The sequence below is a fragment of the Psittacula echo genome (genome assembly GCF_963264785.1).
Source record: "Psittacula echo genome assembly, chromosome: 7".
NCBI classification, from domain to species: Eukaryota; Metazoa; Chordata; class Aves; order Psittaciformes; family Psittacidae; genus Psittacula; species Psittacula echo.
The window spans coordinates 16625490-16748316 of NC_137740.1; the positions used below are offsets into that span (position 1 = coordinate 16625490).

Sequence of the window (122827 nt, forward strand, 5' to 3'; positions counted from 1 at the left end):
ACAGTTTTCTAATTGGAAACCAGCCCTTTTATTTTTACTTTCCCCTTCACTAGCATTATAAAAACTCCCTGCTCCCAGCATTTAGCTGTTTCATTTTAGTTAAACATACTTGTTATATTCAAGTACAGAACTAAAGGCTTGTCATGAGCCCACAAACCCCTCTAAAGCTCCGGCCCCAAGGCCTGGGAAGTGACTCAGGCAGCAGCACAGCAGAAAGCCAGCCTGGGCATGCCTGTCTTAAGCCAAAGGCTGATGCTCCCCCTTCCTGCCCCTTTGGTTGCCATCTCCTTGAAGCAGGCACAAGTGGTTGTGACTTACCCCACATTGCAGCTTTACATCCCCTCTGCTAATTCAGGTGGAGAAATGAGCAGCAGGAGAAGGAGGACCCTTGGTATTCATGTTGCACACCTATCCCCTCCAAAACCCACCGTCAGGACAGGGCACAGTGAGGCCACCCTGGAGTGGCCCTGCTCTGGGCGAAGGGGGCTGTTGGAGGAGACGACGTCCTGCCAGACGTCAGTTCTGCGTTAGCCATTGCCAGGGGGACGAAGGCAGCCCAAACCTGCAGCTGCCTGCCCTCACCCAGAGCTTAATCATTTTTAAATAGGGAGGATGAATGCCATGACCTGTAATTATTCATCTTTTGTGCTGCTAGCTACAGCTCCCTGTGCTGTGCCAAATCACATGGTTCCAGACCGGTTTGGTGGTTGAAGCTTTATCAACAGCCCCATCTTCCCACTGCTCTGCCTGCCCTCCCCCTCAACCACCCCATCACTCCCCTGCCCAGTGCCCAGTGAGGGGTTTGAGGCACTGGGCAGGATCAGCACTGCATGGGGAAGCCCCCAGGGTGGAGAGGGAGCCCTTGGGATGGCACACAGCCAGTGGGCACCAAACCATGACACTGTCGAGGCACTGGGCCATCCCAGCAGGCCCTGGGCGACAAGTGGCCCAGGAGCGCTGTGTACCGTGCAGGGAACGTGCTGTGCCCCAGCGTGGCTCCTTCTGCCCACCCCATGGCAGTAGCAAGGGTGCTAGTGCTATTGGGAAAAGGAAAGAAGAAACAAACCCCACACTACAAAAGTACTTTACCTTGCGGCGGGTTGCAGTTGTTGCCACCAGGTAGAGCCCACACCCCAGCACAACTTCCTCCCATGTTTTAGGGTTTTAGCCCTAAAACATGTATTTCTTCTACACAGTGTTTATACATCCCCGATTTTGAGCAGGGAGATGCCTGTGCAGTGCCAGGAGAGCTGCTGGTGTTGCCTATGTGTCTTCCAGCTGCTGTAAGGCACCACTTACCTCTGTGCTGCCATGTGGAGCATGCCAAGGGCAGCTGGTGGGCACCACAGCATCACCCCTGCCCCTGCTGGGCTGTGCTCAGAACTGTACTCTTCAGTAGTTTTCCAGGCAGGCTGAAGGACCAGCAGGTGCCAAGCCCATGGGGACAGAGGTGCAAGAGCAGCCACAGCCATGGAGGAGGTGCCCAAGCCTCCTGCAGACATGCAGCTTGTCTGTGTGCAGCACTGTGGAGCTGCAACGTTGCAGAACCTCTTTGGTTGTTTCCTTGTGCTAGGCTGAGGCTGGGAGGCTCCCCAGGGAAAAACAGTCCATTAGATGATGCTTTTTAATGGGACCCTTGACTTCAAGAAGTCTTCAGAGCTACTCAATTAATATAAACAATGCTCCATTTAATTTGTTGTCCCAATTATCACTCATATTTAAGTGCACTATTCACTACTAACTACTATATTACTAACTGTAATTTTCACTTCTAAGTGATACATAGGACTTGGTTAAGGGTATCTCCTGCTTCACGAGCTATGCTTATAATATGAGTTTTGCATTGTCATGAAGTCATTCGGGTTACACAGACGGTGGAAGATAGGCTTGACTCAAGCAACATTTCTGTATCCTGTGTGAAGCAGCCTGGTCATAGGTGCCATCACACAGATTTAGGGAACAACCATGCAGAATGCCGAGGCCAGATTTACATAGACGGCTATATATTTGTACACAGGTTATAAACAATAATGTGACATTGTGTAAACCAGGAATAAGCCAATAATTGTACTTAAAATTATAGATGTGTACAACCTTCCTTCTATTCAGCAGTAAAAAGCCAGGGTTACTATAAATGGTAACATTCCTAACATCACATCCAAAGAAAGTTTTATTGTAATAAAGCTTGGCTTATCTTTGATGGTATCAGGTTTTACTACTTTCTGAAGACGACTAAATGAGACCTTTGACAGCTGCTACTGTCAGACAGTGGTATTTTTGCTGCTGGAACCATGGCATTTAACAGATGGAAAAGCAGATAATGTAATAACATAGCATTCGCAAGTGACATTTCAGAAGTGGTAGTCATGGTCTTTAAATAAAACTGGGCAAAGCAGAGCTGAGTCAACTTCGCCCCTGGCTCAAAGAAAGCTCCAGTTGCCTCAACATTGACAATGTCAAAAATGTTCCTTAAAAGTGAGAGGTACAAAAACCCCCTAATCGGAAAGATGTGTTCATGCCTGTGAGGTCTCCAGGAGAGTGCTAGTGTGGAACCTGTGAAGACCCCACATGTGGATGAGAACTGGACACTGAACGCTGGCTGACCGGGACCATCAGTACGCCATCAGCAGTGCCACACACCAGCTCTCCTTGTCACTTCCAAAACATGGCAGGAATTCTGTGGAGCTCTCAGCTGCACTTGATGGGCAGGCATCCCAGTCACTGCGGCATCTCCGCAAGCCTGAGGTCCTCATTCTCACAGCTGTATCTCCCACTTTAACCTATGCAGAAGAGAGCACGCAGAAACCAAGTGAGCAGAACACAGCAATGCCACTCCCTCGCAGAATGCTTTTAGTTTACTGTTCAGAAAGATAACACACAACAAGAGCATTGCCTGTATCCCAGCCAAACATGGAGACCAAATAAAACATTAGCAAAACCCCATTTTGCTCGGCTGGGTGAGGCACTGGTTGTGTCATCTTTGGCGTGTTGATACAAATACATGCTGGATCCAGATTGCCTTTTGAAATAATAGCTCGCTCAATCTTCATTGTGGGACTAAATGAATCAACAACCCTTCAGGGCAGCTCCTGATGGAGCCTGTTTGTACCATTTGTATCAAACCAGTGCATACCAGCACACAGGAAATTACTGTAGCAAGTCAAAACACTTGGTGTGACTGCCACAAGGAAGGACGAACTGCTGGCACCAAATCCAAGTGTCATCTCATCCCTGGCACCTCTTCTAATCAACATTTGGCTTTACTTGCTGAAAGCTCTTTGCATTTCAACTTTGCAGCTTTTGCTGCTGCTGCAAAGGGTGAGAAGGAACAGAGGGCAAGAGGAGATGGGACAGAGAGAAATGAAATGTCATCCATAAAAGCCTCCTGTCTGGCAACCCTCTGCAAGTCATTTGGGCTTAATTCCTAGGGATATTGAGGTGTCACCTCTCATTATTCCCATAAGCTTCCTACCCTCGTGTCTGTGTGCTGAATGCCAGTACCTGGTCCTGCTGCCCCTGAACGTGGCAGCTGAGGCTGTGAACACCCACAGCCTGTGAACAACCACAACACTGGGATGGCCCATTCCCATTCAGACAAAAAGGGCTTACAACCATAGCCCTTTCGTCAGTTGAACAGCCCAATGAAGAGGCGATAGCATCAGGTTTAGTTAATAAGAGTAGCCCTCTGCACTGACCATCTCATACTTCACCTCAATAAGTCCTTCACAATTTTACTGCCTATAAAATGGTGTAAAGATGGCATATTTTGGTATTTTCCTGGCACTGACTGGGTGAGAAGATGAGCAGAGGTACAGAAGTGGTGGGATATCTTGGTGCTGGAGATTTGCTGTGAAGCAGCTTTGGGGATTGCCTTCATCTTCCCCCACCTATTCTTCATCTATCCTTCATCTTCCCCCCACCTATTCTTCCCACCTATGCAGAGGCAATCACAAAATTGCATCCACAACTTACATAGCTTGAACCAGAAAACAGTTTTATCCCAGTTTCTGAATGGAATAAGACATGTGCAGCTGTATTGCTTTTCACCTGACTAGTCCCTCATCATTTCTGAAATCAGTCACTTTCAATGAAACTTGGCTGAGAGGAAGAGATCTTAAGGTATTGCCTCACCAACAGGTTTTGGGAAAATAGTTGGGTAGAGGAGAGCCTGCTTCTGCTTCCAAGGAAGGAAGGCTCATGGTGCAGCCTCAGCTACTGTGGGGAAAGGGGATACAGGCACTTGCCAGAATGTCTCGGGCCAGAGCTGATGCCGTGTTCAGCAGTTCCTCCATCCTTGGGCTTGGTTTTGTTTCCATGAACTGGTAAAGCTCCTGGTGCCCATGGAGACAGAAACGCGGGCTGAAGCTTTGCTGGGGGGGGAAGGGGTTCAGGAGATCACCAGCCTGCCTGGATGCCCTCATGCTGCTTTGCTCCATTTCAGAGAAGAAGTCAGATTTCTTCAATTCTGCTGTTCAGAAAACTCACCAGTTCACAGTCCAGGACTCCCAACTCCCATCTTAACTGCAAAAATCAGTCACAAGCTTAGGGTTACTTTTCTGTTGCCAAAGTATTATTCTCCAATGTTTTAACTAATTCAGGCAAACATAACTTTTTTGTTGTTATTGTTGGTATTCTGACCTTACAAAAACCCAAGACTGAAATCTCTGCTCAACCATATTTATTTCTTTTTGTGGCTCTCTGGTCTGTGAAATTGGAGGGTTGCTCTAGGACCCAATACTGCTGGAATTTATCTGTTTAGAGAGAAGTATGCTTTAATCTGTGCTTTGAAGAACAAAGCAGAACACACAAAAAATTACATGGACTGTGCAAAAAGATTATAAAGGAGAAAATAGAACAAAACAACGTGAGTCAAATTTGGGACATAATCCAACATTGTAAATATGTGCTTATGGGCCCGAATGTTTCCTCTTTAAAATCAACAATTGTGTCTGTAAGGACTGGTGTGCGAAGGAAGCCAGCCTGCTGCAGCTGCGCCTCTTGGTAAAGGGACAGCTTCCCATATAGCAGAAACTTACAGTCTAAAATGTGACATTAAGTGTCTTCATCTCACAAATGCCAACATACACAGGACTCCTTTCACAGAAGGGGGTCTAGTGAAAGCAATGCATCTGTGCAGAAAGTTAAAGCTAAGCACGTGGGGTAAACAATTGCGAGTTCAGAGTCTGCAGGCCCTTTATTCTTATGGCACAAAACCTTATGCTTCTAATTAAATTAACACTTTCATACCTGTGGGAAAATCCCAGGCCCATATCACAGAGTACACTGCACTAACAAATACGCTGACATTCCTAACAACTGATGCATTAACCTGGATTTGAATGGAATCATTTAAGCATTAATAACATTTCCATCTCTGGAAGTCAAGCCTTTTCACTCCTGTGCACTTTAACATCCGTTAGTAACTGATCATACTCCTAACAGAAACATAATTATTACCAATACACCAAACATCTGTTTGCATAAATACAAATGGAAGCTGGAGATAAAATTAACCCTGCAGTACTGTGAGAGTCTAGCATATGCAGGAGAATCTTAACATTAAGGGTCAAAACACTAGATATATATTCCTAACTATTACACATATGAATGCAATAGTGGGCGAGATCAACAACAATGGTTCCGAGGCAGTATTCTTTCTCCTTCCACAGCAACGTTAGAGGAAAGCTAAAGAACCTCTCTAGATAAGAAGCACATCTCCAGGAGACTACCTACTGAAACCCCAAACAATTAGCTGTGCTCAGAAACACGATTCCCTTACTTCTATATAAATCAAAGCAAGTCAGGTAAACTAGAGGTTAGGGAAGATAAGCATGCTTATTTACTCCTTGCCTACAGATACACAGAATTCTTTTGGGGTTGGTTTTTTTTGCTGTTTTTTAGAGAAGTCTGACCAGATCTATGGTTTCAATGAAGTTAAAATTTAAGATACAGCTGTTGGTGAGAAGAGATTAGTAAATGATTTGTGCTTTTCTTATTCTGCGTGTTGATTTTCATATAGGGCTGTACATGAGAGTCCTAAGTGCACCACTGGGATACAAGTAAAGGTTAGTTCAGAAAAAAAGAAGCTGTTCCTAGCACATTTATTTGTGGTAAATATAGTAGAGGCTAGTTTGAAAATTAATTTATTTCAGCACATAGAAGAGAAGATGCATAGATGTATATACAAGATGATTCAAAACAGCATACCTATGGGCTGCAAAATAGCACTCCTAAGTAGGCTGGAAGACAACAGATGCTCCTGCCTGATACAGTGAAAAAACACCCTCAATATTATAAAAAGATGCATAAAAGAAGCCCAGGGACCGATTACTACTTGAAAGATAAGCAGAATGTTTGAAGAATGGCTCAAAGCATAGAAATGTCTAAATTCCTTATCTTCCAAAAGACCTTGGTGGGGGGGAAGACTATCATGACCTAATTCCTTGTTTCCAGATGGATTTTTCTTCCTTTTCCCCTGATAGAAGCATGCCTAGTCACTGCAAAGTGTAGCATTCAAGAAGGACTGTATTTTATAGAGATTTCTAGAAAACAAATCATCTGTGGGACTCTAAATAACAAATCAAGGAAATAACACAGCTACTGATTCATAGCAAGTGGAAAATCTTCTCTACTTACTAGCAATGTATATCATCTAGGGCTATTTTTCAGACCCTTTACAGTTCCCTGTATGGTCTCACAAATGGCTGCACCAGCATGAGGGAGTGGGTGCAAGGGGGAAAGTGAGATCACTTCTTCCAAGTGATTTAAAACCTTCAGGTTTTAAAGGCTAGGATAAATAACAGCATTTCTCTGCCTCCTTCTTTTCAACATTTCCATATATTTTCACTTTTGGGCTCTATTCTTGCAAGCAGCAGCTGCTTTGGACCAGATCAAAGGCTGCCCTTGCACTACATCTGCTAGGATAGTGGCCAAGAGCCAGAGCTATAGGGAAAGAGCACAAGAAATATGACAAGTTTAAAATGGCCCTTCCTCCATCAGCTTCCAATAACCAATAGTTCAGAAATGTCCATGAAGAGTTCACTAAACCCATGAAAGGATTATAGTAGAAACACTGTTCCTATAGTTAACTGCTACTTGGAAGAGAGTTTGAAGTTAAAAAAAAAAATTAAAAAAGGGTAAATATATAAAAAATATAGATCTGGTCAGAGAAAGGCACCATCGTGTCACATAGCTGCAGTAATTATTGTAGGTCACAAACACACGCACAGGCTGTCATATGCACTTATACAGATGTATTCCACCAGTCTGCAGTAACTGCTAAAAAACCCCAACAAAACAGCCAAAGAACCCCATACTTAGGGAACAGTAGTCATGGTAAAGCAGCCCCAAAGCTGTGGAACAAGCCATGCCTCAGAGCCACTGAAGCTATAGCTATTTGGCTGCTGTCCCAGAGAGACTCATCACCCACTCCGCCTAGGTCAAACTGACAGCACAGATATTAGAGAAACTTCTCTCCCATGCACACAGTTATTAAACAATGATCAGCCCAGCTGCTTATCCAGAAAGATTCAAAAGATCTATCACGTAAAGTAAAACCCCATTGTTCCTGGCTTTTAATAGCAATTCTTTCAAAAGCATCTCTAATGATTGTGACCATACAGGCTTTATGAGAGAACTAACCACAGAGGACAGACCATACATCTTTGCCCTGGGAAAAGCTGTGGAGCGTTTCTTCCTGAACACACTGATCAACTGGAAGAGCAACTTTGGTTTGGGAGACAAGCAGCTGGAAAGGTGGAAAGGAGGAGAGTATCACAAAGGCTTTCAAACCGTAATTGCTGATTTGAAGATGTATTAGAACATCTGCTTGCTACTTACTGCAATACAGCAGCTCTCGAGGCACTCTCAGAGACAGAAAGGCCTGCAGCATCACCAGGAACATGCAAAACCTTGTAACTATCCAACTTAATGCTAACTCTACCCTTGTCTTCCTCTGCCTCCTAGGAATTAATGATCTTGGGTTTCTGTGAGTGTTCACCCTAACGCCTTCCCCAAAAGAATGAATTTCATCTCACACATCCTATGTGATCATACATAAATAGCAGCAGGCACATGCAAAGTCAACAGATACTGATATCTTCTATTCTGGGATATTAGTGGAAACAGTAACAGGGAAACCCCATATAACTTGCCTTCACTATCTCCCTTTGTTGTTTTTTTTTTCTTTACTCAAATACAAATAGTGGTTTAATGTTTTTCTTGAGACAAACTACTCTGATAAATGTTTAGGGAGTTAAAAAGAAATTCCCCACTGTGAGTAGCTGGATGTTTGGACAGTTTGGTATAGGAAACATTACACAGTCTCTGCTGTAGCAGTTTGTAGGAAAGTTTGATGCAAGATTAGTTTCGTGTTCCAGTTATGCCACATTGTAGTTTATAGTAGCAGACAATAAGGTAGCAGCTCTGAGGAAGCATCATGCCAAAATAATATGCACATAATACCATTCACAGAATGCCAGTTTGCAAGCTTTTGGGGGTTCGTTGGTTGGTTTTGTTGGGGTTTTTTTTGTTGGGGGTTTTTTGCTGTTTGGTTTTTTGGATTTTTTTATGAGAAAACAGAAAGAAGAGCACAGACCCCAAACCTTCTCACTTACTTAGAATCATAGAATCATAGAATAGTTAGGGTTGGAAAGGACCTTGAGATAGCAGGACTAGATAGATAGACTTGTAGCAGGATGATTGATAGCACTTCTCAGATCTTAATCCAGACCAGAAATCCACTGTATGAGGTGCTCTACAAAGCACACAATCCTTAACCTTTACAGAAGTCACCTTTTCCTGCTTATCTGGAAAAATCATCCACATGTACTTATTTTGCAGCCCAAATCCCAAACTCTGCAGGAGAGACCTAGCATTTTCTCCACTGCCACAGATGTTCCCAATCTTCATCCAAGCTCTCTCCAAATCATGCCATCTCAGGGTCTGATTCAACCAATTATTACACTACCTCATACTGCTAGTAAACATTAAAATTTTACTTAAGCATCCCTCCCCACAAACACATTCCATGGTAACATGAAACAACACTTCCCCATCTTCATTTTTATCTGCAGTTTGATCAGTTTTAACTTGGATGGATCTGTGGAAAGGAGTAAGAGTAACAGCAGCCATTTACTGCTGACTGGAGTGCCAGGTATTGTCCAATTACCATTCAAACAGGAAACAAAACAAGTATTTTAATTTGAAGTAGCATTTTATTTTCCATTAGCTTTGTATACGGAGCTTCAGCCTAGTTAACACAAGCTGTGCACTGCAGGTAGCTCTAAGGACAGGAACGCTTGAATACTGTGCCTTTTCAATGCCACCTCTACTGCGTTTGCATGGCAAGGTTTTGGTAGTGGGAGGGCTACAAAGGGTGACTTCTGTGAGCAGCTGCTAGAAACATCCCTTATGTCCAATACAGCCAATGCCAGATGGTCCCAAGACAGACCCACTGCTGGCCAAAGCCAAGCCCATCAGTCACAGTAGTACTCCCTCCGTGATAGCGTGTTTAAGAGGAGGAAAAAAACCTGCACAACATGCAGCCAGACAGTGTAGTGAGAATATGTGAGAGAAACAGCTCTCCAGGTACCAAGGTCGGCATCTGTGGTGAAGACCATGATGGGACAGGCTGATTCCCTGCAGCCATTGAAGTCCATGGTGGAGCAGATATCCACCTATCTACCACTTATCTACCCACATATCTGAAGCAGATACGTGAGGCCCATAGAGAGAGCATCCACATCAGAGCAGGTGGATGCTGAAAGGGAGGTGGGATCCCATGGGAAGCACACCCTGGAGCAGCCTTCTGACAGGACTGCAGAAGAGACCCACACTGGAGCAGTTCATGGAAAGGACTCACATTGGAGAAGTTAATGGAGAACTATCTCCTGTAGGAGGGAACCCACACTGGAGCAGGGAAAGAATATGAGAAGTTCTCCCTGAGGAGGAGGAGGAAGTGGCAGAGACAATGGGATGAACTGACAGCAACCCCCCTTCCCCGTGCCCCTGCTCCACACCGGGGGAGGAGATAGAGAAAATCAAGAATAAAGTTAAGCCCAAGAAGGGAAGGTGTTTTTCCTACTCTAATTGGTCATAAATTAAATTCATTTTCCCCAAAGTTGAGTCTGCTTTGCCTGTGATGGTGGTAGTGAGTGATCGCTCCCCATCCTTATCTTCACCTACAAGCCTTATATTTTATTTTCTTGCCCCTGTCCAGCTGAGGAAGGAAGCGATAGAGCAGCTTTACTGGGCACCTGGTATCCAGCCAGGGTCAACCCACCACAGCACCAGCTCTAGAAAGCACCTCTTTATGTACTTTTCAAAACACCAAATGAAGTAGTATTTGCACAAGAACACTGCATTACAATAGCAAAAAAAAAAAAAAAAAGTATAAACCTTTTCAGCATCAGTCAAACACAGCATCCACCTTGAATTTTAGGCTATATCCCTACAAGGTAACTTGTGCTACAGGACAGCTCTCTGAAGAGGGACTTCATGTGTTTGTAAGCGAAGGCCTGCTGTGAAATCCCACAGTGCATTCTACAAAACTGCAACTTGGCCTTTGAGCCACGTGCTAGTTCTGCTTTGACCAATGCAATCCAACATGGAAGTTGTACCAAAGGAGGAATTTCCCTGCGTCACAGCCAATCTTTCTTTTGCCATCATAGAATATGCTCTTGGTGGTGTTTTCTGACAACTGCAAGTGGTCAAAACTTCCAAAACTTCCCAACATAACCCCTGGTTGCAGTGAGTTGCTGGAATACCAGGGATCAGACTTTCTCTAGGACACAGGACAGATAATTTCAAGGAGACTTAAGCTGGTTAGCAGGGAGCTCACTGCTGTTGAAACAAGCCAGCAGGAGCCAGGGCACTAGAGGAAATCTGCATTTGAATTTTTTATTTTGAAGTTGAATTAAAAAACTTGACTCAAGCTCTAAACTGCTGGGTCCTCCATTACAGCATAGCTTCTTAGCCAAAACTTCAACAGTTTGGGCTGTGGCTGCATCAACACTAGACTTCATTAGTCATAATGCTGAAAGCCCTTCTGTTTCATGGCCTCTTCCTCAAGTACCCTGTTTGCTAATCAGAGGTTAAATGTGGCCCAGACAAGATCGGACAATCAATGCATACTGTACTTTTGTAGTGATTTAGGTTGGTTTCATTTTTTTTCCTGTAAATTACTTTCTATTTTAAATGGCTTGACTGAACCTGTATACATGTATATTTAAGCTTCCTGTAAAAGCTCACCCTCTTAAAACAGAGTTTGGAATTTCATTTCTTTCAGTGGCATAGCAGTTCAAGAGGAGTGAGCACCCCTTTTGACGTTATCAAGGGAAGTAAGAAATTAGCATAATGAGCACAGCCATACTGTTCTGTTAATCTACCCTCAATGTCTGCCTACACAATAGCAGCACAGAGTGCAATATATGTCCTTGAGCATTCACTCCACTATGGAAGTAATAATGGCTTTTGTGCTTCTTGTACTCATCCTGACAATCCACAGACAGACTTACTCATGCACACTGGTCTGGGCTTCTCATCACAGCCAGGTTTCTGGCACAGCTTTAATAAACCACCAAACTGCCTATTCTGAAAGCAAGATAAGAAGGATGAAGAGAGAAGGTAAGTATGGCCTAGTATGGCCTATTTAATGAACTTTGTCAACTGAGAAGATAGGTCACAATGTCAGTTCTGACCAACCAATCCTGCGATCCTCCTCAAGAAGCACAGAAACTGTTTAAAGCATAAATACTCAATGAATGCTAAACCTGCACAGTGAGGCAGGTTTATTCTCTCTGTAGGAGCTTAAGGAGGGTCTCGCTATGTGGCTTAAATTTTGTTTCCATGCAAAAGAAGTCTGAGGTGTATTTATTCCATTCATATGAAAAAACAATTTCATGTACTTAAAAGAAGAAAAGGAGAAAGACGGCAGCACAGAAAGTTTTCTTCATTACAAAGTGTTTTTCCATCAGGCAATTATTTATAAGAACTTTTGTTAACACTGGAGTTTAGGTTCTGGAACAAAGTGGATATATTGTTTACTAGCTTTGTCAGTCAATCTCTTACAAACCTCTCCCTTCCCCCTCTCCTTTTCCAGCCAAGTCAGTTTCTCGAATAGCTCAAGAGTTTCCTTTGTCACCAAGATCTCCTTTTCCACAAATTGTCCCTTGAATAATGCCATCTTCAATGTAGTGCCCCGAGGTATCCATGCTCCTGCAGAGAACTGCTGAGGGAATCCGTGAGGAGCGTCTGTCCTGGCTCTTATCCTCAGTGGAACAGCAAATCATCTTTTTCATGGTACCCCACATTTCATCATCTTTATATGAATAAATTATTGGGTTCATAACAGAGTTCAAGAGGGCCAGGAGAAGAAACCACCTCTTGACATTCTGAATCCCACAGTAGGTGCAGTTCAGACCATCCAGCAGTAAGACAACCAGGCCAGGGGTCCAGCAGACAACAAAGGCACCTAGAAATAAAAGAGAAAAAAAATACTTTAAACTGGTAGGTGTTTGGGGTTTTTTTGCCTCTTACAGGATAATTGGATTCATCAAAATTCTACACAAAAACTACAAAAGCAGGAGAGGACAAAATTCTAATGACAGTATCAAAATCATATCTAATACCATTTCTCTGTCAAGCCCTGAGTACAAGGCAGAGCAGCTCTCTCAGAAGGCTGCAGGGAGCAAGACGCCAGCTACTGACAGCATCAGCTCAAACACAAGCGGGGAAAGGTCATCACAACAATGATTTGTCCACACTGATAAATAAACAAGAGCTCTGGAGCATTAACAAGCAGAGAACTAGCACTCTGAACCCAGACTTCCTCTCTTCATCTCTCTTGTATGCTGGAGGTGTAGATACCAGGTGGCTCACTTCCACCACTACCACAATATGACCCAAAGAAGGGACACGTCTTCTGTCACGCTACAGCTGACTCTGAGAGCTACAGGCACAATGACCAAATCATAAAATAGGAACCATAATTTAAACACATCCTGGGTGGGAACCCCACAGGATACACGCCATTGCCTGTGACACACAAGCACTGCTGGTGCCTGTCAGACCACCAGCCCTCCTCTCTCCACCGGCTTGTGCATGCGGGGGACTTAAGACAAAACAACTCAGACCCAGGAAAGAAGTCCAGTTGTAAATGAAAAGACAAAGAAAACAGATGAGTTAGTGAAGAGGAATCAAAGGATGTAACAAGTGAGGGCAAAGAAATGAAGCAAAGAACAGAATAAAAAAATTAAAAAGACAAAAAAGGATAAGGAAGTAAGAGTGTAGTGATGCAAGGAACAATAGAACTCTGTAATGTAACAAGAAACTCCAGAAAAAGCCCAGAAGCAATAGAGTTCTCCTTGTGTTTCAATGCTGGGCAGAAATAATAACAGCACCTGTGATGAAGAAGTGAGACACACAGTGATAATAAAAGCTGAAACACACAAAGTAGGATAACACACTCCTCTTCCACCAGAAAGAGGAAATAAGGGAGAGAGATCTTAGAGTGAAGACAACACAAAGAAAGCATAAAAACCTCGGCTTAGGACAAAGTTCAATATTGCATTTGCATCTTTCCACGTTACCCCACATCCCCACCATGAAGACAGGGGTGGGCAGCATGGGTGGGGAGGGGGAACACGGCAACCAAGCACAGCCCTTGGCCACGAGCTTGAAGGGGGATCCTGAGCTGCCCCATCTGCCCTCCTGTCTCCCCCATCACCACAGCCTGTCAGCCGTCGCCTTGAGCCCAAGGAAGGAGTAGCCATGTGCATGATAATACTAACTTAGCACAAGCCACAATTGCTGTCTGACATACAGAAATAGAAAATTACAACTCTGCACAACAGTCACAGTTTGAACAACGTACTGAGGAAATTCCAATCATTTATAACAGCAGAGTTTCCCCTTTTGGGGGCTTAGAAAAAATAAACAAACAAATAAGGATGATGGCAGCTACATGCTAAAAAGCTCTCCTGGCAGTGTTGGTATCTGTTCAACAATGTTTGTAGGGAAATGAAGTCCAGCTCGCTCTTTTTAAAGCTGCTGGTTTTCCCATAGCTGAATTGTACAGGCAAGCAGTGGGACCTAGGAAGCACCAGAGCCAGGACTCTGCAGCACATGGGCTGGTTTCAGCAGCACTGGACACTTCTCCCCACCAAGGAGTTGAATGGAGTCTGTGCCATTCTGATGGTCAAGCCTTAACGGTATATAAAGTTGAATTCATGTGATTTATTAAGCATTAGGATTGCTGAAAAATGTATCCAGGACAAGGCACCACAGATCTTGCTGCAAATCTGTGCTCCTGGGGACCAAACAAAATTCAACCTACTTATTTACTATTTTCCAGGCAACATTTTACAGAACAGAAAGGCAACACTTCCTTCAGAAACTGCATTTTCTACTCTGCTGTACCAAGGTTTTTGTGATGCTAAGTATTACTTTCATGGTGTTAATTTTGAGATACTGGTTAACATCAGTAACATTCCTCCATTGCCCACTGGCATCAGGAGCTGCAAGCTGCTACCACAACACTTGTTTTCTCTGCTCAGTCTCTACATTACATACTGGTTTGGCTCCAGTATGCTGAGTAAGCAGTTGTGATACCAGCTCTCTCTTACAGTCTACAATGCAGAGAACACTGTACTAATTTATTGCCCTGGGGTTCACCAGCAAAACCCTGGAACCAGACCACCCAGACAACAATAGCTGAGTGTCTTGGTAAGTATTTGGACAGGGTGCTTTTGCTGGCCACCAAGGGTCACTGGCAACGTCACCAACACACCAGCTCCATGCAGAAATTAAGATGGTAACAAACCCTCCTTAGAGCAAGCACTGAAAGCATTTTAACCACTTGTTCCACAAAGCATGCAAGGTCCAACCCTGCTTTCATGGAAGTCAGCAGGAAATAAACGCCAAAGCCACATTTAACAAAAGACACAGAAATCTCCCCTTCAAACAAACCCCCAGGACTGCAGGGGGATTAGTCTGCGAACTCCTAGGGTATATCCCTGTCTATCTAAACAGGCAAAACCCTAGAATGTTTCAGTGACAAAAGAAAGGGAAGTTAAGACATCTGCAGACATACCTCTGCACATTTCCCCCACCCCATGACTGAAGACAAGGACAGGAGGCAATGCAGTGACAATGTCAAAGTTACTGGCTAATGCTTCCATGGGGTGTTGCTTTGACTCCATCATCAAAAGTACATTTTGCTGTGTATGGAGACAGCACAAGCGATTCACACCCTGCTCTTAGCACCGCAGAGATGAAAGCGAGGCATGGCTCAAGACTCACAGCCTTGCTTGGATTTTGCTATTTTTACAGCAGATCTTCCAGAGGGAACCATGGTTAAGTCTAAATGCATACCTTTGTCTTGGTCCTTCAGCAATTTTCTTGCTTGCAGACATTTTATCCCATAGGAATTCCTCTCCCTGACAAAGGGCAATGCTCCAAAAAGAGCTTAATTTCTAGGGCTCTCTAAAATTCACAGAAGTGACATGAAATACAGCCTGGCTGCAACATTGATCAGAAGAACAGCTCCAAGTCTTCCCACCAGATTATAGGAGATCAAGTGTCACAATGACTCAAGGTTAGTCTAAGGATTTGCCATTAGATTTAAAATAGTATTTTCCTACAGGCTACATTATCTCTGCTTGAAAGTGAATTCCTGTGTACCTGGAAGCACTACTGATGCTTTGGCAGCACCATGTCATAAAGCTCCACACATCAAAGCTGTCCCTGAGCATGCCAACACTGAGAAGAGTGCAGCAGCTTCCAGTTCCCTTTGCCACATGCGCACCCTAGTTAAAACAGTAAGTTACCAATTAAAGTATAAATTCACTGAAACTGAAAATCATCCACCCCAAAGCAGCTATTTTAGCAGGAATCTCACTGCCAAGTTCAGATGAGCTACCATATACAGACCATCTGAAAAATCACGTACCCGCACACCTGCAGCCGCCCTTCTTCAAAGCTGTAGTCACAGGCTTAGCTAGGACTATGCCACAAGGTCAGCCTAAGAGGGTTTCAGACCGCTTTGCTAGGTTTCTTATTTTCCAGTTTCGATCAGATAACCTCCTATGGTTTAGCACACCAAAGGGAAAGCCTTGCTCCTATCCTGTGATGGACCATTTTAGGGGTTATGGTAGAAAAAGGTAAATGACAGGGACCTGAGTCCCAGTCTCTAGAAGGTGTCATCCAAGGCCAAAAAGCCACCATGAATCCATGAAATCACACTGAAACCCAGATTCCCTCAACTCTGAAGTGTAGGACCACAGGAGGAGAACACCCAGAGAGGACAGCCATACTTTGCTGGAGGAGCAGCCAGCCACAGGCCCAGGCTCCCCACAGAGGGAGGTGGAGGCAGATGGGAGGAGCAGCATGCCAGCAGGGTTTTGTTCTGAACCTCCCATGAAACCACAGCAGAGCACATTAACAAGAACTCTGGTTCTCATCATGCTTCATCCAGCAGCAGAGTATCTTGGAATTGCTTTTAGTTAAGACCATATCAGCCATGTATTCTAAAGCATTTTCAGACACTCTGGAACAAGCCACTAGAAATAACTGCCTTGAGCAAAATCCAGATGTTGCATATAGCTGGAAGTTGTTGCATCAGTGAAAGTAGGTAAAATTTTGGAAGAATCAATTTGGTCATTTGGTAACTTCTTTGGTAATAGGGAAGTCCAGAAAATGTGCTACTTGGTTTTTAATACATTTTACAGAGTGTGCTTGAATGACTTGGCTATGAACGCACACTTCAAACTGTTTCATAAAATAAATTCTCATTCCTAGAAATAAATGTTTATAGAAAGCCTCTCAGAGTCAAAACAGGGAGAACTGATACGAAGGAACATGCCGAGATATGCTTCCCCCTGACACAGGAGTCTGAGGTAGATCTTATACCCAGCAACACATGCACTGATTCCACTTCTTTGGAAGCAGGCTCTTTTTTGGTGTTGTTTCTGACTGACAAAGTAAATAAACAAAATTATGATCTCTAAAGTAGGACTCAGGCTTCCTAAGTTAAATTTATCTGGCCCAGCATATTAAATCACTAAATGCCTTGCCCAAATTATAGTTTAATCTAATAATCTATTTAATCTAAACTAGTTTAATCTATAAATAATCTATTTAATCTAAACTCATATTCTGTGAGTAAGAGAAAGGTAATGCTGATCTTTAAACCAACCCATAGTCCTAAGGCTCCTCCCCCTAATAAAAGAAAGAATAAGTTGAAAATGAAGATTAAAGTGGGGTTTATTTCCACACAGCAGCATGGCCATGGTGAGCACTGAAGATCTGCCACAGGCTAAAGGACTATGACAGATTAGCAAACAGCAGCCACCACTGTCCTTCCAACTCCCACACTAGGCAGTTGGGTGTCCTCCAGCACACAGAACACCTCTGCTCTGACCTGCAAACATGCACAGGTGGCACTGAGAGCCAGCAGTGTTATTCCAGCATTCTCTTAACACCCTCCACCTTCACCTTATTCAAAGCCAAACTATATAAATATACATATAAATTAGACAAGGCTATGCGTGATGGTTTATTTCCATGTGACTTCCCAGAAAACAGCCTGCAGTTCTGCCGTCAATAGAAATGCTCAGAGAACTGCTTTTTCAAGCACTTTTTATCTCTTTCCAATGCAGCAGTTAACTACAGTCTACCCAACGCTTACACATTAGGGCATGGTCATATTTGGAGCGATTCAGAGCTTTTCTACAGAAATTTTCTCCTTCTAGGTCATGGTTTGTTTCACTGCATGAGAGCTTCAGGCAGGGCAGAAGATCAAATCTTACCCCTGCAAGTCAAGGGGGGGGATAAGAACAATCACCACCTTGTCTCTCTATAGGTGCCATAAAATCAAGTGGGGGAAGAGGAAGGAGTACTGGGGAGTTCTTTAGAAGGGAAAGGCTCCAGCAGTGGACAAGCCAACTTCAGAAGACACAGGAGCATAAATGAGAACCTTGTATTTACTTGAACCAAGTAAAGTTCTTTTCCAAGGTCAGACATTGTAAAATTTAACTGATCTCAGCTTCTAAAGCATCTTAAAACATCACTTTGGTAGACAAAAGGTGTTGTGTACTACAGCACTGCTATTTTGGGGAGGGGGAGGGTAGGATGGAGAAGAAGAAAGAGAACCAGATACCAGACTGCGCAACATCCATAGACCGCAAGGGGAAGGAAGTGTCCTTAGCCAACTTCCTACCCTGGCAACTCCTGCCTCCATGAAAAGTCACACTTTTCTCTCAGACCTCTCTAGTACTACCATGCTGAACGGTTGTCAAAGCGGTAAAACCATATTTGTGGGTTTAGAGTTCCCTACCACCTGAGCCCAGCTTTACAAGTGTCCCAGTGTCCCCACAGTTCCATCCACGAGCTGCACCAACCTAGCTTCCAGAAAACACCTCATGCAGATTCAAGTCGCCCTGAAGAAAACCGACTCCTACAGCTAGTACTTTGCTCCAATGATAAATCATTCTCTCTAATGCATCTCTAATTTAGCTAGCAGCTACATCACAACTAACTGATGCAGTGATCTGAGCTGCTCAAACATCAACAGTGTTTCTAGTGCAGAATCCAAGCCAAATTTTGTGTTATGACCTGGAAACCCAAGGCCATAATGTATAACCACCTTAAAGTATTTTGCGCCATGCAATCTTCACAGACTGAAGACAAGTTTTCCCCTTGCAAAGCTAATCTCTGTCAAAGTCACAGACCCACCAGGCATCAACTCCCTTCCCCAGGGAGGATGCGTTTCAGGGGGAAGTAGCACATTTAGGACACAGTCAAGAGGACGAAGTGCAAAGGAAACTATCCACATCCAGCCATAGGATTCATGACCTTGGTCAGATTAAAAGAACATTATTTTTAAAACATTCTTCTAGATAGCTGTGAATGTTCACAAGCCTTCCTTCAAAATGATTTTGTATTTCCTCCCTCCCCAAACATACCTGTAGATAATTTGTGTTTTTAACAAGCTGAAACAGAGATGCATTTCTTGTGCATATTGATTAGTCTTCTACTTATTTCTGCATGGTGCAACAGTTGTTTCACTATCTAAAGCAGACAGAAGCCTAAGCACTTAGAAGTTTGATGAGGGTTTTTTTTGGTTTTGTTTGAGGGCGGGTAAAATACGCTTAAAGAAACCTCAAGCAACCAAACAACAAAACAAATAAACCCCACAAACCCATTCATTGGCACTGCCAGCCTTGCACGTCATGTTTTATAGTCTCTTACCTAAGAGAGTCATGACAGTCTTCATAAGCTTCACAGGGGTTCTCCTACGGCTAATGGATCCACTAGTGTGCGATGATAAGACATTGGTTTTCCTCTGGACGTACATATAGATTCTTATGTAAACCACCACCATAATGAAGAAGACAACCAGGTTTAAGACACTCCAGAACACCAAGTAACTTCTGCTATAAATAGGTGCCAGGGATGAGCAGGCAGTAATGTCACAGAGGCAGTTCCAACCTAGGGTGGGAACAGCACCCATGAAAATAGCAATGGCCCAAATAGATATAATTAAAAAGGTGACTCTCTTCTTCGTAAGATTGCTGTGGATCTTCATCCGCATTATTGACATGTGCCGCTCAACAGCTATGACGAGCAGATTCACCAGGGAAGCTGTCAGGCTGGTGTCCAGAAGACCCTGACGCAAAAACCAGCGGTTAACAGTTAATGTCTTAGACACTGGGCCAGTGTTGAACATCAAGAAGACATAGGCAATTCCAGCAAAAAAGTCTGCAGCAGCTAAGTTGGCCAGAAGATAGTAAAAGGGAAAATGAAACCTCTTGTTCTTGACCACAGCTGCTATGACCAATGAATTTGAAATGAAAATGAAGAGGCAGAAAAACGTCCCAAAACACAGAACAACAATAAGCTGTGGCCCCGTCCACTCATCTACTGTGTCTGTGTTTGTCTTGTTATAGAAAAAGTCCATGCGCTTATCATAGTAGCATTCATTCATCCTGGATTAAAGCCCCTGCATCCTGGGAAGGGTGGAAGGGAAAAAAGAAAGAAGGATTAAGAAAATCCCAGCTATTGCTTCAGTCACCAAACCTAACAGGGTTTTTTTTGAGGGAGAAGGAGATAGAACATGGACATGAGAGGGAATGTATTTGGAGGCCTTAGGTCAACATTCATATTTCACACAGTTAATGCAGAAGACAATATTCTGTCCCCTGGAGGACTGCAGTGCATGATGCTTGGATGATGAGGAACTCTTATGAGACTTACCTGCTTAGAAAACCCCAACACAGTCCCTTTTGCACTAGTAGCCATAGTGTATAGGCAACAAGGTGGAAGTTAAAGAGTTAGAAGTGACTGTCTGAAGGTCACAAAGAAAATCTGAGCAACAGCCAAGCCATTCTTGCCATGAAATCCTATGTCTGAGCCACAGCCCCATCATTATTTCCATTTCTCAATGTATCCTGTCAGGACAAGGAAGCATAAAACATAACTCTTCCATTTTAATGACTAAGCAATAGAAGGCCTAATACTGGGGGAAAAAAACCCAAAACCAACCAACTTTTTTTTGTTGTTTTTAATTATAAACTAATAATGTAAAAACGTAGGTATATAAGAGGCTACAGGCGGATACATTCTCAGCACATGCCTGTTGCTTGCTACTGCAGGATTTAAGTGTGATGAAAAGGAAAAAAAAAATAAAATTCTACATATTTGACTATTTTAAAGCCAGGGATTCTTTTATTGAGCTGTCAACCCAGAGCCCTGTGAGCACCACACAGCCCAATTATCCTCAAAACCAAAACACTGTTCCCTAACCAATCACAGGATATAGCAAGCCCCAGCAACAGCAGTAGTACTGGGTTTTTCCTTATACCCACTCAGCACTATTTTGCACACAGGGCTATTAACCATGATGGAATGGGGAGTCTGTGTTCCACATTACATCACACTTCAGCTACTCCAGTGAGGTCAATGGCAGCTGCCTTGGCAATTTCACTGCCTTTATTATGAATCAAACTGAACTTAAATTAATTTACACAGGCAGGTCTGACAGCAATTACTGACTGTGACCAGACCCCATGCAGGGTCTCACTGCCTGGTAGGGAGAGTTTGTGTCTGATCATCACTGGAGCTCACATTTGCTGTCAGTATCTGAATAAGGGGTTTAACAATGACTTTATTAATAGATATGATATATTCATTAATAGATTTAGCAAAACTTAGGAACCCAACCATAGCACAAGATCCTAATCACATTAGGTATTATACAGAGTGGCAAACCGGTACCTGACTAAGGACAGAGAGGAGGAAGTATCAGGATACAAAGCTGCAGGAGAGGCAGCAAGGTTAATAACCTCTGTAAAGCTCCTTGTGAGCCTCAGGCTGTCATGGGTGCCAGTGATAGGCTGAGTGGGGCTGAAAAGAAAAAACAAAAAACTAAAACCCACACCTAGAAGCGGTTACAGGCAGAAAGATACAAAAAAGAATAAGCTTTTCATCTCTACAGCTAAAACTGATCACAGACAAAGATCAGGTTGCCTAACAGCTGTATCTCATCTCCCCAGGGACTGGGAAGCAGATTAAGCAATCCCCAGCAGGCTTGCTAACAAGCCACATTTATATTAAAGGTTCCTTCTGAGTTTTAAGGTTCAAAGGTTCACCTTCTGCTGTTTAAGTTATGATACTTGGGCCATTTCTCTCACGCAATATTTGCATTACCCGATTTGAAATCAACCTGCACTATTCCATGATTAATTCTTTCAGCAGTCTTGGGTTGGGGGTTTTGGTTTGGTTTTCTGTTTTGTTTTTAATATTTCGATTTTCTGAGCTATCACCTTGGTTGCCAGTTCTCACCCTACATCCAGTAGCCAACATAGAATCAGATCACTTGACTTTGTTGTCCATTTTCCTACCATCAAGAAGCTAGGCAGCCACTTTTATAAAAGAATATATTATTAAAAAAAAAATCAAATTCAAATACATAAAACTAAGGACAATTACTAAAGGACAAGAAGTGGAAGGAAACAAGTAAATCAGCCCTTTAACTACAAATAAAAAAAGCCTTAGCAGCTCAGATCCATTATAAGTAGTCAACCTGAATTCAATGCCTACTGCTTCCTGTTTGTGGCAGTACAGTAGTTGGGCAGCTGGTACATTCCCCATCCTCACCTAGGAAGTACTCAAGTCTGTAAGTGACCAGAGTTCCATGAGGAGCTGCAGAAAACAGCTCCTCAAGCAGCAGAGTGCTGGGAACCCTGCCAACCAAGATGGCTCTGCTCCTACCCATCAAGGCAGTAAAGGACTTGCTGAGCTTGACATGAAGCTTTTACAGAACAGCCCAAATGCCTGCAAATAGAAGCAGCATTTTGGGCAAGAATGGCAGGGGAGGGGAGTGTAGAATATGTGAAAATTATAGGGAAAGTTTTCTGAACATATTGCATGTTACTGTGCAATCATCTCAACAGATGAATCCCTCTTATTTGCAGTGACAGAAGAAAGAAATCTGCAGACACTTTCTGCATCTCATCTGGAGAGCAAGCTTAAATAAATATCCAAAATATCAACTATGAGCCTAATCTAAATGCTTCACCTTATTGATCCCATCCTCATTTTCAGTAGTACCCAGAAAAGGGGGGTTGTCAAACTAGAGAAATCACATATAGAATCACAGAATCATAGAATAGTTAGGGTTGGAATCTAACGTTTCACCAAAATAATCAAACACTCACTGTCACACAGCAGAGCTCAAATAACAGCCAATTTTGAAAGTGATGTCTTGAGGTGTTCAAGTAAGATGGGAGGGAGTAGAAAAGCATCCAGCTGAGGTCTCAGGGTCAAAGGGCAGACTCTGGAGATGTTCAAATGGAAGCTGCATCAAAGTGGTAGCTGAAGTGGAGCTAGTTTACATCCCAGTCCTTCAGAGCAGAGATGTAGCACTTGGCTGTCTGTACCAACTTATGTATAAAAAGCACTGGTCACCACTTGTCACACCAGGGTCCTTCCAGACAGTGATTTATTTCACACCTTCATTTTACTTCAAAGTCCTCCCAGCAGAACCAGCCTGGCCTCAGGGGCACTGTGCAGCTGTGACAGCGCTGTGCAGCTGTATCCTCAGTGGTCCTGCCTCAGTCCACATCAGGCACAAGAGATGCATGATAGGATGTTACATATTTCCTAGCATGTCACAGTTCAATACATTGCAGACTTTGGTATCCAGGTCTTCTCCTCTGTATCCAAATCAGAGATGTTTTTCTTAATTAGGGTAGGTTTAAACTTAAAAAGAAAAAACACACCCTTCAGTATTACATATTTCAGATTTAAGTACACATGAATTTGAAGATTCAGGCAAAATATTGTTCAAAATTTTAAAAATAGAAACAAATAGTAGAAAACAGGTCAGCCCAAACTTATAAACAGTTGTCTGGAGTCTGCACCAGAGAGCTCCCAAGTTCTGCTACTCACTTCATGAAGAATAGCCCTCTTCTGCTTTGAAAGTGGCACTCGTGAGCTTCAGACTTCTTGTTTTTTATGGGAAAACAACACCCATTCACCTCTTCTATGCCACTCAGTATTTTATAGCCCTTCATACAGACCACCAAAAGCTTGACAGCAGTAACCACGTATTACATATCCTATAGATGGGCTGAGGTGTTAGCTTGCCACAAGCCATTTGCAAGCAAAAACGTCAAAGCTTTGCAACTGCCAAAAATACACCCTTGTCAGAAAGGTTTTATTTCAATATAATAATTACTTCATTTCAGCCAATAGTGGCTACAAAGATCAGAAACTGATGGCCTGCAAAGTGTGTGTTCCTCTACAACTCTGAGTAAACATAAAGCATCTGTTCAAAACAGCTCTGTGGATTCAGTTCCATTAAACTGCTTTCAAATGCAAAAGCATACATTAAGAATCCTTTCCAATCCAGCACATCTTAAGCTCTGTTTGTCTTAAAGACAGCTTGTATATTTGAGTTGATTCTAAATTCCTATTTGTAAGTGCAACTTGTATCAAGTCAGAATATATTTTACACCACTCTTGAAATAAAAGTCAAGAACCTGCATGGGTAGACAGGAATATATTACAGTAGCTACCTAAATAAAGAGTTAGCGAAATAAAACATCACCTAGATAATGTTTTGGATGTTGCAAACTAAAATACTTTAATAGTTATTCAATTAGAAATTAGTTTGCCTCAAGTTATTAGATTTCAATATACAGATTTTTAGTGCGTTATTTAAATCACTGATTTTGCTCAATTCAAACAATGATTAAAATCACTTAAGTCACTTTGATTCAAAATAAAATTCAGCCTGTAAATAAGCTGAAGCTGAAGCTGAGTCACTTGTTATTAATGCAGACATTTCTGAAGGAAAACTCAGTGTTTTAATGAGAAGGTTATTACAAAGTTTAACCTGCAAGCCATAACGTGATTCATGTCACGCCACACTGGTTTTCTGCCTCTTTCCTGTCCATTAAAACCTAAGCTGTTTCAATACATTGGCCACAAGTTGATTGAAGGGTTGGCATCAACTTGGAGGACTCTGACAGCTTCTGCCTTGCTTCTGTAAAAATGCAACAAGACTGGGCTGGTGCAGTCAGCTACTTTGAGAGGATTCAAAGCATATTTGGAGCTGGACTGGGAGGTCCATTGGGCAGGACTGAACCTACAGGACTATAGCAGTGAAGTCCTATAGCAGGACTGAAGGTTGGCATGGGAAAGTTTGTCAGGCAACTAACCTGGGTTAGTGCTGGTTCCCCTGAGCTGGCACAGGGATTTCTGTGCAGAATTTGGCATGGTTCAGCATCCAAAATGATACATTCCAGAACAGGACAAACAGTGAAGCCAGTACAGTCCAGGCAGGCCCATGGGATGTCAGAGAGGAGCAAGCTGTGCCTAGGCACAGCCTACAAAGTGGGCAGGCTGCCGCACTTCACCTCCCTGCCTCCCCTTGCCCATTACCAGAGATGAGGTATCAAATACAGATCTCCAAGATATTTTGAAGCTTAGTACAAAAGTTACTCTTCAGAAAGCAGTTTATCGTACTGACTGATCATAGGCATTGGTGGCAGAGCAAAGAGGCGAGAAGAAAGACTCTCCTTGCGTTCAAATCATTATTGCAGAGAAATATTAAGCCACAGCAATTGCCTTTCTGCACTTGTTTAAGTGTTTTAAACTTCTACAAGCAGCAGTCAGCCCTGGTACTGTACCACAAAAGGAGCATCTGGAGGCTTGCAGGATACACATCCCCCGGCAAGGGCTCCCCACTGCAGCACTCCTGCTCCTGAAGCCTGTGCCACAGGCAGACAGGAACAGCCTCTGTCCCTTCCTATTCTTTAGGATGAACTATGGTGCTGCTTTTCTTTTTGTTGTTACTGAAAACCTCTCTCTCATCTCATTCCCACGAGGAAGGTGGAGGCAGCAGTAGGAAGCCGGGACACCAGGCAGCCAAACTATACATACAAGTAATACCAGTTCAGAAAGGCAATCGGTCCTCTGTCCCCCTCCACACCCTGCATACATGTATGGCCACAGAGGAAAACACAGCCAAATGATTGCACAGTAACCCAAGAAACCCATTCAGGTTACCTCAGCTTAGAAAGAAATACCAGTGCAGAAAAGGGTGTGTAACACAGCAGAGGCCAAAAACGTTAATATGTAACTGTAAGAAGGAGTTCTGTGAGGTAGCTACTCTGGTTTGCTTTTAATTGTCTTTAATAGTTAATTGATATTATAACCAAAACCATCAATTCAGAGAAACAAACTGAAAGGTGGCACACAAAGCACTAAGTTATGCCCAAGTATCTCAGTCTAAAGTAAAGGTTTTTTTTATCTGGTACTATCAGAGGATGCAAGGGAAGCTGACAGTCACTTGGCAGGTTTTACAGAGACAGATTACCTCAGAAGCAATTGATTTACATTTTGTTTAAGGAAATTCTGTGGGCACTGCCTGTGCTTGGAACCACACGCTACAAGCTTGTCTTTAAGGAACTGAGAATATACTTTTTAAAAGCCGTTTTTTACGTTCAGCTTTACAGACTGGAAAAAGGTTGTATTTAAAAAAGAAATCTAAGGCTCAATGAGTAAGTTTTTAGTCCAGAGAACTGGATTATTAACAAGAGAACCTACTTCTGGTTGTGTCTGGCTATATTTTGTTTCTTCAATATTCCCAATTTCACATAATTGGCTGAACCCAAATCAAGCATGCACAAGCAGCATTATCCCATTATCTTGGTCTTCAATACCTTTTAGATTAAGACTAGCAGAGCATCACAGTTATTTCCACTCCAAGTGTAACAGCCCACTTCAATGGCATCATCTTTTGGACTGAAAAGGGAAGGGAGTGGAATGAAGGGAATCAAGATGATTCTTTGGCAACATGTACATACTGGTGGTGGAAACATTTAGGGTTTTATTGTTTATCAATATATCAATATATGTGTAGAACACCAAGGCTACATGGTGCAAACAAAGATCCTTAAGTATTAAACCTACCAAAAACATAGAACCTCAAGACTAAATATTTAAGTTGCAGAGAGAGGAAGCAGCACCGTCAGCCACGGACCACAGCACTCTGTACACACAGACTGATAAGAGGCTTTAAAGAAAAGAGGCTTTTTAAAGAAGAAAAAAAAAAACCCACTGTGGGGCACAGAAGTGTCACCCTGTGCATGTATGTGACAGGGCTACTCCTCTGTGAGCCGCTGCAGCTGGCACAGGCAGTGGAACTGTGAAGCACAGAGATACAGGGGAACCTACACCACGGTTATTACATAGTTCAGGTGCCAGCTCCTGAAATCCCTTCAGTTCAAAGCTGCTTTACTGCACCAAATGGCTTTTTAAAGCTCTGATCCATTGCAGAAAGCTGCTAGAGACAGATATTAAAGTAACTCACTAGTTACCACAAGTTTAGACTTCAGACTTTGGTAATTTAAGACTTTCTGAAATTATGGTTTACTAAATCTATATATGGAGTTCAAACTAAAAAACTTTACTGCAAAGCTTTCATTTAGTCTCAAGTGTGGTTCTGGAAGGAGCTGGCAGGTCATCCTATAATGCGGAAACAGACACAGCATTTAAAGTATTTAAAAGCCATTCAAACAGCCTGTACATTGTGAAATATGCCTAGAAGAAAGTACCTGCTCTGCTTTTAAACTAAGCTTTCCACCTCTGCAGAACTTCCAGGTCCGTTCACTGATCGCTATCAGCTCCATTTTACAATTCAACAAAACAGATTTCTTTCACAAGAATGCAAACACAGACTATTTCAGGACAGTCACAACCAAAGTGAACTGCTATTGTTTATTTTCAGCACATACCTGATGAGGACCTGAATCACACCACTGTCAATTAAGGCAAGCCACTTGACTGTATCTGATCTGTTAACAGATTCAGGGCCCTGGTTTGCAAGCAAACATTTCAGTGGAACTGGTAGAAATGATGGCCTCTGAGAAATACTTGAGAGACATGGAAGTGAAACTAATGGATTAAAAGTAGAATCCAGACACACAAATCTTTAGGACTAAGACCCAAGAGGAATACACTCTCTATGATGTCAAAACCTACATATCAGAAATTATTATCTGATAGCATAAAGACTATGCTGCAGGACGTTTGTTAAAGCTCATAACACAGGAGGATAAGGATACAGTCAACCCAACTTGTCTGAAACTATAGTCTAGCTTGCTGTGAAAAGTCAAACGCACCTTTCAGCTTCACATGCCAATAAAAGCTGCTACTTTACTGTTTGTGCATATTTTTTTTAATTTAATGTACTTCATTTTCAGTACCCAGATAAATTTGACAAAATCAGATTTTCATCATATGGCTGGATTTGAGTTGTGCTTTCTACTACACCTCTTAGAAGACCATAAGCATAAAAGACGATGCACAAAAACACACAGTCTGCACAGCATAAAGAACAAAACTACAGCAAAGCACCTTACCAACCTGTAACAAGAAATGTCTTTCTAGAATTACATTACAGAAGGGAGAACAGACCTACCTACACAGCCTCTGGAAACACAAAGGTACAAACATGCATTACCCTCTCTCCTCCAACCCCCCCCTTTTTTTTTTTCCTTAAGAAAAAAACCTAATCAACAGATATAATGGAAAATGATGCCATTGCATTTGTCCGTATATTGCATAGATTAAGACGAGACCTTATAGGAAACTTCATGAAGAATCTGTGCCACGCACCACGCGGTGTAAACTCACTGCCAGCACCTCCGCAGAACATGATACACAAATCCAGAGGTGTGCAAACTAAGCTTGACGCGTACAAACGCTCACATGCGTACATGTAGGCAATATCCATACCTTGCATATATTTAAGCACATGAAGACGCGCACAGGGTGCGGAGCTGCAGCACCTGCACAGCCCAGGGCTGCGGCACCGCAGGGCCGGGACCGGGAGCCAGCCCCAGCCGGACGCCCCTTCCTGCTCACCGTCAACGGGCAGCTGCTCCCGTGGGGGACTCTAGCGAGAGCGGCAGTTTACCAGAACTCCAAGAAGTTTTGCTCTGCCCGGCTACCAGCAGCACACTAACTCAGCCACCGAGTTCACCGCGCCCGCAGCTGAAGTGCTCCCACCGCCGGCCCGGGACGCGCCCGCCCCACCCGGCTCCCGGTGCCGGGGGGCTCTGCTCCGTCCCCGTTCTCCCCCTTCCCCCGCGGCCCCACTCACCAGCAGCCTCCGGAGCGTCGCCGCTCTGGCCCGCCCGCCCGCCGCTCCCCGCCCCGCGCCGCGTTAACCCGCCCGGCGCTGCCCGGCCCCGGCACCTGCGCCGACATCAACGGGAAAAATCGGTTGAATGCGTTTGCCTCCTCCCTGGTACCAAGGTTTGGCGCTTCCGATGCGGGCAGAGACAAGGCACAGCACACAGGACCGTGGAGCACCCAGAGCTGTGTGAGTCTGAAGGGCTGTACTGCCTAAAAAGCATGTTAGAAGGTCCACGATTCATGCTTTGGTATACAAAACCCAAATAAACCAGCAATAACTTCCATGAGCAGATCAGGACAGCACAGACAGCTATGTGGTGCTGGAAGGAAGTGGCACACATGTAACTGTTCTTGCAAACATGTTTGTTTTTTTCACACTAAGAACCACCTCACACCCAGTGCTGATACAGAAACATTGAGGCTTATGTCATCTCCAAAGGGCAGGACCAAGCACACACAGCTCTGCTGTGAAAAACAAGCTGAACTCAAATGTAGGAGATGGTACACAATCAAATTTAGCTAAAGACTGTGATCAGACAGATCTGATCCATTGCTACATACCGGAACTATTTACTGAGAACAGGCATGTATCCAATGAGCACAGAGCTACTCACAGGTCTGCTAAGAGCTGGAGAACTGGCGAAAGAAAATCTCAGCAGAAAATCTCTCCTCCACTTCTCAGAAATCCTGGTAATGACTACAGCATGAAATAGAGGCACGGTGTTAAAGACTAAGTGGAGCCTCATACATGAACATTATACACGAAATGCTAAACAGCCTCCAAGCCAGCAGCTTTTTGCCAGTTTATCCATAATGGAAGTCCCCCAAAAAAGGAGCCCAAACTCTTATCCACTCTGCCTCCCTCACTTGAATGCTCACCTTAAAGATGGCTCAGGAAGCTTTCTTCTCCTTCCTGCCTGTTTCTAATGCAACCTCATCACTGCCTTTCCATCCACTTCTGTCCTCCTTTTTTAACTTCTATGAGCAATTAGCAAAAGCTTGTTATTCCCATGGAACAAGACAACCAAACGGCTTATCTTTCAAAACACTTTGCAAAACCCTATGCTCCAGTTCTGCTTCCATTACTGTGCACCACTTCCTTAGCAGCTGGAGTGGGACCACCTATTGTATTCAAATCTGTATTAATGCACAGAATTAAGAGTCAACATATGTCAGATTTCCTGTTAAATTTAACCTCTATGGAATACAGAACCAATTAGAAACTCCAGCAACTAGCTCTTATCTTTTTTCCAAGAGAAAAAAAAGCCTACCATAGACAGATGGTGAAGACACAAATTGGTTTCTACAATACATTAGCGACCTGTGCTAATATGGTAGGGCGGAAGCAGAAGTCCAGCCACCAAGCAGCTCATATGATAAAAAGTAATTTTAAAAAACTCAATAATAGTCAAGGCTTTATGATGCCATTATAGAAATTAACTCTTAAAATCAGTGAGAATTCCAAGTATTTTCTATATTCCTTTGGTTGATAATACTTTTCCTCATTCCTCAAGGATTCTCTCACAAAGTATTTATCTGAGCAACGGCTTTAGCAGGTCACACTCAGTGTCCTACTAAATTGGAAAGAAATAGCTTGAGTCAGAGCCTCGGGGCTCATTCACCATGGCCCACAGTACCAAGTGTGCAGGATGTACCTCACTCACTTTAGGGAAGAGAACACACTAGACCTCAGAAGGCAATGAGCCTCTCACACTGTTCATAAAGCAGAAAACACCAGCATCTTACACATAACAAATCAAGATTATACACTGTATGGGACAAGAAACTTTGTCATCAACCAATTAATGTCTTCTGCTGTCTGCTTAAAGAGCACTTTGGTTATCCCAGACCCCAGAGCACACACTAAAAAACTAACACTGACCCCAACAAATTGTACTTCTGAACAGAGTAAAACTGACATATCTTGAGTAGAAAGCAGTAATCCTCTGTTCTAGATCACACAATTAGCATCTGTTTGATGAAAAGTTACAGAAAATCTTTGCCTGAGAGTGTAAAGTCTTGGCTATAGGTAGCAATATAATTTTTACCCACAAGCTGTAGTGGCAGCTCAGGCCACAGCAAGGCACTGCTCAGACTGGGAATATGGAGAAGGTTCTCTGTCAAAGACATTTCATCAAGAGAAGCATCAAAGTTTGCAAAGCCTGGCTACATGACAACACTGACAAAAACTGTCTCTGTGAGACATCTAGCAGTAGCCTAAGCAAGACAAAATGGCATTAATTTCCAACAAAAATATTATCAGGAAGGCAAACGCTAAGCAGGAAAAATTTGAGTAACACCACATCCTTCCAGAGCTCAGTCACCACTGCTCCTACCAATGGCCAGAAATGCTGCTGGAGAAGCTGCAAACCTCTCCTTTACACATCCAGAGGAGAGGCAGAAGATGAAGACGGGCCTGCTAATAAAACGATTTTCAACCTACCAGAAAAGGTGAATCCAGAACATTTTTTACACCCTCACCCTCAAGTTTAAGGGAAGAAAGAAATTAAGAAGCTGCCACTCACCTTACTCACACCAGGACAGCATTCCAAATTACCTTTGCCACCTGAAACACTAAGAAGCCAGAACTTCCCAAGTCAACCCCTAGCAGTTAAGAACACATATCAAGGCCAAGTTCTAGCCAACACACTCAGACTGAAGTGAACATCATCTGCTACAGGAAGCATTTCTAGGGAGCAGATAGCCCCATTCATACAAAGTGGAACGTCTAATGTAATAGTCCATCCAGCCCTGGGGCAGTCAGTACCACTGAAAGTTTCCGAGATCATCTGGTTAACACCATGCAGTACTATACTGGAAGTGCTCTAAAGCTACAGGAAGTGCTGTGTTCTCATTGAAAGAAATTTATAAAGATCAAAGGGTGAAATACAGTACTTCACAGATGATGATTCCAAAGACACCTGACCAAATGAACTGCGGGCTCAGTTGTTACATATTTTCTTTCAATGAACTTGTACTTGAAATAGAAGTAATTAGGCAAGTCAACTCCATGGCATTGTTTCTGCCTGAATTTGTCCTCCAGGTTCCGGCAACACAACAGTGTAATACTAATAAATCAAAAGTAAGTGTAAAAAAAGCAACAATCTTTTCATCATCTTTCATACAATGCTTGCCAAGGAAGTTCCCAACCATGCAAAAAAACTTACCTATAGCTGAAGTAGTAAGTTTAATTTGGACACAGTATGCAAATATTGTAGGTATAACAGAAAAGACTCATAGACAAAAAGAGAGGATAACAAACTGCTTTTGTTTTTAGTAAAGCTGTTAAAGACTGTAATCTATAGATGGCTCGTGTTAAAACAATATACAAGAGGGAGAACAGCAATTATTTTGCACTTTTGTGCAGCTCTGTAGTTGTACATAGATTTATTTCAAGGAAATTAATTGTGCCAAGTAGACATTACAGGCTGAATGCATCATTTTAAGTGGAAAACTGCTCTCTTCTTGACTGCCTTTTAATATTTTTTAAACAAGGAATTATTTCTTTAAAATTATTTTCATATAATTCTTATTAACAACAACAGTTCATTCAGGGCCACTTTCCTTCCTCCTAGAAGCAATTAGAAAACAGGGCTCCCACAGACAATGCTCAAGGATCAGTCTTCTCCCATATGACAGAATGTAAGGGCAAGAATACAGAGTTCTTCACAGCTCTCCTCCAGGCACAGGTTCTGGGCTCTCCTCCTGGTCAGCTACCTGAGGTCCCACTAGCAGCTTTTCTTCCCCCAGCACCTTCAATTAGGTAAGATTAGTCTGTCCACAGTGAGGAAGGTCCAGATAGTGGGGTTTACTGCAGTTTGTAGAATTATTCTTCTCCACACAGCTATTCTTTCTTTACATATCAGTGGGGAATTTCCATTCGTAATCAATTAATAAGTATCAAGTTGTCATCACTCTGTTGTCTGCAAAAGAAATATTTTAAGTTCCAACTCAGCAAGAAATACATTTACCCATAGAAAACCAAGTTCAATTTTGATCCTTCTGTTCTGCATGCTCTCACTTTAGCAAGCAACTACAGCACTTGCATTAGAACAACCAAGCAGAAACTGCTATAGTAGCAAGAGCTCTAGATTTTCACTTCATCTACCAGGCTTGTGCTCTCAGTTCTCTACAGTGTATTACAGTAAAACATTTATTACACTCAAGCAGACAAAAAACTCTTATCTTGCACAATGACTTGGATGTGAAACCTGAAGCTGTACTGGCTGGAGTTCTGGTAAGTTAGTTGACTTTCAAGTGTCCACAGCAACTGCTGGGATACCTGCCAACCATCACCTCACATGCTCCTTTTTAGCTATGAGGCTTCCTTCTGTCAGAATACACCAAAAGTATAAAGCTGCACTTCACAAAGCCTCAGTATGTAAAAGTAGCAGTATCCTACTGCTAAAATAGGATTTGTTACACCACTTTTGATCAAGTAAATGTTCACGTGCTATTCTTTCTCCCATTGCTTGGTTTCCTTACAAAGCACCCACAACCATTCTGTGCTCAAGCATGAATTCTCCTGAACTGCCTAGGACAGCAGTAAGATCTCTCCCCTCTCAATCAGGCATTCAGAGGTGTGTTAGGTTTCCTTAGAAACAGAATTCAAGGAATCTACTTCCAGAATAGCAAGCACAAGGTGAGATGTTCATTTCTTACCAACACCAGCTTAAAAAGCACCACTAAGACCTCCAAGGGCTTGAGTTTGGTGGCAATCAGACATATACAAGTGTTTCCAATATTGACAGATGGCATTGAACAAGTCTGTCTTACAGACACAGTCTAGTTTTGGGATTAAGTACTACTCCCTGGCTGAAACACTTACTCCTGCTTTCTCCTACTATCCCCAGCCTAGTTGAAAAGCTTTTTGGAAAAAGAATACTTGCAAAACCCTAAGCAGGAGAGACTTAGTTTGCTCCTGACTCCTTGGCAGTTCCATGTTTTACTCTGTAGCTCTCTCATCAATTTCCACCAGTTTCTACATGGTAGTTTTCATATCAACAGAATACTTAAAACATGCATTTAAGCTCAGAATTTCCACCCCTGCACCATCGACAGACTAGAGATCTAAAAATGGGCAAAACCCAAGAGAGAAACAGTGTCCAAATACTCCATGGGCAGAATTCTGGATGCTCCAGCATTTATGATACAGCACTTTGCAGTGAGAAGCTAACTTATGTACTTCTCAAAAACACATTGAAAACACCCTACTAACCTCCCACAGCAGCAGACAAGTGGCATGGAAGTCCTTTCTTTTCCATAACCAACACTGCCATGATCTTTCAGAAATTCATGGAGATCTGTTACTGGAAACCCATTTTGCTGGTATTTCTGGAAGAGAAGGCATTTTATTTGCAACACATGACAAGTTACTGCACATGAGGTGTTCTAAAGTTTCCTCTAGACTGTGACAGTCAAAGTCAATCTATTTGGTTCATTTGTTCAGTATTGCTGTATGCCAAAAAACCTAAAATCCCATCCTAGAAACACCACATATGTAGTTGGTGGAACAAAGCAAGCTAAGTGACATAAAATTGACATTGCTCACAGATTCCTTCACCTTTTGTTTGCTGTTTATAAGAGACCAAGCAACTGATCTCAGGTCATACTGGCATGTTTCTCCCTTGTTCACATCAGCTGCTGTACTCACTGCAAGTGCCCTGGGCTCATTTCTCCCTGGGATCCTCATTGTTGGATTTGAAGAGCCCTAATGTGGACTGCCATGCTTAAGAAATACTCTGCACAACACCAGTTCAGCACACTGAAACTGCTCTCCACTAGTCAACATGAAGTGCTCAGAGGGAAAGAGTAACAGTAAAACACCATTTTGCAGGGCTGACCATCCAATAAACTCAGAAACATAGACAGACAAGTTGTATTTTGAGATGCTTAGAGAGTGGAGAACTTGCTTGGTCTGGAAGGTGTGGTTCACGTCAGACCAGCCTTATTCTGCTAGCGTGTTTATCTGATACATTGCCTTCCCACTGGTTACTGCAGCTACCAGGAGCACAAAGGGGAGACAGCACAAGAAGAAAAGGTAACTATTGGAAACCTCATTTGCCTTTCAGTCAGTTTATACCGGAACTAGATGGCACAATTTTAACTTGAGTGAGAAGTATTGGGTCTTTTAGAAGATATTTCATTTTAGACACACATTTCCAAGCAGCCCATTAAGCAAGCCTGGACACCTAAATGAGTTTAGAGTTATATGCTTGGCCCTTGCCACACTCCTGCCAAGGGGATATTTTTTAAGAGGCCAGCAAACTCTTCTTGACCTCAGCTTCTGAGGCCATAAGAGGAAACATTCACTCCAAACAAACCTTATCCAGCTCTGTATAACTACACATAAAAACTGACTCTTTCCACTCACGCTTCCATTGGCTGTTACCCTTTCGAAACCAGGTGAAGCAGCAGAAAATACAAACAGGGACACACATTGAGGATTATTTTCCAAACCAATCATTGCTTAACCATTTGGATGACTACCCAGCCATCCTCCCAATTTCACCAGAGATTAAGCTGAAAGATGTTTGTAGTCTTACCAGTCATCATGCCTTATGCCAGATACTATGGTGTTGAGTGATTAACTAGTACCGAACTGGTTAGAAGTATAACAGAAAACAACTGTTTTACCTTTATGGTGTCATAGGAGTCAGTAATGAGTGCAATAAAGAGGCTGAGGATCATGTATATAAACAGACTGATGAAGGAGTACAGATACAACCGACTGAACATCCACACCAGCATGCTCTTCTGCTGGATTTGAGCAAATGTGGCAAACATATCATCACCGTTGACCAAAGAAAACAGACACTCAGCCACAGTGTTCAGATCTTCAAACTAGAAAGTGAGTAAAAATTATTACTAGAATATGAAGAGCAATCAGCTGGATTAAAGGGAAAGTGGAAAAAAAAACCCAACCAACCCAAGCAACACACAACCAAATCAATCTTTCTATAACAGAATTTTACTTATAGAAAGCAACCAATCCAGTCAATCAAATGCTACCACACTCTTTCTTATACATACAGGCCAAAACATACATGTCAGTAATAGAAGCATTTAGAAAATAATCAAGTGCTGAGCATTATATATCAACAGCAGAAATAAGATTATTTATTATCAAGAAATAAACTTCTGATGCTCAATGGCAAAATGGTCAATAACTGACCACCACAGAAAGTTTAAGTTACTGAATTTTAATCCATTTTAGACCCACAGGAAGATATCGTTCCATTTGCAGATAAAGTGATTTCACAGAATCTATACAGTAAATCAGTGGTATGCTGGAACAGAATCCACATCCTCTAGTTTCCCAGCTCTGCAGCATTACTGCAGTATGGGCAATTAATATTGTATTAAGCAGCTAGAGATAGCACATAGCCTTCAGAGTTCAAGTGGTCTAAATTAAATTTCTTGCAACAACATCGTCTGTCTGTCATTCAGAAAGCCCTCTCTGAGCTGTAGGTACAAGCTATAGCTGTACTGTGAAGCTACTGAAGCATACGCTGAACAAAAGTATGGTTTCGTTTCAAGGACATTATCTTAATTTCCTAACTCCACTTCCCCAAGCTGGAATATATCCCTGAGGGTAAATTCCATTCAGCCACCAGGTGAGCACCCTCTTGCTCTGCTCCCCACCCTCCCCAAATACTGGATTTGTTAACTATGCTTTATTGAACTATATGAATTAATGCACAATGTTTTAATGTGGCTATTAGCAATGAAGAAACATAAATACACCCACTTACACTGGGGTCCTAAACTGAAAACAAGATGTCAAGAAGCGTATATGCATACGGAGAACATACTGTTGCACAGGAACAGCAGGTCTGTTTTTACCTATGGCTTATAATTAATAATGTTGAAGCCATTATGAAACCCAGCAGTACATTATCGGGGAAGAAGGGAGACATTGGACAGGTAAATTCTGAGCAACCCACAGGTTTTGACACACTGGCACAGCAAGTGCCCTGCTAAAGACTGCTCACCTACAAGCTCCCGCACTGACATAACACAAAATGCGGGATTCCTACTCCCTCTCTGCTGCTGTAGTAGAGGAAGGAAGAGCAACATTGGTATTCCCATGGTTTTGAGCACAAGGATCTCTCTCCTGTGCACCTGCTCATCACGGAAGGTTCTTCCCATTTCTCATCCGGGATAACGGTCGCGGCTCGGGGCTCGTCCGGCCGTGCGCGGAGCCACACTGCCTCCCAGTGGGGTTTCGGGGAACTGACAGAAACGAGAACCCCTCAACTGCAGCTGCTTTCCTTCACATTGATCTGTGGCATTCAGCAAGAGGTACGATTTTCATAGAAAAGCGTATTATTGACCACATTTCCTTTTCCTCAGATAATTAATGTACTTGCTGCAAGGATGCTACAACAGTATTTATGCTGTGCCCATTATAATCGAGCCTCCAGTATGACAGAGGATCCCGCTGCAGCCAGCATCCCACAGAAGAATGTGCTGTCATCAATTCAAAACGTGCAGGCAGAATACCTACATTTCTCAGAGGACATTACATTAGAGGAATCCCAGCTCTAGGGGCATGAGAAGCTCAGGCAGGCACTGAAGCATGTGTCCCTGTTACAGTACATACAGGGTATCACTGAAGATCAGGAATGAGAAGTTATACATTTGTAACTCATTAATGGACATCTAGAATTTATCACAACAGGAATTTGCCATTTTTCGAGCTGTCATATACTGCATCCACCAAGAAAACACAAAACAAAACAAGCTTTACAGCTGTTTTGCTGGTGTTTTGGAATATACAAAGCCTTACTCCTGTACCTTTCAGACAAGGCAACATACCAGGCACACAGTCCAATTCAACCTTAAGAAAACCCCACAAACAAACCAGCAAACAAACCACAGCACAACAACAAACCCAAAGCAGCCAAACAAAAACCCCACAACACACCCACACACAGGAAGCAAATTAAACAAGACAAGCATTCATCCACTCCTTTACGAGTCAAGATTTAAGAGCTGGAGTTACATGGCACAGGAAAGATTTGGAAAAACAAAGTCAGAGTCAAGAAGGTCCCCAGAAATGTCAACAGTGAGCTAGTCAGTGCCTCTTCAACTCAATTGAACTGGGATTGCCAGAAGAGGGCGGAAGAGACATAGACCTACGTCCTCTAGCCTCCAGATAGACATTACCTAGATAGATCACCCATTCATCACAAACCCAGCCTTGTACTAGAGATTACACCGAGTTCAAGCACACAGTGAAAGCAAGAATACAGTTCTTTTGTTAAAAGGGCAGCAGGTACACGTGGAAGGAGAAACACTCCCATGTTCTTCACATTACAGCTTTTAAACACAAACATTAAGACCCATTTCTGTTGTTACAACTAGTAGCTATAGACACACGAATACCTACACATCATTAGACCAGGAAAGGAGTAACACTGCTGACATACCTTTTCATGATAAGGTCCCAAGACAATCCAACCACAGAAAGTGTAGCCAAGATAAATCATCCCAGCACAACAACAAAACCTGAGCACTTTGGGCAATGATGCCTGCATCGTTAAAATTAGCACCTACAAGTCAGGGTGGAGGAAAGGAGAAGGGAAGAAATCCACAAGTTAGAGACCTGAGTAAGTGACAAATATAAATACATGCTTTGATTGTTAAGTATTTGATTTCTGCCTTACATTGTAGGTTTGAAAATATCCCAGGTATCTGATGACTCCAACCCAGACAAACAGAGTTGACGTTCCAAGTAAAATGCTGCAGACATCATAACTTGTGAGATTCTGAGGGATCCAAACAGAGCAGGTGGTCAAGTTACAAAGCAGTAGGCATACCAGCTTGATAGCTATTTGAGTTCCACCAGTTCAAAGCTGGGCAGTCCAATATTGAAAGGATGTTGCTACATCGCAAAAATCAGACCAAAGTGAACTGCAGTTACTTACTGAGACCACTCAAATGTAACAGTGCTGCAAATGAAAGCACATCTGTGCTGATACTCGTCAAGTTTGATCAGGCAAAGTCTGGACGAATTGCAACCCTTGCTTTGGTTATAACACAGACTTTAAATTAGTTTGAATACCTCCCAGTTTTTGCTCATAAAAAGTTAATATACGCTATTGTTAATGAATGAGAGCTTGTTTGCCTATTTAGAAAAACACAAGCCATCATCTAAATGAAAAGTGAGCCTCAGGACTACAGCCCTTTCCATGCTACACACATTTACATCTCTGAGCAGGTTACCAGCTGCTCAGAGCCTGATCATCATTTGTACTACCAGCGAAGTTTATAACCAATTCTATTTGCATTTTACTTTACAAGGCTAGAGCTGGTTACGATAAGCACAAGGTATCTATCTAGATCAAGATTTCCTACCCCCATCCCCCACCTTGCCATATAGCTGGAGGTTGCCAAGTCCTTCCTGTTAGGGGCACTCTGGGCATCTGCCCTTTGAGCCTTAGTACACACTAAGCAGGAGCAGCACACTACCTACCCTGTTTTCCCCAGAATACAAGGTTTCGTGAACATGTGAATTATTGACATACAGCTCTACTGGAGGGAAAAAAGGGCAAGTAAACAAAAATCCCAAACCAAAATTCCCTTGCAAAGCTGCCAGCTGGACAGAACATACTGATTTCAGCAAGCCCAGACTAGGAGGTCAAGGACTAGCAGGTGCCACTGTCTGTGCCTGTAGTTTGTACAGGGCAGGAAAGCAAGCTGTAACAGTCATGCTTCTAACAAGCTGTCAGAGCTCTGTTTTATCCCAGGGAATGACTCTTGTTTCCCTGTGCAGTAAGTACTGCTACTTCTCTCAGAAACAACAACCTAAGTTGTTTTAGGTTTTTTTAAGTTGGTTGATTAGGAACTGTTCACCCACAGGTCCCACACCAGGGTGAGCACCATGGAAACAGGATGTTTAAATAGCTTACATGGTCTTACTGAAAGATTCTGGGAAGAGTGACTGAAACCAGTTATTAGTCCAGCTAGCGCTAAGAAATAACAACTAGCAAAAACAAACTAGATGACTAGTGACTGTGATAGCTCACTTTCACTTGTCCCCAACATCACATGTGTTTGTAACCAGCCTAATATTTTATCTGAAAAACTAACTCTCACCTTGGCTTTTATTTCCATTTTTAGGATTGACCCGATGATTGTCATCACATCACTGATAATTACCAGGACATACCATCCATTTATGAACTCCAGGCGATCAGCATGACAGACATGACGCTTATATTTCTCCAAGAAGAAGTTCACAAATCTCTATTGACAAGCATTTAGGTGTTAGTTACAGGTCATCTTAGATGAAAAACATGTACAGATGCCCAGTAGTGTATAGTGCTCAAGTTTGAGAGACCCCCTTTTCCTATAGTGTCTGCTGGAATAATAGCTTTAAAGTCATTCTCAACAGCAAGAGAAATAAATGGAGAAAAAAAAAAAAGATTTGTTTAGGCCAGTGACAACCAATTTCCACAGAACAGCTGACTTCATAACAAATCCCCACTAGCCTAACCACGGCTTGTTATCCCCTCTTCAGCCCTCTTTGCAAAAGTTTTTATCCACCTCCAATAGAACAAGACCACACAACTAAAGGAGTGGAAAAGACAATTAATAACTCAAAGAGAACTGTAAGGCAAGAGCTCTCACTTCCAATACAGCCAACAATATTACTTCCCACACCCAACACTGCCTGTCTGCTTTCACTTGCTCTTTTTGCTCATGAGTAAATGCTGATGGCCCTATTCCTGACACCAGTTTGCAGTTCAGTAAAGGCATTGTCATTCTCTTCACTTCTCTTGTTCAGTGTATCTTCTTTATAGCTTTTAAATGAGACAAGTATTTGTGCTTTCATATCCTACCTATCCTGAACTCTTTTTCCAACTCTCACAAGCCACATGCTTGCAAAGTTTGCATCAACTAGCAGTTATAAGCTGGCACATCTCAGGGACCAGCTTGTGTTTTTTCATTAGCATCTGGACCGGAAGAGCCAAGTCTGCTGATATGCAGCTGTGCAAGCAGCTTGAGATGAAGCTGGATAGGGCTAGTCTCAGCCTGCAAAGGAGGGTGAGTGCAGAAGAAGGTGCCAGCAGACTGATCAGGGGTTGCTGGGGGAGAAAGAAAAGAAGAAGTGAAAAATGGTGGTTCCAGCCCCAGAAAAACAAAAACCCAGCCAGAGTTAGACTATGTGCTACGCTTCACATTTTCTCCAGTTAGAGCTGGCTTGGAGGGATGTTCATTAAAGCATCAATTATGACAAAACCTCTATGGGAATTCTGCTCTGAAGCCAGGGAAGGAAGAATTCATGTTTTGAAGGTGCAGGATATGTTGGTTGCTTGGAGCACAAAGACTTGGAAGTCTTGTGTAAAATCCTAGACAACAACAACAAAAACAAGAAAAAAGAAAAAGCAGCACAAACCAAAAAACCTTACACCAGAAAACTACAAGTCTCCTTTTTTTTGGCCTTGAGAGATATAACAAAATTCTTCATATTACAACACTACACAAACAGCTAGCAATTGTTCACCACAGACATCTATACATCCTCTCTAGAGATAGGGATAACAGTAAGAGAGCAACATCCTGCAAGATATTTACTACTTTATGTTTCAAACTATATTACTTCACAAGACCAGCAGCAAAACACCACAGACAAAGCAAGCATGGAGATTATGAGCACTGAACTTACCTTTTGTAGTTTCATGGCAAGAACAATAGATCGTGTGCAGAGGATGAGAGAAGCAAAGCAACTTAAAATGACAAATCCATCAAAGGCTAGAATATACTGAGTGTTCTTCTGGAGAACTGTATAGTCAAGGAAAGGAAGTACAGTTAGTCTCCTCACATCCGAGCACAAATTGTTATGAGATGTCCCATATTTTGTATTTAAACACTCTCACCCCATAAATAGATAGGTTATAAGAAATATTCTTCCTGCAAGCATATTATAAGCACAGCTGATCAAAGAATTACATGAAAACAGAGACTGGGCTACAAGAATGAAAAGTATGTTCAAGTTCTTATCAATGCAGGTATCCCCTTTTTCCATTAAGTTTACCTGTCCATTTGTGCTCCAAGAGTGTTACAACTACACAGGGTAAAAGAAATGCAGATTTTGGCCTGTATCAACATCATTAAATTAAAAAGTAAATAATTAAGTAAAATCCTGCCTTGTTTCTCATTCCTTGACCTGCAATCACAAACTTGTTTGACTTTCTGTACTGTATTCTTTTCATCCACTGCTTTAGAAGCCCCATGTGAACTCAAGTCAGGTGTTTTCCTTTGCTTACTCATATCAGTTGTCTCTACCTTTTTCATCACATAGATTTTAACTAAAGAAAAACAAAGGGAAACACTTAATTGTTGCAGTAGCACTCCAGTTTACCACCTTTATTACAGAATTATGTATGCTCCCTCTGCTAATTAGAAGCAAAATAAACTAAATAACAGCTAGTTGAAAGACCACCGTAAGAAGTTATTGTATACAGATGCAAGGCAAAATACTTTGTGATTATTCAGAATGTACTATAAGATACCACTTTAGTATCAGTACAACATGGTATTATCATATAAAAGCTAGCTTTGCCCAGGCAAAAGGCAGACCATCTGACATATTTCTTAATCAAGATACTATACAGCACACTGATATATATAAAGCTACCACTCCACCACAGTCCTTTACAGCAAGTCAATGCATGGGAGAAGCAGTTGCACAATGTTCAGTCGCAGCTTCTATTCTTCTGAAGGGGCCTTCAAAGCACATTCCTTAGCTGTCAGACCAAGCCCTAACATTACAAATACAAGGCAGATGCCACCCTATGCTCATGCACATCATTAAACCTAACAGCAGTGGCACAAAAATAAAATCCTTACTTTCAGAAAAAGAATACCTCAATTATAGGGAAAAAAGGAAAGCTGTAGAAGGTTTAAGTTTGGAATTCACCATTGTTAATGCATTAAATTATCTGAGCAATCTCAGAGCAGCAGAACAATTAAAAACTGTAGAATACATACCCATCCTCCTTCCAGTTAGAGCTTGCTGCTAACACACACCAGTATAACAGAGATACCCATGTCATCTCACCTCAATACCCTCACAAAAAGGAATTATTTCCCAGCTGATGACTCGCACAAGAAAAGCTGTATTGTCTTAAGAGCTGGAGGCAGATGGATGAACAGGATAGGGAGTATCTCACTGGACAGACTTACAAAGCAGGGGAAGTGACAGGAGATGCATAACGCTGCTATCACGCAAACACACACGCACCATACTTACCAGAGCTAACTATGTGCCAGTCTTTGCATTCTTGAATATCAGTGTCACTATCAAAATAGACTTTGATTTTCCCACTGTGGGCTCTGTTATTGAAAGTTATCTGGAAACACAGAAGTGTATCAGAAACAAGACTAGTAAAATTTCCTTCCAGAAAACAAATCCTAAGTGCTTTGACATAGCATGTATTAATACTTGTTGGTCAGGTAAGCTTTGGGAAAGCTGTCAGCATAAATTGTGTGTAGACATAATTTGAGAACACATCGTGTATTGCATAAAAAGTAGTATTTTCAGAAGCCAAACTTCGAGTTTAATCTTTAGAAGAACAACAATTATTTATGTGTTTCCCAGGGTATGAAGTTACCAGCTGGAATATGTTATAAAACAATATTGTCCCATGGAAACACTATTTCAGCAGCCTTTGGGAAGTAGGGCTGGGGGCCAGGACATGCTCAACTGCTTCTCCCTTGCACTCTAGCTGGGAGGATGATACCTGTCCCTTAGCTTTAGCTCTTATATATCCAGTGTTGGAAGTGCAATACCCCGTATTCACTTACAGTGTTTTGAAATGCATAGCAGTCAGGCAATTCACGGGCATGGATGGTCTGTAGGGCAATGCCTTTCAGCTTGAAGGAGACTTCAACCTGTATAAGCCTGGATGTTTTAAAAAGTATATTAAATACAAAACAAACACATATATGCAAATTGCATGAGACAGAATCCACCATATTCATGTGAAAGGACAAGTTGAAATAAGGAAAATCTCCACCACCACTTTACCTGTAAAATTCAAAACTGAAGAAAGAGGAGTTCAGCTTCAGTTCAGCCTTCTTACCAGCTAGCTCCTGTGGCTTTAAAAAGATACATTCTGGAAAGTAAAGAGGAAAAGCTGTAATCTTAAAATCTTTGATAGAAAACAGAATAAAACTGAGCTAATCAGACTCAAGGGCAAGTCCTGATCACGCAGAGTGTTAGTTTTAAGCCAAGCCATCCATACAGAGGCCCAGGTAGTGGGCTCAGAAGCAGGCATATATACTAGTTTGTGAGCAGTTAGCAGCCAGGACTCAGCTCCAAGAGGCAGGAAGGACACCCAGCCACGGAGTGCTCAGAGTGATCAGCATCCAAAATTCCATATTTGAACCTACTTCTTGGAGAGGGGGAAACAACCAGAGACCTCCACAACCCACTAATGACAGGAGTTGAAAAGAGCTTCCTATAGTCTACACAGCTGTCATTTCTAGGCAGGTACAAAAAACCAAGGGAGAAATGGGGAAGAGGAGTGGTAATGTTCATGTGATTGCCATGCAAAAAGCTACTGGTTTTAAACTTCACTGATTTAGCATTAGAATATAAGTACTCCACAGCAAGACCTTTTTTAGTACAACAGTACCATACCTGTTTCAGTAGAAACATCTATGTTCAGTGAATCATTGGAAGGGAGCATTGTGCCTTTCTTGTACTGTTGTTTACAGATTTTTAAACCTGATCCTTCATGTTCATAACCAAGGGTCCCCAGGGATACGTTCTTTAATTGCCTGTACTGGTTTAAAAACAAAACAGAAGCATTAAGTTTGAGATAGTCATCTTTTTTACATTAAACAGTAGCTTGTAATCTTAAAGTTATATATATCAATACTGCTTTTTACATTAAAAAGCTAAAAAAAAAAAAAAAGCTTTACTTTCACATAAGGTCTGTAAATTGAGAGTGGATCTCACATGGGAAGCTAAGAAGGCTGCTGGCCACTAATTAGTAGTGATTGGCATGCTGGTGACAGTGACTGGGAGCCCAGTACCCACTGGGCTGACTGCAAATGCTTACCCACATGCCAGACAGCAAGCCAGCACACAGCTTTTAATGAGATGCCCGGCAGCAACTTCAATGGCATATTGCTACTAACCACACACACTCCAGGGATATCTGATGCATTCATCTCACGAAGGTGTTTTCACACCACTTGAAACTCTATTGCTTTATGTACAATCGAAGTCACAGTTCTTATCAAATCCACCCCCAGAGCAAAACCAAACCTGCTCCCTGTGCAGTGACAGGAGTGGGAAGCCACACGTTCACCATATAACCAGCAATCAAGGAACACACACAGAGCTTGGGCAGCCTCCAAGAGTAATTTAACCTGCCTGCTTTACACAAGCATAGAAGTGTCCTGGTTTCAGCTGGGATGGAGTTAACTTTTTTTTCTCCAGTAACTGGTGTAGTGCTGTGTTTTGGCTTTAGTCTGAGAATAATGCTGATAGCACACTGATGTTTCCGTTGCTGCTCAGTAGCACTTACCCTGATCAAAGACTTTTCACTCTCTCATGCTCTGCCAGTGAGGAGGGGCACAAGAAGCCAGGAGGAAGCAACCAGGACACCTGATACAAACTAGTCAAAGGGATATTCCATACCACACCACATCATGCCCTGTGTACAAACTGGGGAGAGTTACCTGGAAGGGGCCAACCACTGCGCAGGCTGGGCTGGGTATCGGTCAGCAGGTGGTGAGCAATTATACTGTGCATCATTTGTGTTTCCTGGGTTTTATTCCTCTTTTTTGGCTATCTCCCTTTTCATTACTATTACATCTGACTTTATTTCAACTACTAAACCACTCTTAACTCACAGGATTTACCTTTTCTTAGTTCTTTCCATCCCACCAGGGCTGGGGGAGTGAGCTAGAATCTGTATGGTACTTAGTTGCCAGCTGGGGTTAAACCATGACACAAAAACATGCCTATGAGAGTGTACTTTCTTTTTCCACTTACTCTAAATACAGCACAAGTCACCTTTTTCATATGCAAGATACAAATTAAAAACAAGGGCTAGAAATGGAAGTGAATAAAGTTACGCTAAGCCAAACATTAGCCACTCATGGATTAGCCCTGGGCACCACTGAGGAACTCCATTCAAGGCCAGTCCACTCACAACTTGCCTTCCAGATCCTCAGTGTCTGTTGGAAGCAAGATACATCCTCTGATCCCCGGGGTCACACCTTCGAGTCCTGCATAAGTGAGTCAACCCCCTGGGGCACAGCTCTCTCCACAGCTCTTGGCTCTCCAGCAGCTGAGGAGATCAATGACCAACTATGAAGGCAAGGCAGCTGCCTGCCAGCTCAGCTTAGCACCAGTTAATGTTGTTCAAGAGAAGCCAAACAGACCACAGCCCTTTCAGAAATAAGGCATAAACATCTAGTAATTCATTTGGGGTTTTACCATTAACTCACTTAGCAAAAGAGCTCAAGGCAACATACAGCATTGGTCTGCTCTGAAGGAAGCATTCAGTTTCCCAGAATGCCTGAAGTAAATAAACATGGGAAGTCAGACAAGGCTTCCCCATTCTTAAAACAACAACTGGTCAGCTAGTTTTTCTCCCTTAAACACGGATTTTGTTATCATGAATCATTCAGTGTCATCCTATTTCCTCCTTCCTATGGGTATTAAGACCGCTAGCTCACGTTGTGGGGTAAAAACCAGATTCCAGCAGTCATTAACCACCACACACTCCACATCCAAAAGGAACCGCAAGAGGAGCTCCCACACTTCCGCCCAAAGGGTTGCCTCAGTGCCCATTCAAGTCCTCACAGCTGAGCTTGCAACAAATTTAGCCTGGGAGAAAAGTACAGCCTCCAAACCCTGTTAAGAACTGAGTTATGATAATGTTCTTCACTTAAGAGTAAATTAAGGAAGCCGAGGCTGACTAAGGCAGGTCAAGTGAATGGAAACAGTCATTAGTCACAGCTCCGCATCCCTTTGAGGACATCTCTAGATCACTGCATCTAACAGCTGTTGCTCTGTCCACGTGCGCTTTCAGCCTCTGCCCTCCTGACAGTGGAACCCGTGGCTCTGGGTTAATCACATGTCACTTTCAAACAACACTATGAAACAGTAAGAGCAAAATCCCCATTGATACATTTCTAGGCAGCCCCAGACAGGGCAGAGAGCAGAACATCCAGGTCCCACAGACTCTACCAGGGGGCAGGTACAAGTGTAACAACTCCACATGGCTGCTTTGTAATAGAAACTTCCAAATTGGACCCACGAGAAGAGCAAGGAAAAGCTGCACACTCTTCAAAGTGGAAAAGAGTGTTTGGGGTTTTTTGTTGTTGGTTTCTTGTGGGGGAGAGGAAGGGGAGGTTTGTGCCCCCAAAGTGTGAAAATACCCAAGTGGTATATTACACAAAGCCTAAAATTCAGTTTTACAACTCCAGTTTTGCTGTGCACTATTACCATCTTCTGTAACATCATATCCTTCTGCTTGCCCTACAACCCCCCCACCAACCACGCAGTTCAAATTAAAACACCAAGGCATATGTCTTCCACCTGCCCATTCTCGAAAAAAGCCTTGCTTTTAGATTAGGAATCACCAGGCCTGGCTCTTCCCAGCAGGCATCCTTTGGAAACAGAACAGAACAAACCCCCAAAAAGCAACACCAGTCATTCACCTGGAGGCAGGCTCTATGAAGTCTTACAAATAACAAAAAGCTTTAGGAACTCCATACAACACTAAAGCACAGATTACACAAGTTTAATCTCCTTAAAGCATGTCTACATTTATACACATAGACATTTTATGAAGAGACCTTTTTCTGATGCCTGTATCACACATCGGCTCATTCTTGAGGATATAAAGCTATTATTTCTCTACTGTCTTCTATCTGCACTTCACCTCAGCCTTAGCGCCTACAAAAGAAGGAAAGGGAGACAAAGCAAGCAAGGAAGAAAAACAAGCACAGTTTATAGTAGAAATAGTGGCAATATTGAGAGTTCAAAGGAAGACTGAGGAAACTACATCAACACTCGTTTAACACACCAGCAGTAAGAGTCCTGGCCTTGTCCAGCACAGCAGAGACAGCACATGTGAGCTGCTAACGGCTCTGCTGTATCTTAGAGCCGATGGCAGAGGAGCAGCAAGCCCTCATGTGAGTGCCATGTTTAAGAAGGAGGTATAGCCTTCTCAGCTGTGAGTATCCTGTGGCTTCAGGACACCTGCTGGGCATAACTGAAGCAGCAAAACTGCTTTAAATCTAATGTCAGAGCTGATATCCTGAGGTCAGGGAAAATGAAAGGTGGCTTAAAGCCATTCTCCATTTATCCAGTGTGAATTGTTTCTGGGCTTATCATCATACCCAAACACAAGAGACATTTTACACACACACACCTCCCCTTTCAGCGCATGACTTCTGAACCTATTAATGTTCAATTAAATACAAAAGCTTTTATTAAATTTTCATCCTAGGTTTCCCCCTCCCCCCCACTTTCCTCCCATGATTGTAAAGGGACTGTTCTTTAAAATACCATCCCTAAAGGAGGGTGAGTGCCCCTACATTCCTGGAAGTACCATATTCCCCATTTTAAAGCCTCTGGCACTCACTACAAAGCTGCAATTCAGTGTAGCTGGAAGCACGAATTTTTTGAATACCATGCATAGGTATATTCAGCCTCATAGGTCTTCAAAGTAAGACCTAAGGAAAGGTTCCACTTCATGCAAGATGAGCAATTTTCTGACTTTCTGGATTTCAGTACTACCCAAGTAAGATTTTGGTTTAGCTTCATCTCCAAGAGATGAAAATGCAGATGTCACACATGAACTTCAGGACTCCCCACTGATCCATTGAAACACCAAAACTGAAATCCAAGAATGGAGACAGAAAACCAGAACCTTAGCAGAAGTTTATAGTTATAGCTTTGGCTTTATAAACACACCATAAACACACACACTTACCTGGTTAATAACATAAAAAATGCTATCATAAGCATCCTGTTGCGTATATATACTGCAGCTGTAGTCATCTTCATCAACTCCAGAATAGCCTTTCAGGAAGAGGTGTTTAAAAGCCACAGTGTTTTCTTCTTTGAACGAGACCACCAGCTGGTTACTCAAACCAAAAAAAATAAGCTGACAAGAAAAAAGAAAATACATCTGAATTTTGAACATTGGTCAAGAAGCAACATTTAGGAAATAGCTTGGAATTATAATAAACACAAGACAGAAAGGTGCCTGTAACCCTGCTGCAACAGGAGCAAAGGATCTGTTAACTAATGCTGTAAGAATATTAAAGGTTACCACAAGCAGGGTTATGAGAAACATAAAACCAGGTCTCCCACTGATTCCAAAACTTACAGTGCAGGAACTAACCAGGCAGAGAGATCGCTGCCACCCTTCTGGTTGGTCTAGGACGCATCTCTCACTGGAATGCACCAAAACTTTTGTTGAGGATGCAAATGGCAGAAGAGTTAACAGCACAACCTGCTATCCCAGAAATGCCCTTCTTTCCTATGGAACAGATTCCTGTACCTTCTTCCTACCTCTGGCATGGCACAGGATTAGAGCAAACCCATTTGGGACCCCACAGCAACAAAAAGCATCACCTGCCTGACCCAGGTGCTGGTTAACAAGGTTATAATGAGAAGCAGAAACAGATAACAATTACTACTCAGGATTTGTGCTACCCTACCATATGGAAGCTCCTATTCCCACCACCACCAAGGAGAACATAAATAGAGCCCAGGAGCTGAAAAATACTCAAGAGACAAGAGTTTATTCACAGGCATAGTAGCATGAGGATATCCCAAGCTAACTGTTCATCCTGGGTTAAGATGCTTACTAATAGCAAATGTGAAACTCTCATTAGTGCATGGAGTTTCCAAGCTCCAAAAGAAACTGGCAGAAGGGAAGAAGGCAAGAGTGAAAAACTGCAAGCAAGAGAACTGTGAACTTAGAAATCCCTCACAGCAGAGGCTCCACTAACAGCCAAATTCCTTCATCCAAAACAAAAACTGGAAAGCACACCTATTATTTTTACACCTTCATTGGAATACATCATCTTTCAATCCAGAAAGTAATTGCTTAGATCTGGGGCAAGCTAAAAGAACACATGCAGCAGGACCATTTGGTGCAAGGCTGGTTGTACAGCAAAGTCACAGCCAGGAAATGGAAATGTCAACTCTGCTGCGTATATGCAGTCTTCAGGCTAAAAACTGAATCTTCATGCTTTTAGCCATGTTTTAAATCAACTATTTGTATTTTCAGCTGACTACAAAACAAAAATGACCAACTGAATGGTACAAGTAGAGCTGCAGCACTCTAGCTACTATCTCTAAAAAAATTCTATAAATAAAATCAGGGATCTTCCAGCTGCAGTACAGAGAAATAAAACATACTCAGCAAGGTTTCCCTGAGGGACTGCAGCACAATGTTGGGATAAGATTTACTCCCAACACTGGGACAGAAGGCGTTTCTGCTTTCCAGTCAAGCAGATATCCCAGCTGCTAGGTTGTCTTTCAGAGTGAGGGCAAGACTCTTGAAGTAGAGAGATGCTTATTGAACCTGTCCTTCTGCTATTAGCTCACACTTGAGACATCCCTACAGAGCAGCAACACCTCTTCCTTCAGATACTATTTTCCTTCTTTTGTCTACTTACCTGCCTGGCATCTGAGCAAGACCCAGGTCTGACAAGAAAAATGTTAAGTGGTAACCCAGAAAAATCTTGCAGCCTTCAGAAGCCAAGCAGCAGAGCATTGCACCCCTTCTGCTCACAAAGCGTAGTGGGAGACTGGGAGAGCAGACAGAAAAAGCACACATTCAGCAACTTCCCCAGGAATTTAAGTCAGGACAGACTGAAAGTTTTGATCCTTTTCAGAGCCATGTGAAGCTGTATTTTGTCTCATTATTGACACATAAAGGTTACTGCCTGTCTTTGAATAGAAGGCAATAATCCACATCCAAGGTACAGTTGCCAGTAAACATGGGGCACCCTTTCCTCTTAGCCGACACTGTGTTCACACTGCCCACTCTAACTCATTCCCCTCCATGCACCTTAACATGCTCCCTGGTCTCAGCAGCTCAGTCCCTACAGGTCACAGCTGTGCCAGCACTAGTGTATATAACTTATTTTAGCTAGCCCTGCCTAGAGAGACCAACCACTGCATCCCACTCCTGCCTGCAGACAGAACCCTGTCAGGACTCTGGCACACAGACTCTCTGCTAAGTGAGGCCCAAGAGCCTGTCACATCTCCAGCAGGGAGATGAAAAGGAGGAGCAGGCAATAAAACCCAGCAACACCCAAGCTGGAGTTATGCTTCCTTCTAGCAGGCAAGTCAAACACAAACCTGTAACCCTGCAACTCAGCATGCTTTCAGGAGTTGTGTACTTGCTGTTCTTGCAAACACTCAAATGTCAGAGTCCTGCATTTCAAAGGTCCAGAAAAGTAATTTCTACTTATACATGCATCCCATTTTGCTTCCCTCAACCCCCAGTCACGATTTCTTAGCGGACTGTAAAATAACCAGCTACACTGTGATACCAGTGCAGTTTAAACACTCCCTTTTCTTTGCCTCTACCAGCTAGGTACCTGACTGTTTGAAATCATCATTTGAGGACAGAAGCAAGAGAAACATCTGATTCAGCCCAGTCATTCCCATCATCACTAGAGACCATAGCATTTTCATTGAACCATAGCATGTACATTGAACATGTACATTTCAAGTTACTGACTACATTTCAAGAAATACCACTCTTGAAACAGTCCAATGAAACTCTAGTCTATGAACGTAACAGGAAGCAGAACATACTGTGAAAGCAAGCCTGAACAGTGTTGGATTTAGTGGTTACCACTAAATAATTTGCATCATTTGCTTTAAAGTATCATCTTAAACCAGCAAAATACCTGGTCAAATACTGCCCCAAAATCTCCAGGAAGCTTTTGCAATTTAGTTTGTTATTCTTCCCCTTCAACACACCTTTCCTAGTATTTTTTTTCTCTCTGGATTGAAGCAGGAAGTTCAAGTCAGTAATAAGTATCCAGGGATGGCAAAGGCCCAGAACCACAGACCTCCTTCTCCTGCACATCATTGCTATGCTTTCCAAGAGTAAAAGCAAAGGAAGGATTACCTGTGTAGTAACCATAAGTATCTTCAAAATCTGCAAAGCCAGTTTCCATGGTATTTGACGTCTTGCTCTGTATTTTTCACATGGGTTCATGAAGTAGAACTTCAGATCCTCTTTCAAAGCGGTCTCTTTAAGATCTAAATCTGACTGAGCCATCATATTTCTGCCACAAACAATATGTTAATTAGAAACCAATAGAATGTTTAAGCAATTTCCTTGTACTGCAGTTTCACCTCAAATCACCACATGACATACGAGGTCTACAAGAGTTTTCTGTTTGTTTTGCAACAAAATGCAAGAACTATTTCCCTATATCACATCATTGCAAAAAAAAAAAAAAAAAAAAAAAATCATTCAGTTGCATTATGTCATCAAAACACAACATCGACACAACTATTTCTCAGGAAACAGGTATTAAGCATAAGGATCTGTAATAGTAACAGCAAGTATACATTTAGCTCTTTCTTAAAACCAAATGTTTGAAATGGAGGCCACTGTTAACACACTTCTCTGAATAACCCACATTCTACCACCAGAAAAAGGTTTCTTAAAGACTAAACAAGCAGAGCAGGCTTCATAGCACGCTTCTGTTATGAACAGGCAGCTTTAAGGGCTAAACTCATAGGCATTCATTTATTTAAATATCTGGGCATGTAAAAAAAGAAAAAAAAACAGAGGACCAAGCACAGAGCACTGCTGTTGTAGGAGTCTTAAATCACACTGAGTTTCTCCCTCTCTGCTGAAGGGGACATTGTAAACTTTCCCCTTTTCCTGGTCTTTTTAACCCTGTTTTCCAGTACAGTAGTTGCCAGAATTTTCCTACTTCACACAAAGATCAGAACCAAACTCACAATTTTTCTCCTCCATATGCTAAGACAGAGCAATCATATCTGAAGCCAATTACCAGTTAGTAACATATCATACCTGAAGCTGGTATCAGAAACCGATTATCAGTTCCATTTACCATACAGAAAATTACCCCCCACATTCTGTATTTTATAAAGGGTAACGTTTTCTCTTGAGGGCAAAACCAAAAGCATGGTTTCCAAGTTTTCAGATGCATTCTTACTTCTTTCATGCTCCCTTGTCTGAAGTGTACAGATATTTAAGCCCAAACTGTAGACCACAAAGTACATTTAATTTGCTAGAGCCAGCTGTCTCACAAGAAGAGAAATGAGTTAAAATACTGTTATGTTTCCTCATAAGAGGAAGTGAAATAACCCCAAAAATCTATTTTAACATTAGAAGCTCAAAGATTCTCTCTATTGCACAGCCTTAAATCAATCATTCATGAAGATGATGGGAAGCAAGCTGATTCTGGTTTTGAGACAAGAAAAACACAGCAAAGTTTGCAAGAAAAAAAAACCATGGTACACTCCCATTTAGATTTATAACAAAACCATACTAGAGTTGTTCTAATAATGTTTAAGACATAAAAAATTAAATTTAAACACATCTGACAGAAAACAATATGATAATTATAGACACAAGTATTCTCTAGGGAAACAGGTACATATGTTCTTCAGTCCTGCACTGACACCCAAAGACACTGCTGCTCCTGTAACAGCTTCTCTTGAACAGGCAGAAGCATTTGTGTGAGTATACAGCGAACAAGATCTAACCCAGAGTAAAACTCATAGCAGTAGGTGAGGAAGAAAGGAGAAACAGAGCAGGTTTAAGCTGGATCTGGTCAAGACTTAAAGCACAAAGGTATGACATAAGAACCTCTCCAAGATCTCAGCAAAATCCTCCCCTAAGCTTTCAGTAAGAGTATCAGGAGTGAGAGATCTTGAAAATCCAACAGCAAACTTTATAACAAACACCATTTCCTTTGATAATCACATACATGCCACAGAAGGCATGGTGGTTTTTTCCAAAGCTGTCTTTCAAGCCCTTACTGTTCTAAAAATGTGATGTTTACTAATAAAAACACTTTCACATTTACACAACTCTCACTTAACTCCACTGGCTAGGGATTATTTCCACTGATGCCTTTAGCTTGCTTTATTAGTTAACTGTAGAAACTGTGAGTAGGAAATTCAGCCAAGGAAAGCAACATACTTTTCCGGTGTAAGAGGAAGCCACGAGATTCAAGCCTGTATTGCTGTTGGGCTTTGCCTGCCAACATAGAACAGGCATTCTCTGGTTTAGTATTTAAGAAATAATTAATTTGTCAATAGGTGAAATATGGCAATTGTTTTATAATATATTTGTTACTAGGACAGATTCAAAGTAACAGCCAAATAAACTGTATTAACTCTACAGAACTAGAACCTTCAGCTGAAGCACGAAAAAGCTCTGATTAACAATGACTTACCACATTTAAAACAAACCATCTAGTTCTTACCAAATGTTTATTGGCCGAATAATCCACACAAAACACCCAGCTCAAGGCAGAGTAATGGATCAACTCCATTCAGACACAGTAACTAACAGCTTTGAGTAGGTTTCCATAGTATGTTTTGTAAAGCACTGATACAAGCAAGTTTTGTGAATGACTACTAACTCTACTAGGCATGTTTACATGTATATCTAACTGTCATCAGTATCATGTGTCACAAATAATAATTGTTCAATTCTAAAAGTTGCATTACTGTAGCTACCACTGCAATGCTGTATCTGGCAGGTCAGTGTGTTATTTGGATAAGGTTTTGTAGTGAGGCATTTAAAGCTCAGTATTCTGATCTAGAAAGAGATTTCAGCAGTAATGACTACAGTGTATAGTCACCTGCTTATGAAATACACTTTCAATACATAGCTCTTCACCTAGCAGAAAAAGCACCATTCAATCAAGTGCCTAAAATGTTTTAAAAACGTGGATCTGAACTTTGTAACAAGTAATTCACTACAGGAGCAACACCAACAGCATCCATCGCAGCTCCAGATCCAGAACATTTATAGAATTCCAGAATGGTTTGGGTTGGAAAGGGCCTTAAAGCTCATCCAGTTCCAACCCCCTGCCATGGGCAGGGACACCTTCCACTAGACCAGGTTGCTCCAAGCCCTGTCCAACCTGGCCTTGAGCACTGCCAGGGATGGGGCAGCCACAGCTTCTCTGGGCAACCTGTGCCAGGGCCTCACCACCCTCACAGGGAAGAATTTCTTCCCAATATCTAATCTAAATTTCCCCTCTGTCAGTTTAAAGCCATTCCCCCTTGCCCTATTCCTACATGCCCTTGTAACAAGTCTGCTTAAGTTCTACGACAGGTATTCACAAAATTGGTAGGGTGGGAAGAGAAAAAAAGCGAAGAATAAATCAGAGTCCTACATGCCAGACTGAGCAACCCCAGCCTCACCTCCATGTTCTTTTACAAAGTTCACAGCTCGTTCGGAGGAGGGCATCGCCTAGCACTCCTCAGGAAGGTGAACACTAAGAAACTGGGAGAAAACCCACTCCTTTTACAGGGCTGCCGCAGGAGCGGCACCAACAGCCTCCGCTATCAAAGGCAGCAGCTGGAGCAAGGGGCACACGCCGAACACTCAGCAGCTCCCCGCCGCGACAGCAGGAGCCACATCGCTATACGCGGGAAGCTCTGCGGCTGCCGAACGGCCGGGCAGCGCGGACCCCAAGCGACCAGGCGGGTCGGACCTACCTTGTGCCGCAACCTGAAGACAGGGCTCCAGAGTAACCCCTCCGCCTGCACGCTGCTCACTGGGTGCCTGAACTCTACGGGGCGCGGTAGCAGGCTGGCGCGCCCCCCCAGCGGCCACCCCATGCCGCCATGCCCCAGGGCAGCGGGACGCGCCCGTTATCGCGGCCCCACACGGCCGCTGTGCCCCGGGGCGCTCTGCCCCTACTGCAGCCGAAGGAACGCCCTGAGCCCCGCTCTGCCGCGCCGTGCGGGATGACCCGAGCGCCCAGCACCGCCCCCAGCCCCGTCCCGTCCCGTCCCGCTCACCCGCTGGCGGCGCGCCGCCCGCCGGGCAGGTACTTGAGGGAGATCTCCATGGGGCCGCAGGGCTCGGCTGCTGCCCAGGCGGGGCTCCCAGCAACCCTCAGCGGCCAGGGGAGAGCCAGCGCCACGACAGAAGCGGACTGGGCCGAACGACCCGATCTCGCCAGCAAGCCCCACGGCCTGCCCCGCCGACAGCGCTGGCTTTATGGGGCCCGGGCGGAGGAGGGCGCCCGCTGCACACGTGCGTGCCCGCCCGGCTGCGGCAGGTGGAGCTGCCGCGGCTCTGCCCTCGGCTGAGGGATCAGCGGTGAGACGTTTACTATGGGATACAACGTGCGGGGCATATTGTCAGGTCAGGTTAGGTTAGCTACTGCAGAGCAAGTCGTTCTGCAGCCGAAAAGGTGCTTTGTTCTGCAGAGGATGTGGTTTAAAGTGGTTACTGCAAACCAGGATGTTTAAAAAAAAAAAAACCTGGGGTGTTCTGGGACTCTTTTCAGTGGTGCCCAACAACGGCACAGGACAAGGAGCAACGGCCATAAACTAAAACACAAGAAGTTTCACCTCCACTTGAGGAAGAACTTTATGTTGAGGGTGGCAGAGCACTGGAACAGGCTGCCCAGGGACACTGTGCAGTCTCCCTCTCTGGAGACATTCAAAACCTGCCTGGACGTGTTTCTGTGTAACCTGCCTTGGCAGACTAGATGATCTCCAGAGGTCCCTTCCAGCCCTAACAATTCTGTGATTCTGTGTGAAAACAGAACACAGACTCACAAGAGGCTTCATCAGAGCAACTGTGAGTTCTGGCTGCCCATGCGGTGGGGATGGGCAGCGTGCGGCTCTTAAGTTCTCAGATGATGCTGTGTTTGGTTACAGTCACACTGTTTAAGGGAGAAGCAGGAGCAAAAGCCCAGACAAACATCTGTATGCGGTTATTCAAAGCTGCAAGAGCATTACAGCAGCTATTGCATGGGAGGGTTTTTTTAAGGCTTCCACTGAAGGTGGAATCTTCAGGCAAGATGATGGTCCCGACATACGCAGTCACAGGTTTGGTCTTTTACTGTAGCATGTGTTTTCCCTCCATCTGCCAGAGATAAATTATGCCTTTACACATTTTCTTTTAAATTGGAAAGATATGAACATATATAGTTTTGGTTTCTTCCTCTTTTGCATGCATACTTTTTACCTTCCCTTGAGAATGGAAACTTGCACTTAGAAACAAGTATGGTCCCCACCTCTCTCTTCCCCTCAGTGTAACTTCATTCTGTTATGATCTCTGAGCTCTGCTTGAAAACAAGCTCTCACTGCTGGAGCATGAAATGAGCCTTGATGAGGAGCAACTTTTACCCAGGTTTAGCACCCTGCAACTTATTTTCATGAGGAAATACTCACTGTCAGTATTGTTTGGGCAACTCTTTCCACAGGCAGTGAGAGCTAAAACAAAAGAACTCTCTTACCCATCCAAAACTTCTTGGACAACACCAACAGCCTTGTTTTACTTAGAATTGCACTTTTAAGCATAATGAATTTTATCTGAAGCTTTATCTGCTTCTTTGATCTCCCCATCTGCATTTTACAGTTCTATGTGTGCCTGCTTGATTGTATCAGCATAAAGATACCAATGTCTCCAGGATGCAGTTTTACATGTATTACTAGCTTTACTAATATTGAGATTACTGATACTGTTGAAGGCACAAGGGGTTTTTTTAGAATAAGATCTTGTCTCTCCAAGTCCATTACAAGCACATCATATATTGACATGAACTAAGATTTAAAAGCCCCACCACACACAGAACAGCAGCAGCCACAGATCTCTTGGCAGAGCTGCGTCTCATCTCAAATGCAGCCAGCAGGCTAGAAAACACAGCATTCACTGGCTTCTTCTCAGGTGGGTGCAATACTTGGGCAAATGAAGATCCTGAACACCACGGATCAAGGCCAGAAACCTGGACAGCAAGCATTTAAACTGCCAGCAGCACTATAAGGTGCTGACAATACATGCTTGAGTGTCTGGTTTTCTTAAACAAAAACCAGATAGATATGAGATATGTAAGCCAAGCAGCATTTATTTTTGCAGTCATGACTGGACATTTTGAGGAGGTGTAAGCCAGTAACCTTTCAGGGAACTGTTCTTTATTTCATGTAACAGCCTGCAATTGTTGCTGTGTTATCTTCATAAGCAGTTGTCCCTTCTTTTCCTCCCACCCCATCCGATTCTTTGGTTTACACATCCTTCTACTCCTTTTAGTTAGCCCTCCCCTCTGGCTTCATACTGTGACCCTGCCATTACTGTTTGAAGGCAAGTCACCATTCATCAACTCTTTCCTCCCAAAACCCATACAGCTGCCAGCAACGCTAAATTAGAAGCTGTGTGCTCCAGCAGGAGTAGCAGAGCATGGTTTTCCATTGAATTTCTGTGTCTAAGTTGATTGACTTTTTAGCTGTAGCACAAGCACAGGTCATTACTTAAAGACTCTAACAGGGATTTAACTGCAAAACAAGCTTCACAATGAAGTTTATCCTTCAGGCGACAGAAACCAGGCTTCAGTGGAAGATTCCTCCTATTAGGAGTTGAATGAATCTCTATACAATATCTTTTCCTGCTTTTGGAAACATGACTTCTCCCTGCTTCTATAAAGCTGTATAGGAATTTGATATTTTAGAGCTCTGTCAAGTGTTGTTGAAATTTGTTGCCAATTTCATAAGTTAACAGTTACAAAGCATACGCTCTGCTCCATTTCTAAATGAAATCAGACTACTACTTGCCTTGTAACTGTATTTACAAAGAAGTCCACAGCTGTTTACAAAATGCAGTTGCATTTTGATCAAATTATCAATCTTAGCTTTTTCTTAACTCTTTATGAAAAAGCTTTGCTAATAAGTCAGCTGCTTGCATTTGAGTGATCTTAAAGTGCTTGCCATCCTTGTCAGAATTCCTTGCAAAAACTATCTTATACAATAGTGATGTTCACGTTATATATATTGTGTGGTGTCAAAGACCCACAAGGACTTTAATGGGTCAACAGAAAACACAGTCACTTAATATTTGCTTTTCAAGGCCAGATTGCCTTGAATCTTCTTGAAAAGCTTCAAAACTTCAATCTTAGGGGATTGTTGGAAGACAAGGACTTCAATCCAGGAAACTCTCAGATACCGTGAATCATCTGTTCTGCCTACATGTTGCATTTGTTTTGCTTTTGCTGAATTTCACATAATGTACACATAACGTAAGGTTTAACACTTGCTCATTTGTTTCTATGACAAACTCTGAAATGCTGTTGAACAGGATCACATGCGAACAGGTCCTCACCAAGGTACACAGGAACTATCTTGACTACGGGAAATGCAAGCTCACACACTCCACACACAGTTTCATTCGAATTATTGCGTAGTGTTATAAAAAAAAGCTTCCATATTAACCTCACAACCTATTTACTCTTAAACTGAATATTGGCACACCCAGTTCTTACTGCAGCTGGAACTGTTTATTGTAGCACATTTACAATGTTTAAACATTCAGAAAGAACATGTTTAGTGTCCTCCACTTTTGTGCACAGTGTTACACATTATCACACACCGCTACAGGAATGTTGCTCACAAATGTAAGTTATCTAAAATATGCTTTCCTTTGGTTTTCTGTTCTGCTCCCAGAGTGAATAGACTACAGAAAATAAGGCATCCATTAAATGGTATCACAATCAACAAGGTCTATGAACTAAGTTGTGAAAACTGAATGTTTGTAAGATACAATGTCTAAGACAGCAACCGACAGTACCAGGTTATTATGTTGGTAGGAGACATCCAGCTTCTAAAGCATGGAGAGACATGACTCTCAGAGACACATCTTCTGTGTATTTAAATTAGTTTAGACTTCAGGTTTACAGACTTGTGTACCAGAGGAAGATTTCAAATAAAAAAATAGAAAGTGCTTTTGTCTGACTTTTCTTTTAAAAATGTAAGGTCGGCACACTGCGAAGCTGAAGACTGTAACTGATCCTACCCAGCTTTGGGTATAGGAGAACATCTACATTTCTCCCCGCAACTCACCCCTCAGGTTCTGGCCTGTCATACCCATAGCCTCTCTGAGAAGAGACTGCTACTTACATCAAGTGGTACTTATGCTTATAAAAATACTTGGTTTATGCTCTCAGCTGTATTGAAATGGGTTGTGCATCCATTCACTGTAATGTCTCCAGAACCAAATTACACCAGACTTTATAGCTTTAGTTTATTTGTACTATGAGTGCAGATAAACAAAAGATGCTGAGAGCTCTAGAGTGAGCTTTCATTCATTCAGTGATGGGTCAGCCACAGCCAGATAAAGCCTGCAGTACTGAGGGCTAGGTTGATGTTCAAAGTTGTGGTTGTCTAGCACTATTTCTACTTATTATTGAAAGTTACTGCATTTCTAGTCTACTCACATAATCTAGCCAAGTCTCTGAACACAAGACAGCTTTTTAATGCCCTCTGCGCAATTTAACTGAGGAAACAAATAGAACAAAGCTAATAAAAAAACAACCCCCAAAACCCCTGAACTAGTAATGACAGTGCCTAATCAGAAAGTTTATCATAAGCTTCTGCCACAGGCTTACACTGTTTTTAGAGAAGAGCAAATTCAGGCTTTAGGTATAAGGTTTTCCACAAGCTCCACTTTACAGTTCTTGCAATATGTGCTCCTTTAAAGCCTCCATGATACATTCCCACAATCCACTACACATGTTCACTACAACCTGTACAGGAGAGGGAGAAAAGTTGTCAGGTACATGCATCAAAATAACAGTTTCATCATACAAAAAACCTTAAAAATAACTCTGAACTATTTAATTACTAATTTGACATACCCTGATCAGAAACTGCTATGAATCACCATAAAACATTTTGAACATGTGAAAGAATTGAGCCTTGTATGTCCTGTAGGACCATGTGACTAATTAAGGAGCAGAAGCCATAATGCAACATCAAGATACGTACTTCTTCCTACAGATCATTTGTTTTAAAGTCAAACCAGACAGCCACAATAATAGAGCTAATGGAGCAATGTCCAGTATTTGCGGGCAACTGCAAAGTCAGCCCCTGATCTAGCTTCTAGAGAAAGAAACGCACTATTTCCAGACAAAAAACCAGTCTGTAGCATTAGCATGCATGGTATGAAGCATGCATGTGGATCAAGACATGGCACCAGGATAAAACAGTTGAAGAGCAGGTAACCCATTTAGGAAACAAGGCTCTGAAATGTGGCACTTAAATGCCTGCAGCTCTGAGCCCACAGCCGGCAGCTGCTGGCTGCCCAATACTCCTGAAGAACAACTTGCTTGAGAGTACCCAAGTTTTCCTCTTTGAATGCTCTTCTAGAGGTCAATTCCCTGACTTACAGTCAGTGGGAGAAGTATATCCCCACCTTGTCCTGCCTCATGTTGGGTTTCTTGCCCGGTTAAACTGAGGTGTGTGCAGAAAAGGAAATATTAACATTTCTGTGCCCTTTACCCAGGCGCAAGATGCCCTGCTGTGCTTCATCCCACACTTTCATCTCCAGTAAGGCTCTGTTTTCTCCCTGTTCTGAAATATATCCCCATCTCGTCCCCTACATAAATATAATCTATCTGGCATATAGCAAGGAGCATATAGAGCACACCAGAAGAGCCCAAGGAGCTGCAAATGTCTTTGATCTTTTTAACCAAGCTGCAAATATTTTAAGGCTCCCCCACCAAAGGACCATTCAACAAGCAAAACTCAGAGTTGCTGCCAGCCAGGTTAAATATAAACCATGTATCCTGCAATCAGTATTCTTGAAGAAACAAAGCTTCAAATAACTGAAGCATTAAGCTCTCCATAGTGGAAGTTAGGCAACACTTTTCCAGGTGCTATGATACTATCATAAACTGCATGCTGTCCTAAAATCTTGGCAAGCTTTTCTCCCTAAGCTTCAGGCCTGATACCATTTGAGTTAGGACACCTTACTGTGCAAAGCATCATTAAAAAGTGGGTAAGAAGACACTGAACGAGTACTGTCTATTGCAGTGAGTACAGGCAATGTTAATGCTTGCACATTACACATATGGGGTTCCCAAGCTACTGTGTATACTGTCTTAACTTTCTGTACTGTTTTTCATATTAAGTGATCCTTAATTTACAAGTTTCCTCACCTCTCCTAAGGAGTCTTTTGGCTGCAGACATTTTGCTAAAGTGCTCCATTCTAAAGTTTTAGAAATAGTTTAGGATTTTTATGTTGGGGGGATGGAGGGTTTCCCCCACACACACCAAAAAAATTAAGTGCTCTTCATAAATAACAGGGACACGTTGTGGCATGCTGCCTTTGCATATACCTTAATGTATAATTTTAATACAGGTACATACCATTGCAACAACAGAAGAGGGATGCAGAGCTCTCCTCCTCTAACCTGTACCTGCCAGAGTTTGGTAAGTCTTTGCACTGTGATATAAATCTCTGAAGTTCTGTCTCTGGAAAGCCATCTTGCTGGTAGTGCTAGAAATTGATATTTAGTTAAACCTTTGACAAGGCTAAAACATAAAATAACCCAGATCATCCCCAGACCACTTTTCAGACATTGTTCAAGTCTGAAATTAGAAGATTAACAGAACTGAATACGAAATTACTGCTTTTTAGCAGGTATTTAGCTTGCATTGGAGCTGGAAATCAGATAGAATTGTAAGAAAACTGAAGGAGGAAGAGATTTCAAGCCTCTCATCATCACTTTACACCCTCTAAAGCAGCCATTGTATTTATCTTTTATATTGGCATGCACTGCAAGTCACAATATTGAGGGGGATGAGAGTCTTGCTAGCACCAATCTTTCATTTTTATTCCAAAGAGTCCATGCTTACCTTGACAGTTTCATATGTATCTGTAATGAGTGCAATGAAGAGACTCAGCACCATATAGATGAACAGACTGATGAAGGAGTAGAGGTAGATCCTACTGAATAACCAAACCAAGTAACTTTTCTGCTGCATTTTTGCAAAGGTAGCAAACATGTCATCTCCATTGATCAGTGAAAAAAGGCATTCAGAAACCGTGTTCAGAGAGCGAAACTAGAGAGGAGGGAAGAAGGCAAGCACATCCATCACTGCTTTATTTGGATCCAAAGGCTCTACATAGGGTGAAGAAAATGCACAGCTGATGACCTGCTGCCTTGGATCTCTTTGTACACTCAAGAGTACGACAAGGTGCAAACAGTAAAACATTTGATGAGTGAACAATGTTTGGCACCTCCTGCACATATGCACATTCAATTCAGATAAGCCAATTTCACTTTTAAAAGTGACAAGGACAAAGTCTCCAAAGCTTAAGTCTGACACTGGTGTTCTGCAATATGAAAATTATTTCTCAAAATACCAACATGTGATTGGGAGTCACAGGAGCTTCCACTTCTGACTCAGAGCTTTCATAACTCAAGGAAAGTCTGATTGAGTCATGGAAGTCAGACTCCTCAAACAGAGCAACATCATGTTGAGGATGCACTATTTTTATGTTAAGGGAAGCCTTGACATGGAAACCTAGAAGACAACAGCAGTAAGCTCTCATTTGTTTGGAATCCATTCTGTTAATTCAAGTTGACTTTTTCATGGTAAGTATATTACCTTCACATGGTACGGTCCCAGCACAATCCATCCACAGAAACAGTAGCCCAAGTAGATCATAGCAGCACAACAGCAGAACCTCATCACATTGGGTAATGCTGCTCGCAGTGTTAGGATAAGAAGCTGCACAGAGAAATGCAAACAGTTAGAATTCAACCAGGCATTTCTTCCAGCCCTCTTATAGCAACAAACAGAATAAATACCAACAGCACGAAGATCCCAGAAGATCCTTACATTATACTTCTGAAAGAAACCTAGGTAGCGAATGACTCCAAGCCACACAAGCATAGTCGATGTTCCGAGAAGTATGCTACACACATCATAACTTGTCAGACTCTAAAAAAAAAAAAGGGAAAATAAATAAAATATATCTACATAAAGTATTATAACAACTAAATTTAGAACAACAGGTTCTAAATTGCAACTTTTGTTACTAGAAAGATCTGTTAAGAAAGATAATTTATCTTAGCAGCCTCTCCCGTTAAAATTTAGTTTGGGGCAACATGCATTAGAGAGCTGAAGTCCCACCAGAGAGGAAGGGCACTTTCAAGTGTAACTCATTTCACATACCTTTACATATGGCTGTTTGTAAAATAGATCCTGACAAGACAAGCTTCATTTGCAGGGCCAACAGCGCAGCAGCATGGTGGGTTCAGAGGCACCCCCTCTGTACATGGCTTACTAAGAGCTTCAGAGTGGCACTGCTAACATTTTTATGCTGCTTCCAGGCCTGCAGTAACTGCTTCTGGAATATGCATTGGCAGATTCCCCAGAGCAGCTTGGGAATCTCTCCACTGTATCCCAATGGACAGTGTAGATGTGACTTTAGAACAGCAGAGCATAGAAGGTTCTTCCAGTATGCAGGCAAAGCAGGTTTGTGTAACCTTATCTAGGTGTTCCTGCTCTGGCAGGGGGATTGGACTAGATGATCTTTTGAGGTCCCTTCCAATCTCTAACATACTGTGATACTGTGATACTGTGAAATAGCATGACTTGTCACCAGAGCTCAGATAAGTACTAAGGAGGACCTTGTGAGGTAGCCAGGAACTGTGAGGCATAGAAAGTTTCAAGGAGAAGACTAATCACCTTCTAATTAATTCTAACCAGGACTTCATTTATATTTTATTGGCACTTCATTACCTTTTTCCACCTATACATCCTGGCCTGTTTTTGTCCAAGTTAGCATATACCCTGTTCCCTGAATTGCAGCTCTACTCTGAAATGGTTCATGACAACTTACTGAATAAGAATTTTTCTCTATTTTATGGTTTTATTCCGCTAAGAGTTTTCTAATTTTTTATATTACCATAATTCATTTACAGCTTGACAAAACACAAATTTAGGTTACTTTAATATGAACTTATTATTCAGCCACTAAGTGACATGGAATGAGATCTTGTTTTTATGGTCTGCAAGGCTTGCAAAATGAAGTGAAATGTACCAATAGAGAAGAATTTTAGTAAAATACTCTCTTATAATAGAAACATATAGAAATAAATGTATTTATAAGTTACTAGAATTCCAAATATAAGATCTTACTCCAACCATGTTCTTGTCTTTGTTTCTGTTGAAGCAGGATGAAGCTATCTCTTAGCCAACTTCCTCACAGCTTCTTCCTACTCTTAACAACTGAGTTTATAGTTCCTAAGGCAAGATAGGGCAGTTTGTACAGGGCATTTAGGATAGTCAAGCTGTCACCAGATGGATTTCAGGCCCATCCTTTCATCACTACTGTCCAAAGTCTGCTGTGTTGCAATGTCACACTTCAAAGTCTGCTAGAGATTTGGTGAACAACAACATTAGCTAAATATTAGAGTGCTTCAGGATTGCATATTGTAATAACTTTTCTCCCCTAATTCTGGTTCACATGGTATGTTTTTAAAAGTTGGCCTTTTTTTTTTCATTATCAAGTTTATCTTAGAATATTTTAGGCCTAGCTCCTGGCTGTGGCTGACTGTTCCATACGTGCTGGAAACCAGAAGCTGGGAAAGCAGCAAACTGGTGTTTAAAGAGAGAGTCTCTGTGCTGGTTAAACACTTGTTAAATAGGGAACAGAAAGTTAAATGCTAAATTAAAATAAAAATAAATAAATCATCAAATAAGCAAATATAAGTGGTCTTAAATGGGCAAGAGAGAAAGTCAACAGTCTCAGACTTCCAGAGATGAAGTTAATTTTATTTCTTGGTGTCACAAAGAAGCAAAGGTAATTAAAACTAAAATATCTAGAGATAATCAGAATTTTTCTAATCTCTCAACTAGAAACAACACATCCCAGTTACAATTGCAGAGGAGAAGATGGGATTTTAAAACTTCATGCCACTACAGGATGAAGCTCAGCCAGCCTAAAGTCCTCTGACAGATTTAAACCTAACTGGGAGAGCAACAATCAGTTTTGCTTCTACCTGACAGTGTAAAAACCTCACCTTAGCTTGTATCTCCATCTTCAGAGTTGATCCAACAATAGTTAAGACATCACTGACCATAATCATGATGTACCATCCATTGACAAATTCCATTTGATCACTGAAAGATACTTCTTTCTTATAATAATATAGGAAAAAGCTTACAAATTCCTAGGGGAAAAGAGGAAAGAAAAAGGTTAATCAGACTTACACAAGACATGAAGGCTTTCCAAGAAAAGAGTTATACCCACCCTTTGGAGCTGAATTCCTTTAACCACTGATCGTGTGCAAAGGATCAGTGAAGCCAGACAAGTCAATATAACAAAAGCATCAAAGATCATCATGTAATGAGTGTTCTTCTGTACTGCAAGAACAAAAATGTACATATATATTCATAGTCAGATGCATTTCGTCTTGTTGATCATCTTGAATATTGAAATAAGAATCAAGTTTCAATGTTGACTTTATTTATACAATTTAATTAAGAAAAATGTTAACATTTTTCCCCAAAAAGTTTATCTATCTGACGTATTTTCATGAGACACAAGTGCATCTGCACCATGGATACCACCACTTTAGTTTATTTAGGAAGGCTGATACCACCTCAAAAGTATACCAGAGAGACAGCGCTTCTTCCAGCCCCGCAGAATTTGAGGTGGGAGTTGTCCGTTTTACAAGCACGGGAATGGCCTCTGGAGTGACGGAACGTGTCAAAAAAAAATCCCAGGAACTTTGTGTCTTCTCTTCCAGACCAGTACTTGACTATCAGATGGGTTTTCTGTCCTAGAGCAGCACAGATAATTTGCACTGCTGCCCAGCTGGCCAAGACTAGCATTGAGCTAGACTTCAGTTCTCCATCTCTTATGTTACTAAAATTCACAGTCTTGATCAACTAAAATAGAGCTGGTGCAAAATTTGGCAACTAGACCCCCTTTTTTACACCTATGATACAGCTGAAACTCAATGAGACAATATACATTTTTAATGCTAAAGAGTGATTGAGAAAAACAATTGAAATAAATTCATGCTAAATTTTCAAGACAAGCAATTCTCCAAAATGCTGTAATGAAGTTCTAGTTGACTTCACAAACTGCACTACTCAGAAAAAGCACACCTTCTTCTTACTTATACCAAAGTCACTGACAGATGCCATTTAAAGGGTTATGAAGAGCACCAACACATTGCCATTTAAACTGGGTTTGCAGTGTAGTCCAGAACAGCAACAACTTGTTATTGTCCCATTGTAATCATTACCTTTATATTCTTCCTTGGCTTTAAGAAAATAATACAGGGTACTCCAGGAGATGATTTTGAAAACTGTTATAGAGGCAATCTACACAGGTATCAGATGTGGATTATTACAGAAGCGTGGTGTCAAAACCTGCTTGTGCTGCTGCACTAGCAATCTGTTAGAGGTAGCATGCCATCTGGTGTGCATTTGTAACACGGCAGCTAGCAAAGTTCATAAACAGTGTGTAGTGAAACATGCATTCGCCTAAGTGGAGTGTTTTGTCCTCTGTAACGCATTTCATTAAATTCCTCCAAATTTATGCCAATCTGGATCTTTAAAATAAACCCCCCAAACTTCTCTTTTTTCACTACCAGCTTTTAATTTCCTGGTGTAGGCACAGCAAAAGCGAAAGTGGCCAAGTAGAAAAATGGACCTGATTCATCCTATTGCTTAATTCAGCAAAATATAAAAAATAAGTGGAATTTAAAGTCTTGGAAAACTTCCGACTTTCAAAGAGATTATTTTCTCTAATCAAAAGAGATCTCAGGCAATGTTTTGACCAGACCCAATAGCTGCCAAAAAGGGATGCTCTTGTGAGTAAGTATTTAATATGATTTACCCATACTGTGCATCTCCGTACACCAGAACACAAGCCAAACAACATTTAAGCGCCAATCGAAGTGTTTCTAGCCATTCCACTCTAGCAAGCCATATCAAGAGCTTCCTTATCTTTCCTGGGCTACGTCCTGAAATAAGAGTGAATCGTTTCTACTTTCCAACACTATCATGTGTCCTTCTGTTGCCTAGCGCTAGAACAGTTCACAGCCTACCTTAAGCAACGAAGAGCATAAATTCAGTAGCCAAAGCTAGAAGGATGCACAGTGAGGTGTGGGAAAATTTTGGTTTGACACTATCAAAGGTGCAAGGTTGGAGAACTGCTAAGGAAAGTAATGGTATGGCTGGTTCCTAGGGTTTCAGATCAGAGGTTGAAGAACAGTATCTTAGAAAATCAGGATTTAGAGCCAAGCCACTAGAAAATGTCTGTCAATAGTGCCTCATCTTTTAACAAAAGAAGAGTTTAACAAGCATTGTGCTAGTGTGGCGAAAATTTAACATGAAAATTTGAATGTATTTATGTCACTTACTTGATCCAGAAACGTGCCAGTCTTTACATTCCCTGATCTCTATGTCATTGTCTAGGCTTATTTTGATTCTTCCACTGTGTGCTTTGTTATCAAACACTATCTGTATTAACAAAACAAACAAATTAAAAAAAGCATGTCTTTTTAAAGTCAAACCATTACGTATGTAGCACACTGTAAGCTAAGCCTGCATAATGGTTTAGAATAATGCTCCTAGGGGAGAAGTTACAAAATGTATTCAAGCCTAACGCAATTCCAGTTTATTCAAATAAATGCTGTCAAAGTGAAAAACAAACCTAGTGAACAATATAATTGCCATAAATTGCTTGATCAACTAGATACTACATGAAATTCTTTTAAACTACAGACTCATTCCTCTATGATCTGAAAACAACCTTTTATAGAAGCATCTCTCTAAAGGGAAGAGGTTTATGCTTTCATTATACTTCAGATGGATTAGAGCACAAAAGGCTGTAAGCCAAAAAAGTGCTTCAGGACCATGTCACGGGCACTCAAAGCTTAACTTTGCACAGTGACAACCAGCAGTATTTACAGGGTACACTAACGCATGACAGAGTAATCCAGACACCAGTGTGGACCAGTCAGTGGTGCCCAACACTTCAGAAAGCACCTGCACTGACTGTATATGGTAAATCAGCAGGAATGATTTCTCATTTTGAACAGAAAGACACGTGGCAGGCTTCCACCTACCCTCAGAGTGAAATCATAACAGTCAGGGAGCTCATGGTGACGAACAGTCTGGAGGTTGATTGCCTTCAGATTGAACTTGAGCTGCACCATCACCAGTCTGCAATAGAGCTCCGTATTAGCTTTTCACAGGGAAAATGCACAAATACCCCAATACAGGAGGAGCTGCTTCCCCCTCACCTGTGGAAATCCAGAGTGAAATTCAAATTGTGCTTTCCCACTGTTGTGTTGTCTAATGGTATCATTGGCTCAATGTACAAGCAGTCTGCAACGGATAAGGACTCAAAACAACATCTCATGGGTTATCACGCCCTTTTTACTGTAATCTGCCATTCCCACTCCTGAGGCTGTAAAGAGCTGATGACTATAGCAGACAAGATAGTATGCTTAAGCGAGGGGTCATTTAGGAAGCCGGTTGACAAATACGTTGGCTTCCCTGAACACTATCCAAGTTATTAATCATGAATTCACAGGGAGTGCTCCTGAAATTAGCCCAAAATACTTGTGTTAGGTAGCCATCAGTGCCAACAGCTCATCACTTGGTCTGTGGCAGTAGACTAAAAGACCGTTACCTTGGAGGGCTAGAGGTTAGTTACACAGTAGTTTTCTTACCAGTTTTGGCTGGTAATAAGTTCAATACAGATCATGTGACAGGACTACACAGTACTGTGAGGGGGTTTTAAGAATTTATCACAAATGTAGGGTCCCCCCCCACAAAGAACTGATAGAATAGATGAGGTTCATCACCAGTCACAATCTCTGGGTCTATATCAAAGGTGTCATTTCCAGGAGAGATGATTCCTCGTTTGTAGAACTGCTGACAGAGGGCCAGAGCTGTCTCTTCTACTCCCTTCTTCTCATAAGCATGGTTTCCAACAGAGATGTTGGGCAGCTGTAAGTACTAAAGTTCAGAACAAACAGACAAACCAACTTAGATGGCACCAAAACTGTTAGTCTGAAAAAAACCCAACCAACCAGGAAACAACCCAGAAGTGTTTGGATCTGTGCCATAACCCATTTTTTTCATTTAAAATGCCATCTAAAGATCTTGGAAACCTACCCCACACTACAGCTGAGTTCTCAAATACTTTAAGGTATTTGACCAAAAAAGTAAGTGCAGGATTTTGATCTAAATTTTTCTCTTTGCAACCCTTACTAGAAAGTCTAATTTGATACTTGCAAAGAACTCTGGCTCAAATCCAAGGACTGCACATTTAGTGCAGAAGTAGTATGCTGATTAGCTTTAAGAATGTTGCCACAGTACAATGCTCTGGCAGTGACAGAAAACCTAAATGAGTCAACACTCTAGTCTTAAGCAACAGGCACAGAAGTCGTTTCAGGCACCATCAGGGAAGGTGGAAGAAGGTACCCAGGTAAAGAGTATATATATTGTATATATTGCAGCAACAGTCCTTACCTGGTTTATTGCAAAGAATATCTGGTCATAGACATCTGTTTGTGTGTACACAGCATAGGTATCATCCATTCTGTCCATGTATCCTTTCAAGAAGAGATGTTTGAATGCAACAGTATTCTCTTCTTTGAAGGCAACCACCATTTGATTGCTCAGTCCAAAAACTACCAGCTGAAAAATACATTTATATTTCCTGTTCAAAGACAAAGTTGGCTTCTGGATTAGCATATGAATCCTGTCCTACAAACAGCCACTCTTTTGTCACACTGGTAGACATGGCAGTTACAGGCAGACTACTCCATTTCACTGCCACTCAAAAGAAAGCTTGACTTTAAGGAAACAATGGGTTTCAAGAATGTCCCTTTAACACATTTACCAGCATCTTGGCCAAGCACTTGCATTTTTACAAAGAAAAGGATACCATCTCAAATTCAAGCTACCTATATACTGTTACATGTGGTTTGTTAGTTCAGCCTGACATTAATATGACTTGCCTTGGGGAATATCAGTGTTCTTCAGGCAAAAAGGCAGGACAGGACTTAGCCAGACCCTGCTTTGAAGTCCTTACTCCAGCACACAAAAGGCAAATTGAGGACCGAAAAACAAGCATTTCTTCCTCAGGTTTCAGTGAAAGGTGCTTTGAGAATAACAGATCGAAACTGTGCTTGTAACAGCATAACCTCTAACAAACTAATATAACAAATATATTCCAACAAATAATAGCATAAACCCCTGCTTGCTACTATCCAGGTTGGAAAAGTTTTCTAGAATGTGATATATTGTTTGTGGGAGCTCACAATTTTCTTCATTGACTATTGTTTCAAATCTAGTGCCAAGAGCATTGTGAAAAAACTCATCAGAGATAAGTCCGAATCAGTAGTCTACAGATAAGTTTTATGGCCATGATGCAAAATGGATATGTAGATTTTGATAAGGATAACTTAGTTACAGAAATACTAAAATGCTCTGTGGGCAAGCTCCGTGTGCTGGGCACAAGGAATACACCAGCAAATCAACAGTACTTAAGACTGAATTACCTACAGGCAGTTTCTTTTTCTGAAAACGCTAAATCAGCACTAGTTTCTTTCTTATTTAGGTTCTCCCACCATCAAATTTTATTTCTAGTTGCAAAATGGGACAGATGACAAGCAGAGGATGATGATACATTTAAAACTGAACCAGAAAGGAAGCGATACAAACACAATGCCAGATGTATAGCAGGAGAACTATCATTTCTGCAGTTTGTCCCATCAGTCATGCAACCATGGAAAACATTCTTCACTATGCTTGTATTGTCATGGCACCAACACCACCATAAAGGTAAATCACGTGTGGGAAACTCCGAAGGATCATCATCTCAGGCACTGGAGAGGTTTTGTGAAAGATCTTCTTCCTCCTTAACCACAAAACCTTGGGACAAACAATTGCCTACAAAATCTACAAAAATCTACAAAAATCTACAAAAGTAGATGAATGTGTTATTTGAAATCTATGGTGCAAGGCTGAGTGACAGGAAGAGTGGAACAGAATTTCTGGGGTTTTTCAATACAAGAGTTTGTATACAGTACACAAGATAGAAGCAAACATGGTAAAAAAGACAACAGTTTCAGTTCTTATAACCGTGACATTGAAACATGAACAACTCTTCCTTCCCTCAAACACTCACAGAGAAGAAGTTATTGGGGGAACAGACACCATCCTTTGGGGTGAGAAAAAAAAATAAAGTAAGAAGTCAAATTGAGCCCTTAAACGTGGTTCCTTTCATCTTTACTCTTAGGAAAGCTATTTTTTCAGTCAATAGTTTTAGGAGAAAATTACAACATAGAATTATTGAATCATTGAATCATAGAATCAAAGAATAGTTAGGGTTGGAAAGGACCTTAAGATCATCTAGTTCCAACCCCTCTGCCATGGGCAGGGATGCCTCACACTAGATCTAAGCTACATATATGCAACTAAGACAGTTTTGCAGTCTATCCTCTCCCTTTCTCTGCAACATGCCGTGAATACCATTTGTCCCCTGCACTCATTTGACTTCCCATGGGCTAAGAAGAGTCCCTGCTCCCATAGTTACTCACCTGAACAGTTACCATTGCTATTTTGAGTAGCTGAATCCCAAGTTTCCAAGGTTTCCTGCCCCGGGCCCAGAATTTCTCACATGGGTTCATGAAGAAGAATTTTAACTTCCTTCTGAGCTGGTCTTCCAAAAGCCCCTCCTGTGATATTGACAGGTGTCGTTTGTAGCTGCAAAGGTTTTCATCATCATGGGCACTGCAGCTGCTCACAGCCACTTCAGGATTTTCCATTTCTGAAATGAAGAGAAGCTCATGTCAGTCAGAAAACAGGCAAGCATGAATACAGTAGCATCAGATCAGTCTGCACTGACAACTGGATCCAAAGATGTGTATCTTCTGTGAAAGGCACTTGAACATCGCACTGAATTTAAGACCTTCCTCATAATATTGCACATGTTCTGCAGATCCCTAAGAAAAGTTTGGGCAAGCTCTTAAATTTGCAGATAGACTGACAGGATGTTTATTTAATAGTGGAATTTCTGTGCCTTTGGAATTATGGAGTCACTTGCTAAAAACTTGCTTCCTCTCTTACTTGCCAACTTCATCATATATGCAAGACATCCTGACTCATTTCCTTCTGTGTCCAGAAGAGTACCAAAAGCCTCTCATGAGCATTCAGTCTTCTGGAAAACTTACCTATTTCTGTAGCTAGTAAATCCCCCATCTCCAAGCCCACTGTCCAGTCCTTGAAAGAAATGGAATTTCCAAGACAGGCAGCATTTTTCTTTGACATTAGTATTAGCGCTCTTGGAAATCGGGACCCAACATGCCAAATTGCAATTCAGATAAATTACCTGAGTGCATTAACTTGTCATTTAGCAAGATTATATCTATGTCTTCAGCCATAAAAGACTGAGTGCAAAGCAGTGGTGATCATGAAGCAGACAAAAAGACAAAAGGTGATTGTATCCAAGCATTGTGATTAGCTGAAGAGGCTCATGGTTTAGGTGAGTTTGAGGGGAAAGATTGGAAGATAACCTATAAACACAGTTTGAGATGTTACTCTCCATAGTATTCAACATGTTTAGACGTTAATCTGTTATTAACTTCACTGACTCCCATTTTATAAATGCTTTATAAAGTACCTAAGAGGTAGCCAGGAATGTTTAGTTCAGATAAAAGATTCTTGACATTAAGAGGAGACAGCCTAAGTCATGAATGAATTTAAACATGTTCCATATTGGACAAATCATTTTCAATTTGCATAAGGAAAGTTTCTCATAGAATTTAAACAACAAATCATCACCAAGATGAATTTTCAAAACCGCACAGATCATATCCCCTCTCCTCCAGCAGCCATTGCACACATCAGAACACGAGGCTGTTTTCAGATATGATTCAAAACCTTGAACTTCCCCAGATGTCAGAGAGGGCAAGAAAAGCTCTGAATCAGCAGTTTAACTCTAAGAACAGGCCCATAAAAACAGGCTTAAGACAAAAAAAAATCAGCTCCCGTTTTGCCAGGTCGCCATTGTCCTGCAGGATACGGCATGCCACCGTCCCCACTTGTCTTTCTTACCGCTGATCAATCATTTCCAAGTGAATCCCTGCTCTGATACTGCTATATTCCTGATAACGTACGTGCTTGATTTATAAATAAATACATAAATAAATACATAAATAATACTTCTTGACCTCACGGTACCGGGTTGAGTTGATGTCCCAGGCAAACACAACGCACAGTGTTAGGCGGAGGTAGCCCGGGCCCTTCAGCGGCAGCGCTCGAACCCGGCGGCCACATCCCGTCCCCTCCGCCCCGTCCCAGCAGCGCGGTCGGCACCGTGCCGCCCGCCGCTCCTCCGAGCCGCCACGGACGGCTGAGCAACGCACTTGCAGCCAGCCGGGACTCGCTCAGCCTGTCAGGTCGCGCCGCCGCCGGCCACCGGCGATTCCCCGGGAGCAGCCGCCGCCGGCCTCGCCCGCAGCCCCAGCCACTCTGGCCCGGCGAGCGCTGATTTACCGTGGCATCCCAAAGCCAAGAGCTGGAGGCCGAGGGCACTGCTTCGCGCTTTTAAAGGAGAGGCTGCGGCGTACCGCATACCTGCCGCTGGGGCGTGTCGCTGCCGAGGAGGTCCCGCCGCTCCCTGCCCTCTTGCCGCGCACGCAGAGGGACCGGGGCTGCTGGTGCCGGGGATCGGCCCCGCCGTCACACACACTCCGCCGCTACCGGTTCAGGTCCCCTTTGCTGCCGGCCGGCGCGGCTCCCAGGCGGGCAGGGCTGGGGGCTCCGGCGGCTTTTGCCACCCTGGCCCAGCCCCGGGGGCACGGCTGAGCGCACACGGCGGCTTGTCATCTTCTGCTTCACATCTCCGCGACTGGGGGATCCCCACGGGACATACACTTCTGAAGTATGCCGCCGTAATGCCGCCTCCAGATTTATTAACCTGGGCTTCTGCACCAGGAGGAAAAAAGGTAACGCTTACGTTATCATTAGTTGTGCCCCATCTGTAATAAAAATCCCTCTTCGGGTCACAGAACTGTAGTTACAGAGGGCAGCCAGCGGCACAGTGAGCTAAGTGGAATAACTGACATGCTTGAGTCATTGCACTTACATGCAATTAAGGGATTAAAGTTATTAACTGGACTTCACAGAAACGGTCTCCTGTCCTGGGTCTCGGCCACTTTCATCGCACCGTGGACACGGTCCCCTCGGTGTTGCCGCCTGGCGGGGCAGTGCCCGGGGTAAAACCCGGGTTACGGTAGCTGCGCCCGGTCACCAGCTGCCCAGTTGGTGTTGCAGGAACCCGTGAGAGCGCTGGTGTGAGAGGAAGAGGGGAAATAAGGACAAGGCTAAACCAAAAAGAGTGGGCATTTTAAGAGAGCTGTAGAGAGAGGCATAGCAGGCAGCAAGGATCCTTTCTGTTTGCCGTAAGGAGGGTGGATGGTCCCTGCGCGCCACCAGGGACTAACACTGGGTACTTCACAGAGAGAGATACACTTCGGGGCTCCTGCGTTTTACATCGCAGCAAAGCAAACTAAATTAATCTTATGCGTCAAAAATATGAAAGATGTGGAACACAAATCTTCATATTACCGCATCGCATGGGACCACCTGAACCTCCTTCCCGGCTGGGGACGTTCCCCTGGCAGCTAACGGCGAGGAGACGCCGGGCGGGGAGACGACGGAGGGAGCTGCCGCCTACAGCACCCATGGTGCTCCGCGCTCCACCCAGCCAGGAGGCGGTGAGACCCCGCACATGGCATGCAGGGACGTGTAGTTTTGATCTGAGCAGTCCCGTTCCACCGAGGAACCCCCTATAGCCGCTTCCCTGGCGGGGGCGGGTTTGAAAAGCGGAGCGCTGATTGGCTGTTGGAAACGTCAATCCCGGCCGGCCCCGTTACCCAGACAACGGCGCGGCGGCAGGGACGCTTTGGGGCCGGGGTGGTGGTGCTGCACAGGTAGGAAGCGGCCCTGCGGCGCTGGTGGAAGCGGGTGGAAAATGAGAGGCCTGAGGACATGGGCAGCAACCGGCAGGGAATCACCGCTGGGCCGGGCCGGGCCGGGCCGAGGCTGCGGCTCGGAGCCTGCGGCCTGCTCCGTGCCACCGAGGCCGCCGAGGCCGCCCACGTTCACCGCGCAACCGGGCAGCGGGCTCCGGGCCTTCCTCCGATCCCCCCGCCTGCGGGAGGAGAAGGGCTCCCGGCAAGCCCTCGGGGTCGCTGTGCCACAGGCTGGAGGGTGCTGGTGAGGAGAGCCGGGCGGCTGCAAACACCCCCCGACCCCTGTGCTGCTGCACATGACGGTCAAATTCACACGCACCCGTCCAGTCCCCAGTACGTGCTTGTTCTCCAGCAACCTACTGCCTCACACCAGAGGTTGTGTCTGGGCCAGTAAGGGCCTGGGCAAGATCATAATAAAGCCATACTTCCATTTTCACATCCTTTTTTCCCTTGTATTCATGGCTTCATTTCAATAGCCACCATTGTTTTCCATCTGTCAATTTATCCTGTTTGAAATCGTGTACTTTTGGCTGCTATCCTGTCCATGGGCAGTATGCTCCATAATTCAACTATCTATTGTGCAATGAAACACTTCTGTACTCCTTTTGTTTGTTTTCAGTAAGTCCCTTGGTAAGCTCATGTGATGCCAGCTAGATCTTGTATTATGAAAGATGGTGAATAATCACCCCCTGCTCACTTTCTCCATGCCTCTCATGATTTTATTGACTTCCATCATAGCCTCTTTAGTCCAGGCTAAAAAGAATCCTAGTTTATTCCTAGTATAAAACATATCTTCAATATTCCATGTTATAACCTTTCCAATTCTATTTCTCATTTCATGAAAGAGAGAAACATAACACAGTGTTATCCAATGTTTTAATGAAGTTCTCAATTTTGCTGTCTATGCCTTTCTTATTAACTCTTAATCTAATTTTACATGCGTTGTCCTTATCATCCCAGAGCCTGTAACTACCTCTACGGGTTTCTATCAAATAACAAAATCTACACCTGGTTCAAGTAGGCCTAATTTAATGAGAAGTTGTACATGTGAAATCAGGTACATTCAAATAGAACCATTCATATGCTGAAATGATTTGGCAATTGCCGAAACTTCAGCTTTACTCTCGAAATCTTATACAATGAAGTTGCATCTAAATATGCACAAGCATTATTAATAGCACAATCTTCAGGTATTTGTATTATTTGGTCTTTGTGTAGAGCAAAGTAGAATAAATGTAATTAAAGGGAACACTGTATATGAACTTCTGGAAAGACTACATCATTCTCAAGACAGTACTTTTAACAAGTTCCTAAATGTTTACAGACAGAAAAGTGATTTTTAGCTTGACAGTGACACAACAACAAAAAGCAAGTAGCACGTGGTTTTGATAATTTCCTTCTAGTGCTTTTGTTAAGTGGAAGGGCTCTCAATTCTTCTGTCGTTGCAAATTGTAGTAATTTGCAGTGCTAAATTAGTAATGGACACAGGCTTGACCTTCAACTATTCAATTAGGCAACTAATGAATCATTCTGTGTCCTCACTTCAGACAGCATCTTTTGTGGCACTGAGAGCTAATTCACTTTCCCCTGGTGCAGTACCTAGCAACTTCACGCCTTTGGTTTATAACTGTAAATGTTTCAGTACACTAAATGATTAGGAGAACACCTTGAGCTTATTTTTCCTCTAATGTTGAAAATATTACAGGCATCTATAAATAAACTGGGCTACAAAATGTCAAAGTTGTCAAACATTTACTTGGGCTTTAACAATTAAATAATGCAACACTGTGTTCCACTGAAAACTGACTGAAAAATTCGACTGAACATATTTAATGGAATTTTTGTATTCACAGAATCACAGGATGGTTTGGATTGAAAGCCCAAACTTAAAGCTCATCCAGTTCCAACTCCCCTGCCATGGGCAGGGACACCTTCCACTAAACCAGGTGGCTCAAAGCCCCATCCAGCCTGACCTTGACTTTTAAAAACCAAAATTTATGTCAGTCTCTATGGCAACTGATTTTCAAGAGCTGGGGTTTTTTGGTTGGTTTTTTTTGGTTGGTTTATTTTTTTTTTTTTTTTTGTAGGTTTTGTACTAATAAATTTTTCAAATTATGTTAATTTAAATGTAATTTCCAACCTCTGTTCTTAATCATAGAATTATGAATTTAGGTAAGCATTGATGGAAAAGCGTAACACAATTGCACAATTCTGGACAAATATGCATATTAGAGTCCTTTCTAAATAAGCGATAGAGAAATATCCCTAAGAGGATATCAACTAACCGCAGATTAAAGAAATTATCTTTTTGCCATATCTTCAGACAGTCCTCTAATACAGACACCATTTTTTTCATGGTTTTCTTGATAGGATTTGGTACTTTGTGTAAAAACTTAGGGAGTGAAAAAATACTAAACCCCTGAAGCAAGAGGTAACTTCTGAAAATATCAGCTTTTATCTTACACATTAAGAACCATTAGGATTTTTTTCCTTTATTTCTGTTTTGAAGAGGAGGGGTGCAAAAGATTGCTCTTCAATAGCTATTTAAAGTTCTCTGTGCATGCTGGTTTCCTGCAGTGAGTACCTGGGGGTTAGTGGGTTATTTAATCCTGTATAAAAAACCAGCTTTGCATACATACTTTGTGAACAGCTACGGACTTGGTAATGCTTCCAGAGGAGTCTTAGAAATTCTGCCTTTGCTTTCTTTGAAGGCCTTACATGTTTCCTAACCACTGACAATCATATGCCCACAGAATGACAAATGGACAGAGGCGATATGGTGTTAGGAGTATTGTAAAAGGAGATAATTACCTTGTACTTTTCTATCTGCTTTCCAGTTGGTGAGGTTCTGTGTATCACAGATGGAACCACGAACAGTCCTACCGGTTGCTCTGTTCGTTTGCAACTCTTAAACATCAATACTTTTTGTATTAACATACGCGTAGAGTCACCAGTACTGCCCTTAGCTGTATAGTGCTGTGTGTGCCTCTACACCTGATTCTTTCAGTAAAGGAGGAGGAACTGTATTACTGAGGAACAATTTTCAAACGTTTTAACTGTTTCTATAGGTATAAGATACTTGAAGTCAGTTGAAGGAAAAGGGATGTTTTTACTTGCAGATTATTGTACTAAACATAGGCATATGACTTATCTCAGCCCTTTGCATTTCCTCTATTCATGTGACTTATGGTTTAGGTTACTCAGAAGAAAAAACTCAGCATTTCCAAATTGGCTTTGTTTCAGTGTATAATTAGGAAATGGTAAAATAAACCAACGTGACTGTAGCATATATGAGATGGTTCATATTGTTCTTCAACTGATTTGTAGAACAGCTGCACTCTCCTCCTATCCTGGAGGACTGTCTCTTTTATCCAGAGGTGTGAAGGTTGATTTCAAATTAGTCACAGAATCCATTTATAAAATGAGTCACAATATTTTTTTTAACATAACATGTACAAGGAGATGGATAAGAAATAGCTTTGCACTTTTATTGTTAAATAAGGGAAAATTAGCCTCTTTTAACCATCTGAATTGACATGCACTCTAAGTTAAGTAGCCCTAAGTGTTTCAGTACTATAAACTATGCATATTTTTCAGTGTAGAGGCTTCTTTGAAAGATTATAAGTGGGAAAATATATTGAATATTAAACATAAATATATTGCCAATGTTTGTAGTGTTGTACATGACAAAAAGACTGGGAGAATGAGGGCAGAATAAGCTCCTAACTTTCTTCTTTACATTCACTATACATAACTTCTGAAGGCTTTTTAATCTTCCAAAAACATCATCCCTTACAAGGCAAGAGTTTCATAATTCTGAAACATTAATCTGTTTTACATTGGTATTATCATTATCTTTTGGAAAAAGTGTAAGATTAAATTGCTAGTTTTTCAGATGGATTAATGAAGGGGCTGTATTTGCAATAATGACTAAACAACAGAGAAATGCAGTAATATTCCATGAACGCAGCTTGTCACCTGTGGTCTGCATGATCCAGAATGATAGAGAAAAGAGCCTGAGGCTTTACATTTTTCTATTTTGATTGGAGTGAAAAAGAAAAATGCATTACTGTAATAAGACTATCAGACTCTGCTGCCATTAAAGTTAACAGCAAAATTTACCTTGAATTCTTGGGAAGTTAACACAGATCCCAAAGCCAGGCTATAATCCATGACCTTTATCTGCCATTGATGGTCATCTCCAAACTAAAATTCAGATTGGAAGCTAAAATTGTATTGATTGCCTCTGGAATATTTGAGAACTGTGTTACAAAACAGAAAATGCTGTTTCTCAGTCTGGGAATGACCATCCCAAAGCCAGGATGACCACTGAAATTGCAAATTCACAGGCCGTGGCATGTTTGTTTTAATGCTTACACTGGTTTAGGCCTTTCATCAGGAAGGTCTTAAGACAGAACACTTACTTTATAAACTCACCATTGCATCTTAAAGCATCCTGACAGTAAATGTGCTGTTCACATGTGCAGGCAGACAGGCCATAGCTCCTGTAAGAGTTCATCAGAAATAGTTATGTCATGAGAAAGTTCTTGATGGTGCAGCCTTTTTCTGCCTTATAAGTGCATCTGCTTTCCTCTTGTAAGTGTTAAAATTAGAATAGCATCCAAATACTGTGCTTTTTAGACATTTAAAAAATAGTTCCTCTCCCAATCCATTTACAGTCTTAAAAAACAGTGGGAACATGGAAAACAGAGGTCACAAACAAACTGAAAGTCCCATTGTCCTTATCCCAGTTGAATCCCAGCCTCCAGCTGTTCAGTAACAACATCAAACAATTCTTAATACTTTTAACAGAATTTGGACTACCTCGATTTAGTTGTTCTATCGGCTGCTATGTGTGTACCTTCCACATGGTGGTGCTGGCAGTGTATTTTGTGATGGTGTGCTGTCCCGTCTGTACTGTGGGCAGCCTGTATTGCATTTCCTCCTTTGCAATGGGTATGAGCCTTTTTACATTGCTGTTCTCATCCTTATTCTAGTTATTGGGAAGAAGGAGAGTAAATGAAACGAGTACAGAGCATCATTTCCAGCTGTGTGGTTGCTACATGCTACAATAATGCATACAGCTTCTTTCCAAGTTTGACCTCCACAGAGCCACACTGAAAAATTAACTTGGAATAGAAAAGTTTTGAATAATCAGTGTCCATACTTAATCACCCTGGAAAGGAGCAGTATTTCCATCTATTACATATATCAAAATACAGTTTATGGTTTACAGTTATGGAATATACCTTTGTGTATGAACTTATTGCTATAATGATAAACTACATAAAAGCATGGGCAAAATTCACAGTCATGCATGGTGCATTTCATTGTCTATTTACAGTTTGTTGATGATATGTACCTTTCTCTAGAGAAATCTGAAAGATGTCACAAGCAAAGGCAAAGAAACAGAAAGGTGAAAAGAAAGCTAAGAAATCCCCGAAGAAAAAAGAGCCTGGTATGTAAGGTACAGAAGCAATGAAACAAACAGTAGTAGGGTCTCACGTAAGAGCTACCTTGATTATTTTGGGACATTGCATATAAGTAAACATGAGATAAATTAGAATATGTTATTTTATATAAATGAGAGATCTACAATTGATGATTATGGTTTTGTAACCAGTATATGGAACGTAACAAAGCTACATTGCAATATTTACACTTTGTCTTGGTAGTTTAGATTTAATAATTTGTGGTGTCATAATAACAGTATTGAATGGGAAATTAGGAGGCTTAATACACGTTAAGTGGGGAGATTCGCAAAAGCTAACAACCCAGGGAGAGAGCATGAGGCAGAGGGAGGTGTCCCCAGAAGCAGGAGTTCAGGTGCTCAGGATCACACTGTACAGGTACAATAACAGAGCTTGTAAAGTCTCACAATTTAATTTCACAGTGCCTTTTATTGTGGTTTTTTTTCTGAGACGTGATGAGGTGCTATCTCACTTGTGCCACTTATAAAGTGTATATATTAATGAAATGTAAGGCTAATGAGCCTTTGCTGTATTTTTTTCCAGTGGCACACACATTCTCAGAACAGGTGGTGATGTTCTCTTGCTTGGGTTTTATTTGGTTTGTTTCATCAATTTTTTTTTCTGCTGTGACAGCCACCTTCCTGAAGTTGCTTTTGACTTTTAATCACTTTTCCCCTCCCAGCTGATTAATAGCTGCTGTGTTGCAGAGAATATTCTGCACACCACTGCTAATTTTTTCCAGTCCTACTTTGCTGTGAGGTTTGCAGACCCTTTCTCAGGAGCTGAAGAAAGCCTTGCTCCAGCAGCACCCTGCTACCCAGAGCAAGCCTGCCCACCTCACCACTGTCAGAAGGCACTCACGTCCACTTCTACCTGCACACCTGTCAGTTCTGCTACTGTCTGATGTTAGCAAGCCTTGCCCATTTATCTCCTCTTCACATAGTAGCTGCCCAAAACAGGTACTATCAGGCAGCAGTCAGTGCGGTTTTCAACCACAGAAACTGCGGTGTGCACCACAAGATGACAGATTTCTTATGGTGTCTGCTTTAGGCAGACCACCTGCTCAAAATAAAAATGAGGTTTAAATCTCCATAGTTTCAGAATATGCCAACATCTCCTCAAGATACAGACCTATTTTGAAAGGCTTCACTCATTTCTTGTGTTAAATGCGAACTGAAAAGAAATTACTGTTTCCTCTTCACAGTTTATTTTAAACATACATAGAGATTTTAAACATTGCCTAACAAGAAAACAACTGTATATTTATAGTTAACTTTGTTAGGAAGAAATCTTACTGGTAATGTCATGTCTTATATTTCAGATGAAAAAGACGAAGTTGATCTTTCTATGGCCAGTATAGGTAAGTGCTATGATGACTGGGTTTTCAAGTAATAGTTTTGGAACACTTCACGCATTTTGAAGCTTCAGTGTTACTAAAGCCAGGGAATGAAATTGAAAGATTTTTTATGAATGATAAAATTTAGAAACTATGAAGAATTGCAGCTATTACAGTAGTGATTACAGTACCACTTTCTGAGTAGCAGGCAGTGCAGCAAGGAATGCAGAAACAGGTATGAGTTTGTAGAAGATGTTTTTATCTTGGCTTGAGAGGATCTGGGAGCAGGGAAAATAAAAAAGCATCACAACAGAATTATAGGGTGAAAAATGTTTGCATTTAGTAATAGTCAAGCAATTGAAAGAAGAAATATTTTTATAATTTCAAAATTTTTCATCTTTATCAAATCATTACTGAATTTGGTGAGATTATTTTGGCATATCACTTGTGGTTTTTAATCATAGATGTTATCAGACATTGAGTAGCATATTTTGCTTTGTAGGGGAAAAATCTGCCATTGAAAAGTCGCAGAGATATCAAGCATTTCTTTGCACTTGACTTCCTACATGGGTAGAACAGATACACACACGTAGATATGAAAATTGCACTTTGATTAGTGTCACCGAAATGGCTAAGCTGAAGCTAATGAAAATGCACAATAAATGATCCCTCAGATGACAAAAGTGTTACTTTAAAAAATTAAAATTTGTATTTTCGGTGTTCCTGGAGAGGCTTCTTTTTGTCAGTAAGAGAGAATTTTACCTCCACCTAGTGGCAAGTAAGGTTATAGCCGTAATAGCTGAACTGCTAAAATCTCGTTGCTAAAAGCAGGAAAATGCTACTATAAGCAGTCACTGTCTGTGCATGGTATCTCCTTAGCATAAGACTGGCAAGTGTTCTTTACTTCTCTGAGAGCTTCTTGGTCCTTTGTGAAGTTCTCATAGCACTAAGAGCTGCTGACTGTTACAAAAGGTAGGATACAATATACCATCAGAAAAACAATGTGAAGCCTTTGGTTAGATGCTACATAAATCTTATGGGAAAAGAGCATTAACTAAGAATGTTCATAATAGTAAGAATTCCAGTATCAGTCCCTTGTGTTAGGCTAAAAGATGTACATATTTTAATTTGGATCATTAATCTGTTTTTAACCTGGACTTCCAGCAATAGAGAATTGAAGAAAATAGACTTTCTGTCCTACTCTGCTCCCTCTCATAGTCGTCTATTGTATTTCGGCTTAACTTTAAAGCATGCTTGTATTGTTTTGTTTTATACTGAAACCTACATCTCTTTGAGAAGACAGGGCTTTTTAGCATTAGCATTTGTGGAAAGGCTGTATGCACAATTCATCATTTTAAAAAACAACATCATACAAGCTTCTTAAATAAACTCCTGGTTAGGAATTTTTATTAATTAAAAAAAAAAAGTCTAATTGCTTGGGTTTATTTTATTTGAGACTATTAGGAATAATTTTCTGAAAAAAATCACCCAAGAATCAGCTAATTATGTTCATAAATTTTCTGTAGCTTCTAGCTACAGCCAGTAGCCACATCACCAACTCTGAGCACTGTGATATGTACAAATATCTTGTTCCTTTGCTCTCCTGGCCATTGTGCCCTGTGAGCCAGCTGTGTGCAGAGAGGATGGAAATGACATTCACTTTTCGTGCGCAGCCCTAGGTTTGTGTCCTCTGTCCATCCTATGAAATTTAATTTGCAAAAGGAAGTCTGATTTTTTTGCTCCAATATCCTGAAATGTACAGTGTATCTGAGGTGTTGCAGTTCATACTATGTTTTGAGCCTGCTTCCTAATAACATCCTAATGAGGCCTCATGCCTTTGGCTAAGGTAACCTGGGAATCCTGCAGATCAACTTTTGCAGTTCCTTAAAGGCATCAAATGTTTCAAGTCACCCTGGAATAAACACTTTTTCTGAGCCTGGTCTCACAGTCAAATTAATAAGCAAAAGAATCTAGGTCTTGGCCTTATTACCTACAGAGAGTAGAAGTCAAAAAGGCAAGCACAGGGACCCCTGAAGATAAAAAACGGCCTGACTTGGCCTGGGCTTATCAACGGTGAGCTTGAAACTGACTTTCAGAGGTTTTTCCCAATCAACATCCCTCTGATTTTGTATTTTTTGGAAGAATCCACACAGAAATCTTGAAAAGCACCAAAATATCAAAAGGAAAGGAAAGTCATACAATAGTGACCACAACTTGTGAAGGAAGATAATTAATGGACAAATGGATCGTGTACGCTACAAAATTACTAGTGAATGCTGAGTAAATAATACTTGGTATAGTGCAGGGTGTACCAGAAGCATCAAGCATGCCATTAATTTTAGTGGATGACTATAGCAAAGCAGATGCAGTAGAGAAACAGTATTGAAAAAATTTAAAGGATAAATGTCAGATTCATCAAACATTATGTATTATGTGATAGCCTTATGCAGAGATTTAGCTTCCTGAATGATAGAGATTAAGGAGAATTTACTATTTTATCAGTCCTTGTTGGCTTCGGTTAGAAATGGCTTTTCAAAACATGCTGAGCCAGCTGGTCAATATCATCCTCTTAGATACATCAACTTCAATTTAAGGCATACACAAAGATAAAAATACCACAGGTGCTGGGAATTAAGATAAAATATTAAATAACTCAAACTAAGAAAAGAGAATGAAAGAAAGATTATAGAAACTATCAGCTATTTTTACAAAACCCAGCCCATTTCAGGACATAAAAATCCCATGTACTCATGTCCCTAAATCTTTTACACTTCCCAGTTTATCAAAAAGATGAACATCTGATAGCCTTCTCAGACAAAATATTGTGGCCTTCATGAACAATGCTCTTACTATGGCAGCTAAGACAGCATGACTGCTAGCATGGCAGTATAGCAAAGGAAGAAAAGAGTCTTTTAGGCAGCAGGAGTCAACTAGCTGGGCCTATAGTGATCTTAAACACAGCTGTTATGCAAGCTGGAGGGCAAAACATGTAATATGGGAAGAATCAGTGCTACGTATGTACAGCTGACACACTTAACAAAGGGCACTGGGTATTATCTTCAGACTGAGTGTTTGCAAAGCGCAGCTGACAGGTAACCTAACTGCATCCAGCCTCACTAGAACCAATGAAGATAACACTGCCAGAGATAGGGTAAGAAATAGCTTGTTTTGAATTAGTACAAATGAACCTAATGGAGGTCATGTATGTAGAAAACAACAGCTATTTATTCTCCAACAAAGGTGAAAATAAGTATCTGACTTGAATCTTAGTGACCTTGCTTTAGTCTCACTTGCTTAGTGCAAAAAAGACTCAGCTGCACTCAGAACTCTGAGAGGAAGATGAAAGTCCAAAATCAGAAAAACAGCTTTATTTTGGAGGGCATCTAAGCCTCACCTAGATCAAACATTGGCTTAACATGACAATATTCTACAGCAAAGGATTAGAGTGTATTTGTTCATGGGCTGTCTTTAAGGCAGTTGTGTCCTTAATGTATTAAAAACACTCTATTTAATGACTCTTCACTGACGTTCTTAATGATCTGTTAATCAAGAAGAAAAAAAACCCCTTATATTAGGGATAACATATTCATTAAGTAGGAAGTGTTAGGTGAAGTCTTTTCCAAGATTAACAAAATGTAATACAATTTTTTCCCTATGCCTTCCAAAATACCAAAAACTAAGCTGAGAGATTCAAAGGCATTCTGCTAGGAAACAGTAAAGGAAGAATTACTAAAGCACATGTTTATGTTTAAACAACAGTCTGAATTTGTTTATCAAGGAATTTTGCTTTCTTTTACAGGCCACCCAGAAATCTTTCCTTTAGTTCTCACTACACAGACACAAGCAATTTTCAATTGCCGAGTTGATGAAGATGTCACAGAAGAAAATTGTTTCAAAATCATTAAAAAAGAGGACATCATTCAGGACCTGAAAAGAAGAGCTAAAATTTCTGATTTTTACCCTATCAAAAATGTTATCCTGGTGTGTAGCTTATTTTGTTCACACTAATTTAAGACTTCATGTTCTCAGAGTGTATGACAAGGTTTGACCTTGTTTGACTCTGTGGAAAAACACTAATGGTGTAATATCCAAAGGCTATAGGTCTTTGACCGCTGTCAACTTAAAGTTTCTCATGGCTCACCATTCACAGTTTTGTTTGGTATTTTTTTAACTAACTCTAGATTTGATATATGCCAAAAGTAACATAAATATTATTAGTTTTGATTCTCTGAACTGGCAGAGCTTCACATATTCTGGCCTTACCTTCTTCATTGCCTATTTATTGAGAATCATTAAAACAGTTTCTTTTCAATTCTTGGTATGAAAAGACTCATTTGGTCTCAAAATAATTTTTATTAGAAAATAAAATCCATCTATTCTTTTCAATTGGCACATGTAATCCTCTGTTAAGACTTAAAAGATTAATCAAAGATACTGAATTTACACTAGTGGTAGCTTTGCAGTCACAGGCTTACGTCTGTTTTATATGTTATTTGCCTTCAGTGTTCCACTGATTGTTTTAATTAAACTAGGAATATCCAGGGGAAGAACTTTTGGTAGTTTTAGATGCAAATTTCCAGTATGGACAGAACTTTTACCTCGTTGCTTCTGAGGAATCCAAGGAAAACCTTCTGAAGGTAAGAAAATACAAGCATCATTCTTTCTATGAGTATTTCAGAATCTTGTCTAAAATATAAACTGGTATTGTATTTGTAAGTATCTGATGTGGTTGGCATGCCAGAATGTTTCTCTAAAGGTTAATCTGATCAAAGAAAAATATGTGTATCACTGTAAAAAATGTCTTTTATACGGAGAAAGACTGAATTAAATTTTTGTATTTTACTTCAGAGAGCCACTCTAACCCCCACTGCTGCATTTTGTCATAAGCATAAATTTCCTCTGGCAAGACCCAGGCTTCTTAGCAAGACATAAAAAGAAAAGATTATATTTGGCATCTTCAAAGAATTATACTTATTCTTCACAATATGTATGTATGTACTCTTTAAATCGTACTTCAGCATGTTCTTGAGTTCTAAATAATTCTAGATACGTAGATCTCCCCTTGTGCACTGTGCTATAGGAGAAGGTTTATGGGTAGGTAGATTATCATATTTTTCAACATGAGTTTGTAACTCAGCATCAGGAGAAGAAATGTCTAATAGAAAAGCAAATTGCAATTCCAGGCAGGAGGGCCTGATGTAGGAAACCACTACAAATTCTTTTTATATAACAGTAATTTGCTTTCAAGACAATGGTTGCTCTTTAGTAGTTAAATATTAACATGTATTGGAAAATTCTAATGCACAGATGAATGAATGAGACCTAATCCAATCATGCCCAGGGGCACAGAATAGCCAGACTTGCTGCATTAAGATAAAGAATGTGTGGATGAAGACTGAAAACTGTTTTTCTAGTTCATACTTACATTTCAGTAACAGTTGTGAAAAAGTACCATTTCTCACTCTTTGATGTCACAGCCTCCAGAAACTGCAGAAGAAAAACAGGAAGAAAACAAAGAAGAAAATATAGAGGAGACTCTAGAAATCCAACCTTACAGGCCTCCTGTCCAAAAACCTTGGGTTTCTCTTGGCAGCGAAAAGGAAGTTGAAGAAGAATCTGTTAAAGACACTGTTACAAAGGTCAGAATCAACAGATGTTAGTCAATCACATAAATATTAGAAAAAAACATATTTTACGTTCCTTAAAAACCAGTCAGGGAAAGGGAAGTTGCAATCCTAGGTTTGCTTGGGGTCTTTCAAGAAGAAAAAGAGAAATACCTCAACTTCTAACAAAACCTGAAAGTGCTGCACTTGCAGGTTTGTTTTGTTTTCTTTTTCTCTGCATTCTCTTCTATTTAAATCCTGCAAACAAGGCATGTGAGACTGCATTGGACATATCTACTTTTTTAGCTGTAAATTCAAAAGTCCTGATCATCTCTGGTCAGTAACATCTCTGCCACTTTTTGCTCAAATGACTATCTGGCCAAATTACAAGTTAAGTCACTGCAATTATATTCTAAAGACCTAATTCTGTTTCCATGGAGCCCAGTGAACTCTTGTTTCATGATATGGATGGCATTTAAGAGGCATGCAAAACTTTCAAGGGCTCTACCTCAGAATAAATGTTACTGACTACAGGTATTACAGGCTGACATAACAGAAAGACATAGACACATAGAATCAACCAGGTTGAAAAAGACCTTTAAGATCATCAAGTCCAACTGCTCCCCAGCACTGCCAAGGCCACCACTAACCCATGGCACTGAGGGCCTCGTCTACATGGTGTGTGAACACTTTCAGGGACGGTGACTCCACCACTGCCCTGGGCAGCCTGATCCAATGCCTGAGCACCCTTTGGGGAAGGAATTGTTCCTAATACTTCATTAACTTCACCTACATGTTATACTGAGAAAATCATGTCCAAAAAGTAGATCCATTCAACAGCTGCCACCTAACTTGTGATGTGTGGGGCACTCCCAAGCATTTAACTGTCCATCTGTGATTTTTACTCAGTAGCTAAATCCCTGTTCAGGGAAAACTGGCCAAGTTTTGATAGTTCTCAGCAACTGGACATGTTGCCATTACTTAAAAAAGATGTCTGACCGTTCTACAGCTAATTCACAGTCATGAAATTCAACCCACATTCACAGTCCAAGTATTCTTGAACACTGCTGGCAAGGTCCACTCAGAAGTATTTTCAGCCTACATTCCTTTCCAGTTCCTTGGGAGGTACTGGGAGAAAGTACCTGGCTATGAATCCAAGACAAAGCAATAACTTTCTACTGCCTGAAATCAAATACCTACCTCTGTGGGTAGAAGTCAAGCCAAATCCCTTCCTTCCTGGTTCTTGCTATAAGGAAACTCCTCACTCAAATTTTCGTGGATCCTCTTCATTGTAGTTTTCTCTCCCTAGGCTCTATAAGGGAAGATGAAATGCCTTACCCAGTGTTGAGAACTGCACTAAGAGGGCAGAGCTGAAAAGCCAGGTCTTGGAAATCCAATGCAGTCCAGTATTACATAGAATCAAGCCTTTAACTAAAGGAGAAGTTTTGGTATTACGTGAACTAGAAAATATGATTCTCTTATCCTACTAGCCAAAACATTACATAAAGGCAACTTCTTGTTTTAGAAATACAAACCGGTCTTTTACTACGTATGTTATAGGTTATTTATATGAGCATTTCAGTTTCAAAATGTAGAAATGTAAGTAAACTCAGCACAGAAATCATCAATAGAACTAATTCCTCAACTACATAAATGCTGCCATTTTACAAAAAACACTTTCCAAAAACTTTCTCCTCTGCTAACTTACTGAAATACTTCTTTTCCAGATTAAGTATATGATTTCTCGAGTACGCAGGAAGTTCGGTGCACCAATTACATTTACCGATAACAATGCTTCAGACATGAAAGACAGTTACGTTGAATGCACATCCTATCAAGACAAAACTTTCAGTATTAAAATGCTTGAAAAAGATGTGGGCTTACAAATGGTTCCAAAAGTAAGAGAAAGTAGTACTCAGACAAAATGGTAAGTGTGAGAAAATATTTATCAGCTTATTTATTAAGCTACACACTGTTTCTGATCTCAATTAAAGTTATGTAAATTAAATCAGCTCTCCTGGAGTTTCTCATCCTGATTAAGAGAACAGAACTGGATGGTCTGTTTGTATCTTTCTTCTTTCACTTTTCCAAGGAGTTTCTAGAAAAAATGAATAGATTTAGCTTTTAATTTGACACATTACATGGGCTTCTGTCTTTGAAATTATTTCTATACTTATTCACATTGAAATTATTCCAACTGGTTAGGACCTATCCAAAAAATGCAGCCACCCAGTATTTTCCTAGACAGTTGTCAGATGAAGAGAAAGAAGAGTGTTTGTCATCTGAGAAGCTGAAAGAATTTCTTACATCAGTACATTTAAGGTAAAATTACAAGCAAGAACTGCTGTTGGAATGTAGCACTGGTCTGGTCAAATACTAATTGTTTTTATATACTTTTTTGGTTTGGCTTTGGTGAGGAGATTTTTGTTTGTTTTGGTTTTCCTCTTGCTTATTTTTTAATATTAACAGATACTAAATATTTGTTTCTATGAAAATTAACATTATGTCTATGCAATATAGATGAATGATGGTTTAAATGGATATTAGAACTGTTAAAGCTGATAGTGTCACACCACTAAAGCTGCAAAACAGATCTTTCAAACACTGCTCACTGAAGCAGAGGTATATGCAGAAGAACAAGGGTACTGTCCTAAAGCCCTTAGTCGTGGGACAAATCCCACTTATCAGCATTTTTTGTGCAAGAATTAACAACTGGACTGTACTTGATCCACACTAGAACTAGAGTTAAATTCTTGTTACAATTAGTTATTTATATTTAAATGGGGGGGGGGGGGGGATCCTTACAGTGATGCATCACTGAGGAATAAATACTTTTTTTACCACTGTGGTCATCATTTTGTGTAAAACAAAAGCTGCTTCTTTACAGAAATATTTGTGATTCTACTACTGAGCAGTCACATCTGGATTATTTAAAGTGTTAACTGTTCTTTCCACAAAACAGAATGGAAATTGCACTGCAGCAAAATGAAATTATGAATCCTTTTTTTGATGACTGGAAGGCCCTAGCAGAAGATGAAAGCAGTTCTGGTGGCAAGCCAGATGTTTATCTTCAAGCATACCAATCATTTACAGATCTGCGCTATCTCAAGGACAGAACTATTAGCTGTGTTTGCTGGCATCCAAACATTGATGGTAATGCAGTTAAAATACTGAATTGAGATTTGAATGACATGTATTGTGAGAACTATAAAATATGCATTTTTCATAAAACTGTCAACTTTTAAATTTAACACCAAAACTGATTCAGTATGTCTGTCTCAATTGCTGATTTGAGACAAAGTGGAAAATGAGTTGGACAAATCTGTAGACTTCAGACAGGCCATGCAAAGTCCCTCACACTAAAACGTAAGCGAAGATCACAGGAAAGGGAAATTTCTCCCATATGAGGCTCAATTAAGTGGGGCTGCAACTGTGCCAGGTCCTTCCTGTGGCTCTGCAAACTACTGTCTTTTTCCCCATGGCTGGATCTTGTACGCATGCCTAATACTTGCTAGGAATGTTACAGCCAGAATGGGACATGGCTCTGCTGAGTGCCAGGGAGCGTAACGAGGCATACTAAATGTCTCCTCCCTGCCATGGATTATTGCTCTACACAGCCAAGCTTAAAGGCACAATTAAGTTCTATATAAATGTCTTAGCTGCACAGCATACTAATAGCCAATACTGCAGCCTGCACAGAAAATTAATTCAGCTACAGAAGATTTCATTTCATGATGGGTGCCAGCACTAGAAGCCTCTCACGTCATTTCAGGTGCAGTATTACCCCATTCAGGAGTAGTAGCAAAAACCCTGAATTTTATCATGATGCTTAGGTTCTATGGCTCATTGTTGAGTAACTTAAAGCAGCAGAACCAATTTCCTCAGAGTTGATCTGGAAAAAAAACAGTATCAATACATGGCTCGGTTTTGGGGGTTGTTTGGGGGTTTGTTTTCACTGTATTCAGGAGGTACAAGTCACTCAGAATAATTAACAGCGTGTTGAAACTTGAATTGTCTCTTCTGAGAAAATTTGTTTTCTCACTCAGGGATCATAGCAGTGTCAGCAAGACAGAGGCTTTCTTATGAGGAACACATTAACCTTTCTGACAAGTCATTGCTGCAGCAATCAGCAATACTTTTTTGGAGTGTTTCTGACCCTATCCAGCCTCAGGTATTTCATCAGCACTTTTCAATATGTCAGGCGTTTAAACAACAAGAGAACAAGCAATCTGAGTGATTTGTATTTCTCAACTATTTTGGTTTTCCTTCTAGCTACTGTTGGAGTGTCCTGAAGACATCTACTGCTTTCAGTTCAGTCCAAGCGACCCAAATGTCATTGTTGGAGGCTGCATCAATGGACAGGTGTTCATTCTCTGCTTATGAATAAAATTGGATATTCCTGTATTTCCTTACATTATTAAAATAAGGGTGAAGAGCTGTACTCAGCATCCCTAGCAACCCTTAGTGACACAGTCTGAGAAATTCTCTGATCCTGCACTGAAGTTATGCCTGGATACTCCATAGCTGAGCCATTACTGTACAGTCATTCTTTGTAGTACTGGAACATAGGTCAAGCTGTAGAGACTCTCTTTTTTGTTGAGACAAGTGTAGCCTTTTACTGATAGCATCAGACTGAAGAGGCAATACTTTAAGGACTTCAATACTTTAAAGACTTCCTAAGTTCTAGTGTAGAGAGTGAATTTTCCCTAAGCCTCCATGAACTGTATGTGAAAAATACGTTTAATATAAAGGATTGAATAATTCTTAATATACTCATTTCTCATTGCAGGTTATACTGTGGGATATTTCTGAACATGAAGAAAAGCTGCAAAATACAAAAACTGATGCTGATGAAAATGAGGTAATAGCTGTTGGTATGATAAATGCTTCCATTCTCGATTGTGGTACATCTGTATGTCTGTGGGGGAAAATGGGTGACAGTACCCTGACTCAAACCAGTAGATAATCTTTGCAGTGAGAGACTAGAAAGGATAAGAAATCTGATGAGTTTCTGAAATAAACCCATTATCACACTATAATTTCTACCTCATTGGCCCATCTTAATAGCTTTACTGCATTTTGTGCAGACTTAAACTTCAGACTGTTCTTTAATGAGCACCGACATCTACTGCACTGTTGCCTTATGAAGCCTATCAAAGACGTACAGCATTTGTTGCTGAATGTAATACTGAAAATTATTCTGGAAGTTTATGGACAGGAAAAATGTAGCTTGGAAAATGAGAAGAACATTTCAGTGGAAGAAGACTATAAAGGGAATAAGTGGAAGAGAGACCTAAAAGCGGAGGAACTAATAACCTCAGTGGATGTGCATGTGCCTGTGGAGCCACATTGGAATTCTTTTTACAGCTTCCTATTCAAAGGCCTGTTCTGCTGCTTTCCATTTTCTTTTGTCCAAGGTGAAAAGGTAGGAAGGTATTAGACCCCTAGCAAATTCTCTAAACTGATCTGAAATCTGTGAAGCAGCTTTAACAGTATGTAAAGTAACCTTTTGTCTTTGACAGGTCTACTACTGTATTTTGGAAAAATACTAAGATATTTGTTTTTAAAATATTTCTAGCCACCAGCTATGGAAGATCAGCAGAGTAGCAGAGAGACACCTCTAGTGAAACACTGTGTGGACTCTCCCATAGAACATGCTCATAAAAAAACAGTAACAGATATAATTTGGTTGCTAAATTATTTTGAGGTGAGCTTAAAAATTTACTTTTCATGTTTTCCTAGTATGCTACCTCAGAAATCATAGTGTAAACTTAAGACAAAATTTTAAAGATTCAATTATTTGTAACAGCGTTTTTTATTTCTCACTGCATTTTCTAAATATTATTAAATTAATAAGCTGTTGCCACTTGTCCTGTTCATTGTGCTTTACAACTGTGCTGTGTTCTCAACCTGATATGAACCTTTTTATACTCGTAAAATCTCTGTAGCTTTACATTGTAATTCAAAGCTATAATAAGCATTCTATATCTAAATTATGCTGAATTTCTACTGCGAGCAATCTAGTCTGCCATGAAGAATTCAGAGAAATTATTTCAATTACCTGAATATCTATTACCTGAATATCTGAATAATACCCAAGAATGGTGTTACTGTAGTTACCTTAATTCTTCCAGGTGCTGCCTGCGTACTCAGGGTTTTCCTTAGGTTTTCCATGACGGTTTTAATACCTATAGTATTTAGGGTATATGTAGTTAAAGGGTCCAATGCTATTACAGGAGTATTGGATGCTTATTTACTACCTAAGTACTGCAAATGATTGCCCAAATTAATTCCAAATACAAATGTAGGCAAATGCAAAATAATGGCAGTGGAAAAGCAGACCAAGAGGAAGAAAACTGAGATCTTTAAAAGGTTTATGCAAATGAACATATCAACGTTTTTTTTTAAACAAATTTTAAGACTTCATAGATATTGCAGTCCTTAGCAACATTACTAGAAGAGTGAGGGAAAGGGTGCACACTTATCATAAAAAGAAAGCTGATACAATTGTTCATTATTATGCTACAGTAGTACCCATGGATACGAATCAGTACCAGATGTAAAACATGAAGAAAGGGATTGGATAGCAGAATGCCATGTGGTTTTTGTTGCTTGGGTGGGTTGTTTTTTTCCTTCCTAGGTTTAGAGTCAGAAAGCTGTTTTCATGTTCATCTGGAATAAAAGATGCAGGAAACCCCTGCTTGATAAATAATACTGACAAAGGAATCACTTTGTCAATATTTAGCAACATGTACTGGAACATTTCGTTATATAAACATGGAATGTGTGTCAGCCTTTGCACAGCATTGCAGTTTTTACGGCACAGTTCCCAAAAATTGCAGTTTATTATTAGGTATCAATGAAAAAGTATTTAAAGTTATATCTAGAGCCTAATTCAGCTTTGCATGGTTGTGAGACTATCATTTTGACTCCAGTAGGCAACTCATGAAGAGAAAAAAGTGTAGCTGAAACTTTGCCACATGATTGATAAATACAGTTTTAGCCAAAATATATGTTTTTTATATACTGGAAATTGTATTTGATAATGGCACAGCCTATAATCATTTGTGTGTGTGTGTCCAACACCTTTCCTTTATTTTTCTGAGTAAATTAAATTTGGTATAAACCAATGACTACTTGGTAAATGATAAGTACTATAAAACCGGCAGAATCCCACATACACAAACTAAACTATTAATAATTAACACTTGAAGGCACCATTCCTATCTCGCAGCATGGTCTAGCTGAGTGACAATTTGAGATGACCCATGGTGTAAACTTGGCAAAGAGATATCACTCCCAGTACATTTCACTGTTTGAGATAAATTTCTCAACGATTTGCTCTTTGGTTAAGACGGATGAAAAACCGCTACAAACACGGCAACCTAAGGAGGACCTGACTTGCAGTGGTGCTAGCACGTATTTATCCTACTGACTTAATTTATTAGTTTAGGTGTTCTGCAGGCAAAGCTGCTCTCAGTTCACTGTAAGTACATCTGTAAAATAGCTTGACTTTATAACTACAATTTAATAACTCCTGATTTTCAAACCTTGCCCAAGCAGAAATACTGACTTTATTTCTAAAAGTCACATTTTATGTATGGAAGTACTTAGCAGAATATGACTTTTGTCTCTAATAATCTTCTCACCCTGAAATTATTATTACTGTTATTTTTAGGACAACCAAATGGGTGCTGATTCTGAAAACAGAGCTGAAATTCCCGTGCAGTTTGCAACCTGCTCCCCTGATTGGTATATATAATACATAATCTACAGGATGTCTTCCAGTTTCCTTTGGAAAGCTGTATGGAGCATACGCTATGATTTAACTAGCACACTTCTGGATTCCTGTCAGCCTATCCTGAATACTGAAATTCTGTATGCAGAAGACAAGCACATGAAGTTCTTGGCCAGTTAAGCCCTTTACAGTAATGCATTAAGGGTTCATTAACTGAAAAAACCTCAGAAGTATACATTAATATTCTGTGTATAGCTTAGAAAGAGTGCTGATCACACATGCATTGGCCTGGAGAGCCACACCTCCAGACATACATAGATTATGTGACTTGGACAAAGAGCTGTTAAAGATTTTGAGGCCACAGAAACACTGTAAGCTATATTTAGACTTGAAGAATTAGTTGGCAAAACTATTCTGTATGAATCACCTCTTTTGTAAAATTAATAGTCATGATGATTACAACCAAATATTATCCTGTGTGAAAGACCAAAAAGGGGGCAGAATGCAAAATGTGGAAACAAATGTTTAGCTTTCATGATGGCAAAAAGCTTAAGGCTTCAAGGCTGCATAGCTGGGCTCAATCATATATTTGCTAGTTGCAAAAGAAGGGTCAGAGAGAGCAAAATTTGGTAATGACACAAAGTTATTTTATCTAATCAAATAAAGAGAAGACTTCAAAGAATTAACTTAGAAGAATGTAAATACGGTTGTTAACAAGTTTGCAATGTAATGCAAGTAATGGATATGGAAGAAATAAGCTACTCACACACCAGGGCTCCAAATTAAGAGTATTTGGCTAAAGTAAGAGCAGGGAAATCACTGTACTTGCAAGAACGAGCCTTGAAGAAAGGTAAAGAGATGTCAGCAATGAGGAAAATTACCTGGGAATTAATGTCCAGAGTAGAGCAACAGGAACAATCAGAGGGCTGAAAACTCCAATGACAGATTCAAGTGAGTGGGACCATTTGCCTTGAATGTCAGCAAATAAATTGTTACTTGCAAGAACTGGGAATGAGGTTCAATTTGGATTACTAGATCCGTCCAGTTCTCTCAGCCTCCAGTAACTTTACCCAGTAACTTTCCATAGCAAACTGTATGAATGCTGTCTAGCTGCCTTAGTATAGTTAACAACCGATGAAACGGTGTATAAAGGAAAACATGCCATCATTAACAAAAGAAGTAACTAGGTATCTAGCATTTGTCTGCTTTTCAGAATCTCTATTTCTATGTAACGTTTGAACATGAAAGGCTAAAAAAAGCAACTTTAAAATGTATAGAAAACTGCATCTGACTTTGAAACAAAACCAGGAAATAACATTATACAATCATTTTGCAGCTCAATATTATTTTGGGATATTCCAGACACCAAAATTTCTGAACAACCTTTATCTGAGAAAGTAACAGAGATGAACATGTTTTATAAACCCTGTGGTGGTCCAGATACTTCTCAGCATCTAGATCCCTCCTGGAAACCTCTCATAAAGGTACAGTACATAAATATAGAACAGAAGGATTAAGCCAGACTGTAGATATGGCCAGAACTCCATAGCAGTGTATTTTTTTGCTTCCCAACTATAGTTTTTCCAGCAAATTGTGACTTCCTTGTGAATTTCCTTCTAATCGTGAAATGAAAGACTTTAACATTCCTCTGAAATTTCAATAAAATGCATTTTGAAAAGCTAACTCACAAGAAAGAGCATGGCTGCCTCTTCAAAACTGCTGCAGGTGCAGAAGTAGTTGTATTAATAGTGTAGGTTCCTGTCAGCCTTTTCAACAGCTGTGCTATCTCAGTGGGTCCCAAGTGTGTCCCAAACTGTGAAACCTGGTCATTGTCAACAGAACCATAATTACTTGCAAGCCAGCAGTCAGTCTGATGAAAATGGTCATAACAGTTTGCGAAAAAAGTGAAGCTGAAAATAATCTGTTAGGTTAAGTGTATATATATTACAAATATATATATATTGGACCTGCTGATCTGTGCTGCTCAGAATAGCTGTAGCTGTTACAGTTGTTGAATAAGCATAACCACTGGAGCTGGTTTGTTGGGGGGGTTTTTGCTAGAAACATAGCAAAAAACTTACAGGGAAGGCTAACACAAGAGTAACCACAGGTTTGTGTTTGCTTTGTGCTTGTATGTGAGGCAGCAAATACTGTTTGTGGAATATTACAAACACATGGCAAACTGAAAAGATCTGTTCCAGCAGCAAGCCATTTAGTCTTGTACCTCAAAGATCTGACAAAGTGAGTTAGCAAATGCATTTTTTCTGAACAGATAAACCTGTGCAAAAGTGGCATCAACCAAGAGTACAGTTCCACCAGGATTATTTTAAGGGTACTGCACTGCAATTTCAAAAGCTCAGGTAATATTTTGATTACACCTTATTGGAGAAAATGTTTTTAATAAGCTTATATTTCAGTATATACATAATGAAAGCTGAGCAACACAATGTTGTATAGCTAAAGGCATCTGGGGAAAAAGGTTTCTGAAATATACTGGTATTCAAACTGCAGCATACATGTATTAACTACAATGATATATCCTTGTATTGAATACAAGAACAGTTCTGTATCCAAGGTAGCTTGGCCAGGTTCACTTGCTGATCCAAGTCCCCTACCCAGTCTCTTTATCCCTGAGAATGTCCTTTTGAGCCCTTATATAATACTATTTTTAGAAAAATAACCCTGGAGTGACAGTATATATTGTAGGTATTTCTGCAGTGCTTTGGACAGAGGTATCACTCTTCAGAACTTTACGTCCTATAGTAAATCAGTTCTTATTATGGTACTTTGTGGTAGGGACACATTGCTAATCCCTCTGTAGAGTCGGCAAGCTAACATACAGGTAGCTCAAGAGTAGAACTACCTGAGAGAGTTATTGCAAACCATGCCAGAAAATGCCTTTCTGGCAGCTGAGTTGCTGTGGCATAGCTGCACACTGTTCATCCACAGATTGCAGGAGCCAGGCTGTGCCATTCCGTGGATCAGAAATGTTAGCTCCTAGTGCAGCAGCTAAGGGGGAATGCAAAACAGCAGTTCCCATGGAGACACTGATGCTGTGTAAAGCTGTTGAAGAACAGAATGGCGCTACCCTAAGTAGTTGTCTGTGTATGGGAAGCATTAACTTCAGAGCAGTTGCAGGAATGGGTAGATGCCACCAGGAAGCAATTAACCTACAGAACTGGTGATTTACTTGGCAGTCTTTCTTCATTTCTCTTCTTGAAATTCCCCTTAGCAAGGAACTACCTTTATAAGACAAAGGATTTTCTTGGTCTAACAAATTCCAGTGTAGAATAAATAGATGTATCCATCCTGTTTCCCAGAGAGGGTGTCTGCCAGAGAGATGAGCAGAAGTTTGAAAGGGATAAAGAATATCTCCACTGATTTTTTGGTTGGAACTGAGGTAAGTGAAAATAATAGGTTACTAATGAAAATGTTAATACAAGATACACAAAGGACTGAACAATTAAGTAACAGAGCTTTTACAAATGTTTGGACTTGCATATTTCCTTCAGGTGTTCACTAAAAAGATCTTTCTAAGCATGCCACATTTTACTCCCACTTTCATGCATTTAGCTACATGCTTAAAAAATGATAATAACCCCAATATTTGGTAGACTGTGAACTCGTACTTCAAGGACAGAACTAGAAGACATTTCCAAGACCCAGGGAATTATGGATGACCCAGGGAATTACAGACCAGTCAGTCTCACCTCTCTGCCTGGCAAAATCTTGGAGCAGATTCTCCTGGAAGGCATGTTAAGGCACATGAAAAACAACAAGGTGTTTGGTCACAGCCAGCATGGCTTCACTAAGGGTAAATCCTGCCTGACCAATTTGATGGCCTTCTATGATGGGGCTACGGAACTGATGGACAGGGGTAGAGCAGTTGACATCATCTACCTGGACTTGTGCAAAGCGTTCAACACTGTTCCGCAAGACATCCTTGTCTCTAAATTGGAGAGACATCAATTTGATAGATGGATAAAGAACTGGCTGGATGGCCGCACACAAAGTGTTGTGGTCAATGGCTCAGTGTCCGGCTGGAGACCGGTAACGAGTTGTGTCCCTCAGGGATCGGTGTTGGGATTGGTCTTGTTCAACATCTTTGTCAGTGACATGGACAGTGGGATTGAGTGCGCCCTCAGCAAGTTTGCCAATGACACCAAGCTGTGTGGTTCGGTTGAAATGCTGGAGGGAAGGGATGCCATCCAGAGGGACCTTGACACGCTTGTGAGGTGGGCTGATGCCAAACTGATGAAGTTTAACCATGCCAAGTGCAAGGTCCTACACCTGGGTCAGAGCAATCCCAGGCACAGCTACAGCTTGGGAAGAGAAGAGATTCAGAGCAGCCCTGCAGAGAAGAACTTGGGGGTGTTGGTCGATGAGAAAATGAACATGAGCCGGCAGTGTGCGCTTGCAGCCCAGAAAGCCAACCGTTATCTTGGGCTACATCAAAAGGAGCATGACCAGCAGGTCGAAGGAGGTGATCCTGCCCCTCTACTCTGCTCTCGTGAGGCCTCACTTGGAGTATTGTGTGCAGTTCTGGTGTCCTCAACATAAAAAGGACATGGAACTGTTGGAACAAGTCCAGAGGAGGGCCATGAGGATGATCAGGGGACTGGAGCACCTCCCGTATGGAGACAGGCTGAGAAAGTTGGGGCTGTTCAGCCTGGAGAAGAGAAGGCTGCGTGGAGACCTCATAGCAGCCTTCCAGTATCTGAAGGGGGGCTATAAGGATGCTGGGGATGGACTCTTCATTAGGGACTGTAGTGATAGGACAAGGGGTAACGGGTTAAAACTTAAACAGGGGAAGTTTAGATTGGATATAAGGAAGAAATTCTTTACTGTGAGGGTGGTGAGGCACTGGAATGGGTTGCCCAAGGAAGCTGTGAATGCTCCACCCCTGGTGGTGTTCAAGGCCAGGTTGGACAGAGCCTTGGGTGACATGGTTTAGTGTGAGGTGTCCCTGCCCGTGGCAGGGGGGTTGGAACTAGATGATCTTAAGGTCCTTTCCAACCCTAACTATTCTATGATTCTGTAAGACATATCAAGCTTAACTACCTGCTAGCTGGAACCAAACTGTATTTCAGAACCTGTAAGATTAGTGATATTTTGAGTGTTTCCCCAAATGCTAGAACCAAACGTTTGCACTACAGTTTTCCCCACAACTTAATTCTACCTTGGGAAGTCCCAACTATTCAGAGCCCTCTACCTACTCAATGTACCTAAAATTCCAAATTCTTTCCTGTCACAGAATGGACTCAGTCAGAGATCAATGTGATCAGACAGAAGCCATTTATTACAAGGTATCAGCTCCTTATATACTGTAGCTCAAAACTGTTTACAGTAATGTGGTACATTGTGATTGAGTCATGTGCCTGTTTACAGTAATGTGATACATTGTGATTGGACTCATGTCCCTGAAGCTCTCAGCAGCTAGCATGTCATCGGTCAAGCACAAGTATGAGAATTTGACCTCTCAAGCTTGCCAACTGTCGACAGTTTCATAACTCAGTAAATTCCAGTTCCCTCTTATCTTGCTTTCTCACTCCCTTATTCGTGTCCTCCTTCACTCTTGGATGACCCTGAATCCATGTCAAGCTTCACACAGGCACTTGCTGATCTGGGTACATGGATGTTCTTTGTCAGAAAATCATCCACACTTTCCCACTTTTGAGTTCATATGGAATTGAAAATTTGGCTTGTAGCTACCTTTTTTGCTTCTGATCACCTTTTACCCAAATACTGGAGCAACGCATGAACCAAGCAGCTAATTCTGCAGCAAGAACTGCCTACAAACATCATGGTAATTAAAGCTGTTTTGGCAATAGGTAACTGAAAATTTTAGTGCTTTTTCATTCACTCGCTGCAAGTCTAAGTTTTATTTGCTCAGAATATATTTAATGATGGTTATAATTTAGTATAGTCACAGCGTGAAAACAAGTCAGTTTTATATAAGCCACCAAACTCCAATGTTAACATTTACTTGATTTTTCTGGCATCACAGGATGGAGAAATTTTTTATTCTGACTGGAAAATTGAAATCGAGAACAACCTGCCAATACCAGTTAGTAAGTTCAAGTTTCTCAGTATGTTTTTAACCCTTAATATATTGCCAGCTTTAAAATATTTGCACCTATACTCTGTCATTTTAATGTTCTTGCTCATCTGCTATAATAGTCTGTCTCACTGATGACACCAGGATTTAGCAGTACACCTCAAAAGTGTGAGCAGTTTAGCTGTCATAAAATAGCAAAAGCCCTCTCCAGTAGCATAGGTGCATCGCTATGTACTCATTGGCACAAATCATTCAAGTAACTAGATTTGCAGCAATTACATTTTGCTTGTCAGCAAAAAAATGAGGCTAGGATCTTTGAAATGTGTTCTGGATCCTGCACTCATTTCCCACCATGTAACTCCAGTTGTGAAGATGATCACTAAAGCGCTAGTTACAAGCACCTGCCTTTGTTGTTCCATTAGATCAGAAGCATACTCAGAAATACACTGTCCACACTGAAACTATCAACACTCTCCAGAGATCTCCGTTTTTTAAAGACATCATCCTAAGCGTCGGAGGACGGAAGTTTGCCATTTGGAAAGAAGAGGTTACAGTAAGTTTCCTTTAACACAGCTGAAACATAATTACATGACAGAACCATAATAGCCTCAGAAACTGTATTTTCAGAAATGTTTGTATGTCACAAAGCTTCACAGAATTAAACTGGGTAAGAAAAATGCTTTTCTATTTTCTTCACATCAGAAAACTATTTTAGAAATAGCATTGTAAGCTTGCCTTTTACAGAAAACAAATGAAGTGACCTTCTTTCATTCCAACCTTGTAAAAACTGTAGCTTCTCAACAAATTATTTCTGCTCCTAGGGAAAGAGAAGAATAAACGCAATGTGTGCTAAATGAGTTCTTCAAACTCATTTAGGACACAGTCTTTTAACTATGTGAAGACAAAGCAACATGGAGGTTTTTACAGTTCTCCTAATGTGCTACATGTGGCAAAATCTCAAGATCATAGATTTTAAGAGTAGACAGATTATAAACAGACTACCTTAATAGACTGCAAGTGAGATATGAGGTTTTTTAGTTTCCCACAATTCTCTTTATCTGCAGAAGGTGATACCAATTTTACCATTGATACAATTTTTGTAATAGGATCATTTAAATTGTATATGTTCTTATACAATAGGAGAGTTAAAGTAGTGAATGGATAGTATGGTTTTACTGTTGGGTTTATCTTTTATTTGTTTAAAAAATTCAAGTATGGAGCGATCCTTCAATCAAGCTGCTCTTCAGGAAGATACACTGCGGGACGATGGTCCTTAACAAGACCAGGAGTTTTCTTCATTGGCAGAGATGATGGAAATGTAGATATTTGGGACTTACTGAAGAAAACTCATGAGCCATCTTATTTCCAGAACATCTCCGAATCAAAGATCACTTTCATCAGCCCCTGGATTGCCTCATGTATGTTGAGGGTGATGGCACTTTACTGAGCCACCCTGTTTGCATAATGGCCCATGACTCTAAGGCACACTAATCTTGCTACAAATTATCTTCTATAATAGATAAGTACACACTTCCTCTAACACTGCACTGGATGTACAAAAAGGCATACATCAGTTCTAAGCATACTATCACAGCATAAAGCAACTGAAAAAAAAATAACTTTAAAAGTATAAGCCTTAAACGGAAATTCATTTGTTAAGAAAATAAGAGAGCAGTAAGACTGCCTTTTTGCTGCAGAGAACAATAAACCAAAAGATCACAATGAGAATGAACCTTGTGTGGCTTGTGTCTGGGTGGAGGTATGTGTTACTGTTGGAATTTACATTATTTATATGTTTTTGTGAAATATCTTTCAGCAAAGCAGCATTTTTTAGCGGTGTCTGATGATCTTGGAGTACTGCATGTTTTGGAAATCTGTCAGGCACTAAGTGACCCTTTGATGAATGAGGTTGGTAAGAATTTTTATTCATCTCTGTGACACTTTATGCTGAAAACTCCACCACGGAAACAAGCCTGCCTGGAGAAACTTCCCTTCAAATGGATGGCAATAATCTGAGATCAGTATGGCCATGATCTCCAAAGATCACCTGTAGCAAAGCTGGCTTTGCACAGAGCTCACATAGGAAGCACCTAAAGGAAACCTGGGTGGCAACTGGCAGAACTCCACTGCTCCAACCTGGCTACAGGGAAACACAGTAAAGAGTTCAGCATTTTTTGCCACGTGCATAAAATGACACCTAGCTTCACTAATTAAAACAATGCTATATAGGGCACACTTACATAAACATACAAATGTGGACAAGGTGTAAAAATAAAAAAGTATCTTTTTTTTTCCCTATAAATTTGGTACTTCGATTTACATGTCGAGCATCTGGTTCTAGCTTAGTTAAAGCGCATTTAGCCAATTGTTACTAACATCACCTAACATTCATTCTGTTTTGGAATAAGGACTACCTGTACCAGAGGACCATGGGAACAATGAAAACAATATTAATTTCTTTTTATTTCCACACAATTTTCAGGTTTTCTTTCCCCCCCTCCCACCTCCCAGCCAAAGATCAAGCTACTGCTTTAATCTCATCCAGTCTAGCAGTCTTGCCTGCTAGCTAGTCCGTTATTTTTACATCACAAGATCTTCCTCCCATCCTATCCCAGTTTTAAGTTATGTATGCACTTATATAGTTTATAAATGTTGCATAAGGGTTTGCTGTTTGCAGAGCCACAGTATGTAGCAATGTAGCACCAGGTCAGCAGCCTCATTTTAGTAAAAGTAACTTCTCCAAAGCAAGGTAGGACCTAACCAAGTGCTATAATGTGAGGAAACACATTGCTTCTGCCCAACTTATGTATGTTTTAGAGCTACACTATTTAAGGCACAGAATTATTAACCCAGAAGCAGTCACTAATATTTAGATTACATTAGTTATTTCAGTGCAGGTTCCTGAAGCCTGATCTACTGAGAATCAGTGTAATAAAAAATATTTAACTCCACGCATATATATATCAAAATCAATTGCTTTCAATGCACATCTTTGTATTGCTTTGCTGCAAATTATTTGGATAAACAAATATCTATATTCCCAATATAGATAAACTAATACAGTTCAGATCAGCAGCAATAGTTGTGTGTCTTTGGGTGTGTAATGACCCTTGTTTGTCATTTTTTAAAAGCATGACAGCATACTTGATTACTTTGAAAGAGAAGTCAAATATCTGAAGTACTGTGAACAAGAGTTTCGAGAGTATCAAGACCTTCAAGCCAAAACAGAACAGAAATCCATCTGGAAGCACAAAGGAAGAAAACAGTACGTTATACTTGGAACTAAGAGAACTTTCTTTGTTTCTTTGGGTCTTTAAAATACACACCTGTTTCACCAGGCAGGATTTCCCATAGTATTTTCAAAAATTAGAATAGACATAATCAAAACAGCTTAGCAGCTCCTTATTTCATATTTGCAAATCTAAGGAGTGGAATAGATGGTCCTAGTTCATGTGAGTTCAGGTCAAGTGAAACTCCTACAAGAGAATTAGAACCTATGGATATTTAGCAACTATGAATTTGCTTTTCTTTCTACATCAGTTATTATATCTAGAAGTTAATAGTTTGGTAACTTCTCTATAAATCTTGCTTCTTCAAGCCTTCCATTCTTTATTCATGCAAGGGTTTTGCCTATCCATTCTTTGGTAAATGGTGTAATAATATCAACTAATCCATGAAGGAAATGACAATTCAGTTAATGCAGCCCTAGGTGACATCTATTTTCATTAACTTGTGTTAGCACTGATACTATCCACTGGAAAGCAATGGGGTTGCGTACAAGTTTCAAAGCTTATTGCCTGGTATGTGTTTTTCCTTCAGAGTATGACTACATAAAACAGAAGAGATGAAGGAACAAGAAAATGCAGACTATACTGTGTTTCTGGACTTGAAGCAGATACTAATGGATTTAGGACTAGAAAAGGGGCAAGAAATACTTTCATCATCAGATACTTAGAACCCATTTGGAATCAGCCAGCTTTTTATTTCATGGCCTCTTTATTACACCGAACATGTTCAGCTTCAGAAATAAAGCATTTTGCAGTTATACTAACGACATGGTTACAGAACTATTCTTGGCACGCGTGTTCCTCTATTTTTCATTAATACTGTTATAATGAATGTTCTGTCTGTTTAAATAATAGTTTTCAAAGTTCTGGGTCTGTCAGGACTCTAATAAGCTGCAAAAATCTTAAATACAACTCAGCTGTTGTATTTAAGATTACCACATGCCAGTATCCATCCTTCCACTCTACATCCACCTCCACCTGCTCCCACCAGAAGGGAAGGCATTTTCTACTGCAGGAGCTACATTCACATAGGCCACCAAAATTCTGCTACTCAGCTCCTGCAAGTTCCTCCTCCCTCCTCCCCGAAGTATTCACTCCTTTTGAAGACTTAGGGGCTTTAGGATTTCGTTGGGGGTTTGTTCGGGGTTTGAGGGGTTTTGAGATGTCCAGGACATTTCCTGCTCTGGAGCTACAGTAAAAGAAAGCACTCTAGAGCAACGAACACTTACCTGAGGCTTCTGCAGCCCATGTCCCTGAGCTGCAGGGGAAGGGGAGGAACGCAGAAACTTCAGATGATCACAGTATTAATCGCTTCTCTCCAGCCCGCGCCCCGCCGCAGATAAGCCCAGCCCACCTCCCACCCTACTTCGTGTCACGTCTCCTCCCGAAACCAAGCGTGCACAGAAGATTCTGCGGGGCCGATGATGCCCAATGGCTGCCGCGATTCTCCCAATGAGAGACTGAACGGATATTTTTCAGGGCATCTGGTAACTCTCTGAGGAGGGGTCTGAGGTGTTCGGCATCTCCTGGAGCGGCCATCGGTACTCCCTGGAGCCCTCTCTCATGCACTGCTGGGATGCAAGCAGCAGTTTGTACCCTCTCTGGTAGCTCTGACACTCCTTTCACTGTAACAGTGACCCGTGCTTCACGCTCCTGGGCTCTACCCCCAACCCGAGAAACCACTCAGAAGGTAATTAAGAGATTGCCCACCGCCCACTGCTCAAAACAACTTCTGGACCCCAAAACCCGCTCACTTCTTCACCACTGAGTAGTACCCGACCTCCCCCATCAGAGGCTCTCCACACATGCCCTGTTCCTGTTTCGCCCAGCTTGCACAAAAACTCGATGTGCAATTCCCTAAGCTCAGGTCTGAGCAGGAGCCTGCGGACCGTGGTTTGAGGATTCCCGTGTGCACCCTCTGCTTTTCGGTGTTAATCAGAGGTCACAAGTCCCTTTCCTCCAGCAAACCCACCTCTTCAGCAGCGCTCTCATCGCAATCTCTGCAGGTATCCCTGTCCCAATACCCCGGGATTGTGCCCGCAACCAGCTTCCCAATTCGGACAGTACTGTGTTGGAGTTCTTTTGCTCGTGCCATCATAATTTCAATTTTTAGTTCAAATAACCGCGTTCGCTCTCTTTTCAGTCCCCTTTTAAACAGTCCGCTCCAACTGCTGCTCCAAACCGTGCCTTGCGAACAGTCCTGTGCCCAGCACGTGCCCAAGATGGCGCCCGCGCTCCTTTTACCACAGCCACCACAGCAGCAGCTCGAGGACCCCCCATGGGCCCAACCGCTTCACCCTCACCGGCTAGAGAAGGGGCACATCCCTGCCTCCGTGACAGTTCCTGTGGAAACACCCTGCCGACTATGCCAAGTTAAATACCATGGAGCCAACTAATTAAGGCTAAACGAAATTTACTGTTCAAACTCAATTAAATCTCCATCAATTATCAACTACAGGTGTGGGATGTCACATGGATTCATCACTACACTGCTGAATCCTAAACTTTCTGACCAGTGATCCACATGTGACAGTGCACAATCACCCAAAAGGGAGGGCTCTCAACCTCAAATGTTACCTTAGACAATGTCCCAACCCAAGGTGAGAGTCCCCAGCTGCAGCTTTGCTGAGGTCTGAGACCTGAAGAGGACTGACTCTTGACGGCTGCCCAGTGGGGCTCCTTTTATACCCTGATCTAACCTGAGCTGTGCTAAGACACGGTCATGTAGCCCCCCATGGGTTCAGGACCTAACTTCCTGCCTCTGCACCCTCTGACCAACATCATGTGTACAGGGCAAGAGCTGCGCATGTGGGGAGCTTTCCTGGGCTCTGTGGTGGAAAGATTTTGAGGGCTTTGTCCACGACTTTGTCAGGGTGGGTGCAGCTGCCGTGAGCCTCCATAGAAAATTAATTCAGCTACAGAAGATTTCATTTCATGATGGGTGCCAGCACTAGAAGCCTCTCACGTCATTTCAGGTGCAGTATTACCCCATTCAGGAGTAGTAGCAAAAACCCTGAATTTTATCATGATGCTTAGGTTCTATGGCTCATTGTTGAATAACTTAAAGCAGCAGAACCAATTTCCTCAGAGTTGATCTGGAAAAAAAACAGTATCAATACATGGCTCGGTTTTGGGGGTTGTTTGGGGGTTTGTTTTCACTGTATTCAGGAGGTACAAGTCACTCAGAATAATTAACAGCGTGTTGAAACTTGAATTGTCTCTTCTGAGAAAATTTGTTTTCTCACTCAGGGATCATAGCAGTGTCAGCAAGACAGAGGCTTTCTTATGAGGAACACATTAACCTTTCTGACAAGTCATTGCTGCAGCAATCAGCAATACTTTTTTGGAGTGTTTCTGACCCTATCCAGCCTCAGGTATTTCATCAGCACTTTTCAATATGTCAGGCGTTTAAACAACAAGAGAACAAGCAATCTGAGTGATTTGTATTTCTCAACTATTTTGGTTTTCCTTCTAGCTACTGTTGGAGTGTCCTGAAGACATCTACTGCTTTCAGTTCAGTCCAAGCGACCCAAATGTCATTGTTGGAGGCTGCATCAATGGACAGGTGTTCATTCTCTGCTTATGAATAAAATTGGATATTCCTGTATTTCCTTACATTATTAAAATAAGGGTGAAGAGCTGTACTCAGCATCCCTAGCAACCCTTAGTGACACAGTCTGAGAAATTCTCTGATCCTGCACTGAAGTTATGCCTGGATACTCCATAGCTGAGCCATTACTGTACAGTCATTCTTTGTAGTACTGAAACATAGGTCAAGCTGTAGAGACTCTCTTTTTTGTTGAGACAAGTGTAGCCTTTTACTGATAGCATCAGACTGAAGAGGCAATACTTTAAGGACTTCAATACTTTAAAGACTTCCTAAGTTCTAGTGTAGAGAGTGAATTTCTTATTTTTCCCAATCCTCCATGAACTGTGTATCCTGACTCAAACCAGTAGATAATCTTTGCAGTGAGGGACTAGAAAGGATAAGAAACCTGATGAGTTTCTGAAATAAACCCATTATCACACTATAATTTCTACGTCATTAGTCCATCTTAATAGCTTTACTGCATTTTCTGCAGACTGGAAAAAGCCCTATGGTGCCATGAGCATAAAGCCACTCCAGGTCCCTGCAGGGCTTTTCAGTTAACACAAACCACCATCATTTCTCATTTCCACCCACAGTAACTCTCCAAGGAACAAAGCAGCACTTCCCCAGGTAGTGCTGCTGGTGCAAGAGTGCGGATACTGCTGTGAGCAGGGCTGGGTGGAGAAACCCCAACCACCACTGGAGACAACAGCCCACGGGAGCAGAAAGCAGGGCATACACAACAAGGAGAAAGGTTTTGTCTTGTTTCATCTCCTTTGCATCTGTTTAATCCAGCAGTTACTGGAGAAAAAGAAATCTGCAATAAAATACTATGAGTGATTTAATTTATTCCACTGTCTTTTAATCAGTATTTTACATCGTTGCAGCTTGGCCTATTTTTAATGGGCTTTTCTAACTGGAATTGTGACTTAACCAAGCAACACACCCCAAAACACGTCTTTCAGCCCTGCTGACAACACCTCTCTTATCGGCACACACACTGGGGTGCATACCCATGGCTGCCTGTGTGCTTGCTGGAGCTGTGGCCACAGAACCCTTCTCTGTAGCGCCCTGGTGATGCAGCTCCAGCTCAGAGCAATTCATGGATGCTGTTTGCAGACCTGGAGGATGTTTTGCAACAGACAGCTGGCTTACAGGGGTGAATAAATAAAAAGAACAGCCTGAATGAGGGTGGGGGGAAACACGTTTGGGGGAAACTGTCCATGCCACTTCGCCCAAGAGGTGTTTGGTGTCACGTCTGCTCAACTTGATAGGCTGAGAGAGCTGGGCTTGTTCAGCCTGGAGAAGAGAAGGTTCCAGGGAGACCTTACAGCAGCTTCCAGTGCCTAAAGGGGCTGACAAGAAATCTGAAGAGGGACTTTTTACTTGGGCCTGTAGTGACAGGACAAGGGGGAATGGCTTTAAACTGACAGAGGAGAGATTTAGATTAGATACTAGGAAGAAATCCTTCCCTGTGAGGGTGATGAGGCCCTGGCACAGGTTACCCAGAGAAGCTGTGGCTGCCCCATCCCTGGCAGTGTTCAAGGCCAGGTTGCACAGGGCTTGAAGCAACCTGGTCTAGTGGAAGGTGTCCCTGCCCATGGCAGGGAGTTGGAACTGGATGAGCTTTAAGGTCCCTTCCAACCCAAACCATTTGATTCTCTGATTCTGACTCTTGCCAACATCAGCTGATGGTTTCTGCTGAAGACTTGGAGAATGCTCAGCATGGCCTCAGGCTCCATCACCAGACATGGCGCCCCACCCTTCGGGTACCCTTAGGGCATCTGTAGCAGGAACAGTAGCTCTCCCTGCACCCTCTGGGTCCCCCATCCATCACATCTCCATCTCACCCATCTCAGAAGGGTTACTGCCTGCAATCCTGACAACTCACTTGCATTCAGCATTCCCGAGCCCTTCCTCCTCCTAATCCTCAGCCATCAATAACAGCTGGACACCCCGCACTGAGTTTTCACCATTTTCAGCAGCTTTTGCTTGAGTGTGAGGAATATGATGGCAAAGGCCACCAGGAGTGTCAGGCAGGTGGGCAAGGCCAGGACCAGGTAGAGCAGGGCCAGATCTGCCGTCTGCCAGCGGCAGCTCCGCAGGATGGGCTCGGGCAGTGCTCTGGGGCTCAGCGTGCGGGAGGCATAGCTGCAGGTCACCTCTTGCCCGTCGGGGACACACAAGCCCTTGACCTGCTGCAGGGAGTCCCACCAGCCCAGCGTGCAGCAGTTGTAGGGGTTCTGGCTGAGGTAGACCTCCTGCAGGCTCTTCCCCAGTGGTGCCTGCACCATGTCCATTGGCAGAGCCGGGAGGCAGTTATTCCGCAGGTTCAGGCTGCGCAGTTTCAGGGCAGCCAGTGAGGTGGGGAAGGCAGTCAACGAATTCCCCGAAAGGTCCAAGTGCACAAGGCTGCTAAAGGCAGAGAAGTCCACAGTGGTGGAGGACAGACTGGTGTTCCTCAGAGACAACACCTGCAGTGTCAGAGCAAGGTCCTGCAGCCACCCCAGGTCCCCAGACAGTACCTGATGGTTGTCAGAGAGGTCCAAATGCATCAGCAGTGTTCCCTGGAAGGGATGACCACCTAGTCCCCTCAGACCACAGCCAGCCAAGGAGAGATGAGTCAAGGTCTTGACTCCTCTGATGTCCACGCAGGGGGGACCCTTTGCCTCACTTGCAACAACTGGCTGGGGACAGAGGTCAACTTGGTTGTGGCTGAGGTCCACAGTAGTGATCTTTCTGGTGTAGGTGAAAACCCCAGGAGGAAGTGTCTGCAGCCTGTTGGTGCTGAGGTTGAAGAGCTGTAGGTTGGGCAGCACATCCCTGGCACCCACCTCCACCCCCAGCTCCACCAGCATGTTCTGGCTGAGGTCCAGCTCTGCCAGCATGGCTAAAGGGTCCCTCTCAGACAGGTGAAACATCTCCAGGCAGTTCTGGTTGAGCTTCAGGTGGGTCAGGGAAGGCATCTGGGCCAGGAAACGCTCTGGCAGGTACCAGAGCTGATTCTGGCTCATGTCTAGAAGGCGCAGGGAGGAGAGGTTGCTGTGGCAGATCTCATCCCAGAGGCTGACCGTTGTGATGTTGGTGGAGTTGCCATCAATGAGCAGGAACTGTACTGTGACATCTGCCATGGATGTGCCATTGGGAAGGCGTTGGTAGAAGCTCATCTCATTGTCCTTCAGGAGCAAGGAGTGCAGCTTGCTTTGCCGAGGCAACACAGGGAAGAAGAGGAGGTGGTTGTGGGACAGGTCGAGCACCTCCAGCTCAAAAAGGTCATCACTTTCCAAGGCCAGAAACCACTCAATGACATTGTTGCTGACATTGAGCACCCTGAGCTGGGTCAGCCCAAACTCTACTACACACGGGAGGTAGTTGTAAGCTATGTTGAGCCTCTGCAGCTGCTGCAGCCCTGTGAAAGCTTCATCAATCTCAAAGATGTAGTTCTTCTCCAGGTTCAGCTCCAACAGCTGTGTCAGGTTCGTGAAGATGGATGAGTCCAACCTCATGATGGTATTCCTGGCCACCGACAAGGACTCCAGGGAAGACAGGTTCCAGATCAAAACTGATACCATGTCCTCAGTGAGGTGGTTTCCAGATAGATCCAGCATCCTCAAAGCTGGCAGAGCAGAAAAAGCAGCTGCTGTCAGTGAGTAGTTGGTGAAGAGGAGGTTGTCTGCCAAGGAGAGCACATGGAGGCCTTGGCTGCTGAGGAAGGCACCGGGCTCAATGAGCTCCAGCCGGTTCTTGGTCAAGCTGAGACACCGCAGCTGGTGGTACGAGAGCAGAGACTCATTGCCCAGAACCTGAATAGTGTTGTCATCAAGCAACAGCTCCTCAGTATCACCTTGAAGATCTCCTGGGACAGAGCTGAGCCATCTCCCAGTGCAGTCCATGGTGCTCTGCACCTAAAGCAAGAAGTGGATATGTAATGCCACCCTCAGAGGCAGGAGGTGGAGGGAGATGGGGAGGAAGAAGTCTGGGGAGCAGAGCGAGGATGGAGGAGGTGGCTCTATGCTTAGAGCCTTGGCACCCAGTCCAGTCCTTCAGTAAGCTAGTAGCTGGGAGGGGGAAGGACTGAAGATGCTGAGGCACCTGGGATTTTTCTGGGCAAGACGAAGCAGTTGGAAGGGTGAGGGTTTGCAAGGGTGGACTTACAAGCTTGCAGCTGCCAGAAGATGTTGCCCAGGCTGTGACTGCCCCGCTTCCCCATCCCAATGCCAGGAGGACCAGAAGCAGGAAGAGACCAGGGAGCAGGGCCCCCATGTCAGCAGCAGCACTCCTGCAGAGATGGATACAGAAGTGAGAAGGTCAAAAACTGCTCATCCCAAAAAGCGCAGGTTTTCCAGGGAGTCCATCATGGCCGTGGTGATCCTTGTGCACAGCAGGCCTCCTGCCCATGGCTGCTGCCTGCAAGCACACATCTCCCAGCATTGCCCCAGGAGCACTCAGAGGCAATGGGCTCCCAACAGGCCATATTGGTGGCAACCAGGAGCTGCCCATGGAGAAGTGGTGAAGAGCCCCAGCACTGAGCCCACCCATGCCATCAGGAGCCCTGGGGGGTCCACCCAGGAGAGCTTGGAGGGCAGGAGAAAAGAAGGGATGGGAACTGGGCTGCCAGCACACATGGGAAAGACACCATTGTCACTGCACAGCTGCTCACAAACACCACTGAGCTGCAACCCTCGAGAAGAGGCTTTCCCCCTTGCCAGCTCTTGTGTCTTCTGCCTCTGGTGCCGAATGCTCTCCCAGGGGACACCAGCCCAGCCACCACCAAGTCCCTTCAGCACCTGCCCCTGCTGGAGGTCCTCTCCTGGGGAAGCAGAGGGTCTCCAGCACAAGGTGCCCTGTTACTAACTTGGTGGAACCGGAGTTGACAGCATTTGCATCTGGGGAAAAGATGAACTTCAGGCAAATGAGCAGCAAGTTCTCAGCAAGGACTTGGCAAGTGGTGTCTTCATAACTGCCAGTGCTTGAAGAAGAAACAGGGTTATTTTTGGCAGCCCAGGTCAAAGCCTCATAACAGAGAGGGAGCAGGGAACATATCCTGGGTTGTCTCCTTCCTTGGGACAGCCTAAAGTGATAAGCTGGTGTTTCAATAAGTCAAAACAGCATTTATTATTCTGGTGGGGATGGAGAGGAAGCCCCCTTCCCCAGGATGGAGCTGATGCTCAGCAGCTTGCACCCTCCCAAGCTCTTGGTCTCCAGCAGCACCTTGCACCAGACACGGTGGCAAGAGACCCTGCTTTGTCCTCACTGCAACCAAAACAATGGGGACTTTGGCTCCAGCTGGCCTTCAGCCCCTGAACTCCTCCATGGAAGCTCACACCTTCCTTCACCCAGCTCAGCCTCTTTGCCACCTAGCGCTGGCCTCCCCCAACACCAGAAGAGCCTTCATCCTCCCACACTCCTCCCTGGGGCTGCCGGCATGCTGCTCACCCAGCCAGGACAGCGACAGCAGCACAAGCAGGAAACCCCAGCCCTACAGAAGAGCCCACATGTGAGAGGTCTGGGAGCACCTGGGGTGCTCTCCACGGTACACACCGGCACCGGCACACACAGCCATGGCTCTTGGGAGCGTGGGCATCAGTGATGCATGGCCACCACAGATGCATGGCTACCACATTCAAGGAGGCAAGGGGAGCTCCCCAAAACCCCCCGGCAGGGCTTTCCCTTGGTAAAGGTATCAGGGGGCAGTTACTCACTGCGTGGTGTAGCGCACAAGGTTGGCCCCAACTCATCCTGCAGCCGGTGGCCTCTCTGGTGTGCTCTTGGGTCCAAGAGTAGGTGCAACCCGCTGGGTTTTCTCTCCCACCCGCGTTCTCGCTTAGTGCTAATATAGTCTTTGCGGAAGGAGCCAACGGAAACTGCAGTCACATGGAGGCAGAGAGCGTGGCCAGGCACTCTGCTTACTGATTTCAGCACTTACAACCCAGGTCATGCATTCACACACAGCTCCCCAGCAAGGAGGAACCGTGGGGGCCGGGTAGCCAGGGAGGGAGATGTGAGGGGAACCAGCCCCTGCCAAGGGCCCCGTAGCCCCTGGCTGTTTCGGGAACAAGCCTGCACTGGGGCCAGCCCTTGCAAGACTCCTCTGAGCAGTTCCAGCAGTGAAATACTGCAAGGGTTTCAGGCAGCAGCTGATGACCGGGGAGATGGGGGATTCCTGCCTGCAGAGCCATGCCACTGACCCTCCTGGCGCTGGAGAAAAGCCACCGGGTGGGCAGCACTCCCCCACATGGCAACTATTCCCGTGGTGTCCCTCTAGTCCCCTGCTTGCCTCTGGCGCCCAGCACAGGGGCTTCAACAGGAGCCAAGGGATGTCCTTCCCTCAGGGAAAGAGGGAGTTGCTGTTATTTCCCATTGCATTCCAAGACGAGATTGAACATGTCCCCAGATGTGGAGTCCCCGCTTTGGGACACCAGTGCCCAGCCCAGGTGAGATTCAGGGTGCTCAGATCCCGCTACCTACAGACCTTTGGGTCTCCTGGGGCTGCTCGGGATTTTGGCAAACCCAGCACCCAGGGTGCAAGTCAGACCCATCCAAATACAGAGACCTCCCAAGTGCCAGTCCCTCTGTGAGTCAGCATAAATGGCTTTTCCTACAACTGCCAAGGCAGAGCCAGACAAAAATCCACATTTCAAGGCAATATGAACAGGGAGGCCCCATTCCTACTCATCCACATCTATCTCTGCTCTCTGTCTCCCCCCCCACCCCACGTCTCCTCCCAGGGTCCTCGTGCACACCCAAATCCCCAGCAAGCCCATTTGCCAAGGGGAAGAACAGTTTGCCTGGATTTACCTAGCTGGGAAAGGGTTCAAAACTACAGAAAAAGGATTCAGCCCTGTAACATGACCCTGCCTGGTAGGATCAGCAGGTACTGCCATGAATGTCTGTGCTCCACCTCCAGTGGGACCTTCTGCAGCAGGTGGGAGATCAACAGTGTTATTGTGGCACACCAAGCATCCCACCAAGGGACATTCCAGCCTGGCCAGCCCAAATGGCCCCCAAACTCCTGCAGTCAGCACAAATGATGAGGGAGGGATTTTTTTCTGCCTTTTTCACCCTGAATTTCATTTCTTCTCTGGAAGGCTCCTGAGCTCTCCCATATCACTCACAGAAGAGCCCTGTGGTTTCATTTCCTCCATTTTCAAGGAAGTTTGAAGTGTAAAAAACAAGAAGGAAAAGAGAGAAGCACTCCTCATCCAAGTGAACCAGAGCAGATGGCAGAAACTCTGCAACAGGGCAAAATTCCCATGATGTTGCTCAAGGTCACACGAAGAGTTGAGATTGGCCAATGATTACAAACCCACTCCTCATCCCAAAATCCCTGCCACAAGCCAAATCCACACTAAACCCACTCATCTGATGCTCAGAGACACAGGAGCTGGCAGAGATTTACTCCAGGGCTGGAAAGTCCTGAAGCTGTAAACCTTGATCATTCTCACCTGTGGCAATACTCTGCTCTTGGGTGATCTGGAAGCTCAAAGGTGACCTTCTGATGAGATTTCCTTCATATGGTGCCACCAAACAAGGTGATGTCCCAAAGGTCAATCCATCTTCTTCCCTGTAGCCCAGGAGGGGCTGGGAGAGGAAACAATGTACATCATCCCCTGCTTCATCCTCAGATCATCGCTTTGACTGACCAAACCCAAGCCAGTGAACCCCCCTTTCCCCAGCAGTGAAGGTGCTCACTGACAGGGCACCATGGGATGTAAGAGCCCCCACAGCACCCGGCCACCCTGTCCTCCACAGAAAGCAGCCACACACCAGTGCTGGTCCCACAGAGCAGCCACCAGCTCTATGCTGGGGTATCTGGGAGCAGTGCTGCATTTCACACTTTCCCCACATCCTGCAGCCATGTGGCTTTGAAAACATCCCAACACTGCTGCTTGCTCCCCTCCTCTTCCTCTCGAGCAGCATTGTGCCCCCAGCACAGCCCTCATGGCAAGAAGTGGATGTGTGCTTTTGGGGTTTTTTTTTATTTTATAACATCAGCACAGTAAAGGGACAGGGATCGAGCTGCCAGCAGCTGCTCTTCTGATCAGCTCTTCAGGAAGCTCCAATCCAGCTTATCAGCACAGGTGGATTACACTGAAGAAAATTCAGCTGCTTGGAGCAGTGTCCACACATACAGCAGCAATTCCTGCAGCTGCAGGAGAGGACTGGGAATCCCCGTACAGTTTTCCACCCACTGAGCTTCCTCCATTCCTCCCCCCTCTTCCTTCCTCCAAATCATCTTTTTCCCTTAACAACCCTCAAATTGCCAAGCACAAACCAAGAGAAAAGTTGCAACATGAGGGCAGCCTCTTGGTCAACCCCAGGCTGCTGCACCAGAACCCCATGGGAAAGGGGAAACTGCAACAGAAAACAGCAACCCCATCACCACACCTTAGCATGCCCCTTGTTTTCTTGCAAGAAATGTGATTTCTTCCAAGGTGGAATCACCAAGAGACGGGTCATTCACAGCCTGCACCACAGCAGGACCACAGCCTCGGATGGGTCAGGGCAAAGCAAATCAGAAATGTTTCTCCATGGGCTGCTGCTTCTCCCACTGCGATGGAGAACTGAAGAGAATCAAGCAAGTCATTCTGCAAGGGATGACAGTGCAAAGCATCCCCACAAAACCTCCAGCTTCGCTCAGTCTCCAGCATTTTGCCTGACAAGGAGAGGATGCAGAGAGCATCCCCGCAATGACGGGGAGATGAACCAGCTGCTCCAGGAAAAAAAGCCTGGGAGGGCTTTGGCAAATACCTATGGAAACAGTCACAATCACCTAACATCACAATCCCCAGGCTCATGGGAAACTGCAAAGAGAAAATATTAGGTAGGCTCGAGCAACCGACTCTGTCACAGCAGCATCTCACTTGCTGGACCTCCTCAGAAAGAGAGAAGTGGTCGCAGGGTGAAGACCAACATTTCCCTCCAGCCATTCATTCCCAGGCACTGTGGTCAGTGACGACTCTGAAAATTAAAGAAAATCCAACTTTTATCTTTAAATCCCACACCAAATTTCCATTTGCTGCTTGGCTGAAGTGTGCACAGGCAGTGCAAACATATCAAGAAGTTATTTAATTTAATCACCTGCTCTGGGAAGCTGAAGGTCTACCATATCTCAGAAGCTGCTGGTAGCAGCAGTTGCCTCTAATTTAAGATGAACTGTGAACATAAAAAAGAAAACAGATTGTACATTACATGGCCAAAAGGGAAAAGCTAAAATGGGCAACTTAACTTTAAGCTACAGCTTTTGAAGTTCATCTGGCTAAATTTCCCAACACTCCACCCAGTTTATCACCAGGGGATAACTAAGGACATGTCCCGTTCCAAGATGGCACAGGTGCATTCATGTACACGAGCATGGCATCTCTGCAGCCCAGTGCCGCAGCTGAACTGGAGCTCTGCAAGAAGCACAGCTTCCCTTAGGTGTGTTTCTTGCAGGGAAAACCAAGAGACAAAAATCAGCAATTTATAATGAGCTTCGAAATCTGCTTTCCCCCCCCCAGCCAAACAACCTGTGTGCTTGTTTACCTTGCCATGCTCAGTCTTCTTCCAAGGAAATACGTGCTAGCACTGACATTAAGCCACCAAACTACAGCTTTCAGGCTTTGGTTTAGCAGCAGCTCATGTGCCTGGAACCCCCTGTAGCCAGAGCATCCTCCTCTGGGCCAGTTCCAGCCCCCACACTCCTGCTCCCTTTCCATCAGTAGCCCATGCTCCTGGCATGGTCTTGCTCTACGATTACCCATTTATCCATAGCCAAGCTCACCTTCACTCCCCAATTTTCAGCCATCAGGAGTCCGCTAGTTCTTGCCAGGTGTTCTGGTGGAAAGAGAAGGTTCAAAGAAGGCTTCAGAATTAATTCTGTGTTGTTCTGAGCAAGGCTTGCTCACTTGCCTTTGCAGCAACGCACTGGTTTGGTTGCTGACACCTGCAGGCATCAGGGCTACATGAGTTCAGGGAGGAGGGGAAGGAAATAACCTCACCAGACTGAACATGTGCAGTGAGCCTACATGGACCCAGGTGAGCATCCAGCACCATGGAAAACTACATCCTTGGGCTTGAAGGACATTTGATTGAGGATCTAGATACCAACAAGGAGCTCCTCTAATTTCATAGAGGATCCCTTAGACCTTATAGTCTCCAGAAGATGCAAGTACCCTCTATGGGACTCAGAAGGTGTCAGAAATAGGTCTTAGTAGAAAGCAAAAGCACGTTTCTGAGAGCACAGGCCATGAGGGAAGGGAAGAGGGGAGCTGGTCAGTGGTTCAGCCGCAGCCACTTCCTGGACCTCAGTGCTGGGGGGTGAGGCTGCACCCTGGTTCTGCTCCCACAGGCAGGTCCAGCACAGGCAGCTCCATCCCTGCGGTCGCTGCTCTTCCTTCTCCCACAGCTGCCATCGTGTGAGATGTAAATGAGGAGGAAGAGGGCTGCAGAAGGGAGAGCCGCAGAAGTGAGCTCATTTCCCTCTGCTCGCCCGCACGCACGGTCGAGCCTGCCCTGCGGCCAGGCCCCTGTTGCTCATCCCAGCCTTCACCCACCTGCCTTTCCCAAGCTGGGGGTTTGAGATCTGTGCAAGGGATCCACCACCACAGCAAAGCAAACCTCCTCCTCCGAGAGCGGCAGAGCATTCAGATGGTCAGGTCTTCAGAGCAGGACACACTGCAGAACACATCAGATACTGCAGTAGCAGCCACTGGTATTTCTGTAGCAACTGGAAGCCAAGTGTATCCCCTCCCTTACAAGACATGTGTTGGAAATCCAGATGCTGTAGAGAACTGCTTGCAATGTGTCTGCAGAAATGCCTGAAGCCAGAGAAGACAACTTTCCTCCTAGATCTCAAGGGCTGGAAAGCCCCACAATCAGGTTGCTTACAGCTAAAGTAAGGTGGAGGCCAGACCCAAAAGGGTTGCCCAAGTTTTTCCCTGCAGGGCTCCCAGATAAATTTACCTTATTTTTGTACTGTACAATAAAATAAACTGTATTCTCCACCACTTTCACGAAAGTTTTTAGCATAGCAAGGGCCAAAAAGATGCTCCCAGGCTAAGAGAGCTGGGCTTGTTCAGCCTAGAGAAGAGAAGGCTCTGAGGAGACCTTAGAGCAGCTTCCAGTGCCTAAAGGGACTGACAAGAAATCTGGAGAGGAGCCTGTAGTAACAGAAGGGGGAATGGCTTTAAACTGACAGACAGAAGATTCCAATTAGATATGAGGAAGAAATTCTTCCCTGTGAGGGTGGTGAGGTGCTGGCACAGGTTGTCCAGAGAAGCTGTGGCTGCCCCATCCCTGGCAGTGTTCAAGGTGAGGTTGAACGGGGCTTTGAGCAACCTGGTCTAGTGGAAGGTGTCCCTGCCCATGGCAGGGGATTGGAACTGGATGAGCTTCAAGGTCCCTTCCAACCCAAATCAGTCTGTGACTCTGTGAAGACTGTTAGAGCTGGAGGCTGCAAGCCACCAAAAGGAGAAGGTATGGACAAATCACTGCTGTGACATCATTCAGTAATGCAAATCATGGCAAGAAAAACTACTCCCATCTGTAGCCACATGTACTCCCTTCCTGCCGCTGTTCTACTTAAGAGAAGTGAGTAATTCTGTCATTAATGTGAAGTGAAACTATCTCAGCTCCTTACAGAGCTAAGCGTATCCCACCCAGCTTTCCCCTCTGGCTAGGAGGGCAAACATTCCTGCTACATGGCATTCTCTCCACTCTTCTCAAGGTGGACTACAGTCAGGGTTGGAAGCAAGCCAAAGCATTCACACTCCAAAGTCTTCCTTTCCCACGTCTTCAGCCATGCGGCTCAGCATCCTTCCTTTCTAGAATGACCTGACATGATAGCGTGGGACAAGTGACACAGAAAAGCCAGTCTGCAGGGTTGGGGATTGGAGCATCCTCATGCACTTAGGATGTATTCCTTGGTCTCCTGTAAGAAAACAGAAAATATTGCCAACATCCTGCAGAAGGGCTGAGGTGCCCGATGTCAGATGGGATACAGCCTGAGCAAAAAGTTCTCAGTCATCTGAGCACAAAAAATAAACCCCACCTCCACAACCAAAATTAGAAAAGCCAAAAAAAACCCCAAAGGTGATTTGGAAGTGGCAGACAGAGCCTGGAAAGCTTTAACCATGGCAGTATTCAGAATATTGCACAAAAAGCAATTTGGTGAACATCCTTTTCCATACTGGCAGGTTTGTCCAGCACTTCATAGTTATTAAGTCATATTTAAGCTGGTGGAGCATACTCTTTTAAATTACTACTTAAAAGTGATTGGATATGGCTTACTTCTCCTGAGCACAGGAGGATGTTAAGGAAACAAAACTTTATACTGTGGTTTAATATCTCACTTGCAGACTTTTAGTCTCTAATCACTGAAATTTTTCTTGCAGTTGAAGCTGCAACAAGTAATTTGTTACCTGTAAACAAGTACCATGGAGGGTTTGGGGTTTTTTTGATGGAGAACAGACCATATCCCACTTACTCTGAGATTGGACACATTACTGAGCTACGGAGAGTCTAAGGAAAGTCATATCACAGCACATGCTCACCTACGTGAGTTGAAAGAAGGTCTGTGCTTCCTGTTTTTGATCAGGTTTTGTCTTGCCTTGATCTTCAACTCACCTGCTGCAAACCAAAGCTGATGGACTGCTTTAAACAAAGGCACCAGGAACAAAGGATGCCAGCATGTCTTGCTGCAGGTACATAACCAAGCTTGAATGTTTGCATTTTGTAGCTGTAGCCTACATGCTGTTGCCAACCAGCTGTTCTGACATCTGTCCCTGGCTTTGGGGCATGCCTGTAAATATGCACTGTACAAGTGAGAGCACATTCACAGCCTGAAGTCAGAAGTTCAAGAAAGGACAATAAAATTTAAAATAATTAAAGATGACTTTGCAAAATACAAAGTGAAACAATTTGGGGTGATAGTGCCCATCCTGAGCAGTAAAACACTGTAGATATATAAAGGTTGCGTGTCCCAGGACGGCCACTCATTTACACACACAGCAACGCTCCTGCCGTCTCTGGATATAACTACCAAGGTTTAAGCTGCAGAAACTGGGAACTCACAAAAAGGTCAGGCACTACACAAAGACAAGAACAGGCAAGGTTACACCGCTATACTCACCCCCATTCAAACATCACCAGCAGGTTTTAGGATTAAGACGACAGAATAACTCAAGCAAACATGAAACGACTCCAGCAAGCTTACAGCACATCTGCAAGCGCAGGCATGGAAGGAAAGACAGCCTTGGTTCTTGAGCTGGTGAAATTGCAGAAGAATAAACATCACTTGCAATATACAGTGAGATTTATTTTAAAATCCCTTTTCAATGATTTTGGGTTTTTTTCCACAACTGCAATGGACTTTTTTTGTTTGTTTGTTTTAAATAGTTTTTGATAATATCACTGTTTCCGGGTCATAAATGCCTGAGAGGAAGAAAAGCAAGTCTGGGAAGAAGCAGACCTTGGAACGGCAAGTGACAATTTGCTTGAGCCTCTCAAAACCCTTTCTACCTTTTAAGGTGATCTCTGAGTTGCAGCTGTTTGCTGTCATTGCAGCCTGAAATGCAAAGTTTTGCTCAGCCTAAATTCAGGATCAAGGTTCAAATGAAGCAGGATATTTTAAAAATTCTATGCCCATTATCCACCTCTCAGCAATCCTCTGTTTTGTTCAGGATTTTTTAGTTTGGTTTATGGAAGAGGACAGGAAGCAACGGGGAAGGTTCCACACTAAACATTTGCTCCGCACTTCGAAAATTGGACTCTCACAGCGCTGTTAACTTTGCCCTCTCGTGGAGAGGTGTGAGAATTCATTCGCAAGTCCCACAACACGTACAGCATCACACATATACAGCATCACACAGCAGCGTGAAAGAAGCAGCTTGAAGTATAAATTAGAGGGTTCAGCACCACTGCAGGAAAAGGCTTCTGTATACATTTATCACTCAACTGATTGTCAACTGAATTATTCCTTAGCATAAGGTCGGCTACTATCAGTTTGAGCAA

At 42.5% G+C, this 122827-nt stretch overlaps 5 protein-coding genes across 28 annotated transcripts; 1 reads left to right on the plus strand and 4 right to left on the minus strand.

Moving 5' to 3' along the window:
* Positions 1-12122: 12122 nt before the first annotated feature.
* Positions 12123-19984, minus strand: LPAR3 (lysophosphatidic acid receptor 3; the record flags this gene model as incomplete). Its single annotated transcript, XM_080624274.1, has 2 exons — positions 12123-12472; positions 19249-19984. The coding sequence occupies 2 exons, from the start codon at positions 19982-19984 to the stop codon at positions 12123-12125; spliced, it is 1086 nt and encodes a 361-aa protein (XP_080480400.1).
* Positions 19985-31884: 11900 nt separating this feature from the next.
* Positions 31885-55819, minus strand: MCOLN2 (mucolipin TRP cation channel 2). 2 transcript variants are annotated; one of them, XM_080623858.1, is made up of 14 exons: positions 55748-55819; positions 51852-52011; positions 48684-48857; positions 44363-44507; positions 43748-43835; positions 43525-43621; positions 42971-43070; positions 41384-41499; positions 39811-39960; positions 38379-38480; positions 38142-38264; positions 35344-35550; positions 33926-34041; positions 31885-32630 (listed from the first exon to the last, which is right to left on the minus strand). In XM_080623858.1, exons 1-14 carry the CDS (start codon positions 55795-55797, stop codon positions 32594-32596), a joined length of 1665 nt encoding a protein of 554 aa, XP_080479984.1. In that variant the 5' UTR covers positions 55798-55819; the 3' UTR covers positions 31885-32593. The 2 variants fall into 2 exon arrangements, with proteins under 2 accessions (XP_080479984.1, XP_080479985.1); XM_080623859.1 differs by lacking the exon at positions 55748-55819 and adding an exon at positions 55442-55511.
* Positions 55820-59198: 3379 nt separating this feature from the next.
* On the minus strand, positions 59199-75505 carry MCOLN3 (mucolipin TRP cation channel 3). 16 transcript variants are annotated; one of them, XM_080623010.1, is made up of 16 exons: positions 75347-75452; positions 74865-75067; positions 74354-74701; positions 72316-72545; positions 70241-70408; positions 69571-69724; positions 69004-69088; positions 68827-68923; positions 68119-68218; positions 65994-66106; positions 65764-65913; positions 63575-63676; positions 63341-63463; positions 62585-62791; positions 62096-62225; positions 59199-60471 (listed from the first exon to the last, which is right to left on the minus strand). In XM_080623010.1, exons 4-16 carry the CDS (start codon positions 72541-72543, stop codon positions 60452-60454), a joined length of 1677 nt encoding a protein of 558 aa, XP_080479136.1. In that variant the 5' UTR covers positions 72544-72545; positions 74354-74701; positions 74865-75067; positions 75347-75452; the 3' UTR covers positions 59199-60451. The 16 variants fall into 16 exon arrangements, with proteins under 16 accessions (XP_080479136.1, XP_080479135.1, XP_080479137.1 ...); XM_080623009.1 differs by having other exon boundaries at positions 74354-74704; XM_080623011.1 differs by having other exon boundaries at positions 74354-74704; positions 75365-75445.
* Positions 75506-75576: 71 nt separating this feature from the next.
* Positions 75577-105871, plus strand: DNAI3 (dynein axonemal intermediate chain 3). 4 transcript variants are annotated; one of them, XM_080622996.1, is made up of 23 exons: positions 75579-75711; positions 81126-81211; positions 82546-82584; positions 86360-86541; positions 87093-87197; positions 88038-88199; positions 89891-90090; positions 90369-90485; positions 91126-91316; positions 92210-92334; positions 92436-92525; positions 92953-93024; positions 93742-93870; positions 95842-95915; positions 97238-97385; positions 98174-98261; positions 99222-99301; positions 101909-101972; positions 102382-102512; positions 103173-103377; positions 103776-103867; positions 105091-105224; positions 105779-105871. In XM_080622996.1, the coding sequence occupies exons 2-23, from the start codon at positions 81139-81141 to the stop codon at positions 105783-105785; spliced, it is 2508 nt and encodes an 835-aa protein (XP_080479122.1). In that variant the 5' UTR covers positions 75579-75711; positions 81126-81138; the 3' UTR covers positions 105786-105871. The 4 variants fall into 4 exon arrangements, with proteins under 4 accessions (XP_080479123.1, XP_080479124.1, XP_080479122.1 ...); XM_080622995.1 differs by lacking the exon at positions 105779-105871 and having other exon boundaries at positions 105091-105310; XM_080622997.1 differs by lacking the exons at positions 98174-98261; positions 99222-99301; positions 105779-105871 and having other exon boundaries at positions 75577-75711; positions 105091-105310.
* Positions 105872-109697: 3826 nt separating this feature from the next.
* On the minus strand, positions 109698-121606 carry NRROS (negative regulator of reactive oxygen species). Of its 5 annotated transcripts, XM_080622950.1 has the most exons (10): positions 121369-121606; positions 119371-120746; positions 118599-119259; positions 117917-117991; positions 117224-117796; positions 116281-116416; positions 114538-114699; positions 113691-113804; positions 112991-113114; positions 109698-112740 (listed from the first exon to the last, which is right to left on the minus strand). In XM_080622950.1, exons 9-10 carry the CDS (start codon positions 113096-113098, stop codon positions 110773-110775), a joined length of 2076 nt encoding a protein of 691 aa, XP_080479076.1. In that variant the 5' UTR covers positions 113099-113114; positions 113691-113804; positions 114538-114699; positions 116281-116416; positions 117224-117796; positions 117917-117991; positions 118599-119259; positions 119371-120746; positions 121369-121606; the 3' UTR covers positions 109698-110772. The 5 variants fall into 5 exon arrangements, with proteins under 5 accessions (XP_080479076.1, XP_080479075.1, XP_080479073.1 ...); XM_080622949.1 differs by lacking the exon at positions 113691-113804 and having other exon boundaries at positions 121442-121606; XM_080622947.1 differs by lacking the exon at positions 113691-113804.
* Between the last annotated feature and the right edge of the window lie 1221 nt (positions 121607-122827).

Coding starts and splice junctions, on each gene's coding strand:
- NRROS (XM_080622949.1), bottom strand. CDS start 113,098: ATGGGGGCCCTGCTCCCTGGTCTCTTCCTGCTTCTGGTCCTCCTGGCA. Junction 112,741..112,990: donor CTTCTGGCAGCTGCAAGCTT/GTAAGTCCACCC, acceptor TTCTTGCTTTAG/GTGCAGAGCACCATGGACTG.
- MCOLN3 (XM_080622999.1), bottom strand. CDS start 75,464: ATGGGTGCTGTAGGCGGCAGCTCCCTCCGTCGTCTCCCCGCCCGGCGT. Junction 66,107..68,118: donor CTGGCACGTTTCTGGATCAA/GTAAGTGACATA, acceptor TTGTTCTTGCAG/TACAGAAGAACACTCATTAC. Junction 62,226..62,584: donor ATACATATGAAACTGTCAAG/GTAAGCATGGAC, acceptor ATCAATTTCTAG/CACTACCAGCAAGATGGCTT.
- DNAI3 (XM_080622995.1), top strand. CDS start 81,139: ATGTCACAAGCAAAGGCAAAGAAACAGAAAGGTGAAAAGAAAGCTAAG. Junction 92,335..92,435: donor CTGACCCTATCCAGCCTCAG/GTATTTCATCAG, acceptor TTTTCCTTCTAG/CTACTGTTGGAGTGTCCTGA. Junction 98,262..99,221: donor CTGCAATTTCAAAAGCTCAG/GTAATATTTTGA, acceptor CCTGTTTCCCAG/AGAGGGTGTCTGCCAGAGAG.
- MCOLN2 (XM_080623858.1), bottom strand. CDS start 55,797: ATGGAGATCTCCCTCAAGTACCTGCCCGGCGGGCGGCGCGCCGCCAGC. Junction 48,858..51,851: donor TACTTATGGTTACTACACAG/GTAATCCTTCCT, acceptor TTTTCTTGTCAG/CTTATTTTTTTTGGTTTGAG. Junction 43,071..43,524: donor GCTATGCATTTCAAAACACT/GTAAGTGAATAC, acceptor CTGTGTTTCCAG/ATAACTTTCAATAACAGAGC.